Source organism: Anabas testudineus, chromosome 12, assembly GCF_900324465.2.
Source record: "Anabas testudineus chromosome 12, fAnaTes1.2, whole genome shotgun sequence".
In the NCBI taxonomy this organism is placed as follows: Eukaryota; Metazoa; Chordata; class Actinopteri; order Anabantiformes; family Anabantidae; genus Anabas; species Anabas testudineus.
The window spans coordinates 3,185,547-3,312,887 of NC_046621.1; the positions used below are offsets into that span (position 1 = coordinate 3,185,547).

At 40.6% G+C, this 127,341-nt stretch overlaps 8 protein-coding genes across 10 annotated transcripts; 5 read left to right on the forward strand and 3 right to left on the reverse strand.

The window, feature by feature from the left end:
- Positions 1 to 3,860: 3,860 nt before the first annotated feature.
- LOC113158969 (arylsulfatase B) lies at positions 3,861 to 15,236 on the reverse strand. The gene is made up of 8 exons (XM_026355401.1): positions 14,816 to 15,236; positions 14,268 to 14,454; positions 13,968 to 14,158; positions 13,531 to 13,738; positions 11,307 to 11,550; positions 10,142 to 10,212; positions 6,029 to 6,157; positions 3,861 to 5,032 (listed from the first exon to the last, which is right to left on the reverse strand). The coding sequence occupies exons 1-8, from the start codon at positions 15,074 to 15,076 to the stop codon at positions 4,767 to 4,769; spliced, it is 1,557 nt and encodes a 518-aa protein (XP_026211186.1). The 5' UTR covers positions 15,077 to 15,236; the 3' UTR covers positions 3,861 to 4,766.
- A 452-nt stretch (positions 15,237 to 15,688) lies between these two features.
- dmgdh (dimethylglycine dehydrogenase) lies at positions 15,689 to 24,942 on the reverse strand. Its single transcript, XM_026353669.1, has 16 exons — positions 24,747 to 24,942; positions 24,244 to 24,412; positions 23,059 to 23,157; positions 22,814 to 22,978; positions 21,849 to 22,053; positions 19,651 to 19,899; positions 19,343 to 19,541; positions 19,084 to 19,253; positions 18,834 to 18,987; positions 18,157 to 18,322; positions 17,949 to 18,079; positions 17,359 to 17,576; positions 17,101 to 17,258; positions 16,965 to 17,024; positions 16,406 to 16,540; positions 15,689 to 16,297 (listed from the first exon to the last, which is right to left on the reverse strand). The coding sequence occupies exons 1-16, from the start codon at positions 24,854 to 24,856 to the stop codon at positions 16,085 to 16,087; spliced, it is 2,601 nt and encodes an 866-aa protein (XP_026209454.1). The 5' UTR covers positions 24,857 to 24,942; the 3' UTR covers positions 15,689 to 16,084.
- A 1,240-nt stretch (positions 24,943 to 26,182) lies between these two features.
- bhmt (betaine-homocysteine methyltransferase) lies at positions 26,183 to 29,744 on the forward strand. The gene is given in 9 exon segments (XM_026356686.1): positions 26,183 to 26,304; positions 26,448 to 26,580; positions 26,668 to 26,780; positions 26,880 to 27,071; positions 27,829 to 27,976; positions 28,510 to 28,692; positions 28,774 to 28,922; positions 28,924 to 29,003; positions 29,261 to 29,744. Coding segments are annotated over 9 exon segments (1,203 nt in total). The 5' UTR covers positions 26,183 to 26,280; the 3' UTR covers positions 29,442 to 29,744.
- A 2,853-nt stretch (positions 29,745 to 32,597) lies between these two features.
- Positions 32,598 to 50,644, forward strand: jmy (junction mediating and regulatory protein, p53 cofactor). Its single transcript, XM_026355506.1, has 10 exons — positions 32,598 to 33,909; positions 39,574 to 39,747; positions 46,087 to 46,237; positions 46,670 to 46,839; positions 47,324 to 47,489; positions 47,669 to 47,859; positions 47,941 to 48,027; positions 48,218 to 48,313; positions 48,412 to 48,922; positions 49,293 to 50,644. The coding sequence occupies exons 1-10, from the start codon at positions 33,031 to 33,033 to the stop codon at positions 49,601 to 49,603; spliced, it is 2,736 nt and encodes a 911-aa protein (XP_026211291.1). The 5' UTR covers positions 32,598 to 33,030; the 3' UTR covers positions 49,604 to 50,644.
- Positions 50,645 to 53,704: 3,060 nt separating this feature from the next.
- Positions 53,705 to 69,641, reverse strand: LOC113159571 (homer protein homolog 1). Its single transcript, XM_026356339.1, has 9 exons — positions 68,563 to 69,641; positions 61,514 to 61,670; positions 59,595 to 59,726; positions 59,244 to 59,336; positions 56,366 to 56,508; positions 55,266 to 55,425; positions 55,063 to 55,173; positions 54,887 to 54,967; positions 53,705 to 54,801 (listed from the first exon to the last, which is right to left on the reverse strand). The coding sequence occupies exons 1-9, from the start codon at positions 68,565 to 68,567 to the stop codon at positions 54,613 to 54,615; spliced, it is 1,071 nt and encodes a 356-aa protein (XP_026212124.1). The 5' UTR covers positions 68,568 to 69,641; the 3' UTR covers positions 53,705 to 54,612.
- A 6,494-nt stretch (positions 69,642 to 76,135) lies between these two features.
- Positions 76,136 to 80,535, forward strand: dtwd2 (DTW domain containing 2). Its single transcript, XM_026353617.2, has 6 exons — positions 76,136 to 76,321; positions 76,598 to 76,688; positions 77,554 to 77,648; positions 77,750 to 77,948; positions 79,091 to 79,219; positions 79,595 to 80,535. The coding sequence occupies exons 1-6, from the start codon at positions 76,158 to 76,160 to the stop codon at positions 79,772 to 79,774; spliced, it is 858 nt and encodes a 285-aa protein (XP_026209402.1). The 5' UTR covers positions 76,136 to 76,157; the 3' UTR covers positions 79,775 to 80,535.
- A 589-nt stretch (positions 80,536 to 81,124) lies between these two features.
- Positions 81,125 to 90,610, forward strand: LOC113158923 (nucleolysin TIA-1-like). 2 transcript variants are annotated; one of them, XM_026355266.1, is made up of 12 exons: positions 81,125 to 81,322; positions 82,988 to 83,085; positions 84,360 to 84,458; positions 86,030 to 86,084; positions 86,241 to 86,328; positions 86,653 to 86,728; positions 86,872 to 86,977; positions 87,611 to 87,709; positions 87,842 to 87,926; positions 88,029 to 88,167; positions 88,294 to 88,442; positions 88,622 to 90,610. In XM_026355266.1, the coding sequence occupies exons 1-12, from the start codon at positions 81,304 to 81,306 to the stop codon at positions 88,758 to 88,760; spliced, it is 1,152 nt and encodes a 383-aa protein (XP_026211051.1). In that variant the 5' UTR covers positions 81,125 to 81,303; the 3' UTR covers positions 88,761 to 90,610. The 2 variants fall into 2 exon arrangements, with proteins under 2 accessions (XP_026211051.1, XP_026211052.1); XM_026355267.1 differs by having other exon boundaries at positions 88,297 to 88,442.
- Positions 90,611 to 91,583: 973 nt separating this feature from the next.
- Positions 91,584 to 96,950, forward strand: c12h2orf42 (chromosome 12 C2orf42 homolog). Of its 2 annotated transcripts, none has more exons than XM_026353812.1 (8): positions 91,584 to 91,669; positions 92,820 to 93,915; positions 94,073 to 94,195; positions 94,747 to 94,851; positions 95,182 to 95,289; positions 95,788 to 95,888; positions 95,990 to 96,143; positions 96,219 to 96,950. In XM_026353812.1, exons 2-8 carry the CDS (start codon positions 92,838 to 92,840, stop codon positions 96,455 to 96,457), a joined length of 1,908 nt encoding a protein of 635 aa, XP_026209597.1. In that variant the 5' UTR covers positions 91,584 to 91,669; positions 92,820 to 92,837; the 3' UTR covers positions 96,458 to 96,950. The 2 variants fall into 2 exon arrangements, with proteins under 2 accessions (XP_026209597.1, XP_026209598.1); XM_026353813.1 differs by having other exon boundaries at positions 95,990 to 96,139; positions 96,219 to 96,380.
- Positions 96,951 to 127,341: the final 30,391 nt, after the last annotated feature.

The following is a 127,341-nucleotide window of genomic DNA, read 5'->3' on the forward strand; positions in this document are numbered from 1 at the left end:
TTGAGTACTGGATACTTGTATTGGGACACAGTCTGAAAAGAATAAGATAAAGGAAGTATAATGACAACAAAACCTGTCAGAGACCTTTGATTATAACTTGAACCACAGTTTGTGTATTATAATTATCTTCTAAAGCTTTTCTGTCTGTAATTAATCTTAGAGGTGATTATAAGCTTTAGGAACAAGTGGGAAACGTTTCACCTTCTGCTCAATGGCAGAGAACAGAACAGAAAGTACATTTAGAGATTTCAGATATTTGAACAAACTGTAACTTGATATTTTTACACTACTTCTACATTTCAATGAAAAATACCAGTTTTACTGAATAGCTGTTGTATTATTTTTAGCTCCGTGTACCTAATAATTCTCCACCTTGTTAACAAGCATTAAATTGCTATTTACATGTTAATTCTTAACTGTAAAAAGGGTCATTCTGCATAATAACCTTTTGTATTTTTGATGCTTTAATGATATTTTACTTTCGAATGCAGGACTTCTGATTACTGTCACACTTACCTTTAAGAAAAGGATCATAAATGTTCTTCGAAATAATTATTATTAGAATAATAACTGGGCTATAGTGTCCTAATGTCCTCTTAACACAGCTATTTGTGACATTGTGTTTTTTTTATCATCATCATCATCATCATCATCATCATCATCATCAGTTTTTAAGTCATCTCATGCTTGGTTTCTAGGCTCTCTGCATTCACACCTCCACCCTTCAAGACTCAAGGTTCAATGCATTCCTGGCTGCATTGGTCAACATGATTTTAATCCGTTTTCACAGGCAGAGCAGTATGGACACACAGACACAATGTTGTTTGGAATTCCAGGCCCACTTCACTGTGAGCCATGAAGAGCAGAGACCTTCAGTCTCTCCTTGTGGACATACCAGAGCGCAAAATCAAGGGTGGTGGCTGTTTTGTGTCCCATGTGTTTTTACCAACAAGATATCCAGGCCTCCATTTGTCAGACATTTAATTATTGCAATACTGAAGAGTCTAAAGTACAAACTTAAGAGGAAATCCTGTGCAACACAGTTATACTGACCCTAAAATTTTTAAAAGTGTATTCAGTGATTACAAGTTCACACATTATATATATTTGTTAAAGTTTATTTGCAATCTGAATTTACAGGAATACATAACATGAACAAATTGAAGAATTTAAAGAAACTTTGACTGAAGTTCAATAAGGAATCTCTCTTCATCTCTGGATTAACCTACTAACCTAAAACAGATTTATTCCTGATATCCTTCTCCATCAATTCCTCTTTCGCTCTTCATGAATGGTCTCATCATCATCATCATCATATCTTGACATTGATGAATACAGTAAAACTGCTTTACCACCAAAAGGACAAAATTAGGCTTACTTGGATCCAGCAGAACCAGAGGAGTTGACTGTGCAACCTGGGGACAATAAACCAGGAAGAGGATCCAATAAAATGACTCAAAGGAGAACAAAAAGAAGCCGAGACCATGAGGTCGAAAACATGTATCTATCCAAATAAAAAACACCGGAGGGCACCAGGAAAATACAAACTGGTCAGGAAGCACACAAGTGAGTGAAAGTGACTGACCTGTACCCTGAGTGGCTAATTACAAACTGAATCCAGGTGTGTGAGAGAGGCAGCTAATCAAGAGACAGAGACCAGGTGTAAAAGTGTGTCTGTGTAACGGAGGGAGGACAAAGAGCTGGGGGCCCTAAAGGGAGTGAATCAAAGCTGTTCAGTGTTCACAGCTTTGTTGTTTAAGCCACTAGCAGTTTAATAAGTGCCTCATGTTCGTTCTCATCTCTTTCAAAGGACGCCACGCTGGAGGAACACGTAGCTGTGTGACAGCTGAAAAAACAAAATGTGAGGCTCAGGGGCGACGTCACTGCCGGCGAATCACGGTGTTGATTCAGCAGCGGCAAATCAGAGCCGGAGTTTGTTTGTCACTCTGCGAGACAGACTTCACAAGGTCGAGTCAAAGTGCAGGATTAAGTGTAAAAGATACAGCAGAAGAGCTTTGAAAAGTACGAAGAGGAGATGACACCGCCGAGGTTGGCTGCTCCCAACGACAAGGAGATAGGGGGAGGATGGAAGAACTTGTCAGGAGGGGTAGTTCATCGCAGGCCGGGGATGAGATGAGAAGTGGTCTGCAGTCTAGCTGAGAAACTCACAGGCCTCGGTTTTGGATGAGTGACAAGCACGGGCAACATCTAATTACATGAACTATCCCATCATCCTGAAATGCAGAGTTTTGATTGTAGAGTAAACTAACAGAACAAGCAAGTGACAAATTTATAGCCTCAGCAATGTAAGAAGTGCTTTCTCAGAAACATAAAATAATCATGTGGTATTCTGCTGCAGTTTAAATTCCATTTAACTGCTACTTTGGTAGAAATTAGTCTTTTTTTAAAGCATATGTGCACTTGTGCATGAGTTCATATGGTATCTTTATGAAAAAGTAGAAACCAGCTCATCTTAAAAAGCAAGAAAGTATGAAAACCGTTTACAGAACATGAATTATTGGAATTTTAATCAAGGAACTGGCACCAAACACTCGCCCTGGGCAGAAAATATGGGTCGAGGATTTCTAAATAAATAATTCACAGAAATATGACCTGAAACATTTCCACTCATTCATTAAACATCAAAGCTCTGGAAAATGTTTCCTATTGGACATTGAATTGGGGTTAATATGTCAAACTGCAGGATCGTTACGGGAACAGGTTGTTAGCATAGCTTAGCGTAGCTTAGCTTAGCATTAAGACTGGAAACACAGAATCAGTTAGTCTGACTCTGTCCAGAAGCAACAAAATCCACCTCTAACGCTCACAAACCAACATCCATCCATTATCTTAACTGCTTTTCCTGTTAAGGGTCACGGGGTGCTGGAGCCAATCACAGCTGCCATTGGCTGAGAGGCCGACTACACCCCAGACAGGTTTCCGGTTAGGGTCTGATCACAGAGCTGACACAATGTTTATCATGTTTACATGTTCAATGTAATTTCTAGGTGTAAAAACAGGTCTATAACCACAAACAGTTGTTTTTACACTTGTGTGCACAGTAAACAAATTTACTTTTATTATATTGTACATATCTCTTCACTAATCGACACCGAATAACTGATAACAACAAGGTGCTAAAGTGTTCAGACCTCTTTCAAACACATCTTCTCAAACTCGATCAGATTGTGAAGCGTGTGTGAACTACCATCTCTATTTAGTTTGCACACAATCAATCAAACAATCCAACAAATTAAAATCTCTTTGTTTCTGGCTTTTTCATAACGTTTTCTAAATGTGAGCCCTGTGGAGCATCCAGTGATTTCAACTCTTCAGTGAGGTAACTACCCCTCTGCAGTAGTACACAGCATTGTAGCTTTGCTGCGTTGCCAATCAATTCACACGGCAGGTTAAGGGTCACAGCCCACATTAGGACGGGGCCGAGCACTCTGCAGGGAGTATTTCCTGTGGGAGTCTGCGTGCTGCCGGTGGGGGTCAAACACCGAGGGGCCAAAGGTGATACAGTGTGTGTATTAAGGAAACTTTTTTCTCCTCCTCTGATCCCTAAAATGTAAATGACCCATTTGCATGTATTTAGTTTTTACCCCATAAGTTACATTTATTCTCTGTAATGGATTTAAATACTATATAATGGATAACATCCTTATGAGAACAGTACATCCATGAATGACTGGCATGTGAGAGCTATTTCTGAAGACATAACATAGGAGACACAAGAAATTCCTCACATCTTCACCACTAAACATAAAACTGTAAATGCCAAACCATTTAGCACCTACTCATTAACTTTAAGGCAACTTAAAAGCTTCTGAAATTAGCTAAATATTAGACAAACTGCACATTTTCACAGGATTTTACTGCTTTTAGTTTGTACTTGCACACTATGGCATAAACAATGAATAAAAAACAACAAACAGAACAATTGTTTTGTTGTTTGGTTGGAAATGTTGGATGAACTGTGAAGGAAATAAAACCATATCAATGCACCACCATCCAAAGTGGGATAAACTCAGATAATTTGCAGGCGCTTATTCAGTATTATTACTGTCACTGTTACAAGTCACAAGTTATAGCTGTTTATCTTTCCTAACAGAAAGAAAACTGATAAATTACAAAACAACTTGCTGCTGAATAAGCTGTTCAACAATAACCTTTAATTGTTTCTCCAGAGGTTTATGTAGGAAACACTGGGACCAAGTCATACAGTTACATTTAAAGTGCTGATCCATTGTGAAAATAAAAATATAGATTTGTACAGCTTTACATTTCACACACTCCAATCATGTTCACCTGCTCTCTCTCCCACACATATCTATATCAATTTTAAAAGCTTTAAAATAGTTCATCTTTGAAAAGAAAACATATTTTGGTTGGTGAAGTATTTCCAAGTGCGAGGGAGCTGCGGTTTCTCCACGGTAGATATATGAACTGCAAATACCTTAAGCAGCAGGGAGACGATCTTTACAAATCAGCAACACGTGTAGCTAACACACTTCACACAATCACTTCAGCTAAACATCTGAAAGCATTATACACAGATCAATAATAACCTATGAATGACAGGTTGGTCACATATAAAAATAGAATCTGCATGATTTAAGTATCGCGTTATGAATGAATTCTTGATGTTTAGTTAAAATCTGAGAGAATAAAAAACCAGCTTGTCTCCACAGAAGCTCCCTGTTGAGATTTTACAGTAAACAAAGTGCTACAACCTTCATAATGTTCATCACTGTCAGCTTCACCTAAGCCCAGGGGCCCCAGGCTCCAGTGGGGCCTGGGTCACACCTGGGGTCGTCATCAGGGAAGTTAATGGGTGAAGCACTTTTCTGGTACTGGTGAAGCCTGCTGAGCAGATAGTCCACTACTACGGGGAACTGATCCGATACGTCGTTTCTCTCCTCTGGATCCTTTTCTATGTCAAACAGCATTACGGGCTTCAGAGGATCTGCCTCGGAGGGACCCGACTCTGAGCCGTTGTGACCAGGCCGTGGGAACCAAATGTCACAACCTGGAGGAAGTAACATCCCGGATGTTAGCAGCAGTGATGGAAAGTAACCAAGTAAATGTACTGCAGTATCATGTGGAGGTATATTACTAGAGGTGTACTTCTATTTTATGCTACTTTAAACTTTAAAACCATGTATCCGAGGAAAATACTGCAGTTTTTACTGCACTAACTTTATGTGACAGCTGTAGTTACGTTTCAGCATTTACTTTTATAACATTTGATATAAAAACATAATAACCTTATAAAATAAAATGCGTCATTGAAGAATAAATTACTGGCTCCCAACATTTTGAGTCAACATTAAAATGTTGTGGTTCCTCGTTAAGTTTTAGACAGCTCGGAGCGGTAACTAAGAAATACATTCGTAATTGATTTATCGCCTGATTATTTTATTTTATTAAGTGACATGATTGAACTGTTGGTTTTGACCAACTAACTGTTCAGTAACTGTCGTGCAACATAAAGAAAAGCTGCAAATCTTTGCATTTGAGAAAGTGAAACCAGCAAATATTCAAAATATTAAAACTATTACTTGTGTTTTTCTTGTTAAAGTGAGGCTGGAGCCAAACGGAGTGGCACACACCTACAGCACAGGCGATTTAGCGTTACCAATTAGTCACTGGGGTAGGAAACCGGAGTACGCAGAGGAAACCCACGCATGCACAGAGAAAACATACAAGCTTCACACAGAAAGACCCGAACCAGATCTGCACTGCACAACTATAACCTGAAGTGTACTGTGGGATTATATAGTTAATTAAATAATTGGACATGTGTTGACCTGGTTCTCACTAGGAACCAGAATTCAAAACATATTTGGTAAAAGAAATTCACAAAAATTCTAATAAATGAGTAAATTGAGTTATAAACATATACATAAACATTTTACTTATGTGAGCACACGTGAAAAGTTAACGTCAATGTGCATCCACATGCTTGATTTTCCACTTCCGTCTTAGACTAAACATGTGATTACTGGTGACAAAACATACTGACCTGGGTATCCAGTCAGCAGCTTCCAGTTCAAGATTCGAATGGCTGCGTGAATGGACACATTGAAGCCAGACTTGGCCCAGGAGTCTCCGACCACCTGAGCCAAAGTTAACTGACGCTCCCTGCCAGGACCTGCAGAGAGCAGAGGGCAGAGCTGATAATGGACATCATTTATCTTTAAAAAAGGTGATCTTAGACAAACCACTGGATTCAAAACACCCTGTGTGAACCTTGAGTATGTAGACTGGCACCAAATGTTAGCACATACCTGGAATCATGGTCAGTATCGAGTGAAGGTGTGAAAATAAACTGCACGAGTGAGTGGTTCGAAAAGAAAATCAAAACAATCCTCCTCTGTAAGAACAGAAATAGTTTAAGTATGAATTTCCTCAAACGCATGGTAAGAGGTGGTAACGTGGTCAACTCACCAGTCCCTTTTTGCTGCCAAGCATAATAAATTATTTGCCATTAATGCAGTTGCTCGGATTTGTAATGGAAAGCAAATGAGGGGCACGGGTCACATTTATCAACTGGCATCGTTTTATCATTCACAAGGTGGAGTGCGCACATTTCTGTCATAAGCTATTCCTGCTCTTACGGAAAATGTCTCCCAGAAGTGAGCACACATGTCTGTGTTTTAAAAGAGAAAAGAGATCTGGCCTTGAGAGTATTCTCAGGTTCATGCCGTGGTTGACCTCCACAATATGGTCCTGATTAGACAGATTTGCAAGTAATTTCGGGCTCCTAGCGCTGTCAAAACAAGTATTTCTTCACATTCTTTGCATATAGACAAGTCCCCACCCACACAAAGCCCACGTTCCCATTGGAGCTTGTTTGATGGAGCCGCTTCCACCACAGCGACATGACGGGAGAATTAACATTTCCGCTCTCAGCGTTTTTGCAACCACATGATAAAAACTTTGACACTGAATTCTTCACTGATCGTTGCAGGAATGACATGTGGGTATCTTAATGGCTCTCACATGCCCGCCTTCAGATGGGCTGCTCAATGTGGACTGGTCCCTGAATTAAGAGCTCAGGATTGCAGAGCTCGAGTCCATGCATAAAAAATGGGATACTGATCATGGCAGGTTCAGGTGTTCATGCTGTTATGCAACTAGAAGCGCTGGTAAACAATTGATTTTCTTCACTATCTATTTCTAATATTTATTCTTTGCATGAGCCCCTCAAAGCAGGATCCACATCAGGATGATCCACATACAGGCTCAAGGAAAAGCAGGGAGAGGAGGAGCAGGGACAGAGAGAGGAGATCCTGAGAGAGACAGCAGAGAAAGTGCTCGAAGGAGAGCAGAGGAGTGCGGTGGGGGAAATCTGGGGGCTGATTTGAGGCTTGGGTCAAGTCCACGGTTTCTCTCTTGCTACAAGTGAAAAATTCAGGGACCACTCTGCAACCCACTTAGTCTGGACCCGTGTTCACACACAGTGCAAGAGCAGAAAGGAAGGGTTTTGAAAAGTGTGTAAAAAAGGGGGACGAGGTCTTTTCATGAGCTAAATAGAGGAAGGAGGGTGAAGAGAAATGGGAACAGGCTGCATTCAAAGGAAATAAGAAAGGAAAGAGGAAAGGAATCTCACACTGGAATGCTCTAGGAGAGCATGGCTGTCACTATGGTGGCCGGCGATAAAGACTCCAGCATAAACATGAGGTAAAAACCTTTCAGCCAGCAGCGTTGTTCTTCCCTGGAACCTCTTATCATCTTAATGATTAAGACGGTGATGACCAACCGTAAACTGTGAGGAGAATTTGAGCACAAAGGCTTAAGTTGAGTCAACAGTTGTGTCTCAGGGAAGCGATAAATCATTAACTGGAAAATATGGATTTTCCCAGTAGGTCCTGGTTAGTCATTAAACATTTAATGAAAGAAATGAGGAGAGTAGGGGACTTTTCCTGGACTTAATTTCATTTTCACTTTAACTGAACCTTAAATAACGTCATGATGACATAATCTCAAATGTCTCGCTCGAATTGGACAAAACATATCGGCTCATGTTGAATAATCTCAGTTATAACAACATGAAAAATACATATTTAACAAAAAAAGAATAATAATGTAGTTGTAACTGCATGTTAGTTGTATAGAAACAGTATTAGGAGGACACAAGGAATAAATAGGCAAAGTTAGCAACTAGCTAAAGAACCTATAGGAGCACATGGAAGCTAATAAGGCAGATATTTTCTTCAGGGCTTGGTGGAGACCAAAACAGAGCAAAAAGGAGACTGTGTATTGACTCCAAATAAATACTACACAGTTTGTAAAGATAGGGGGATATGTACAATCAAAAAGTTTTTAATCCTCATCTGAACAATCATTGGAAGGCAGAGAGAAAAGTAACCCTTCATTAAAGGGGAGAGGAGACGTTTTCAGTCTCTCCAGGAAGAAGTCCACCATGTTCCACTCGGTTGTCCACATGTAAAGTGTCATGAATAACAAATGGAAACAGAAAGAGCCCAGTGTTCTCTCAGATCTCCACACAGCTGGTCGCTCACTGTGTGTGAAACGGGGGTGAATAATGGATTATCTTATCGGGGGGGGTTTACAGTAATCGATTGGCTTTTGTACACAACTTGTATGACACCTTGTTGTTGTATCTAACACAAAATCCATTCCCTGATATGTTTGGGTAAATGGTTCTTACAAAAGCAGGTGTTTCACGTTACACACACCAGCTATATATAATATAACTTATAATACAGTGTCACATATGGTGCAACTACAGTATTACACCTTTATGGTCAAAGACACAGATGTTCCTCCCTCTATGTGCCCATTATAGCACATCTGTGGAGCTCTTCACAGCAAATATGCACATATGCGGCATGTCAACTATTTCTGAATGTGTGACTAAGGTGCAGCATCCTCCACAAAGTCAGAACGAGCGGCCTCAGACCAGGATCCTGCTACCTCCTCAGATATGCAAGTGGTTTCCTTCACATAATATTAAGTGGTTTAGACGGGAACGAGACCGCTCCGCTGTGTCTCACAGCTGGAAAAAAAGAGGCAGTCACAGGACCCCTTTCCTGGAAACCTCCCTACAATCACTGGGGAGGTTTCCACCCTGCCCTCAAACGTCAACTATCTCAGATTTCAACACTGTTGACTGATTGTAGTTTTAACAGTGACTGATTAAAATGTCAACACGGTGTTTTCAGCACTGCTCAGAAAAAAACAGAACAAACACTTTTATGAGGTACAGTGAAATAAATATTAAAACTACAGCATTAGAGTCACTACTTATAAAAATTGGGTTAAAATAATTGAATTTAAAAAATACCTCCACAGACTGGAAGTGACAGAACATCTAATACGAATCAGTAAATTTCTCCTAAAACCAATTATCCACTCACACAAATGTCAAACCCTCATAATGAACATGACGTGAACTTCTAATAAGTTAATGTGAGTTTAGTCAAATGTTACGTAACATGCTCTTCTCAGGCGTCAGTCGGCTTTGACCTGAGGAGATTAAATTCAGGATGCTCAGTGCTTGTGAATTGATGCTTGTGGCTATGTTGGGAAAAGAGTAAGAAGAAAAACAGTAGAATTATAACATTAGAAATCCCACATAGCACAAAGAGGAAGAGGTTTCCATTCCTTCACTGCCAGCACAAACCAGGAGTTTGTATGTTCTCCATGTTCTCCTGTTCATGTCCAAAGACATGAACATATTCTCCAAAGACAATCCATGAGATAAACATGCAAAATAACAATCCCAACATGCTGATGTTTGGCCTGTTATAACAGTCGCGATCAAACCTAACCCTAACCCTAACCTTAATTCACCTGTAACAGAAACTTGTGAACTAAATTTTATATAAATCCGACAGTTGGTGACACGAAACTAAAGGTCAGAGGATCATTAAAGTCAGTATGATTCCTCCACTGGGGACCATGAATGTCTGCACACTTTAAAGTCATATCCACACTAGATACCATAACGTGTAATGGGAGCTCACATTGCTCCATATTAAATGTTGGTTCCAGCTTCAGCTGCAGATTATACAATACCACCATAACTGCTATTCTCAGTGTTCTGATGAGGATAAATTCCTGCATACACAGAGTGAGAAAAGTGTTTCACAGTGAAACGTGAACTTACATGGAGCAATGTCAATGTACAGAGGGTCGATGTTGTGCAGTAGCTCCAGTCTGGGTGAGGCGAAACCTTTGCTGTAAGATAAAAGCAGTGTTACCCTTTAACATATGAATACACAACCAGCACACATGCACCACAACGTCTGACTCATGCACTGTAAAATCCACTGGGATCTGTAAATCTGAACCAGCTGGCTGATGTTCACCAGGCAGGCATATGCTCCGACCGCACTCCACCACAGAGAAAACGCACTCGCTCTCACTGACCAGTGTCTGATAACACGACTAAAATAACTCTCAGTCTCTGCTGCCTGCCTACTGTTCTGGGCCTTCATTTAGTTTTTATTTCGCCGGCCAAGCTGTCTGGCTGCTGTTTTCTGTAACAGGCAAGCCAATTATAACACAATGAAACTGTAAAGCAGTGAAAACAAACAGCAGTTTGAGCCCAGTATTGTTGTGCAGCTCACACTGCAACGCCAGCAGCCAGCAGTCAGCTGATGTGCGTCAGCCAATCGAGTCAAGTGGAGGCTCTGAGTAGTAGTTTGCGGTCCTGGCTAATCCTTGATTTTCTGCTGGGGTTCTGCTGTAGCCCTCAATTTCAACTCTTTCACTGTGTCTACATTTAGTTTACAAATATAAAGTGTCAGTCAAACAGGACTCGGTGACAGCTTGTGTGATGACCTGTACGCAATGTTCTCCAAAACACATAAATTCAACTATGCATAATTCAATATATTACATTTAGAAGAGTTACAACATCTTAAGTAGGTTGCAACATAAAAGGATTTGCAGCTAAACTAATGAGCTGATGCAAAATGAGGCTTTCATAGTTCTGAGAGGCAGAGCTGTGGATAGAGAGGGGATCTGGGAGAAAACAGAAAGATGGGAGGACTGTAGATTTGTGTGAGAATGACTGATGGAATTTCCTTCTCTTTGAGCTCCCATAGCCACAGTAACAAAGGGCTTATTGAAAGAGCAGGGACTCCTACAAGAAAAAGAAGCTGGGTCACGGAGACAGGCAGAGGGAGCTGGAGCGAGAGCACGTGGGGGAAGGTTTGCAGAGAGGCAGAAACAGACGGCTGGCTGTCAAAGAGCAGAGTTAAGAGCTGGTATCTCTGTAAACACAGGACACAGGCCGACCTGTCGCCCGTGAAACATCCTCAGCTCACCTGATTGTGTCCCACACGTTGAATCCATCCAGTGGCTTTGTGCCGGTGGTGCTCGCTCCTGCAAGGTGCCCCAGTGTAGGCAACCAATCAGAGATGTGGATTAGTTCACGACTGACGGTTCCAGTTTGTTTTAATAGCGGGCTGGCGACAAATCCGACTCCCCGCACCCCTCCTTCCCACAGGGACCACTTCCTCCCTCGGAGAGGCCAGTTGCTGCCACCAGACAGTGTCTGACCTCCGTTATCTGTCAAACAGCCAGAGGGATAAAATGTAAAAACAGGAGTAAAGACGCAAAGATAAATAAATAAAGTTACTCAGTAAATCTAAAGGGATACAGATTACTGTGTGGTGGACTGACGTTATGTGTACTATGGCCAAAAAACACCATCCATTTATCTCACATGCTCCTGCATCATATCCAACTGTTACACAAGTGCACACACAGGCCGTCAGGCTGACTGTCATCATCCCAATAAGTCAGTCCAGTATAAACACACTTGACCAATCACATCCTGCCAGGGCTCCCCTTTCAGCAGCCGTGTCATACAAGTCCAGGAAGTAGTCTGTGCCGATTCTTGAGCTGTTCTGGAAAACACTGTTAATGCCTTTTCAAGCTGCTATGGCTCTCGCAAGGCCAGTTCTCTTTTCCCAGCAACACTCCTTAGATGTGTCTCTCATTCGCTTACAGTAACATCCCGGTGAGGCCGGTCATGATTAAGACACAAGCTCAGGGCTCATTATTTTCCTGTTAGACCTGACACACGTGGGTCAGTGATATGAGCTTTGGCATGAAAACAACAATCTAATTATGAGAAGGAAATATGAATAGACCTTTTGCAGATATTTCATTTAAATTCTGGTCGTCTTACAGGGAGCAGAGGTCAATCAGGAGAGAATACAAAACCAGAGCATCAAGCACCATGAGTCATTTTCTCTCCCGTCACCGTCAGATCAGTAGCATATGGCTGAGTCCTTCGAAAGAGAGCCAACCAAATGTGTGGAAGAACAATGAAACAGACCACCTACAGCAGCCCACCACTGACATAAAAACCTCCTAAGTTACTTTCACAGCTTAATTACCCCTTTAAAAAGCATCCTGCTAAAAATAACCCAGTAAAAAAGGTGCTACCTACTTCAAATGCAATTCGTTACAGGTTCCACATGTGGAAACCACTGAACAGGCACATGATTAGATAATGCCTGTGCTTGGTTCAAGTGATCTTAGTCTAATTCTAGTGTAATCTGAACTTTATACCGTATCATGGATATTTCTAACGTCCAGTGATGGACACAAAGACAAGAGCCACTGACTCTGTGGTCCACTTTCTTTCTGTGACCCTCAAATATAACAAAATACTGTCCTCTGGTGAACATCCAGAGTATTACAATGACATGGACATTTTGTTTTATAAGCCTGAGTTCTCTGCAGAAATAAACTGCACATTATTTACTGCACTAAACCAAATTAAATAAACAACTTCAAATATCCTAATATGGAATAATAATTATCAATAAATGGCTGCTATTGTAAAATCAAATGCAGACAGATAATGATTCCATGTCTGTTATATTTTCCTTGTATGTTTTGTGTCTCTTCATTGTGTTTTTTGTGTGTCTGAGGATGTTTTTGTCTATTTTCGATCCTTCTGTGCCTCATTGTGGTTGTTGTGTGGTCATTCTGTCTCTCTGTGTTGTTTTGTTTCCCTTAATGGTTCTGTCTGTGTCTCCTTTGTGTGCGTTGTTGTCATATTGAAGTAGTTTTAGTCTATCTGGGTTGTTGTATGTTGTCTTTTTGTAGTAATTTTGAATTGCTGTGCTTGTTTTCTTCTGATGGGGGACACCAGGAGTGCTCAATCTGATTCTAGATCAGAAGCTTAGTTAACCAACATGTTAGTTCTTAATGAAGTCTTTTAGCCATGCTAACGACTTGGACGGTCAGTGTTTTATCACTTTACAGGACGGTTCTACATGAAATGTTTTTGTCCCACTGAAAATCCTGGTTTGATTCTGGTGACCTCTCTTCTACATTTATGGTTTAGAGTCTTGTCACCTGTTCAGTTCGCTGGGCTTCTTTGTTAGTCTAAAGAATCACAAACATCTTGTCAAACCAGAGCAGAAGTGTTTGCAACTCGGGAGTCTAAGCTCGAGCACGAGTCGAGATCAGCTGAGTGACTAAGATAAAGAATATGGATCATGGCAGAAACCTTCGTGTGCAGAAACATACCTGTTGAGAACACGAGCACTGTGTCATCCCAGAGTCCTCTCTGCTGCAGAGTCCGAGTGATGTTGCCCACAGCCTCATCCATGGCTGACACCATGCCAGCGTACAGTCTGCGGTCGTGGTCTCTGATGAAAGTATACGGGGCCACGTAGCGTTCGGGCACCTGCAGGGGAGCGTGGACCGCCTGCAGCGCCACGTAGAGAAAGAGCGGCTGAAAGACGAAAGAAAGATCTGTCATGGTAACCCTGGGCAGCCAAGTGAAGCACTTTTGATTGTGTATTTCTGGGTCTTCAAGGGTTTATGGTTTAAAATTTATCTGAAATAGAGACCTAATCATTGATTTTTCATTTCTAATCTGCTTTCATGTGTTATCTTACACACCTGTGTATGCAGCACCACCGTGAGAGGTAGGAACCTGCATGTGTGTGTAGGTGCGTCACCTTGTCTGGGTTGTGTTTTTCAATGATGCTGATGGCTCTCTTGCTGAGCAGCTCAGTGGAGTAGACCCCTTTATATCCGGTGGCGACTTCTTCTCCTTCCCTCAGGTCCAACGCACAGCGAGTCAGGTTCAGAGCGGAGATGGGACTACAGCGAATATGAGTGTAGTAATCCTCGCTGCCTGTCAGGTAGCCTAATGGGGTCACAGTGTGCTATTAATTCATAATGTAGCTTAGTAATTTAAATATGTTTTATTTATAGAGACACAAATGAAAATTGAGCTTGTTTAACAATATACAAACCAAAGTATGTGTCAAAACCGCGACGTGTAGGCAGGCAGTCCTCCTTGTACATTCCCAGGTGCCACTTGCCCACCATGTGCGTGGCGTACCCCACCTCCTTCATCAGCTGGGGTAGCAGCTTCTCCTCCAGGGGCACACAGTATGGCTGACAGGGCCAGATGATCTGGTGCTGCATGCCCGTGTGAATCTGTGGAGGACACAGTTTGAAGATGGAGATACGTTGTTAGGAAATAAAACGACTTTGTGTAATCATAGCAAAGAGGGAACTAACAGGCTCTGTGGTCACAAGGAGCCAACACAATGTTGTTATTTCTGTCAGTGTCCAAATAATATTTTCCACTGAGGAAAATTCTTCAAACCTTCCAGCTACATCCTCAACTTCACAGCAGGACACTGTTATCATGCTTTCTGCAAATTAACCTGCACTACTACTTAAATAAATATATATATATATATATATGCATATTATGAATAATAATCAGAGATGATCTAACCAGAGTTTTAATAAACAATAATAACAAATGTTATTAAAGCTCAGGGGGTCTCACCTGGTACCTGCCGGTCATCAGCTGGTTCCTGGAGGGGCTGCACAGAGGCTGCACGTAGTAGTTCTCCAGTCGGACTCCTCCGGCAGACAGCCTGTCCAGGTGTGGAGTCCTGATCTCCGAGCTGTGATAGCCCACATCATACCAGCCGAAGTCATCTGCCAGGATGAAGACGATGTGAGGCTGCTGAGCCGCAAACACCGACGCAAAGTTTACGATGAGCGCAGTTACAGCGAGAGAATAACGCGTCTGTCCTGCAGCCATCGTTAATTTGTTCTTCAGTAAGTCCACAGGAGCTGTTTCACACAAAGACAAACATGACTGGCACTTGAAGTCAAGTCTACACTGTACTAATATCAAAAATACTCATGAATACTTTGAGTTACTGCCGCGTCTCGCACTTCCCTGTTCCGCAGTTTGAAAACGCTGCAGCGACAAAGCTACGGAAGCCCGGTGGTGCCGATTGTATTTAACTATATCATACATTTATCTTATTAGTATTTAGTGTGGTATATTTCAAGGTATATTGCACATATATCATGTTTACTATCACGTTTTTTTTGTATGTGACTACATACAAAACATGAACTTATTCTGCACAAATTATCCAAGTCTACAAATTCCACACATTTTTACCTGTAAACTTAAATAAATTAACTTATTATGCCCCCACACATGGCTGGAGGCAAGACTGTAGATATGTGTCATTGTCCACCCTTCTTGTTACACATTCAAGATTTTATCCCACTAGCCACAAATATGAAGTATTCAGTGCATTGCTTAATTTATTTTTTATTATCAATGTATTAATGTACACAAATGTAATTACACATTAGTAAAAAATAGATTTACAAAACAATCTTTGTACATGTTTGCGAACATCCTGTTTCTTTTTGTTACTGGTGTTTAAACAACTTGTGTTATAGTTCTGTCAAGACTGAAAAAAAAAAAAAAAAAAAGCTGCATCATTTCTGAATTTCAAGCTTCACAAAAACATTTGACCTGTAAACGACTGAATTACAAAAAGTCAATTACTTTTCCAACGCTGAAAGACACTAGCACAGGCCGACTGTGTTTTACATTTCTTCCATGACCAGAGATAAGACGAGAGGAAGTCAATGTGAGCTCATGTGCGTGTGACGTTTTCCCTAAACTGGCCTCTAAACTGCAGACATAAACAGTTCAGTACATGGACCGCACATTTTTCTTTCTCTACCAGCTTTAGAGAAAGCTCTTTAGAAATCACAGTACTGATAGGTAAAGATAGGGTGCTTATGCTTTGCCCTTTGTTTTCTTCTGCAGCCGAGTCCGTGTGGGCTCAGTGAGGACTAAAGGTTCCTGGATGACCATGGCAGCGTATTTCCTCCCCAGTAGTTCCACCTCCACCTTCTGGCCCACAGAGCTCAGCTCCAGAGGCAGGTAGGCAAACGCCAGGCTCTGCTGGCTGCTGTAGCTGTAGGCTCCGGATGTCGTGTTGCCAACCACCTGATGAGAAGCACGACGAAAACCAGCTGAGTGGGAGTAACCTCGAAATAAACGCAAAACAAACATGTTCAGTTGAATACTTCAGTGAGACGTTTCTTTGTTGCTAACCTTGCCATTGTGCCAGACGGTCTCATTGCCCTCGGGGTCGATATCGTCTGTATCCACTGTGATGTAGGACAGCTTCCTCTTCAGGCCCTTGGCTTTAATTTCCTGAAGGGCTGCTTTGCCAATAAAGTCAGCGGGCTGGACAAACACAGACACAAACCCTGCTTATTCAGGATATTTGTTATCAAGATCATCAAGTAGGAAATATGCATTCAAAACTGTGAGGCTGGATAGCAGTTCTCTGTGCTAAATGCTAACATAAGCAGGCTGACAATAGTCTGTCATGCATCATCTATGACAACATTTGCTAATTAGCGCTTTGCACTTTGCAGCAATCATAAACCAACATACTGGACATATTTAACTTTTGATGTGATCTTGATGATGATGCTAAGGGAAAAGTTAAATGATCACCAATGTTATTTTGTATTATTATATTAGCAGTCCATCAGATAAATGTTATTATAAATGATTTTTCAGAGAAGGGGCATCTCAATTACTAGAACCAGACAGCTTAGCATGGACTTAGCAAAGACTTACTAAAAATCTGATGGATGGTTACCTTGTTCAGTTTGATGAAATAATCCAATCCTGCCTCCAGAGGATTGGTATCACAGTTCATCTGTAAAGATCAACAAATTAATCCTCTTAACAAAGAGTTATAGTCTGTGAAACTCACATCCTTCATGTTTGATTACCTCGGCTCCCCAGCCTCTAAAGCCTTTCTCCAGTCTAAGGGAGGACATGGCATACGTGCCGAAATTGTCGATGCCTTCGTCCTTTCCCGCTTCCATCATGGCCTGGTACACGGCTGCCATGTTCTTCTGGTCCATGTACAGCTCCCAACCGAGCTCACCTAAAAACACGTAAATACACACCATCCTTTAATTCTGTGACTCGGTTTGACCTCCCTGATGGACAGATCAACAGAAAGAATATTTCTATGTTAGTCCTACCGGTGTAGGAGATCCTGATGGCCCGGACAGGAATACCAGCCAGCTTTATGGACTTGCAGTGAAGAAATTTGAATCCAGCTTCACTAAGATCCTCATCTGTTAGTTTCTGAAGAACTTTGCGTGAGTTTGGTCCAGCAATGCCCAGCACGCCTACGTCTTCTGTTACATTACTGATGTTGACATCATATCCACCGTCTGCAGCTTCTGTCTCAATCCACCTGAATCACGTTTAAAACCACAGAGCAAAGAGATTTAAAAACACTGCATCATTACAGCATTTCTGCATATTAACTAAATTATTTATCACATTAAATATTTCTCATTTCAGCCAAAAGTTTTAAATTTCACAAGCTGATTCCTGACACACTTCTGTAATATGTAGTCTGGTCCAATCACCACTAGAGGTCACTACACAGCACAAAATAGTTCTGCCTCCATTTTGCCTCCAAGTTAGCAGCATATAATTTGATGAAAAATGTTAACTTCTCAAATCTACTACTTGTATATGTGCTTGTGCAGTTTTGTGAATAATATTAATTTTAATCTTCTGCTACTTCTAACATGAGTGTGATTGTTTTGATGTGTTTCACCTGAGGTCATGCAGCTCTGACCCCGACCCTGTGATGAGCAGGAACTCCCCTGGTGTTAACTGGGTGATGGTGACTTCAGCGTAGACTCGCCCAGTGGGTGTCAACATGTGGCTGATATTAGTCTGTCCCACCTGAAAACACACCACCGGGTTAGGGTTAGTCTTGTGATGCATGAGTTTATCTGTGTGATCTTAAACATGTGCTCTACCTTGGGCATGCTGTTGGCAAACAGGCGGTCCAGCAGCTTGTGAGAGTCTTTTCCCTTCACTATAAACTTGCCGAATGGCGTCAGGTCAATCACTCCCACCTTCTCCATCACCAGCTGGCACTCTCTGCCAACTGGTCCGAACCAGTTTGTGCGTCGGAAACTGGGCCTGAGCACAAGACAAAAAAAAAAGTTTGTTTTTAATGCTTCAGGATAATGTGAGATTGTCTGTACGTCAGCTGAAACTCTGTACAAGTTGGGTGATGCTACAAAACAATGACAAACACCAAAGCAAGTTCACAACAAAATGGCTTCAGAAAAACAAAATCTGGCCTTTGGAGTAGCCAAGTCAGAGCCCAGACCTCAATCCAGGAAGATCATACCGTTTTATAACAAATTAATGCAAAAAAACATACTTTTTCTTGCCACTGTAAGTGAACATTGGTTTATTGTTAGAGAAGACCAAAGGAAGGAGCTGGGAGGGAGCATTCACAACTGCTGATCTCCACCACAAACTACCATAGCTTCTTTCTTTACTTGTACTAAGTGAATCAGTTGTTCAAATATTCCTTATTTCACCACAATGATGAGCAGTAAAGGGGATGTGGTGTGGCTGGTGTTTAGGTGTAAAATAGCTGTGGTAACAGAGACATTATTAGAGGTTTATTAAGCAGCTTTACTTGTATCCCATGTCGTCTCCAGGTTTGTAGAACCAGTGAGGTTGTTCCCAGCCGGCGTGAAAGCCCATGGACGCTTTATCCTTCAGCAGCTCGTAAACACCGCTTGTTCGACTTGTTGGCCGACCGGCGAAACGCTCTTCCTTGGGGTAACCAACTGGAGAGTCCAACAGAATGAGAAGAGACAGCAAAGACTTTGGTGGTAACAAAGATTTTGTACAGAGAATATGTGATTAGTTTATATTCTTCTTACCCACATTGTTGAAGCCATAGGATTCTCGAGCTTTGGCACAAATGAATGGAACGTCTGTCCATTTGCCGTAGCGATTGGGGTCACATTCAATGAGGTCATAGGGAGGTTCTCCATTTCTAATCCAGTCACTCAGGAACTTACCAATACCTCCGGCATGAATAATTCCATACCTGAACACAATTTAGAAGTGTTATCTGGATAAACTCAGAAGAGTCTGTGCCAAATGTAACACCGGTGCAAACCGACCCTCCACACGTACCCAAAGCCAATTGCAGTCCAGTAGTTGCGAACTCCCTGGTGTGGTCCCACCATTGGCAGCAGGTCGGGGGTGTATGTGATTGGTCCAGACACAACGTTGATGATGTCTGCTTTCTTCAGCACAGGGACCATCTCCATGGCCATTTCAACATGCTCCATTATCCTATCGAGGTCCGACTCAAACAGCTCCTTACCAAACCCTGCAGTCCAAGTGGACATAAGGCACATGTTTAGAAGAAGAAGAAGAAGAAGAAGCACATTCATGCAGAACAAAAGCAAACAAAAAAACATTATGGCTGACTGACAGACCTGGAGGAACCCCATCTCTGACCCACGAATCCTGTAGCACCATCTTCTCCATCTTTTCATACGGGCCAAACAGCAGGCCATCTCTTTCCTGGCGCAGGTAATAGGATCCCTCGAGGTCCCGGATGACAGCCAGCTCCTTTTTCAGAGCCTTCACCTCTGGTACTGTTGCTGTCACCACATACTGGTGATGCACCGGGATGGTGGGGTGCTCAAACCCAATCATCTTGCCCACTTCCCGGGCCCAGAAACCTAAAAACCATCAGAGAAGGCTTCAAATCATTTTACTGCAGATGTTTTTGTCGCTTCAGCTGTTTGTTGCAGGCACAGACTGACTGACACTGTATTGTTATGGATATGAAATTGAAAAGGTCGAAAAAATATCTGCTCTCAAGAGTTTTCATTGACATTAATTGTTCAGAAACTGCAACACTGTTTCTACACTTCAAGGTCAACTTACTTCAATATTTCAAAATCAGAAAACACGTGATGTTTCTGTGAGAACACAGGTTATTGTTTGGTTTCAGAACATGAGACACCAGTCAGCCTCAGGTTGGAAAAACAGCTTCTCACTGTGAGCAATTCCTTTATTTCTCTGAAACACATCAAAGATCTAACAACATGAAGTCAGCTGACTGAAAAAGCATTTTCCCGACTGGCTGATTTAAGCAACGTTTGCCCAGTAGGAGGTCTGTGGACCAGCAGGGGTCCACTATCTTCACTCTAAATGCTCCTCTATCTTTATCAGCTGTGGATTCATCACATGAAGAAACTTATATATTTATTTATATATAAAAAATATTTATTAAAGTTGCTTTAATCCTATTTTACTCTATAGAGAATATAAAGAAGGTTTTCTGGAATATAATCCATTGCATATTGTGATCATGGTGCCATCACGATTAAACTGGGTGCAAGTTTGGCACACATGCTAACCTGGTTTATACATTAACAGCCACACAACAAACATGGTGTGTTTTGAAGTGGGACAAGATCACTTTGTGCCAACTCAGCAGCTGTGACCAGCAGTGTGAGTCCAGAGCCAGCTGGAGCACCGAGACCTGTTGATCTCTGCTGCTATCTTCAGACGAGTGTCGCAAGAGCGATGATAACAAATGCAATTCAACAAATTCAAGATAAGATTTAAATAATTTCCCACCACCCAGTTATGTTTCAAATGAAGTCTGCAGCCTTGAATCTTATAATCCGAATGTGCGCCACGTGTGAATTTTGCCGATGGTGATGGATGAGCTGTGGCTATACACAGCATTAGATAAAGTCTCGAGCAGATTAGGCAAGAGCTGGGCTGCACAACATGTTTACTAGATGTCTGCACACAATGAATATTCCCTGAGTTACCCAGAGATGGAGCACTGATGAATGGGGTCAACAAGTTCACAAGACTAAAACATCCATGTCAGCCGTTCACACTGTTGGGCTGGATTTATTTAAATGTAATTTACTCACTTAATGAGGTGTGTCTAACCAGTAAAACCTAATAAGACTTGCAAGAATGCATGCAAACAAACACACAAGTGTATACAAATGAAACTAAGAGCTGGATATCTGAAAGCCTTCAACATTTTTTTGCACAGCAGCAAAATGCTAAAAATGATCTGCCAGGAGGTGTGCATGTGCTGCTGCTCCAAGATTGGATGAGGTCTGAACTGTTGGCCGGTTTGGATTGGCTGCTGAGCACAGTGAAGGCAAAGGGCCAGCAGGGCCACAACATAACTGGCTCCAACCAGAGTACAGAATGTGCAAATTCAAGGAGAATATATCCCAGTGAGCTTGATGATACACACTCCTTAAACTTAATTTTTCACATTTCAATGCATCACATTTAAAATAATACTGTATGTGTTACACATAATCTTCTACACAGGAGGGCAAGCAGGATGGATAGGGACTAAAAAGTGAATTCTTGAACCACACCAGACAAACAAGCAATAACAACAAGTACAAGTTGCCAACAAAATCCCCCCAAAGAACTGGTGCGATCCAGTTCGAGCAGAAAGCTCTTTTTATTTTAACTCTGCAAGCGGTGGTCAGTGTGGCAAACATCTGCTGTTGTAAGGTCTCCACAGATAAAGTGTTTCACGTAGAGTATCTCTGCAATGTCGCAAACAAATACTGTGTGATGCCACAATTACCTGAACAAATGCAAATATAATACAGTAACATGCATGTGAAATACAAACCTGCTGTATTAACAATGCGATTTGCGAGGATTGTTCCATGAGGAGTCTGGACGTCCCACTTGCCGTCAGCAGTTGGTTTGAGGGAGGTGACCGGGGCTGGGTTGTAGATCTGAGCACCGTACATACGAGCCCCAGCAGCCAGAGCCATAGTCAAAGAGTAAGGATCAATGTGGCCGTCCCCTGGCGTGTACAAACCCGCCAGCACCTGAAGATAAACAGAAACCTTCATATTACAACAAACACCACATGTTCATGATTGTAAATTATTTCCTGAAAAAGCTTGTGAGTCCCGTTTCACTTATTTCCGTTGACTTAAAGTGCAGAAGTCAACAGATGCCAGTAGGTACGGCTGCTGAGTCCCAGCGTCTTCAATCTGCCTTCTTTCTTGTGGCTGCAATTCTTGTGGCTTACATAAAACATTTTGACAAACCTTTCTTTGTCATTTAACCAAATAAGTTTATCAGTTTGAGAGTGTCAGTTTGCACATTACATGGGAATTTCATGTAATTTTTGTTTTTTGGTTTATTTCTTTTAGTGCAAAGCAGACATTTTATCCAGATGGTGGTTTGTCTTCTGAGGAGCCTGAATATACTCACTTTGAAGGAAACCTTTCTAACAGCTTTGACAATTCTTGTAAACAAAGAATAATTATGGCCGTATTTTTTACATTGCAAACAGTAAATGTTGAGATAATGTTAAAATTTTTACTTGCAAAGATTGCGTTTTAGCTTTTAGAAGATCCAACTAATGCTAAAGTTAAAGGAACCAGCGCCTAGACATCAGGGACATTTACAAAAGGAAACTGTATCTCAAAAACCTTCAGCCAACATGTGGTTGATCAATATTGACTATTTAATCACTGTCTTTTTTGCCACCAATCAATTATTAACCCACAAAGTTCACATTCTCTGTAAGGATAAAACCTGTGTAATGATCTAGGTAATGTTCTGGAGTTTCACACAGACCTTGTCCATGTTGAGCAGTGGAAAAAGTTCTTGCACTTTCTCCGGTCCGATGAGGTACTGTTGCGTCACGTGCCAGTGCGTGCGGGTCATCTGGTACTTCATCTCATCCACTCGAGCCGCAGATGAAGCAATTCGAACGCTGCCCGGTTGATGAAACCCTATTGCCTTCAAAGACAGACAACGTGAATCACATATGATAACTACTCTACACATTAATGCTGTTTAAAAGGAGCGAGGCACCATACCTGTCCGGTTTCAGCCTCCAGGGTCTCGTACAATTTAATGCTGTCATAGTGGACTTTCTTGAGGTTGATGCCTGGATGGTAATATGTTGTCAAACCTGCCTGAAATTTAAAACACACAGATGACCATGATGAACGATAAGAAAATGCATCTGTGAAGAAACAATATTCACAGACTTAAAGCTGCATGAGCTGATTTTTTACGCCACTAGGGGGCAGCATAACAAGATGTAAACAAAGCAATAAGATGTGAATAGCTTTTACAGTGTTACAGTGGCCTTGTTGCTTCTTCATGCAAACAGCAAATACAGAGACATGTTATTGATTTTGGGTCAGTTTAGTCTGTTCCCATCTGATTCACTCACCTTCTAGCTCATTAGCTGCTAAATGCTCCACAGTGTTCACCAGCTAGTTGCTAACTTTGTCTAATGTTTAACACAGAATTCAAAGCTAAATCTGTTGCCTGCTGCAGCTCAAGAGCAGTGAGACTGAACCAACACACACTAGCTTCTATCCAAAAGAAGCAACCAGCATTCATGCTGGAGCAGTCCCCTGATGAAGCAAGTAACTGAATATGAGTATCCTGTCTGACATGTCAAGCATGTATTAATAGCTTTACACTGAAGTGCTTAAGTGAATGAGGGACAGTGTAGAAGGGTAAGTGGGTCAAGAATTCAAGATGCCTTGTAAACCTATAAGGTGACAGCTGCCCACGTTAGATACGATGCTACTATTGATCAGAAATAGCTGTAAACATTTTCACTAAACAAGTTTATCAAGGAAGAACTGATATCGAGAGGATAATAATGTGGCAGTAACAATTTTCTGACTCATTTGTGACTTGAAATTAAGCAAAGATGATTAGAAAAAAGGGCCATTCATTCTCTAATTCTGGTTTTTAAAATGTTCAACATTTCTACTGCTTTTCATAAATTATAGTTAATGGAATATATTTGAGTTGTGGGCTCTTGTTGGGATAAAATACATAACTTGACAGTGTCCATGGACTGAAAGTAGCAATTAAAAAATAATCTGCAGAGTAATGACTGAAATGGAAATGTATTAATGTTGTTAAAAGCAGGAAGTGCAACAACTTATTCCTGCAAAAATACTATCTGGAAATGTTTTTGAAATGAGTTCACTTCACTTTGTGGAGCAGCAGGTTGTTTCTGACTATGGTAAACTTACAGCATGCCAGGTGGATCCAGCTGTCAGCTCAGATTTCTCCAGCAGCACCACATCCTTCATGCCACCTTTGGCCAGGTGGTACGCCAAGCTGACCCCAACACATCCTCCCCCAATGATCACAGTGTCTGCAGTGTCTTTCCACCGCTTTCCCAAAATTGAGGATGCATCCCTGAAAGGAAAGGAAGATGAATACTTCAAGGTTTATTATAGTAATGATTAACTGCTTAAGAGCTTTTTAATTCAACTAAATTGTCATAAAATCACAACAAATGGTTGCTACATTTCCCAAGGTAACAGCCTCAGATGTCATGGTTGGTCCAAACATTTACTGTCAAACCTGCAGGTCAGTGGTTCCTGCATGAATCAATCAGCTGTGCAGCATGAAGCACAGCACCTTTAGTTTCTATTGATAGCTACATGCTTGATTGTGATTAACTACAAAAACAAAGCACATTTAAAGCAGATATCGTCACACACTCCTGCATGAACCTGGACCATCTCACCTGTCTTCAGTGTGTTTTCTTGCCGTGCAGCAGATGGTCCGTGCAGCACCTCGGTATGAGCCTCGGCCGCTTCGCAGCTTAACGTTGATTAAGTTTAATATCCGGGACATAGTTGAGGTAATATTAAAATATATTGTTTCTACGCTCAAAGCAGAAGCTGACCCCCTCTCACTGGACCCCTGTGAGGCCGTGTGTAGTTACAAATATCCCTCTTTTGCCCTGACGGACGCTTTGGCACGCCCCGAGCGAGGACGCGACTTCCCCCCCACAGGTTAACTCTTTCTGTGCGTCAGGCTCCAAATGTAGGTCACACAGCCCCAAAACATAGAGACTGACTGAGGAATCAACTTGTGTCTGAATCCTGTGGAGTAATATAGCAGTCATTTCTAGTCCTAATGGAGCAAATGTTTTATTTAGACTAAATGTTTTTACTTAAAATTCAAGTGAATTTGATTTTATTCCGGTGAAATGAACCAGACACTGTTTATTTACATTTAAAGAACATGTTTTGTACAGTATGTCTGCCTCGACGTGAATACTGCATGTGATAGATGACACTGTGTGTCCTGATGTGGGATTTAGAGTCATCATGGGATCAAACACTGGGGTGAAACTAAAAGCCAAATGAATATTACTAAGGACAGGTGTGTGGATTCGGGTGCAGGTGAGCGGCACAGCTGGAAAACACTGTGAGGATGACTGATGTTCTTCAAACAGAGCCTACAGAGCCATGACCATGAAGGCTAAACCAGTATGAGACAGTCTGGTCTGTGGAGGCCTCCCTGTCTGTGGCCCCAGCTGTTCTCAGGTGAGTGGCTGAGCAGGTAAACTGCTGGTCCAGACCCTCAAAGCATCACAGGATAAGTCTGAGGCGTCTCAGGTGAAAAAGGTGTCTTTTTACATGGTTCAGCTTCCTGATACTTTTTGCTTTGGTTTCAATGTTTACACCTGTTTTTCATACTTTTAATAAACGAGTCTGGACTCGGGTTCTTTCTCTTGGTTCCTCACTTTGCTGTAGGTCCTTAAAAATGTTCAGTCGGAGAAAAACAAGCTTCAGTTTGGGGAAATCACAAAGTACAGCTCTCTAAAGAAAACCTATTGTGTTTTTGACAGAGTTGACAGACCTCTCTCCTCCAGCTGTTCTTATTTTGGAGCAGGAATGATGCTTCATGCAAACACTTCAGCAGTTTCTCTTAAAGTTTATATTGACATCACAAATGTAAAAACACTAAATCATTTAATTGAATAAACTCAAAACACTGGAGACATAGTGATACTAAAAATATCAGAAGAACAGAAGTCTTTCATTTCAGTCTCATGAACAATAGGTCGTCTGGTGCAAACTAGTTCAAGAGGGGAGGATTTTAAAAAAGGGAAATAAGAGCGACGCGAGAGGCAGGTTCTCAAAGTGACATCAGGAGCACCGCACCCCCTCCCGGATTATAAATGCAGCATGGATCCCTGCACAAAGCCCTTTCCCGACTCAGAGGGAAACTGAAGCTGAGACCAGTGGGCTTATCACTGCTGCTCAATCATGGCACCAGCTGGAGCAAAGAAGGTAAGTGCGCACACAGGAGTGATGAGGAGTCACGTTTGGTTTCACTTGTTGCACATTCAGGTTCTGTTTGTGCGTTTGCATGCTGCTGTGTGCATTTAGGTGTCGTATCTTGCTCTGTCCACATCTCTATTTCTCTTGCTCAGGGCATTTTGGAGCGCCTGGATGCAGGAGAAATCGTAATCGGAGATGGAGGCTTTGTCTTCGCCCTTGAGAAGAGAGGTTACGTCAAAGCAGGACCGTGGACACCCGAGGCTGCTGCCGAGCACCCCGAGGCGGGTACTGCTCTTTCTATCTGTGCTAAAGTTTAATAAGAGGTCGTTTAGTGACAGTAAAAGTGCTGATGGGACCAACGTGTTGTTTCAGTGCGGCAGCTGCACCGGGAGTTCCTCAGGGCCGGGTCCACGGTCATGCAGACCTTCACTTTCTATGCAAGCGACGATAAACTGGAGAACAGAGGCCACACTCAGCGCTTCACTGTGAGTAGCAAGTGGTTTTAATCTGCTCATCTTGACTCCTGAGGGGAGGATGGGGTTGAACCTCCTGTTGTTTGATTCCTGTTTTCTACAAATTGTCAGGGAAGGCAGATAAATGAAGCTGCGTGTGACCTGGCCAGGGAGGTGGCCAACGAGGGGGACGCTCTGGTGGCAGGTGGAGTCTCCCAGACCCCTGCTTACCTCAGCTGCAAGAGCGAGGATGAGGTCAAGGCCACCTTTAAGAAACAGATTGATGTCTTCGTCCAGAAAAAAGTAGACTTCTTGATTGCAGAGGTATGATGAACACTAACAGCTTCAAGTTGGGCATAAAATTAAACATATGAACAATAAATAAATGATTATTGGTGATTAACACTGAAGCAGCAGAGTGCACTCTCCTGACTTTTAGTCTTTGGCAGAGGTGTAATGTTGCATATACCCACCTCTGGGCAGGGGGATTTACCATATACCTTCCTAAAAATAGATTTGAGTATCAGTCCACATCTTGCAGAGTAGGGCTGCAGGCAGTCATGGTGCAGTTCAGTGCATTACAGGCTTTCGTTCCCTGATCTTAGCTGGAGAAAGTGTGTATGCAACAAAACAGCATAAAGTAGTAGTAGCCCTAACCCTAACCCTAACCTCAAAGACACCACATGACCTTAGTATGTGTCAGGTTCTGTTCTCATATCACATTAAAAAGACTGGCACTACACAGAATGATTAAAGCTGTCATCGCGATGCCATGGAATGCATTTTGCACAGTTTAAACTGGTTCAGTCTCTCTTCACTGTATTAACCCACTCTCATAATGCCAACGAGGATCGTGTTAGAACAGGAGATAGTTGATTATACATGTAAGTTTGGAGCTGAACCAACCCAAGTCTGTGGTGACAGTAGAAACATACTGAGGACAACATGTTGATACTTGGTAGTAAACAGTTACTTATTTACTAGGCAGTAAATGAATGTTCTTAATTCAACACGGCCATTGCAGCTGTAAAAATTAATAAAAAGGAACTTTTATGAGTTTACCTGACATTTTCTCTTGCAGTACTTTGAGCATGTGGAAGAGGCCGAGTGGGCGGTCCAGGTTCTGAAGACCACGGGCATGCCTGTGGCTGCAACCCTCTGTATTGGACCTGAAGGAGACCTGAACGGAGTCAGCCCTGGAGACTGTGCTGTCAAACTTGTCAAAGCTGGTGCGACAATCTCTCAATTTATTGTGTGTACACTTACAAAAAGGACATGGTGGGTTGTTGTTATGCTTTGATGCATCTGAGCTGGAGTCGGACACTGGCAGATGTAGAAGTGGAGGTCTGATGATGCAAATACATGCAAAACTTCTGCAGCTGAATATCATAGATGTAAAAATGAGCATGAATCAAAAATCCTACAGTCAAAATCATGGAAAGAAGCATCTTTCCAGTAGACCCACCCTCACTCATAAATACCTACAGTATAGCTTTTAAGCTGTGTCCTTAAATAAATACAATAAATACATAAATAAAATAAATATCCTGTTCCACTTTAAAGCAGCCATGTAAATCGGAGGTTTGGTGCCATCTGGTGGCAACATGACCAAAGTCGGCTGCAGGCAGCATTGAATCCTTCCTGCTCAGTATTAATGTGCAAAATGAGCTGCAACACTTTTCACCTCCACAAAAAACATATGTTATTAGGACAATTTAAACATTCAGAGTCTGATCAAATTCTGCATGTTTCCTCTCTGTAGGAGCTCAGATTGTGGGTGTCAACTGCCACTTCGACCCCGTGACCTGTGTGAAGACTGTGAAGCTGATGAAGGAGGGAGTGGAGAAGGCCGGGCTAAAGGCTCACTTTATGAGCCAGCCGCTGGCCTACCACACTCCTGACTGCAACTGTCAGGGTTTCATTGATCTGCCAGAGTTCCCTTTCAGTACGTATAAACACTCACTTCAGTCCATATGTTCACAGTGGACTTAATAATAATAACTACTTCTTATTTATTTTTTTCCAGGTCTGGAGCCGAGGATCCTGACCAGATGGGACATGCAGAAATATGCCCGGGAAGCGTACAACGCTGGTATCCGTTACATCGGAGGCTGTTGTGGATTTGAGCCCTATCACATCCGTGCCCTGGCTGAGGAGCTGGCACCCGAGAGGGGCTTTCAGCCCTGCTGGCTCCGAGAAGCATGGCAGCTGGGGCAGTGGCCTGGAGATGCACACGAAGCCATGGGTCCGAGCTAGGTAGTGGTTTTTCCATCCACCTTTGTGTGAATGATTTTAAGTTAATTCAACTTGGAAGGGGGGAAAACTTTAACTGGTTCTTCAAAGTACAAACGACAAGAGACTCTAAAACATTTAACTCTCAATGCATACTGGGAGCTTCAGTAGAAGGGGTTAAACCATTAAAAGTCAAGACGTCAAGCTTGAACTGAGAACTAACTTTTTTCTAAAGACTTATTTACATTAAGTTGTTAAATACATTTTCATCCTCTCTGAAGGGCCCGTCGTGACTACTGGGAGAATCTGAAGCCTGCGTCTGGACGCCCTTTCTGCCCCTCCATGGCGACCCCTGATGGCTGGGGTGTCACCAAAGGTCACGCTGACCTGATGCAGCAGAAGGAGGCCACGTCCGAGGAGCAGCTCAAGGCTCTCTTTGACAAGGCCAGCAAAGGCCACTGAGCTCCCCGTGTGAGCCGAGGGGCGGCGTGTGAGAGCACATACTCACACATTCCTTTACGTTTACTTTTACTTTCTATATTTGTAGAGTTTTTAGTCCATGTGAAACATTGGTATCACATGCAGATGAGCTCAAATGAGCTTTTCCAGCCATAACCCACAGTGAGTGCCTGTCTCAATACGGTAATCACATCTGCGAGCCATGTGACATTAGTGACTTCAAAAGTTTAGAAGAGCGGCTGTGAATGCACCAAAGTACCACCAAGTGCCTGATGTTGAAGTAATAAACCTACAACTGAACAAAAACAGTGTTTGTGAGTGAGTTTTTGTCATTTTTTTAAGAGTCATCAGCAATGTCTTGTTGACATTTTAATTTATAGGAGCAGGAATCATGTCAGTCCTGGGTCCTGTTCTTCTAATGTGGCTGTTTTCGTTCAAACTTCTTGTTGATCTATAATAATCCAGTTTATTTTAATTCTGCTATGTAGTTTAGCTCAATGTGGTTTGAGGATTGACTCGTTCCTGGACGTTATTCAGTAACTCTGTGCTCTTTATCAGAAGTGTTCAAAGTACACAAACTCAATATTCAAGTGTATTTGCCTAGAAAAATACTCTCTAAACTCTCTCGTTCTAAATGTTAAAGAAGAAAATGACATCATTAACACTGAATTTGATGGTGTTAATAACATAGAAATATAAATCTAGTTTCTCCAGTGGACGTTTAAGAGACTTGAGTGACAAACATTAGCTTGTCATTAAAAATGTGTGTTTTGCAGCTAGTCGACATATTTTAATTCACATTTTACTGTCAAATGAAACGAAATACCACATATTCTGTCTCTTTCTGTTTTTGCACAGAATAGATTTGCTGGTATATTTGTCATGTGTAAGCTGCAATAGTTATATTCTGCTAATACTTAACAGATCCAATGGATTACATATCAGGCTGTCAACATAGTAATCTGAATAACTCCATTATCCTGTTATTTATACTGAGACCTCACCAGGCTGAAGTGCAACATTGGTAAATTATACTAAACACACTAATAATTGCATTGTAAATATTTAATTAAACAATAAAGTGGCAAAACAGAAACTTGACTTATGCTGACATCTAGTGGAGATATCACATAAACTAATATGAAGGTATAGTTTTTTATCAAGTAAGCGTTTGTCTTTGTCATTATGTTCATTATTTCTATTTATTTTTGTAAAGGAAATGAGACACAAACTTAAATGTTGTGAAGTCAGTTTACAATCACACTCAAAACTCTTTGTGCTTTAATTTCCAAAGAGCAAACGTTAAGGTCATGATGCATTTGGAAAGAGTGAGAGGAGGTTTCCTGTGTTTTTTACCACTGTCTAGGTTTTGTTAGCCTATATATAGACATCACACTAAATATAATGTGTGGCCTTCAACATGTGAACTGTTTTTAAAGTCTTTTCAAATCACTTGTCAACATGCTTTTATTAGATCTACCACCAGTGGCCCTATTCTTAAAGCCAGTAAACACATTTCCTGCTTTCTGCTTATTCTTTAAATACTTTACTTTTATTGATATTCAATCAAAAATCATTTATTGTAGGACAGCAGTAAGTGTAGGATTGTTTCAGCATCAACATTCAAAAGCAGCATACAAGTCTTTTGTTGTTGTTGTTGTTGTTGTTGTTTCCATCAAAACAAACATCTCCTGCTTTGTTCATGTGTTTTGTCCCAGTCCGGTTTCCATACCGCTTCCGGTCGTCTGCACGTTCCATGCGTGCTTGCGTCATGGATTTGCCCACGTGCAGATGTTTATGCTCCTCGTGCACGTCCGCAAGACAGCAAGAGAAAAACAAAGATATATAAATATATATAAATATATATGTAAATATTTATTAAGTACATTAATTAATTTAACAACTCAGCACATGGAAGTAGATTCATTTCCTGTCTTTGACAGTTTGATTTAATAAAGTCGCTGTACAGTAAAGGGGCTATTATGGTGCCTTCAAGGCTCATGGGGGAAACCATGCGTGAAGTTTATAACTAGTCGTGGGGATATTTTTCTCACCTACCTAAATGAAATTATTTGTTTATATTTGATTATAATTGTACAGTATGATAGGTGATGTTACATGTGGATGGTGGATTTATAAAGTCTTAAATGGACCCGGAATTGTGACACTAACTTCTGTTTTTTGTGACATACATTTCATAGTGTGTTAAGTATATAGCACATTATTAACTTTTATTTGTGTAAGAAATATTCTAGCTGAAATAATAGTAATAAATAGCAAATATTTTCAAGACCTCTATAAACAGGTGTGTAATAGGATATACTGTAGGACAAGGCCATCTAGAATAAAAGAGACACAAAACACCACCAATTATTTGTGGATGTTATATATCTTTGTGGTCATTTTGTGTAGCCTATAGTTGTTTTGTAGTTTTGTATATGTATGTGGTAATTCTGTGTCCCTTGACGATTATTTTGCCTCTCGCTGTTGTCATTCTATGTCTGTATGGTCACTGTGGTACTAACCTTAGGTTGGTCTTTGGTTGTTTCACTGTCTTTGAGGTCCTTGTAAAACTTTACTCCTTTGGTGCTTATTTTGCATCTCTGTTGTGTGTTAATTTTGCTTCTCTATGTAGTGATTTTGCCTTCCATTGTGGGCATTTCGCACCTCAGTTGGTGTTTTGTACTCTTTTGCATTGCTGTTGCTTCTCCTTGTGGTCATTCTGGCTTTTATGTGGTTGTATTCCCTCTTTGGGGTCACATAGTCTCTAGTATCATCATTATCTATATATTATTATTATGTTGTCATTTATTGAATAATCCTCTGTCATTATATAAGGTGGTTTAAATCATCCCCACCTTCACCGAGTGCTGGTTTTATTCCACGAGTCAGTAGATAACACATTTTTGCCATCATGTTTTGTTATGTTATTAAAAGCATCAAATAGTTTTGAAAAACTTTCTTTTCTTTTTGGAGTACTTACTCCATAGTTAGTTACTGACTTTTACTTGAGTATTTATCTAGGCACATTCTAAACACGTGATTGTCCGACAAACTTCATTTTTACTATTTTCTCCACAGGCCCTGAACCACACATCGGGATGGGGGGGAGGGCGCAGCCGCTAAGCCCCGCCCCGGATTTGACAAACGCACGCGCACCGCTTGTAAACAGAAGCTCACACGTGACGCCGAGAGCCGAGTCGCGCGACCGCATTGTGTGGCCGCGAGGACAAAGAGCGACGGTCCGCGCGAGCAGGTGAGCCAGGTGTCATGACAACCGCGGTGTGCGCCCCGGAGTGAAGCCCAGCGGCCCGGTTCGGTTTCACCGCCGCGTCCGCTGAACTTCTCCATGTCCGGATCGCCTCGCAGGGCACCGACGTTCGCTGCGTGTTCGCCCGCTCGCTCACCGCTGGCAGCGGGGGGACGGAGCTGGAATCCCTTTGTTTACCTGTTAAATCACTCGGTTGTTCGCGTCCCCCGTTACGTTGCTCTGCTCGGAGCTAACCGCGGCTAGCTAGCCTGTTAGCCGTTAGCTCGGTTTTCCAGCTCGGACCGTTAATCTGCTTATTTTCTGTTCCGCGGGCTGGATGACATGTCATTCACCATGGAGGACAACTTGGAGTCCGGGTGGGTGTCCGTCCGACCCAGAGTCTTCGACGAAAAGGAGAGGCACAAATTTGTTTTCATCGTGGCCTGGAACGACATCGAGGGAAAGTTCGCCATAACCTGCCACAACAGAACCGTGCAGAGACGGGCCACTTTCCTGGACCCGCTCCTCGACTGCAGCCCCGCCGCTGGGCTTCCTGTGCCCGGTGCCTCCGTGGCAGAGAAACCCACCAAAGGTCAAGTGGCGACGAGGAAAGATGGAGGCTGCCCAACGGGGAAAGTTAGACCCCACTCCGTCCCCAAAGGACAGCCCACCGCGAAGACTGCTGCTGGGGATAAGAAGGCTTTAAAAGTCGCTGGGTCCAAGACACTCGAGTGTGTCGGTCACTCGTTGGAGTCGTGGGATGTTGTGACGCCGAAAGTGATCGACATCGAGATCCTGGAGCCCGGGGATGTGCTGCTTTCTCCGGATGATGCAGACCCAGGGGACGTGGAGACCAGCGGCCGTGAGGACTTCAGCTGGGCCGGGCTGTTCTCCTTCCAGGACTTGCGGGCAGCTCACCTCCAGCTGTGCGCCGTTAACTCGGACCTGGAGCCGTGTTTGCCGTCGTTCCCGGAGGAGCAGTCCGGAGTGTGGACGGTGCTCTTCGGGGGCCCCGGGGTGTCGCAGCGGGAGACGGACGCCCTGTGCTACCAGCTACAGGTGTACCTCGGTCATGCCCTGGACACCTGCGGCTGGAAGATCCTCTCGCAGGTGCTTTTCTCGGAGGGCGAAGACGTGGAGGAGTACTACGAGAGTCTGAGTGAGCTGAGGCAGAAAGGCTACGAAGATGCGCTGGACAGGGCCAAAAGACGCATGCAAGAGGTAAAATAAATCAATTTAATTTCATTTAGTAAGAAAAGATGATGTTTAGTATGTGAAGCATTTGGTTTTTGAAGCTCTACAGTCTCCAAAGTCTACATTAAAGTTTCAGCATGAAAAAAGACCATAATGTTTTGTAAAAGTCATATGTGGACCTTAAATAAAGTCCAGTTGCTTGCTAGCCCCCCAGATCTAGTTCATATTTAATGTGAGATGCAAAGATAGGTTGATTTCCAGTTAATTGATTAACAGGAAAGTAATTATTGTTTGCTGACCTCAGCTTCTTACATGTGAACATTAGTCCTTATCATACATGGGAGTTTGGACAGTGGGTGGGACAAAACAAAACATCTAAAAACATAATTTGGCATGAGAGAAACTGTAAATGGTGCCTCTTATTATAGACATAATATTTATAGACAAGCTGACTAACTGAGAAGGTCTATAGATTAGCCATTCGTTGATATTTGTCATAGTTTGTCTTTTAATTTAACGTAACTAAACTAAACCCCTTGTACTGGTCACACAAAGCATGTCATTTTCTGAGAATAACTGTGCCTCATGGACTGATTCTCCTCCTCTTCCTTTGTCCCCCCCTGTGATCCACCATCTGTTGCTGCACGTTTCCAGGCCTGTAATATGATCTGGTTTGTCCAGACATCCCATTGCAGTTGGCTGAACAGTTTGTGGGGAGTTACACAGAAACACAGACGAACAATCAGAGGTGGAGTTACAGATATGATGTGTCACTACGCAGATTGTTTCAGAGTTAGTCCAGACAACTGCAGACGTACTGTACATTTTGTTCAACATGCTTGTGAGAAGTGTATTTTCATTTAAGCCTAGCTGTTAGAGCAAACAGCAGTGATGACTCTAGTTAAAGCTCTACAGATACTGTTGGGAAATCTGGTCATAATCACCCAAAAGGAGACAAAAACCTCAGGCAAAGTCTTTCAGCTCTTTTGTTGCTTTGTTCAGCTGACTGACACACAAAGCAAAAACAACTGGGTAAAGGCTCGGCCCAACGAGGAAGACGTTGTAATGACATAATGTCTCGATTATTTTACACACTCAGAGGCCACTTTATTAGATTCACTGGTAAAATGTGATGCAGTCGAACTCAACAGCTCAGCCATAAATTCCAATACAACTGCGTTCTGTGATAACAAAAACTGGTAAAACTTTGATAAGGAAGAATATTTGACATAGCTGATGAATGGAGTTGTACATTGTACGTTTAGTCACACTTAGTATAAAATGTACGGTCTTATTCTTGTTGTTGATCGTGTTGCTGATAAAACTTTTTAAAACAACAAAGAAAGGAGACATAATGACATTAGTTTCATTAAAATCGTCTTCAGATGTCTGGTGTTGTTTAACAAACATCGAGTTTACTCTGTTGGATAACAAAGAAAATCAACTTTATCCTCACATTAAAGAAGCAGGAACCGCTGAATTATTGTCATTTTACTTAAAAGACTGACAATTATTATCTGTACAGTTAATTGGATAAGATAAATTATGAACACTTTGAGATGGTGTCAGCAACAACAGCATTAAAACTATGTCTGTTGTGACAGCTGTGTTGGATTGCACATACTTTGATTTTCCTGGTCACTAAGTTCATTCTTGATAAACCCTGACTGTAGCTAATAAAACAAGCAGAGCGCTGACCTGACAGCAGCACTCAAAAGGTGCTGTACTCTACAGCATGTAGAGATAGGAGGCAAAATAAGACTTACAGACACTGTTATGTACAGTAGAGCTCAACATTTAGTCAATAATTAATTTCAGTTTACAGAAATTTGGTTTGGTCTGGGTGTTTGGTTTTATGGAGCAGCTGGAGAATCACTGTTATGTCCTTAACACATTTTTTAAGATATAGCTTCAATTTTGCCATTTGGGATGATAACTGTGCCAAATTACTAACTAGTAAACAACACTCTGCAGATGTAAGGTGTGCATCTGTCATTTATTGACCAGAGATTTTTTTCCTTATCTGTGGTCTGTTGTTAAAAAGACATAAACAACTCACCTACAGTAAATCGGATACACTTCAAGCTAATCATTACATGTTAATGTTATTGCTTTGGCTTTGTTGTTATTCTCTGATGGTGATAATGTAAAGTGTGTGAAACATAAATTAAATTGTGATGCAGGAAGGATAGTGGTGGACAGCATGATCAAAGCAGGCCTGATGCTGGAACATAAACCTGGCAAATACTGTAAATGCTGCTGATGCACATTAAGACTACAGCTAACAGTGGTGATTTGATTATTTTCTCATCTGCAAACGTTGAAGTTGACACATTTAAATGTCTGTTTAAAAGCTAAAGATATTCAATTTAATCTCATAGAAGATGAAAACCTTTGAAATTAGTCGTCTGTTGATCAGTTAATCATTTGTGTGATTCAGATGTAGTGCACTCACATATACTGTATTATAAACTAGTCTCTTCAGTTTTGTACAGAAAGAGATGATTTGCAGCTAATTTATCACAGAAACGTTTTGTTTACACTGACATTTTTTATTAACGTATGACTTTATTTCTGTGATTAGAGAACATCTGAGAGCAGGGTTTGGAGATTTCAGCATGTGGGTGCATGGTTTTAATCCAGTTTAGTGTAGATGAAACAAAGTAGGTGTAACAACGTTTTTGAGAGTTTCCATGTTTTGTGTGTTCTGTGTATATATATATATATGTGTATATATATATATATATATATATATATATATATATATATATATATATATATATATATATATATATATATATATATAAAATGATTTAATTTTCTGTCTCTGTTGGATTACTTTTTAGATTTCCTGCTGTGTTGTGTGTTTATACTGCCTACACTATGTTTTGCATCTACACATGCCCACAGGTTGTGTTTGTCATGGTGTGTGTTACTGACAGGTGCAGCTGCAGCATTAGCCTGTCATGTTGTAACTCTAAGTGATTTGTTTACATTAAATGATTTACACCAAGCTATGAAGGTAGTTTTTTGTAAATCATTTTATTTTGTGTCACACATATTAACTGCAGCTGCATTACAAGTAATGTGTACACAACACAGCACAACAGCACATGTTGTACTGTTGAGCCAAAAGAGGTATTGTTGTAGTAGTATATAGTTGAATTAATATTTAATTATTTAAATATTGTGTCGTCTGAATTTCACATTAGCAGGTTAATTGATCTGTGCCTGCTTGTTGATTATCTGAACCAATTAATGGTACCATTACTCTTCTTGTCCGTTACTACCACGGATATCTGGGTTATACACCTCGTGTTTCAACTAACAATTTAGATTATCAGTTAATCTGTTGATTACTTTCTTGATTGACTTACGTCTGTGGGTTTACAGGTGCTGGCATGCAGTGTTATTTGAAGAGATTATAATAATTTTAAACTTTCAGTTTACACAGTAGACACAGTCTTTGCTCAGATCACAGTTGAGTTGTTCCTCCTGTGAGAGAGAAAAGTACTCCAACAGATTTAGCAGCGACAAACTAGACGAGGTAGTCCTGATGATAGGGCTGGAGCGGTTATACTATAGCTTATATCACTCAGAATGTCCTGTAATTATGTACTCATTGCACACTGAAGTGCTTTCGGCAGATTTACCAGCTAAATTTAGCAAATTAACTTTTAATGGCATCATTCACATAAGATGCAAAAGTGCTGTCAAGTGTTCTTTACTGTACCTGGCAATATACTGAATCTGATTCTGATGAAGAAGAGCTTCACAATTAGGAAATGCAACTATACTGTGTTTGAAAAGTGACTTAAATGATTAGGCTTTCATTAAGACAAGAAATCCGGAAGCTTTTAAAGTGCAGGCTCAGCAGCTCTCACACTAAACAATCATAGATAGATTGTCGGTGGCTTCTTGCTCTTCATACGCTGTCACCAACATGTGGATTTGACTATGTAAATTTACTGACAACAGGAAATGTGAATGTAGTATTATATACAAAAAAATTACCTAAAATGACATGTTAAAATAAAATATTTATCTAGTGTGAGTGATTTATTAGTTCCAGGACTTGTATAGTAATGTTTGTTTGACTTTATTTTTGGTGTTTGTAAGTTTAAGTCGTACATAAACAGCAAAGCTTTGCCTACAGTAGCTTGTGCCCAAGCAGGAGTCGGCTCATTTAGCTCAGGGGTTTTCTCGGCTACCAGGGGCTGCAGGGGCGAGGAGACCGAGTAAGGTTGGCCACTGGTTTCCAGGGAGACACAGACCCAAGGTAAACAGTAGGAGCAGTGTTCGAGCTGAATCATGCAGTGTCTGCTCCAGTCCCCAACGTGGAGGGCTCTGGGAAAGCAGCCTGGACTTAATAGAAGAGTCTCTATTCATATCTATCGCTCTGTGGAGAGAGAAGAGCACTTTATTCACAGGTTCAGATGAAGATTGGGTGGTGGTACATTTCAATATTATCTAAAGCAGAATTGAAGAAGCGCTATTGTGGTGCATGAATTGGAGCTGCTGGTTTCTGAATATTTGTGTGTACAATAGCTGTGTTGATAGTGTTTATCTCAAGAACAATGAGCAGTCTGTGGATAGCTGGGCATATGGTATGAATCAGCAACAGTTAGGGCCAATTTATTCTCATTGTGCTACACTCAAGAATTGTAGTTTACAGTATCGTTCCTGACCACACACACACCGCTGTGTCTGCACTCACACAGAGACTCACACTCTTTACTCTTGCTTTTTTAAAGTAGGCTTTGAGTTTTTCCCTAAGCTTTGAATGAGCTTTTATTTTATTGTAATTGTGAATTAGTCAGTATTAAACCAACCACACACTGACATCTAGTTTAGCCATTACTGTAGCTTCACAACCTCTGTGTTTTTTTAATTGACTATTAAAAACAGCTATTAAATAAGCTTGTTGTAAACAGGGTAAACCATCAGAAGTTGGCATTTTTGTAACGGAATTTGCTACTCAGTAAGGATGTATTTAAAGACTATGTTGGTTTATTTATCCAGCTGTTAAGAAAACATTAATAAGCTAAACCAAAGCAGTGGATGAGATGATTCCTTTGTGTTTCATTACATAAACATGGACACAGTGTGTAGGGCTGCACCATTTGGTGAAAAAGTAGTTTATTGTGGACAATATTGCGATTGCAATATAACAAAGAAACTATTTTCACAGAAGCAGTTGTGATGTTAAACGATCTCAGATGGCATCAATTTATTTCTTTATTTTTTAAAATAAAGTAAGAATCCAAACATACTTGGGTGTTATTACATCTGCGTGGCCAGTTCCAAGTAACCATATAGAATTTATTTTTTTAATTAATTAATTCAGTTATTCTTTTAGCAGAAAAGGTACAACAAGGCCAAATAATATATGATTACAACTTCTCAAGTGAGAAGATTTTCAGCGTTTCTTTTCCATATAAAAAAGAAACATAATATTTTGGGGTTGTTGAACAAGACTACTCACTTGAAGTTGTCACCTTTGGGTCGACTGAGTTATGATTTTTTATGTTTCATAGCTTATAAATAGCCCTAATTGCTGACATGTTGTTTTTGGGATTTGTTGATGGTAAATAAATATAAAATGACATCAGCGTTGTCTCTCCTGAAATAGAATATGTTGTATATTGTGGATTTCCCAGCTACATCTTTTCTTTCTCTGTTCTGTCCCAGGTGTTGGACAAGCACAAAGCCATGGACAGCATGGTGGAGCTGCTGCAGGTGTACCCGGAGGAGGACGAGGCGTATGGAGAGCTGCTGGAAGCAACAACTCAGCTGTATCACTACCTGCTTCAGCCTTTCAGGGACATGAGGGAACTGGCAATGTTGCGCAGACAGCAGATTAAGGTAACACACACACACACACACACACACACACACACACACAAAACTGCCATCTGTTTCAGTTTTTGATTTCAGTAGGTTTAGTCCTAGTTGCTGGCTAACTAGTCTGTCCTGGAGCACACTTTAACTTGTCAGACTACATCCCTACTGAAACATACTTCACCAGTTACAGAGCTGTTTTTGTGGTTTGGCTGTTTTAAAAGCCAAGGTTAGAGCTGGGAAACGAGCCCTGAACCACTGCATGGTTATATCCTCTACTGAGCTTCCCTCCTAAGTCCACTGTAATGACCTTAGCATTAGTTGCAGAGGCTACATGTGGTGGTGCTGGTGGTGTAGTAGCCAATCTGTGTTACCCTGTAGCTTTGCTTCAGGGGGTTGTGGAGGGCAGAGGATCAGCCAGAGAGGCTTTTACCCACCCAGAGTGGATTAAAAACTAGCATAAGTATTATTACAGCAACCACTAACCCACTCAGTAGTTCTGCAGTCTCAGCACGGTCTTCCTCCACACCATCTTTGTTTTTTACCTTAATCAGAGGCTTGAAAAGGGAAGTAAATCAGCAGACTAACCTGGATTCAGTTGTACTGCATGCCTTGGTTGGATCAGTGGGTCAGAGTTATACCTGTTTCTTGTAAAGTTCTTCAACAGCCGACCATGAGGCAGCAACATGTATTTAATCTGTAACATAATAAATAGAAACACTAATTTAACTTTGGTCATTCAATGGCAAATTCTGACCGTGTATGAACATATAAAGACGAGTAAAGCAAGTACAGCAACTGCACAATAAATAGGAAGTTTAAATTTAAAATGCAGCCTTTGCACTTCAAGGACACATGTTGTGCAGGTGTGTCCACTACACATAACTTCTGAGTTGCCAAAGGCCTGTTTCTCTGAGGTGGAGTCCAAGCCAGCAGGTCAGAAAAGCATAACAGTGAGGAAAGAGTGCCAGTGGGGAAGATAAAGGAGAGGTAGAAATAACAAGCTTATCCACTGCTGAGAATGAACACAAGCACAACTATGCCAAAGTCTGTGTCTCGTTAGTCTGAGTAAGCCTGCACTGTGCAGCCTGTGTTGGCTTTGCTGTTGTGTTGCACAGTATCAAGTGCTGCTGGAGGTGCATGCTACCCCTGTGTGTCTTTCCTTCTCTGTAGTCCTTATATTCCTTCAGCATCGCGTCACTAACCAACACAAGGGACTGAATGGGTGTGTTTAGGAATGTGTATTATGATGGAATTTTGGCTCGTGGGCAGTTGCTTAACTAAATTTAGAAATTTGACTGAAGCACCAAAATGTATGTAACTTTTCTTCTTAAAGGAGAAACCTGCTGATATTTTGTCAACAAATCCCACAGAAGACCAAACCCAAATCTGTTTAACTAATACATAGTGTGCCTGTGTACACACAGGCTAATATTCAGTAGGTTATTCCTCTGTGACATACAGTTCCATTGTTGTACCAAAGCTGTTAAAAACATCAGCTATAACTCCCAATTATTTTCTTAAATGATTAATCTTCTGTACAATACCGAATCAGAAAATGCCTCAACAATGAACTGTTTAAATTTTTAAATTTCTTTTTTAGAAAAGTCCAAAATCATCCCTTTACTTTACGTTACGTTTGACTTTAAACTGTCGAACTTAACATCAAAAGTTGTGGTAAGAGACCTGTTTGGGAGTTAGGTAGAAGTCAGAATTTGCATGAAGACCATTCATTTTGCTTATTTATGTTTGATTTATTGAGTTTTCTTGAGATTCTGAACTCTGCATGATGCCAATGTTTCCAGCTCTACCACCTGCTTCCCTCAGGGCGAAGCAACGGCAGAAAGCAAAGCTGCATGCAAATGAATCCTTGATGACTGCAGAGTCGGTTGGTTGCTTCCAGACTGATGAGTCAGGGGATCCTGGAAGGGTGTGTGTGTGTGTGTGTGTGTGTGTGTGTGTGTGTGTGTGTGTGTGTGTGTGTGTGTGTGTGTGTGTGTGTGTGTGTGTGTGTATGTGTGTGTGTGTGTGTGTGTGTGCGCTGTGAAGGAAGGGAAGGAGAGGGCATTGAGAATAAGGACACAGGATACGGACATTTACATGCAGTTTGCATCCTACTGGATGTAGATTAGTAGTATCAGTTGCTTGCTAGGATTACAGACGATTCCAACCTTATCTGCAAGTGTGAAAACACACAGCACCTGTGAGGTCTTTGTAAAGTCACCATAGACCTTCCACATACAAGATGATTATTTTTATCACTTTCTCCATGGATCCTTTTGTCTCTAAAGTGTCAGAAAACTGCAAATATCCCTGCTTGGAATGTTTAAATGATTAAGTTCAGTATCACAATAAACACAGTACAGCAATTCATTTAAGAAAACACTAAAGCAATGATTTGAGTATCGGACAAGTTGCACGTTACTTTTCTGTTGATTAACTCCTAGATTAATCGACACTGAGCAGATGCTATCTGCTCCACTCAGCTGAGTTGTAGAGATGTGAGCTTAACTGAAACGGTGAATGTAATAGCCGAGGGACAGATGAATGAAAGATCACCTGAATGAATCAACAACAAAGGGTGTCAAGTATTTTAGTGAATGGTGCATTGTGGGATGCCCCTATTACATATCCGAGTAGTGCAGGGCGGGTGTCCTGTTGCGTGGAAGGTCAGAGGTCAGTCATGAATTAAAAATGTAGTTTCTCTGTCTGGGATAGTTTTGTAACACAGCGAGCTCCAGTTACTGCTTCACATAAACCACATTATTACATCGCAGCTGTTGTCCTGGTGGTTCCTGAAACAGCTGCTATGTTTACCTACAGCTGTCAAACAAATTTTACACAAATTCAGAATTATCATAATATGCAAATTCACGTGTCACAGTATATATTATATATAATTTTTATATTACAATTTATGACCTGTATTGAAGCAAGAAGTCTACCTCAATGTTGAATTTCATTATTGTCATTATTATTATTGGGATCTGCACATATTTATTTCAAATGTTTTTGAGTCATAAATACATAATCAAAACCTACCTTTATATTTGACTGTATAAGTGATAAATTCAAATAGTAATTTAAATTAAAAATGGTTTAAACTTCATTATTTTTTCTTAGATTTTTTTAAGACATGTAAATTTTTATTTTTGATCTTAATCTGCAGATTAGTTTTTATTTTTATATGTCTGAACAGTCCATAACCCAGAGATATTTAGTTCACTGTAACATGTGACAAAGAAAAGCATCAAATTCTTGTATCACAGTTCATCACTTGCTAAACCTGAGCTAATCCAGACATCATAGATAAAAAATAAATGGAAGCAGGAAGGAAAAGAGAACTGGAGTAAATATGATTCCCAGTATTCTCCCAAGTATTCCTGCCTGATGAGGTATTATGTTAAAGGGCAAGGCTGGTGTTTTTCTCTGTTTTGTTTTTGTCTGTAGTCTATATTTATCAACTTCCCTACCCTCTCTGTGGCCCCTTAGCTCAAAGCCACTTGGTTCCTAGTTAAGATGTAAATTTTAAAAAGTCCACTGATCACTTCAGTTTGATCACACAAGACGATTCATTTGTTGGGGACTATTTTCAGCAGTGGATGAACACACTTGTCTGACTTTATTTACACAGACATTTACAGAGAGACTAACTAGTGTTATATTCAACCATCCCCCAGACCTGCAATATTTAAAAAAGAACTGTCTTGTATCTGCTGAGAGTCTGTGTTACTCACAAAAGAACTTCACATGCTATTTTAACCAAATGAGATAAGAGCCATCATGACAACATCAGTGCTGTAATCCCAGCACTTTACTGCGGGAACTGATGTCACTTCTATTTTCACTGAGTCTGACACACCTGCATATTGTCACCAACAACTGTTAACCAGAGGTGTTGAAGGAAATTACTCAGTTACATCTCCCCCGCGTTCTAAAGAAAGGGTGGTAAAAGGTTTTAAAAGAAGATACTATAGGTAACTGTGCACCGTCATGCTTCACTGTAAGGATAACCTTGGTGAAGAGTCCTGGTGGTTCCAAATAAGTTATTGAAGGCTCTGTGAACACTCAGAGCTTTAGAAATGTTTTATACCTTTGCTCTGATCTGTGCTTCACCTCAATTTTATCAGAGAATTCTTTGGACTTCATGTTTGGATTTTTGTCCTGACATGTGTGGGACACTATATACACAGGTGTGTCTTTGTGAACACTGTTCAATTAATTCAGTGTGCCTTTTATATTAAATAATATTATTATTAAAGCAATCAGGAAGCAGCTGACCACAATTTGCAACACCACAGCAAAGGGTGAGAATGCTTTTGATGTCAGATTTAGTTTATGCTTTTATTTTGTCACCAAAGGTTATTGGCACCACAAAGTGTGTTCACAGTGAAGGAGTCTGCCTCGCTTCCGATGCTATGCCACATTTTGCCACTGGTGTACTATATGTAGATGCAGCTTAGTTTGCATATAACCAGTCTAACAGACTGACAATCAACTTGATGCAGAGATGTTTTGCTTTAGTTTGACTTGTCACGTACGTCAGTTGGGACAAAGTGAACAACAACATACGAAGAGGTTAAACAATAGATCATTTTAAATATATCAAGTGTTAACAGGAAGTGTGAGACGGCGACAGGTCTGACTGAAATAGGTGAGAGACATTTGTTGTTGTGTAGGTGTTAAAGTCTGGGTCTGGGTCTGTGCTCACATGTAGCTGCAGCTCTTCCATGATGACATACTGTATGCTTTGTGCTGTAGGATTTCTAACCCATGAGGCCATGGCCAAAAGAGAATCAGGTTAAAATTTAACTTGTATTCCTGAAGTAAATTTTTCCTGTGAGTCTTTCTCTTTGCTCTCTGACGTAATCTCTCGTCCCCCACTTGCTCCCAGTTTCACCCCAGAACCACTCCCCAATTCTGAGCCTCACGTGCAGACACGCTCACAAACACTGTACACGCTGACTGACATAAATGAAGGTCTCGAGGTTGGTTGGTGATTACTGTGGTTCTGTTTATTTTTGTACACCTACACACATCTGTTTAACATTGAGGTATTAATATATATGAGTGCATGTGCATGAGGCCCTCACGGGAGCCTTAGCCTAAAGTCTGTGTACATTCTGTTCCTGGGGATTGTATTTCTCAGTTCCCACCCAGGACAGGACTACACGTGGCACAGTTTTCCTCGTTTCTCACTCTTTACACATGGCCTGACACGAGCTGCTGAACTGTGAGGAATGAACTCTGTAAGGAGTTGAAATTACATGACACAACATCACATCAAGTAGACTGTATTGGAACTTGAACTATCATCAGAGATCTTTTATACCAGCCCAGTAGGACACTGGGTTAGTGTCAATAAACGTGAACATGCACAGACATGCTTTTGGTCACTACTCATTATTACCACCATCTGCTGTAACTGGATGGTATTACAATGCACTGTACAGAACCAGGGCTTTCACACTGGAAGGAAAACATATTGCCTGAGGTGAAAGAAAAGGTGCATTGAAGTGTTAAAGTCAGTCAAGCACAATTAAAGCAAGATGTTTTTTCTGTTACCTTTTATTTATTCAATTTAAAAGCAGTAAAGTGACGTGGGAAGGTTTGGGCTCCTTACCAAGTCGGTACTTGTTGCCCTCTTTGTCCCCTGTTGCAGATATTCCAGCTGTCAGCTAAGAATCTTTATATTCTAGATTTAGGAGATTTCACCTACTCCTTCTGCAAATGACTTCAGGTTCTGAGTTATTTTTAGGTTTTCTTATGTACACAACATGCTTCAGATCCACCCACAGATCCATGTTCCCTGATGTTTGGGTCAGGGCTCTGTGAGGGTTGTTCCAAAAGCTCCATGTTGAGTTTTTTTAGGTAGTTTATGGTCAAGTCCATTTTGGATTCTCGTCCTCTTGAATACTCTCATCTAGGTGACGATATTATAAACCCCTTAGGACTATCTTAGATAATAGATAGATTATTTATAGCTACAGAACTTGATGAGAAACATCATGTTTTTTTTTCAGTTTTCTACTGTATGCGAACAAGAGTAGAGCTGATTCAGTTAGTTTTAATGTTGTCAGTCTGCCAAAATCTAAATATAGGCCAGAGAAACTCAAGATGGAGCCAACATTATGCTTTCTGTTTGCAAACCCTAGATTATCATTCTCTACCGAACAGAAGTAAGGGTAGACAAAATACATTAATATAAACTTTCGTAGCATACATATAGCATAGCCGTATATGTATAGCATATTATTGAGGTGCAGTTTGATTTTCACAGATTTCCAAAAACTCAATGAACCTTTTTACTTGGCTGGTGCAGATACTGTACATTTGACCTGCTGTTCCCTTCAACCCCATCAGATCTCTCTGGAGACAGAGCGCCTGGGTCCCCGTCGTGTGGAGAGCCTGAGGAAGGAGGATGAAGAGTGGCAGAAGAAGGCTCACGCCGCCGTACTCTCCATACAGGACCTGACTGTCAAGTTCTTTGAAACCACGACTCGCGCGCAGAAGGGTAAATAGGGAAAGGAGGCATTGCCTTTCTTTATAAAGCAATATGTTGTCTTTGCTGTGACCTTTGAAGTGTTTTGTTCTGTAACAAAGTGCAGTAGAGATCAGTAAAACCAGCATATTCTCTCTCAGATATCTGGCCTCTGACATAGCAGAGTGATTTCTAAATCACTCCAAAAGTATTTTAATCCTCAAAGCTTCTTAGCTATGAACTGCTAGAGCCACATTAACAACTTTAAATATTTTTGTTGTATTTCATTTGCTATCTTTTATGATAAAATCATCCAGTCTCCAAATTCGAAAAGCTGGAACCAAAGAGTTGGGTGTTTTTCTTTATTTAACACTTTCAAAATAGATCCCATTTAAGTTTTTGTCAGCTCATTTATTGAAAGACATATTGTTGCAGCTCTGGTTCATTTCTGACCATGTGTTGCAGCTCTGTATGAGCGTATGCGAGCCGACCAGAGGAAGTTTGGCAAGTCGGCGTGGGCAGCAGCCGTACAGCGCATGGAGCGGCTGCAGTACGCTGTGTCCAAAGAAACACTGCAGCTGATGAGAGCCAAAGAAATTTGTCTAGAACAGAAGAAACATGGCTTGAAGGAGGAGGTAAAGCTCAACATGACACAATGCATGATAGTACTCACAAGAAGAGGTATCTCTGTGTCAGTGTTAGAACCTGAAGTTAACCTGGGTGTTTTAAAAACAGTGTGACGAAGAGAGAGTTTGATGCAAACGAGAGAGAGAGAGAGAGAAGGAGGGAAAAAAGCAAGATAATAGTTATGTGCTAGAAAAGTGATCTCATGGCTCAGACATCCTGTAATGGAGTGAATAACATCCTGGTGTACAACAGTGGAAATGACTCATTGGGAACAACTGTTGGGGTCAAATGTTTGCTTTACATGTGAAAAAGTCCTAATTGCTGTGGTGTAGCTCAGAGAACAGGAACACTGCCTCGGGTTCAGTTTCCACAGGATCCACTTATGTTCAAAACAAATGCAAAGTCAGGTGGTGTTTGGAAAGAACCACGCAGCCTGTGTCATGTGCCATTTGACCTGTGATTGAGAATGTCACCGTGTGACTGTGGTTCTAGATGCAGAGTCTGCAAGGTGGAGAGGATGCCATGCTGCGTCTGGACCAGCTGGAGGCGCTGTACTATGAGTTACAGCTGCAGCTGTATGATATTCAGGCGGAGGTGATGCGCTGTGAAGAGCTGCTGCTCACTGCCCAGCTGCAGAGTCTGCGCAGACAGATGACAGGTGAGCGCCAGTTCTTTTATTTTATAGCTGATCTGAGTTTGTGCTCATCTACCAATGTACTGATATTGGTAAATTATGATAAATGACAAGAAATCGCAGTAAAGAAATGTCAAGGACATTTATAAGAGTTTCCTGTTATGGACTATGTTGATGGTGATGAATCTGTTCTGTGGTATCAGAACGACAGGATGAGGTGGTTTACTACGATGCCTTTGAGAGCCCTGATGCCATGAAGGGTGTAGAAGACCCTAACACCCCACCCTCCCCACTCAGAGATGAAGAACTCAGTGTCCTACAGCAGAGGACACGGCAGCTCGAGGCTCGCAGGGGTCGCATCACTGCCAAGAAAGTCTACCTCAAAAACAAGAAGGTACTGGTAGTTGTTGTGGTGGCTGTTCATTCAACATGGACTTCAGTCACATCATTTATGCATTTTGTTTTCCTTGAATAGGAAATCTGCATTGTCAATCACAATCAGAAGATTCAGCAGCAGCGAGGTAGCCAAGCAGACAACAGTTCTCTGCAGACGCTGCAACAGGTAAGACCCAAAGATTGCAGTTGGAAGGAGAGGTGACAGGTATACACAGGTCAGAGTGCCAAGACCTCTGGCTGATCAGTGTGTGAGCTGCAAAAACACAGCTCAGTGGTGTGTAGTACAACTACAGGAAGTCATCAGACACAGTTTAAACATCACTAATACATCACATCTACTTTGTTGTTCCCTGAAGGAAGGAGAAGCTCAGGACGATGACGAAGCCAAACGAAATGCCAGAGTGAGTCAGGAGAGGCAGAGGACGCTGGACAGGCTGCGCAGCCTCAAACAGGTGAGACGCTCACTAATGTTTAACAGGAACAACTTTCACTGGATGTTTGTGTCTCTGCCTCATTGTTGGTTGACTCCCACGTGTCGGTACTCCCACAGCGTTATCCAGGTCAGGTGACTCTGAAGTCCAGTCGGCTGCGTCTGAGTCAGACTCGGAGGAGAGCAGGACAGCAGACGAACACCCAGGCGGCCGGCGTTCAGACCGACTGCATCTCAGACCTCCCAGAACTCTCGGCTCCTCCTCCGCCCGACGCCTGCAGCTGCGACAGCGTGTCTCTACCAACAGTTGAACTTGAAAATCTCGACTCTTCACCTCCTTTCCTGTCCCTGCCTTCCCCATCTGTCCTTTCACTGGCTCCTCCCCCTCCTCCACCTCCACCACCACCACCACCTCCGCCGCCCCCTCCACCACCTCCCCCCTCAGAGGACCAGCAGCAGAGTGAGGGGACGGAGAAGAAGCCCTCAGACAGCTCAGTGCGACACCATAATTTCGAGTCCGAATCTCCCTCACTACCCTTCTCCCCTCGATTCTTTGACAGCAGCCAGCTGCAGACGGCGAGGAAGAAGCTGAGGAAGACTGCCTCGCTGGACTCGTCTCAGTGGAGGAGAGGTGAGGAGGACACTCGCACTTCAAATCTTCTGACACTTCAAATTAAAACTTTCAGTCCTGGATGATTTCTAAAGCTAATTACATAACACAGCAGCTTTCCTCCACATTAGTGTTTTCAAGTTTCATGATTCAGTTCATTAGTTTCAGTTAATCTTCTGTAGATTTATTAATAGTTTTCATTGCTTTTATTCATCCTTTAATTTTTTGGCTGCTGATCCCAGTCCAGGCCACGTTAATTAAATTAAATATAGAATTGCTATATCCTGGTTTTCTGTCGTAGTTTTTTGATCTGAATGGAATTAAAACTATATTAAAATGTGTTACACATCCTTCATATGTGAGTCTAACTGTTCATCATGTGCTGCTGCAGCGAGCTCCCCCATGGACGAAGTGCTGGCTTCTCTCAAACGTGGCAGTTTCCACCTGAGGAAGGCCGAACTGCGAGTCCTGGCCCCTGACCCGGACGACGACAGCAACAACATCCTGGCTCAAATCAGGCAGGGCGTCAGGCTGAGGAAGGTACGGACCCGGCCGGAGCAGCAACGCCACGCCAAGACTTTTCCCCACTCGGCCGACGCTCTGACCCGCAGCATCCACGAGGCCCTGAGGAGAATCAAAGAGGCTTCACCGGAATCGGAGTCCGAGGACGAAGGTCTTCCATGCACTGACTGGGAAAACTAGTTTGTGTTATTGAAGGAATATTTTTTTTAAACTTCAACTGTGGAGCAAAGAGGAAACAATGTCCTGGGTCTCGCAGACAAGCCTGGAGATACCTCGGTGCAATTTGAACAACATTTTTTTAAATATCTGAAAACAGCTCAGAATAGTTTTTGTACTTCTGCATGTTGTTTGTACAGATGGATCTTTTTTATGTCGTGGCTGTGGCATTTTTTGGCAAGGATACAACCTCTAACCTCTCATTATGTCAGTCTACATGCCAGAGTCCTACTGTACTGTAGCTTGCTGTGATGGGTTTGTTTTAGGAAGTGAGCATTTAGTTTGTTTTTACGTTTCTGTCTCGATGACACAGTGAGCCTTTAGATTTTTTTTACTGCATATTTCATCACATGAAAACATCTAAACGTGATGTGTGCAGCACACGACTATTCACATCTACCTAAAGGAAAAAAATAACATCTAGGGAAACATGGCTGCTGGTTGTGAAACTGGTCCCATCTCTTTTTACACAACTCACCAAGAATAAGCACATTTCCCAGAATGTCTACATGCCAGAGGTGGAGCTGTCTCGGGCTTCAGAGTTACACAACTTGGTTTCTGGGTGATTTTCATCATTAAAGTGTAAAGAATGCTACAACAGACACTGATTTGTGTATTACGCAAATCACCAAAGTCAGTTTTAGCATTTTCCTTTTTCAGAAGATACATAAAAAATAGACTCTTTTAGCGCGAAATGATAAATAAAAGTAAGGAAGGAAATTAAACTTGATTAAAATCTACCTGATTTAGGTTTTTAAATTGGGAGGTCAAACTTTTATCAGTCCACTGTTGGAAGTGGCATCTATTCTTAAAAAGCCCTGTGTAAACAAAATGTATTAATTATTATAATATCACACTTCCTCTTAGAGTAAGAACCCACAGAACGGATGATCAACATGTTTCAGCGTGACTTTTAAAAAGTCATAAACGCCCTTAATCAACTTTTTTGTTTCTGTATTCCAGTGATGCCGTCTGTTCCGTCTAATTCAGCGTAATTTAATGGTGCTAATATGGAAAAACTTAAACAAATGTACTTTCAGACTTTGAAAACCCCCAATCTAGTTTAACACACTGTAGCTGATAGGATTGCAGGTATTAATGGAGAAAGTAAATTTTAGGATTGGCTTTACCTGGAGCTGGTCAGACTGAAGAATCTCCCCAGAAGACAAGCGAACGTCTATTTATTCTTTAGCGCTTTAGGATTTTAGAGGCTCATAACTCTCCTGCCGAAAACTACAGATGTCGTATTTCCAGAAATGTATGAAATCATCTTAAATGAAGCAGCACTAGAAATACTAGCACACAAACCGCTGTAGTTTTTCTACTTCTCCTCTAAAGATACTGTCAACACCAGCTCAGTATTCGGGTAAAATATCTATATTAACATTTAGATTACAGAAGCTGTTGAAGTCTAAATGATTACTTGAATCCAGCTTTGGTTGTTTCCTGTGATGGGCTGTAGTTACTGTCACTTTCTGAAATAGATAAATGGATGATGTATCTGATTGTTGTGATAATGAAGTTACTGACAAAGGAAACTTTTTGTGGAGCTGAAACTTTTAAACATTATGATTGAAGCTCAAATGATTAGTTAAATAACTGACAGGAGACAAATCTGCAACTATTTTAATTCTCTCTTTTTCACTTCATAGATTAAAAGATGAAGAAAGCAGCTGTAGTCTGGTTTAAGCTTTCCAGTGTAACAGCATCCTGCTTTTTTAGGTTGTTGGGAGTTTAAAGACACAACGATTGATAAGGTCTTTAGTAAAAACTGAAGCAGGTAAACGCTGAGAAGCTTTTACTGACTGAACATGTTTGCAGGGTGGTCGTTATCGCCCTCTACTGGCAACAGACGCAGCCTCCTGACAACATGTGGAGCACATCGTTTGTTGTTTGACTTTAGTTTTGTTCACCTGGGAGTCTCACTCTGTCTCTCTCTCTTTGTCCACTGCCTTGTTTTTATTTTGTTTTTAAACTTACTTACTGGACTTGTTGTTGTTGTTGTTGTTTGAGTTTGTTATGTGTGTGATTTTTATACCAGCTTCTTATGTATGAACTGTGTCAAACACGTCTTTAACTGAAGAACTAAACCCACACTTACCGTCCTCCTGTATTCAACAGATCCTGCACCGTGGCTCCATTTAAAGGGATAGTCTGACAGTTTTTGAACCATGCTTCTTCACGTCCATGCTGACATTAAGCCGATTGGTATCACTATCGTCTTGTCTGTGCAGTAAAGATGGAGAGTCGGTTAGTTTAGCTTAAAGACACACTGATCCTGGCTCCGTCAAAGGATTAACATCCACCTCCAGCCCCTCACTACCTGGATATTTCAGGTATTCATTGTTTGGACTGGTGAGAGTTGTAGAATTGATTCTTCCTATGATTCATCTAAGATTGTCTATGCTAAAAACAAATGAGACTCATGGGAACTCTTTTACTTTATACATATACTATAGTACAATTACAGAGTATTTCCATTTGAAGTTGTTTACAGTCTACTCAGAGACATTTTACTTTTTACTCCACTCCACTTCTACTCAATGCAGAATATGACCAACTAATAAATTATGACGTATTAGTAAGAATTTACGAGAGTAAAGAGTTTTGTTTACTTTTTTTTTGGCAGGCAGGATTTGTTCCTTTGGCCGAAGCTAGGCTACGTGTTTCCCCTTGTTTGCAGTCTTTATGCTAAGCTAACGACTTGACGGCACAGACACGAGCGCGGTATCATCCTTCCTGTGTAACTGTACAAGAAATCAAATAATTAAATATTGATATGAACCGTTTTTCAGATCACGTGTAGCTTAAACGTCAGCAGCAGACGTTCACTCTGCTCTCAGTCCATGTGTATTTGATGCTCTTGTGCTTTTTTAGCCTCTGTTTAACATTTGTTAAAATCCAAATTGTGACTTTGTAGATTTTTACTCCACCCGCGACACTAGTTTGACCTTCGACCTTTATGACCTTATGCATGTGACTGGTTTGAGGACGAACCCATCACAACGTAAGTGCAATAATGAAGATAAGTCATTTATGAATTATACTGTAATGAAATGTAAATCATGAAAATATATTCGCATGCCTAAATGTATTGAAGTATTTATTGAAACTTCATATTTTAAAGCGTACAAATGTAAATGTACTTTACAAGGTTTTCTTTTTGTTTCCTATCATGACATTCCTTTCTGCTTTCTACATCCCACTGATTATATATATTTTTTCCTTTCAAAATAAAAGTAAGCTACAAAATTTTTAGTTTCAGCTTTTCATGTTTCTTGGTTTTCTCCATTTTGATAAGTTTATCAGTTAATGTGTAGATTAAACCAGGATTCACATCTTTATTAATTATTCCACTATTAACTGCGGTTTAATCTTTAATTAATCATTTAGATCTGAATTATTTAAACTTCCTTCATTAAACAGAACATTTGTTTTACGAAGCCCCCCCCTCCCGATCATAAAACACGACACAGAACGACAGAATGATTTTCAGTTGCTTTTGTTTTACTATAAACTTTGTGTCTTTAAGCATGTAGTATAATCAACATTTAAAATATTCAAAGTTTTTTTTTTTCCCTTTCAAGCTGTAATATTCAGAATTTTCACCGTGATGAAGTCAAAACCATTCAAGTTTCCCCAATTTGTACCCAAACCAACAACAAGCCCTTAAATAGTGTTCTTCAGGTGTACATACTTTATTCTTCTTGACGTCGCTGAATTTTTGGCAACAATAAATCCCACACACAACAAAAAAAGAAAAGTACCGCTGTGTAGCTACCATTGATGCATCTCTGTACCAAAGGCAACATGAGCAAAAATTCAAACCTGTACAGGAAAACATTATTTGGCAAACAGAAAAAAATACACTGTTCTGTGATTGCTTGCTGTATTTTCCCTTTCCTTCCACAAGTGCCTCTAAAGTATTGCCAGTTTTTCCAAAATAAAAGTACCAAAGTAACACCCACGTACCAGACGATAAAAAAGATCAAGTGAAAACGAGATGTAAATAAAGATCTTTGCTTTTATACAATTTTAGTCATAATTAATCTTTAGTTACTTTAGTGATTTAAAAAAAAAAAAAAAAAAAGGATTCATTGCACTTCAAGTTGCAACAGAAACAAGAAGGGGAAAGGAAAACGAGATCTGATTCACCCACACACAAACTCAGTTTCTACAAGTGCACTATGTATCGGTTGTAGTAGTACTTGTTTAAAAAAGTGTATAGAAACAAAGACTATTGAATAAAATCCTGCCTCGCTTGTGGTCTATCCGAGAGAGGAGTAAAATTACCTGAAAGTGAGAGTGGAAAGTGTTTAATTACCCTCTGATGCTCCCTTTGTGTATTGCTCATATACTGTAGAAGAATATAAGTCACACTGTCACATTGGTAGTTATCTCTTCATCACATTCGACCCTCCAGAGTTTTAATGACCGAAAAAATATCAGTGAAGGAAAATCGAGTCTTTCGTGGATAAGTGTTCATTTGGCTGACGATGACCATTAGTGCCTGAAAAAGTGAGGAAGAGATCAAACATGGAGAACAGTCGCCAGCTCAGGACAACTGCCAAATGCACCAACGCAAAGCCCAAAAAGTTTTAGTACGTGAAGGAGCAAAAAGCAAAATGTAACGTCGGCTCGAACGGAATAATAATAGGAGACAAACAAATCAAAAGAGATTCATTCAGAGTTTCTGTGTCGTCCTCGAGTCAAGAATAATCCAGAGCGGAGTGCAGGGAAGGCGTGGTCCGAGCATCACTTGGTGGTTTGTAAACGACGTGGACGTAGCAAAATGCGTGGACCGCTAACGTCTAGAGTCGTGTGTAAACTGTTACACGTACCGGATACACGTGAAAAACTAAAAAAAGAGAATTCAAGTTGTTTTACTGTGAGTGCCAACATGCAGGTGATTCCTCGTTCAGAGCGGCTCGCTCTGCACTGGCTCCGGCGTCAGTGTCGGTGTGTTTGTCGTTCTAACTTCCCTCCAGGAGCTTGGCCAGCGTGTCCCGCAGCTCGGTCAGCTCGAAGATCTTGCTGTCCAGCAGCTCCAGCAGGGAGCGCAGGCTCTTGCGAAAGGCTTCTCTCTCCAGCTGGCTGCTCTCCAGACGCTGCTCCAGATCGCTCAGCTGGGCCTCCAACACCTGGTTCCTCGCCTCCGTGTCCTGCCACAAACCACAAAGACCCGAATATGACTGGCTGCCTTTTAAAGTTTGTTTCACACCCGTTCTACGTGAGGCGCCCACTCACCTGTAGTTTATCTGTGAGCAAGTCTTTTTGTGACTGAAAGTCGTTGGCACTCTCCACCTCTGCTTTAAGTCTCTCTAACTCCTGGAAATAATTAAAGAGACGATACGTTTATCATCAAACTAGACACCTACAGGTTTACAGGTTTTTTCAGACAGTGCAATATCTACATAACCCACCTCCTCTTTGGCCTTCAAAGCCAACTCCAGCTCTTCTATCGTTTGGTTGAGTTCCGTCTTTTGAGATTTGATCACTGTTGTTTGGCCGCTCACACACTCCAACTCCGTCACCTGGAAAACAAACATAACTTTTAACAAATCACATCTGATGTCTGTTATATCTCAAACATGTGTGGAGTATAAGTGTCGTTGTATTCGAGCACCCGTTTGTGTAGCCTCTCAGCTTCCTCCTGATAAGCAGCCAGCTGTTGTTTCCACTGTTTCACGTTGGCCGTGGACTCGAGCAGAGCTGCTGTCAGTTTGGCGTTATTCCCTTTAAGTGCCGCCAGCTCTGCCTCCCAGTGCTTATTGATGCTGGAGGAGCTGAAAGACCAAACCAAGAGTGAATGTTGTTATTGTTTCAGCCACAAAGTGACATAAAACTATGAAAAATGTCCGTCACAGATTCCTGAACCCAGACTGAGGTTTGACAGCATTACATCCTTTTAAACCACAGATTTGTTCAGATGTTTGTTGTTATACTGATGAATACTGTCACATTCTACTGGTTCTTATTTAGCATCATAAATGTCTTTTTTACGTCATGAGTTTGTTTTTTAATATTAATTCTAATCTATAAATAATGACATTGTCTGAACAGTGGAAAAATTAAGTGAACCCTCAGGCTACTGGTTTTAATAAAAGCTAACTGGAGTCAGGAATTAGCAAAGCTGGTGTCCAATCAATGAAAAACGATTTAACGCTGTAGATTAGAGCAACTTTAAACATGACAATAATGGATGGACAAACAATAAAAGTACATACAGAACGACCATCTAGCTGTTCAACTGAACTGTAAAGGATTTTTGGTTTACTTACCTTTAAAAAAACTTTAAAACAGTTTTTTTCTGCTGCATGATTATCCCCTGAAGCACAGCGAACATCTCAGAGTGTGATCAGACGAAGCACTAAACTCTCTCCACTCGTAGTGGTTTATAATTAATAAGAAGCACGCATATGGTGTTTTAATGTAATGCTTTAATGCTGTCCAGAGGCCTGGGGACCAGATTAATAATGAACGACTGAATCGACATATTCGACAGTTGCTGCAGTGCTCCGTGCTGCACTGTGCCAAATTCATTTTAAATCAGCACTCCAGAAAGTCGCTACCGGACGAGTAACACTCACGGTTCGTCTGCACAATGAGACCATTTCATGATCAGGATGTGTGAACAAGTTGTTTCATGAGGATAAATTCTATCACAACTATAACAAGGAGACGGTGTTTGTTGATATTCAACACTTCACCTGTCATTACTCTTACCTGTGTGAGAAGGGCAGTGCATTCTGGGAAGGCTCTGCTCTGGGCTCAGTGTGTTGAGGTGTGTCCGGTGTGACTCTCTCGTCATCTGTACCGTTGATGCTCTCTGAGGTCAAAGGTGACAGCAGATCACCTGGTGCTGACTCCTGGTTCGGTGAAACAGAAAAAAAAGTGTTTTTCAGCACTTTGCATCATTTGCTTATTCGGTTTCTGACGGAGTTCAATGAAAAGACTGATTCCACATTCACATCTGTACAGTTAACAGACGATTAGCTTAGCACAAAGACTGGAAACAGGGGGAAACAGTTAGCCGGGTTCTTTCCAAAGGCTGTCATCAAAAATCAAACCACAACTTTACATTTATTTCTTGCCCAAATGCATTCTGGGAGTAGAAGTTAACATTTTCCTTCGATAACCTTTTGCTCAACTTTTGTACTAATGATTTAACAACAGACTTTCATAAAGATCCAAACTACAGAATTGATCCACCTGTGAGTTACACAGTCTGTGGGAAAAATGAAGAAGATTTTATCTTTTAAATCCAGGGATGCTTGAAATAGTTGCTCCAACGCTGGCTGCCTTCCCGGTGAGCCAGGCTACGTGTTTCCCCTGCTTTTAGTCTTCATGCTAAGCTAAGCTAACTGGCACCAGTGTGGCAGTAATATTTATTATTAAGTCAATAAAAATGTCAAAATAATCCTTTACATTCAGATTATGAGACAAATCTGGTGAGTTTTCATGATTCCATGCTCTCAAACTGTAACAGAAGAATAAAAAACACCTCCACAGTGTTTGTTTTGTCCAATCTGTATGTATTTAAGATATTAAAGGAAAAGCAGCATATCTCCACATCTGAATCCATTTCTGATGAGAATTTGTTAATTAGTTCTGTAAAATTTAACACTGAATTAACATTGTGATGAATAGAAACATTTATCCAGTGAAAAACAACTCATAGTCCTTATAGCTACATTAAAATGTTCCTCGGTATGTACTGGACCTGATCCATCAGCAGGTATTGAATATATATTTAATTTATTTCCTCGTTAAAAGTGTGTTTTGTCATTTTTCTTTCTAAATTTAATTTTGCTTTGAGAGCAGGAACAGAGAAGTGGAGGGTCGTCTGTGGGAGAGACAGGGAGAGGATTCCTCACTGTTAATGTGACATTGGGTTAAAAGACGAGGTCGTTAACAGTGGTGGAAGAAGTACTCCGAAACTTTACTTACGTAAAAGTAGAAATATCACAGTGTAAAATGTCAGTGAAGGTTCTCAATCAACAGGTGAAGTGATCTGGAGGTTGAGTCACGGCAGCTGGACTTCCTTCTTGTTAGTTTGAAATGTTTCACTAATCATCAAGTAGCTTCTTCAGTCTGAAGATAGATAAACGAGGTGGAAGCCGAAAGCCTAAGTGTTGTCTTTTTATCATGCTATCATCCATCCCCACAAAGATCAGGCCCAATTCACACCTGCAGGTGTCTGGAGGTGAGGCAGAGGTGTGACTTTACATCCTCCCCTTCCTTTGTTTCACCTAATGAGCCCATTCAGGCCGAGTGGTGGAGAGAAACCAACCTGGAGGATAAATATGTGTCTCTAACCAACTATCTTCAGACTGAAGAAGCTACTTGATGAGTAGAGAAACGTTTTGACTTAATAAGAAGGAAGTCCAGCTGCCATGACTCAACTTCCAGATCACAGTTTAAAAATACATAACAAAGATTCAACTCAGGGCATTAAAAGTTTTATCTTCTTGCAAATATAGAAGCAGATCAAAAACTACTCTATTTTATCATATTATGAATCTAATATTTATCATTTCAATTACTTTGCATATGGCTTGGTAGCTTGTGAATTTAGTATTATGATTAAAGTCTTAAATAGTACTTTCCTTAAAGTTTTTTAGGATCATCAGTTTTATTATAACTTTGAAACAAAGTTTATTTATAAGCAAAATGTTCACTGTGTAAAGAGCATTTTAATTCTTGTTCCATAGAATAAATTCTGCTGCAGGAGACACGTCAGAGGGGAGTGGAGTTTGTATCACTGACGCAGGATTAGACTGGGAAAAGTGGGAGGTTGGTTCAGACTCATGAAAATAATCTTTTCCCCGTTTGTTTTTACCTTCTTTTTACCAGATTTGTTGACTGACAACACATTTCTTTTTGCAGCTCCAACCTGAGGAGGAAGCATTAGGAGGAAAAACAAGCCACAAGGTGATAGCTTAGCGACTGCAACAGTGGTGGAAGTTGTTCTAAACAAGCTGTTGTACATGACGTGAGGCTCGTTAGACATATTATTAACACAGATAATAAATAAAAAACTAAAGCCATAATGAATTACATTTTTAAATTACACTTGTGGAAAGTCACGGAAAGATAGTAAGTAAATCAACATGATGAGTTGTTTTTGTGCCTTTTACCTGCACAAATCACAAATAGGTAGTGAAATGTTGAATTTGTCGAGGAGTTAAACTTTACATGAGCGCTGAGGTCAGAGTTAACCGTTAGCATGTAGTAATCTGATCACAGCACCAGATTTAAAGGTGCCCTGTGGAAAAAATTCAGTGGTTCTCACAATAATGCATTTGTCTGTTATTAAGGTTTTAAAGGATACATGTTGGATCAAAATAGTTAAGTCTGTTTTAAACAATTTAGTCATTTGGCAGCCAAAAGCGACTTACAAGGTACAAGGCAAAGGCAAAGTAAGCTTAAGGAGGTCTTGCCTAAGGATCCCTACTGGAGGTAGGCCACAGCTGGACCTGATCCAGCTGTGGCTGTGATTCGATGCATTGCAGCGATGATTCGAGTTTTTCTGCACAGTTTGTTTTTTTACAACTGAAAATCCGTCTTTATGTGATGCAAAAGTGTTGAAAGTGTTCGTTACCTGAGAAGGAGTGCTGGTGAGCTCCATCTTCTCCTGAGATTTCTCCTTTGCCAGCCGCGCTGCCTCCTTGAACTCTGCAAACTTATCTGCAAACTACAACAACAGGTGTAACTGATACTGTACAAGTCCAAACATAGGACAATCCCCCATTTCACTTTTGAGAAAGACTCGAGTGTAAGAAATACTTTTATATTTATATTATATATTTACTTTTTATACTACTGGTAATTCAAAGAGAATCTATACCATAATCCACAGAAGTGAGTATTTATACTTGCTAGGCTGCCTTCCTGCTGTTTCGACAAACAGCAGCAACTAAATCTGATGTAAGTCTCTGTCGTGTGTTCTCACCTTGACCAGGTGGTTCTCTGATGAGAAGCCGAGGCCGTAGACGGTGTTGGCTCGGCTGTCGGCCCACTGGCCGAACTTCTGCGACGTCTTGGTGAATGTCATGTTGGGGGTTATGGTGCTGTTGATAATGGCCTGTAGAGGTTGAATGCATGTGAAATGTAAACGCAGAAATAACTACACTATATTGTTTGTTAAAGCACCACTGACTCAGAAACAGCTGTTTTAGGCTGAAGCAGCTGGAAGCCTGAGATCTACTGGGACCAGGGGATGTTTGCGTGTTTGTCTTGTATTGATGTGAGTTTGTATTCCCACTGTTTGGTAAACAGGAAGTCATCAATGAGAAGTTTTGAAGCGAGTCCAGCTGACTGTCATGACATTGATCGGTGTGGGTGGAAAACGGGCGAGCTAAAGCAGCTTTTGTTTTTTTACTTATCATACTGAAAAACACACAGCGAAGCAGTTTTACTTTGCATGAATGATCTCTGCCTTGTTTATTCAGCATTTTGAATGTTTGTTGTTAACACCACTAAGACAAAAAAGGGACTGTATTCACATGCACTTAAATAACCAGGTTATAGAGTTTACACACATTTACTATAAATCAGTGTACACAAGCAGCACATGAGTAATGTGATTTGATCCACTTTGAGTTTATTTTTGAGTGAGAGTCACAGATTTTAATCATATAGTAACAAAAGATGTTTTTTTGTTGTTTCTGTGTTGGTGCAGACAGTGCAGTGAGGTTGTTAAAGTGAATGAAAATGCACAATATGTAGATTTGAGAAGAAGAAAGTTCCTGGAGGTCCACATTAGAGAAGATCCTACTACTCTGTTTTCTAAGGAAGCTTCAACAAGTCTTCATAAACTTCTACAACAGTACTTTGTGGTACACACGCCGTATTATTTAAACAGTGACCAGGACCCAGCTACCTAATGTCTGTCTACACTAGACGTCTTCTACCTTCTGAAGGAAGAAGGTACAAAACAACTCACAAACATACAAACCACACCAGGTACTGTACAGTGGCTTTTTAGAGCCTCTGATGCAGTGAGAGAGGACTAAAACAGTAAAGTAATTAAAAATCACTATATAGCTTCATAATACTGAGGGAAGCCACACGTATAGGTGATAATTCTCTGTCAGAGCACCACTGTTATTGTCACAATATTATCTCATTGCTATTTGAGACCCTCTAAAAGTATATTTTCGTTTTTATAAGTTTTCTCACTTCTGGAGTTTGGAAAGCAGCTGACAGACAAACAGATCTGTCTTTGCTTGGCATCCGTCTCTGTTTTCCTTTTCGCTGCCGAGAAGACGTATTGTTGTCTGGATGATTATGTCCTCCAGCACCACCCCACACAATCTGTGCTATTTCCAGCTGAACACAGCACAGCTAACGCGCTGGTTCGAGAACAGCAGTAGTCGCCCAGAGAAACTCTTACATAACTATGCTAACTCCACCCCTGCACCTCTCTCAAGACGAAAATAATCACTGCCACATAGGTATGACAGACCCGACCGCCCCTTCACTGCTTCAGAGAGGCCAGGCTGAGTCAGACAAGCTGAGAGTATAGGTGGCAGATACTAACAAAAACATAGACTCACTTCTTTTTAATTGTTCTTATGGATTAAATAAACTTTATTTGACAACTGGACGAACAAATATCCGGATATTTGTTTGTTTGAGCTATCTGATTATGACTTGTTTGGTACGAGGCAGTAACTGAAAAAATAGCTTGTTTGTGAAAATGTGTGTGCATGATTGGTTAATTTAAAATAAAAAACTAATGTCCCATTCAAATAAAACAGGTTTAAAGCTCAACCGTGCCTATTCTAATGCTTCATTAAAGAACGAAAAAATACACAGGCATTCAGTAAATACCGCACACGCTGTACTGAGCGTAATATTTGCACACACCTTAGATCCATCCAGACTGATGATTCGATAAACATTCCTGGTACTGTCGAAGAAGTAGGAGACTGTGACAGCATGTTTACTTGTGGGAACCCAATTCTTCTTGGTGCTTGGATCAATCTGGAAGACGTGGGCCCGTGTACTGAAGATGGGCTGCTCTCTGCACAAAGAGAGAGAAAGAGGAAGAAACAGAGGGAGGGAAGGAAAGACAGATGGAGAAAATCAATCAATATCTGGTTCGAGGGAGTTCAAGGTTCTTTATGTTTAAAAACAAAAAAAAGTTGATGCCTGTGCAGAGGAAAAAGAGGCTGTGAATACACCACTACAATCATCAAAGCAGCTCTGTGAGGCTGCACTTTGAGCTCAATGCTAAGCTAACACGCTGGTAATGACACTTAACATGTTAATAAAGAGAATTGGAGTATAGCTGAGACTAATGGGAATGTCAGTTTGGTAGATGTTTTATCTGACCACAACTAATCTGCAGGTAATTGATGTGCTTAATTAATCTGTTGATTCATCATTTAGTCTATAAGGTATCAAAACCAGAGGACATTGAAGAATAATAGCAAATACTTTTTTAGGGCAATATCTAAACAATGAAACAGATATCGCAAGTAATAGTAAATTATTTTTGTCACAATAAACTAAATTATTTGACTTATAACTGCAGCTCTAAACCGAAGCATTGGACAAAATAAAAATGTAACTTGATTATGATATGTATTAAAATGTCATGGGGATTACAGCAATTATTAAAATTAACTAGAAACCAAAAATACACATCAGGAGATCACCTAAGTCAGGAACATCTGTACAAAAAGGCTTGTGCCAAGTGATGAACACTTGCAGGTACCCAAGTGTTGGACTAACTGACCAACCAACCTACATGTACATTGCCAACACTGCAATTCTTTAGAGCAACATTAGGAGCGTGATGAATCACATGAAGGCGAAAGACACAGTTTCCCAGATCCCAGCACATTCATAATTTACTTTCTGGATGGGTTGCTGCACTGCTCGTGACTAGTTAGGTTTTAAATACAATATGTCATAAGACATACTATTTCATAATATCTCACAATGGTCTGCAACCAAATATGTGACTTTTCAGTAATTTTTCTGTTATGTTCTGGACTTTTGCTCAGACAAAATAAGATCATAATACATGGATTGGTGCTTTTAAGGATCCTCAAGCTGACATTATCGAAATCCAAAACCTACCTTGACAGTCTATGCATTCACTGCAGCACTTAATGTTATCACTAGTGTAGCTGCTTAAAATTGACTGAAGTTAAAAATGAAATAACAAAGAGCACTAGGAGACAAAATATAGACACCACCAGACTTACAATCTAGGTTTTACATTTAATTGCTAGACGTAGATCATCCTCATTCATTTGATGATTTAGCTTTGAAAAGATGGATTTTAGTCAAAACACAGCAGTCTGTCAACTATCAGCCACCAGTTAGCTTAAAAACACCATCTGCAAAGTTTTACAAGTGCATTTTTGAAGGACGCTAAATGTCATCCATATAACTTTTTACTAACAACAATCATTATGCCTTAAAAAAGAGACACTATCTTCAGTGAGAATACCTGATTAAATAAATTGGAGAAATGGGGGAATTAGAGAACAACAGCTATAAAATGTAAGAATAAGAAGCCTTGAATAAGAAAATTCAGAACAGGCAGAAGAGGAAAGAGACAGACGGAGACTCAGAGTGGGGCGTCTTTCTTGAAACCTACTGCCTCGTGTGTGGGCGGTTAGGATAAAATCAGGCTGGAATTATGCATTTTTTAAAAGCAGCAAAAGAAAGGGCAGATATGCTAATTTCCTGCTACTTTTAAAATAACAGTTGAACAGAGTTTAGCAGTGGAGCAGAGCCCACATAGATAGGGACACTGCTCTTGTCCATTGGCAGCAGAGGTATTGTCAGGAACCACAGCAAAGAAAGGACTTTCTGCTGCTGGTGCAGCTCCTAAACAACTTGCATGACAAAACGAGGGTCAGGCTAATTAAAAGACAGGTCAATTGATTAGAACTCACTGTCGTGCGTGACTGTGTGCAGGCCAGACTCGACCAGCAGGGTGTCCACTGATGTGGAGACGATGAAGTAAGTCAACCACAGGCCAAAGGTGACCTGAACCTACATGAACACACTAGCAGGCTTCCAAAAATCGCTGTGGATGAAAAGCTCTGTGGCAAAGCAAGCTATAAATAATAAAGGCTTTTACTGTGGTATGATAACAGACCAGGCTGATTTTAAGTAGATCTGGTTTTAAATCTTCCAGGGAAACTGGATTTGATTACTTGACTGGGAGCAAAGTTTTACAAGTCTCCTGTGAGACTGTTGAACGCTCCGACAAGCTCCCGAATCTCTTCGGAGTGTTAATTAAGTCAGAGGTGTCATTTAAAGATAAGCAGTTAATCACAAAGATAGTGATAATGTGAGGGTGAGTCCACGGCATTCACACCAGCTCACGTTAAGAATACACAGTACTATTTATAGTTATACGAACAATATGTTAAATACACAATATTTCTATGAAGTACATTAAAAAAAAGTAGGTAAATATTTAAGTTGGATTTATTACGATATTATATTTTCTTTCCTGTGGTTCCGTGTGAGTGACTTGTTATGGACACATTTTACTTCCTCTGACATGATTTGCTTACAGAGAACTCGTCCTTTAATCTACTGTGTGAACACATGTTCAAATCAGGTAGGGAGTCATAACAGGAAAGTAAAGGTCACTTTAATTATATATATATATTTAGTAACTAACATTACTGTCTACAACAGCCAGAAGAAAGTATTTGTAACATTTGAAAATTATATTTTAAGACCTTTTAATTATGGAGGCCGAAAGGGGACATGGGGCCATACATAAACACATACATTTCTGAAATTAATTAAAAGAGGATGTTAAGAGTGTTATATGGATATCCATATTTAATTTAAAAACTTGTATTTTATATCAATTATATTTTTCCCCTAATTGCAATGAACATAAACGAAATATGGGTCAACTGTCAAAAATTTAATAATTAAAAAGATAATTCAAAAAATTGTAGATGGGTATAATTTAAACAAAGAGTCCTGACTGTATTGAAACGCTAACTTTACTGATACGGGTTAAAACACGTGATTAAATCTCAATTATTCATGATTTTTAGCTGAAGTATGAAATTATAGTGGATTTTTCATTTCATGGTGTCATTATTTCTGAAAGCTTGGCCTAGATCAAAATCTGCTCTGGTGTTGTGTCGAGTGTGTGGCGACTGTTAGCCCATAATCCCTTTACACAGTGAAACATACTGTGACATTCAAATCTGACCACAGATGTTATAAAATCAGTAGTTCTCCACTTAAACAACAGATACATTGAGGAAAACAGACATGACACCGTTTACAACAGGAAACGAAGGATGGTCAGCTTCTAACTAACTCACTCAGCCTCACTGATCGATGTCACGTTTATCCTGAGAACAATTCTGATTCATAAAACTGCTGGAATGTAAAAGCACTGTATGTACATACATGTGCAGATTGTGATATAACAATAAATACTTCCTTCAGTACATTATATTATCTCTGCTGGTTCTCCACACCATCTTGATATAACTGTGTAACAAAGGTTAAATTGCATTTAAGGTAAAATATTAAAAAGTCATAAAAAGTCTAAATTCAAGTTGACCCCTGTAGAACCCCAAACTGCAGTTGACTGTATTAATTCATTATGAACCCTCCTTGCCTCTGTATTTTTTTAATACTCCAACTACCACATGAAAAACCTCTAGTACTGATGGTGGCAGGAAGAACAACCCAGCGTTTCTCAGCTGCGGCCTGCATCGTCATGGCAACAGCTGATGTGACTCAGGACTGGTCATGAGCTGCGAACATCCTCCAACTCTCTCTCTCTCTGTGCCTCTCCTTCACGTGCTCTCTCGCCCAATCCGATCTCAGTGTCCCTGTCAGTTAACCCACAGAAGGAGGCAGCGGGGGCTTGGCAAAGCAAAACCCTGCAGCTTAACACATCCATATGCCGTTCACTAGGGTCCGAGCATCCAGTGAGGATAGAAGACAGCAAGTGTGCGCATGATAATATAGTATATATGCAAAGATGGCTTAATCTTATGATTTCTTAAAATGAGAGTGCTGTACTCGTAATTAAACGTAATTCTATTATAAAAGGTTATTATTACAATATTGAGGACAATATCACAATAGCAATTTGCTGCTAAAGCTGCTCCTTTTCTTTAAACATGCCGTTTTAAATTTCACCTGCAGCGTGAGTACAGCCCTCAGTTCATACAAGAGTACCACTTATCTAAATCAGTAAATGTCTTTCACAGTTAGAGGGTATATAAGACAGAGTTTACTCATTTATGAGTCTTAGATGAACAACAGCTTCAAAACAGAACCATTTAACCTTTAACTTATTGTAGAAGAAGATGGGCACAAAAGAAATCTGTATTTAAAGCTCTTGTCAAACTCACTAATACAGCTGCAATAATGGACAGAAATTTAATCTGTAACCTTTTTAATCATGTTTTTTTAGTAACGAGTGTAGTAATAACAATTTATCAAGACAGTTATTGATCAACTGATAATGATAATAACTAAAATTTCCTCTCCTCTCATTTCCTCTTCTTTTCACTTCTCTACTACAACAATTAAATAAAGGCAAAAAATACCATAATGGGACCTTTCACGTTTTCAGAAAATAATTTTAGGAAAGCTTAATGTGATCTAAACATTACAATTACCAAGGTTTTTTATATGTTTGTACATGTGATTCCAGAGATAGCATTCAATCACATGCTGCAACTGTGCTCCCAAAATATTTTTCTGTTTCCAGTAAAAACAAAGCAATCTGACCCAGTGGCCTGACCAGTAAAACCAAAAATATTGCCTGGGTGCAGTTTTATTCCAAGTGCTAGGTTCCAGGAGGACAGCTTGTTTACCGTCGTCTATTAAACAAGAACAGAAGCTCCAGTACTTGTTGGTACAGCCAAGTCTGACTCGCTAATTAACAATGTAAGTGCACACACAGGACACGCGCCCCTTCTGTGCCTGACAAATTGATTGTCAACTGGATTATAACCATTGGCCTGGAGAATTACAGAGGATGTGCTTTGCATGAGGAGGGAAGCGGTTCACCCCCCTACCCCACTGTCCAACCACAATATGACAACAAACCAATCACATCCTGCATCATCTGCTTTCATCTGGAGTAAGAACTAGGTCGCTCTTGATCAGGAGAATCACCATACTGTACATCTGCAGGTTCAGCCACATGCATTACACAAGTGTAGGAGAGCTCCTTACAGTGTTATAGTGGGTTAAAGAGGTTTATCTCTCTCTCTCTTGCAGCAAAAATCAAATTACAACACTTTTTAAACCATATTTTTCTTTTTTTGGCCCCTTAGAAAAAAATTATTGATACAGTTTACTTACCTAAATATTATTTTAAAATCACACTGTATGATCTGAGCTGCGATTCTTAACTCGCTCTCTGTGGTCAATTCACAGACAGTAGTCTACTTCACCACAGCCTAATCTTTTGGCTTCTGTAATCTAAGATGTCAGCATATGGAGGCTGTGAGTGCACATAAAGATGCACAGCAAATGCTATCGGTAGTCGACAGTAGCACATTGTCCTATCTGGGGTAGGTTGCTCTGGCCAGGCATTTTTTTGTCTTTACATATATTGTCAAAGTGACAGGTGATTACAGGATTACTACATACAGTTAGTCACGCTTCTGAAATCTGCAGAAAGCAAGTTTTTATTTGACATTTTTGCTGCTTTTGGTGGGACTTCAGGACATTTTCTTATAGAACAGTTATAAAATCATTAACACATTTGTCTAGAACTACAACTAATGATTATTTTCATTATTATTGTGCATTATCCAAGGACACATGGACATGTAGCCAGGAAAAAGTGTTGAACCACTGACCCGGAGGGTTCACTGACAACCAAAATGAATTAATTTGTATTATTAATTAAAGGTAGCATCTTCAAATGTCCTATTTTATTTTACCAGAAGTTCAAAAACAACCACACAGTTGACAATGAATCTCTTTTTTTACAAATGTATCTTGAAAAAATTTATAATAGTGTTATTAGCTGATTGACAAGAAAAAAATCTGCAACTACTTTGCTAATGGATTATGTTTCAGTCATTTTTCAAGCTAAAAAATCCAGATATATCTGTATCACTTTACAGAAAAGAAAAGCACTGAATAATTTCTTAAGAAGATGGAAATGTGCTGATGTATTTTGACATTTCTCCACTGCTTGTCCTACCTGATGTCTACCTGCAATTCACCAGCAGCTGCCTACTTCATTAACCCAGTAATCTAAAATGTCTGAATACATATAATGATGGACTACTTACAACGTCTTGTTTTATTTAACCATAAGTCCACAAACACAAAAGATACAGGTCAATCTAAAGCAGTGAATCTTCACTTTCAGAGGCTGCAATATTTAGCATTTGAACTATTTTACTATACTACTATAATTTTATCATTCAATTCAATTCCTTCCTAAGTTCTGTCTCTTCTTCATACTGTCAGTCATTTAGTTGCATGTTTAAAATGCAAACATGTTTCACAAAAGCACAAATTTTAGGCATTTTTCACATTTTTTCCTTAGAAACTATAGAAATTTTGATCAGAACAGTTGCAGATTAATTGCATTTGATGACCACTTCCCAGACATTAACTAGCTTTTAAAACCTCTGGACCAAAATAGACAGTAGCCTTCTTCATTACAGTCTCTGTAAACGAAAATGTCATAATGATGGACAGCTACTAGTATCAGTAGTGTGGTGTTTGTTCTGGGGGAAGTTATTACTATGATCAGACATTTTAAGTTTAGTATTTAACTACATGCACTGACAGGAGTAATTCATACAGTTAGCCATGGACGGCTAGCTTTGAGCGGCTGATTAAATCTACACAAACAAGTCAGTCATACCCTGACATGCTGAGTGTGAAGTACACTTTGACAGATCGCTGTTCTGTAAGTTACATACCCCATTTTTGCTGGATTTGGAGGCTAAGTTGAGTCGAAGCTGAACCACTCGCTGGTCTCCTCAGGGCGGTGTGAGCAGGCTGGAGGCTAGCTGCAGCTTTATGATCCCCTCTCTCCCACTAATCAAGCCGCTCTGAGCCACGGTGTTGTTGTCAGTCCGACATGACTCGGTGCTGTTGTTGTTGTGCCCTTGGGTGCATTTTGGTGGGGGGTGCTGCTGCGTTTCATCCGAGCAAACGTGTCGGTGCATGCATGATGACCGACAACGCTCCAGCACCGCGGCGGCGGCGGCGGCGGCTACACTTAGCTAACCGCTAGCTCCCGTAAATAAAACTCCTCAGTTATGCTCAAGCGAGGATTATGAGCTAAACTCTGACTGACAGGAAAAGCTGGGTGATTTCTTGCCAAATTAAACTCGAATTGGCGAAGTTGCCTCTTTAAAAAACAACATTAAAAATGTCTAAACAAGCTAAATGTTACCAATGTTTATCACTAAATAGCGTAAAAATATATTTAGCTAGCTTTATCCGTGCGTCGCTAGCTTGGCAGTTGCTAATAAAAGCTGTGAAATCTGACCAGATAAAGATGTAAAGATATTATATGCAGATATAGTTTTCACTAAATGATTAAATAAACACTTAACATTCACCCTTCAGTGTCAATAAACTGTGAATCAATCCCCGTTTCAGTCGCTGGCTCTTCCTTGCCGTCCGATGTGCCATTAAATTCCTATTAGCGAGTTTTACAGCCGAAAATAAGACGTTTAAAGCTGCTCGGTGGTGACAGACATCTTCCCTCAAGACAGAGCCTCATCTTCGCTGTTTCTGGACCAAATACAGACAGTACTCCGGGCTTTAACATCTCCTCCATCCAAAGATGGTGCACAGCAGCTCAGCCTCGTCCTGTTATCCACAGATTCAGACACAAGCTGCTGGTTTCCTGTGGGTTTTATCAGCTGTGATGTGAATTAAAGTCGGACTCGTTTGCTGTAGAAACACGGTGCTGATGCTCCATCCATCGTCTCTCTCAGCCCTTCGTCTCATTCACCAGCTCAGCTTCTCTGCTGCTGCTGCTGCTGTGACGGAGTATAAGACTAGTGATGTCATCACGTTGAGTTTGTGACGTAATTGCCAATGAATTATTTGCTCACATCCGGTTTGTGTGTGTAAGCGGTATATATTTGTTTTTCTGGACCTATACACACGGCCGGATTAACCCTAAACAGGGGCTTGGGGCAACAATCTTAATCTGGGCCCCTGTTGACCCCCACGGTTTAAGGAAGCTTCATTATCTCCCCAGACCCCCCAGAAATCAACCTGTACTCCATAACCATGTTTAAATGGCAAACCTTCGTGCTCAGTAGTGATGTTTTAGTGTGGGTAGTGCAGATTTAAACTGAAATGTTAGCCACATGCTTGTAAAAAACAATTTGTGCAGCAATTTCCAGCTTAGTTGTGATATTTCCCGTTCAGTCTGTCTTGAACAGAAGCTTCTTCATGAATTTACAACAACTTTTAAAATGGCATACACTACTATACAATATACTACTATTTGATACTTGATGTCACAAAAACAATGTGCATATATTATACACATCAGGTACATTTATACAAAATGGAAAAACAATAGACGATTACCATCTTCTGGACAGTTACTGATATGACTTACTGAAGCAAAACAACAACATTCCAGGTTTAAAGTATGTTATTATATAACAATTATATGTAAATAATTATTTGTAAAAGTAGTTGTTTTGCAGAAAATCATCCCATGAAACTGATACTAGAGTACTAAATTACTTTATTAGTGCACACAACATCATACTGTTGGAGCTGCTTGAGGTGACTATTTAAAACTATTAACAGTTTAGTCCAGTAGGTGCCGACCAAGTGGTAGGGCCCCTCCAGTGGGTCACGATAAATCTGAAGGTTCAAGAGAGAGAAAAAAGAAAACATAGTGCTGCAACACAAACCTGTTCAGTGACAGAGAAGCTCTTTTGCAGTAGTTGAACATCCAACAACTCAATATAGGGAGGCCCCAACTAGATGCTGCTTTTTGTTAGAGTTTACATGTCAAAATGGTTTAAAAAGCTTTAATAATATTTTGTATTTACAGGCTTATTATATGATGTTAATTTAAAATGCTAAAACAATTACGTAAGGCTGTCAGATCAGTACAGAGGAGACAAGATAATGTAATAATAAACTTCTTCTCCATATATATTAATTTAACACTAATAATATTATATTATAATTTATAATATATAATATATATTTAACACTAATATATATATATATATATATAACACACAAGCACTTTTACCACATACAACCTGCAGACTAAAAGTGAAACCCTCTCCAACTCTCCCTGTCACGCTGCCAGACAGACATAAACAGGTGCAGAGTTGATGTTTTCATGGAAGCACAGATCAAAAGAATAAAACAATATTTTTAGATACAGTATGGTGATTTTTTTCAAAGTTTAAAGTAGCACATTAATTCATATATATTTCATTTAAGGTGAAAAAGTGGTAAAGGTAAAGACGTCAGTGCTCAACTTTTGCTCTAATCTATTTTGTTTTTCTCACTAGTTCTCTTCACTGTAAACTGTAATTATGTGATTTGTATATGCAAATAAAAAAAGTGAAAAACTCTTTGAACATTCCCAAATGCCTATTTCGATCTTACAGCCAGGATTGTGACACTGGATATATACTTCCAGCACAGAATTATATTTAGACCTGGGAAGAAAAATAAAGCAGCAACATTTACTTCATGCTGCTGCACATTTTATACTTCAGATTCATCACAAGTTGCAACTAATTACCACACATTAAATTGATTTAGTGCATTTGTCAAATACACCGTTCCTGTCCACGTGAATAGATGAGAAACTAACTCCCTACATGTTGCAAATGCTTCAGATGAAACACTGGAGGACCAGTTTTCTATTTCAAGATTACGCTGAGCATGAAAACTCACCTCAAGCACGCCTGCCTAGAATGTGATCAACAGAGCAGCGCTGAGTTGTGGTGAGAGGCTAAAGCAAATTCATCAAGATATTACGACAATGGATAGTTTAACAGAAGATTTTGCACACTCAAATGTTGACAGTGAGATGACTGTGTTGCAACCTGAAGATATTACCGAGCAAAACCTTGAGGGCAGTGATGACGTGGAGAACCTTCGAAACAGGTACGAACCAGTAATCCTAATTTGTGCATATATTTTTTGGCTTATTCACTAAACCACATACAGTGGAATTGAAATCTCTAAAGCGGTGTCAAGAAAAACTTAACTTTACGATGGAGCTTAATACTAGTGTTGTATTAGACTGTGGTTGTGTATGTGTGAAATCAGTTTGAGAGGTTCAGGACAATACGGATAAAGTTTAACAAGAAAATCAAGTCACCTTGAATGATACCAGTGTAATAAATATTGATTAAAAAGGGCTAAATACATAAAAACTGCTTCTGAGGATTAGAACCCATCACATATTAGGGATAAGTCTGTATATGTTTTGTTACCTCACTGCCACATTGTGTGTTAATGTGTCTTTAGTTTACGTGAGGCTGTCCACGACGACAGCGTCCAACCAAAGATGCAGTGCTTGATGATGGACACCTCCTTCTCAATGGTAACTATGCAAGGCGAGGACAGCGGCATTGCTTGGGAGACGACCCCTAGCCGATGCACCACGCCCTGGGCATCTGAAGCTGGAACCCCCACTCTGGACCCCAGCTCCTCAGTTCTAGTACAGTCTGCAACAGTTAATTCTAATGCTGCTGGAAAGATCATCTTTGTCATGGATGAGGAGCTGATTTCAAGACAGAAGAAAACTAAAGAGAGAGCTAGCAGCCAGAGGAGCAAGGCAAACAAGCAGCGACAGATCCTTACCGGAAGCTCTGAGAACGTTTCAGGAAGGCCAGAATTAGTTGGATTCTCAGAACCAAATGTGAAAACTGAAGCAGAAGGAGATGAAGAAGAAGCAGCTGATGCTCTAGTAGATAAAGAGCAACGTTTATTCAGCTTAGTGTCTGAAGGTTTTGAAATCCTCAACATTGTTGTTCCTCCTAAACTGGCCACAGTGGATGAAGAGGAGAGCAAAGAAATGGTGGACAACTTGTCCTATCTGGAGGAGACCCCCATCCCTAAAGCCAGTAATGAAACCCAGGATAATGAGCTGTTGATGTCAACAGGTGCTTCAATGGTGTTGGGTGCAGCAAGAGACGATCAGGCCAATCCCTTACCGCTAATGAACCCACATGTAATGGATCCCCCAGGGGCTCCAGTGGCCAGACCTCTGGGCAGAGGAGCACCTGGAAATGTAGACTACTTTGAGGCGTTTACCTTGATTGATGCGCAGGCTCCAGGAGGCCCCGCTGTGATCTCACAGGGACAGGTGGAGTCAGTGGCAGAAGATACGACTGAGATCCAGCATACAGAGAAACCTGTGCACCCTAAAGACAAAACCACCACTGTGAAAACAACTGTAGATAGTTGTTTAAATAACGAAAACTCAGACACCATCAGCTTGGAGGGAATCACCAGCGAGCTTCTAGATGACGTCTTCTACGGTGCTACGAATGACTACCCCATAAAGGGTCTCGATAGAGAGGAGGAAGGTGGAGTGCCCTCTAGGCTCCCTTCAAAACCAAGTGGTTCAACCTTATTTGGAAGCCAAGAGGACATCCTGACTCCCATCTATCTACCTGAAGGACCGCCCAAAATTATCAACCCGATTTTGCTTGAAGAACCTAAAGCCATGGCCTTCCTTTACACTGACCTGTATGAGGAAGCAATTGGCAGTCGGAAAAAAGAGGAAGACACAGAAAGTTTGAGCTCTGAGAAGTCCTTCCATAGCAGGCATTCAGACAGGGAGGCCAGGGGATACTTAGAGAAATATGTCCTGATAGATGAGACTCCAGCAGTGGAGGGGGACTCAGCTGATAAAGAAAAGTGCCCAGATGAAGGTCCTTGGGTTTTGACTCAAGATTTGTATGATTTTGGTGATTTTATTTCTCAGCCTGAAAAAGGAGAGGTGCCAAAATCAGAAGAAGAAATCACAGACTTCTTTAGGTCCAGCGCCAATTCTTCTCCGTGTGATGTGGATCCTCTCCGTCGATCATTAGAAGAGGATGAAATCGAATCAGCTACGAAGAGTAAACCCAAAACCAATAAAAGTGTCTCCATAACCGTAGAACAAGTTGCTGAAATCCCAGTCGATTCACTTAGTATCTCCAGCTTCGAGTTTCCCTCAGAGGAACCAGACTGGGGAACTACTGATGATCATCCTACATTTGTGGACGAGAAAGATGTCAGCATACATACAAATCAAGAACTGAGGAAACAAGATTTGGAGATTAAAATGCCAGTTGCCCCTCCAAGGAGAAAGGCAATGTCTCCTCCAAAGACATGTCTGGACCTAACACCTCTGACCCCCGTTGATGCTATTCTGCAAGAAAAAGAAGAGGCTGGTGCAAAGGAAACGAGGGAGGAGGAGGAAAAGGAGACTGCATCACCAGTGGAGACTGCAGATGAGGGAGACGGAGATGGAGAGGAAACCAAACAGTCCTCTGAAGTTTATGAACTGCCTGCAGTGGAAACTGGGTTCTTACAAACTGAAAGTATAAAAGACAGTGGTGAATTAAATGATAAAGATATTAAGCCAGCTACATGGGATGAGGAAACAGTAGAAACAGTTAGAGAACAAAATCAAACGCAAGAGGCAGATATTGAGTCAACAGAATCAGCTAAAGGTGAAATTAATCCAGAGAAACAAGGAGATACAGCCTCACCAACCGCACCAGCTAAAGACAAAGGACAGTGTGTAATACTCTAGTCGAGCTTCAGTATTTTCCATAGGTTTAATGTCAAGTGCTTTTACTAATGTGTATTTATTCAAGGTCTTAAACTCAAGGTCTCTGTGGAGTACGACAGGTGGCAATAGTGCATGAGTCATAGTGTGTTTGAAAAGAAACGTTTGGATCACAAGTGTAGATAAAAAGGATGAGAGTGCACGTGTCTGTGTGATGTTAGCCTGGATCTTAAGCTATAAATAAGCCTCAGTGGCTGTTAACCTGACACCTCATCTCTACTGAGTCTGTGTACCCACTTGTAAACAATGAAGATAAAACAGTTGAATATGTTTAAATGTTAGCAGGATACCTATACCCAGTAACCTTGTTTAATCCCTATTTAATAATTTCCCAATTTATGCTAAATTAAAACAAACATGTGAGGTGAACCCAGACAAAAATGTACGAATAACTTCTTGGTGTTAACCTTGTATCACTCTGCATGGTTAAAATAAACCAGCACAATGTAAAACACATTTTTTGCCGGCTGGAGGACTTTTAACAGACAGTACAGTGGAGTATTTAACCTACACATGTGGCTGTTAAAGCAGGTTTATGTCGAGCATTATTTACTGATACTTTTGCTCCCAGGCTTAAATCCAAAGGTCCCATCTGGAGCTCAGCAGTGATCCCGTGCCGCATGACCTTGGAGAGGAAAGTGAAAGCACACACAGCTGATATTAACATGCACGTGCACAAATATGGTTTATTTATATTGCAGTAGTACAGATTGGAGTTGTGTTTAGGCATACTAATATAATATAATAGTATATTATATATGTATATACATACATACATATATATATATATATATTCTGTAGGCTATGTCAGAGCTTATCCACCAGTTTAATGGGCTTTAGCGACATCCAGTGTTGCATCCTTTCAATGTCCATCATTTCTCCTCCACCTCGACAGGAGGCAGCTGTGAGTTGATGGTTCACCTTCAACCTCAGGTCTCAATCCCATAGACTTATAGGAGGTAGAGTGGATCTGCAACACACTAGTAGTTTGATCATTAGTCTGCAGCTGTTCTGATAATCAAATAATAAGAATGAACAAATTTCAACTGTTTGCTGTTTCTGCCTTGTTAGTTATGTTAGTTATTTCACGCTTTTCCTTGTGACATATAATACACAACTTGCTGGTCAAGCAAAACAAAACGTCTGAAGACATTTGAAGTTTGATCTGTGGGAATTTTATTTACACACAAACAAAACAACTGAATTATGTGACAATAAAACTAATCTTTAGTTGCAAATACTAACAATTTTTTTTCTTTTACTACATTTAATTAAAAACAATTAAATAAATATAAGTAACAAATCACAGTCTTATAAACTATACAATAACATATTGATATAATAATAATATATTGATGTCATATAATAAAGTGCTCAATGGAAGAAATACCAAATATACAAATTTATACCAACAAATAATGAACATTTTTAGTTTTCCACTTTTTATTTTATTTAAAACATCATAATTATATCATCTAATAATCTTTTATTACATTTTAAGATCAGGATCTCGTAGTTATATACTGTACAAAGACTCCTAATAATATTATAGGTTAATAATAAAATAGAAAGTGTTTTTCTTTATGACTGCAGTGATCTTTACAGTATTTAAATTAAATAAACTTAAACATTATTAAGCTAATTGAACCGCTTCTAGTTTGTCTATTTCTATGCTAGCGCTTCAGCACCGGGGTCAGTTAGCTTCTTGCTAACTCCACAATGGCTAACGTCCCCGGTGTTTGCTCATCAGTCATTCCCGAAGAAAACGGACCAGAAAGGGGCGACAGCTCCTCGATGGAGGACGGACTAGGCGACGTTTTCGGGGACCTGGCCGCCCTCCCGGTCGAGGTCGGCGAGAGAAGACCGACGTGCTTACGGTGCCGGTGAGCTGAATTCAAGTGAAGCTAATGCTAGCTAGCTAGCTGGGTTTTACAGTGGTTGCTTGGTTGGTGGACCAGACAGCACAGAAAACCTCCCACCCCCTCCTCCTGCCTCTGCTTCTCCTCCAGTAACTGGCATGCTTTAATGAGGCCACAGATTTATGTCGTTACAGAAAGCTCAAGACCAGCTGAAACAGAGAGATGGGGGCTTTAGCAGGCTGGGAAGTAACTGGGATGTCACAGCTTCTTCACCGCGTCTTCAACTTTCCTCCCATGTAGTCGCCCTCAGAAGGTGTGTCTCTGTCCTTTTCTTCCACCACAACCCCTGGAGGTGTCGACGTGTCTGTACGTAGTGCAGCATCCTGCAGAGGTGAGTACAGAAATATTAAAAGTGACTGCATGCTCAACAAGTATTCAGAGGTATCACACTGTAAATACTAATATAATAGCTGGATTATCATGGGTTAGGATTTAAAAGACTTCAGCTACTTCAGTTTGTTCAGGCTGCACACTAACTAACACTGTAGTTATGTGATACACATGTGCATGCATCTATACACCCTTACCATAGACAGTATAGACATAAACACACATGCATGTGCACAGTCATGCATTGATATACACACACTGATTCTGTGCATTGCATTAAACTTATGAAAAGAAGTGATTTATCGTGTAAATAAAAAATGTAATGGGATATCAAACGAACAAATAGATATTTGCCTTTTTAAATGTTTAAGAACTTCAACAATTTCTGCATTATTAGTATTACATTTTTTTTCCAGCTTCTTATTCATTTTAGTTTCATTATGCACGAAGAAGAGCTTTATCAGCGCAAAGGGCTGAGCAGAGCAGAGTGGGTTGATTTCCAATCTTCATGCTGGTGCTAATGTAGGTTGCATATTGCACCTTTAACCACAAATTCATGAGAAATTGCAGTGTCAGGTCGTACATCGTGTATGCATATCCACTTAGTGAGGTCCTCAAAAGTTTACAAGAGCCACATGATTATAGTTTCAACTCTGCTCTTTTGACCTTTTTATTAAAACACAAACATGAGATAACTTCATCCAGGGTTAACAAATAAATCATTAAACTGCTTTCTAAGAACCAGATCAGATTAATGAGTATGAACAGGATTATTTTAGCATTTTATCAGCATGTTTGAATTATTTGAGCCACCCTTGAAGAACAGGGTCCTGTATTAACAGTTTTAACATGTGATGTATTTTCAGGAGAGCAGAGTACTTCGCACAGTGCCTCTACTTGCTGCTTGTTTGCCACAAGGAAAATGCAATGTCATCATTGGAAGGAGATTCAGTGAGGAGAAGTAAGGACACTCTGGTGTCTTAATATTACACCACCACTGTCACCTCTTGCGTACTCACATAAACAAGACATAGTTTTTATCTTCATCTTTTCTCCACTCAGGCACCCAGAGCTGGCTGCAGTATGTCGGGACAGCAGAACGCTGATCTTGTACCCAGGTCCCAAATCACAGAACCTGGAGGAGTTGGTGCAGTACCAAGATGTAGGCACCGTAAAACATAATGTCATCATCATAGACGGAACCTGGAGCCAGGCGAAAAACATGTTCCTCAAAAACACCCTGTTCCACCTACCTAAACAGGTAGGTCTAACTGTGTTATCACAATTCAAATATCTTTGTGCCTGTAAGACCAATTAGCCTGCAGTAAATCATAAAATCTTGCTGGAATAGAGGACGGTGCGCTGTTCACCTGAGACAATATAAATTCTTCCATTACACCCACAGGTGGGAAAGCTGCATTGCCCACATGAAATGACTAATTGAAACCTGAAAGGTAAAAAAAAAAAAAAACTCTCATTAATGTAGGCAAGTGAACACTGTGGCGTTATTAGCATTTCTTTTCTTCCTCCACACTTTCCTAATAGTGTCATAGACCAGCTGGATATGAGAGAATGAGCACTGTGTGCAGCTTGCTCATATCAAGGCACAGGCTTTCTGAGTATTTTGCACAAGACAAGACTCATTACATTAGATTGGCTGCCAGTCCATATTTCTCCTCTGGGACTTTGATGCCTTTGTAAATCTATTTTACATAAACAAAATCTTGGGTTTTTGCCTGTTACGGTCGTAATGGTCTGTGGTCTGCCTTTCAGCAGCAAAATGGCAGCCGCAACCACAATAATATTGTGGTTAAAATGATGGATTAAAAAGTATGTTGGCTGTACAGTTACAGAGGCACCTGGTGAGTCGAGCCCTAGGCAACATGGCAGCATGAACCTGTCAGCTTGAGCTCAGGGAAAAATAAAACCCAAGGCTCCACATATTCGGACATGTCAGAACTACAGCAAAAGGCAGAACCATTGTGAGGCACACCTGAGGTGGAAAAACAAATGATCTGTTTTTCCAGCTTCAACTTGGAGCCAAACAATCACAGTTGTCATTCATATTTGCTTGTTTATTTTACACTGTTTCCAAATATGTGAACATTCACAGATTTGTGTACTCTTTCACAGTTTCTTTTACACATTTATAAACCTCAATAGACTGGCAAAGCTGAATACTGATTTTCATGTTCACATATTCACAGATTCTTGCACACATTCACAAATCTGAGTCGACAGATTGAGATACAGTTTCTCTCCACACACAATTTGCAAATAATGTTGCTACATTATTAACCGCAGTAATGGGTTGATGTCGGTGAGAAACACGAACACAGAATGCCATCATGTGTAGGTAGGTCATCTAAACAAAATCAATCACATCTCTTTTGATTTTCTTAGGTGCAGCTCAACAGGACTCTGTCCAGTCAGTATGTGATTCGTACACAACCCTCCAACATCTGTCTGTCGACGCTGGAATGTGCTGCTGTCGCCCTGTCCATCCTGGAGCAGAATGACAATATCCAGGAGGTGAGGAAGTGAAAATATGATTATTATTATTATTGTATCAGGGTGTGCATCCGCCATATTATTTATCTCATAGATGGTACAGTGAATTTAAAATAACACATTCTCTCAGTGTCTATTTTATTGTTTACTCTTTAAAGTTGAATACAGCTGCTCAGCTTAACTAGAACCTGTTTCTATTGTGGAGTAAGGATACTTGAAACACATGTCAACACAATTTTACTGCAACTTCATTATTAAAAATATAGAAACAAAACATTTTCAAGATCCATAAAACCTCAATTATGACTTCTGCTCTGTCACAGGTTGCAATAGAACATAGTACTGCATCTTTTTGTATTTTTTATCACTCCTACCTTTTACTGTCTATTTGTTCAGGTTCTGCTGAGGCCCCTGAAAGCCCTGTGCTCCTTCCAGCTGCAGCACGGCGCCCAGATTCATCACAGCAAGGAGCATCTACTAAAGAACGGCATGTACGACAAACCCATGCCCAAGAACAAACGCAAGATAAAGAGGATGGAGAAACTCGTGACTGACCACAACATCTGCCCAAGATGAAGGAGGGACTGAGCAGAGAAAAGTGACTTGACTCATCTCTGCATATACCGATGGTATTATCAGGGCAGCATGTAGGAGCATCAGGGAGCAGGCACAGAAACTACTGGACGTGTGTGAATGAATGTGTTTTTTTGTTTGTTTGTTTTTTAGATAATTTCTGGGAGCTGGTAAATGTAACTTATGTATTTTCCCTAAATTTTACATAAATTTAGGACAAATAAGTGTCATAGTGTGACAATAAATCACTGTTTTAAAAACAGTTTACAGTTTAATTACTTCTTGCATTTTATAGACACTGTGATGGTTCTGTTGTAATTGACTATAGCTGGTCATAATGGAAATGGAAGGGCTGATTCTGCTTTGTTATTGGCAGAATATATATTGATATACTGTCAAAGACATGCAGTTATGCATTGAAATTAAGACAGTTTCACATAATGCTACCAAAGACAAAGTAAAAAAATAAGTCATGTTAAAGTTGAGAATTGTATTATTCTATATGAGTTCACCTGTTGTGATTGCTGTCATACGGCTGTCTATAGAGCAGCTGTAAAAATGCATCAGTTTCTGCAGGTGTGGCAGCTGATTAAATGCATTTTTGTGGCAATGGGAAGTTTAAAGTTTAAAACTATTAAATACGGTTTTGATCGTCAGTATAATTCTTTTCTTATATGATGTACAAAAAGAACAAAGTGCAAAAAAATATACAAAAATACAATAAAGAATAGTTTCTACAAATGTTAAATTTTGCACGTCTTCATTGTTACTTTGTGTGGTTTTGTTTCTCTTTGTTTGTTGTCTTTGTGGTTTAGCATCTGTGTCAAGTTCTTTTGTGCCTCTTTATCTGTTAAGATGTAACATTTCTTTATGGTTGTGCTTGCATTAGGTTAAAGATATTGAATGTATCCTTGTAGTTTTGGGATAGTTGTGCATGTCTTCTGGTTTCTTTGCATCTTCTTTCCCAATTTGGTGTTTATATTTTTTTTATACAGTGCCCCTGCAAAACTTTAAAGATGTGTGTGTGTGTGTGTGTTGCATTGTGGCTGATATTTTGACCCCTTGGCCCATGCAGTCATTCATTTGTGCCCCTGAGAACTGATAAAGTCTTAATGAATCATATGTTAATCCATAATAACAATAACTTACATGATTATTTGTCAACATATTGCACTATTAATCTAAATCTGCACAGTATAATTTTAACTTTTGTTATAAAGTACACATTTGTATTGAAATATACATTTTAATCCATTACTCGTGTATTTTAGTTACTTTCCACTATTTTGTAATATGTCTTCAAGTTGCCTTTGGCTGAATACTGCGCATGCGTGTTCCGTTTCGGCCCCGGTCGCTCCGCCATCTTTGTCGGCTACCCCATTGTTCACTCTGGAGCTAACAGCGGTGGTAAATCAGTTGATACTGCGCAATAAAATAACTTGACGGTGTCACAGGCAGCTGCCCGCGACAGTCGTGGATTTGCTCTCAGGGTTGCGACTTGTTTTCGGTCAGCAAGTGAAACAGAATGGACGATGACCAGCCCAAAACCCTGTAAGTGTGTGTCTGCGTTACCGTTAGCTAGCCACTTGTATTCGTCATGTAACGTTAACATTCAGTAGCCGCTTGTGAGCGTCTTTAGCATGGTGAAATTGAACTGGACTTTATATAATATCCAACAATTTTATGTAGTTTTTGGAAAGATGTGAGCTACTACCACTTAAAGATTTAAAACGCATTGTAATGATCCAAGTCGAGGTAAATTCAACACATTGTTTGCCTTCCGAACACGGTTAGCTAGCTAGCTAATTCCAGAAAAATCTCATATTAACGCGTCGCCTTCCACTGGTCGCCTAACAAAACAACGTATATAAAAGGACATTTATAGTAAAATAAACAAGTTTGGTATGTTTTGAGTGTGCCGAACAAAAAGGGGCGACCATTAGCCAAATGTAGATCGTTTTACACCGCAAATACCGCTGGCGTTGAGCAGAACATTAAACCACCATTTTTTTCAATGGAGTTTGGCGTACGATAACCCCCTTAACGTTGCTTATAGAATCAGTACAGCACAGGTCTCGGAACAAAGCCGGGAACCCGATAACCTCCCTTAATGATCATAGGATAATGCTGATTTTAATTTTGGTTTTGAGTTTTTTTTTATTACTTGGGTAAAATTAAATCTATTTAAAGCCAGGGGTGAGCTGAAGCAAGGTCAGTAACTGAGATTACAGTAATGTTACTTGTCTCTAGCTGTAATCTGGTTTTTCCAAAAGCTGATTATTAAATGCAGCAATTACGGAATAATTCGGGATAATCAGCCTTTAGATTTGATTGTGATGATACATGTACTTGAATCTCAAATGTGCATGTTGCTGGATGCTGTTTTCGTTTTTTTTTTTAAACTGGTGTTTGTTTTTGTATCACAGCCATCTTATGATAAAAAATCCTATTCTCCAATAGGAATCTATAATGAAACAATTATTTTCTTTATTAGTCAATCTGGCGATTATATTTGAATTATTTTATTGCATTTTGACCATAAAATGCTAGAAAATAGCAAACTGCCTGATGGATGGCAGGTTTGCTTCCAAAATCCAAATACATGTAGCTCATTGGGATGTGTTTCAAAAAGAAAGTAATTTTATTTGTGAAGCTACAAACCCAGTGATTGGCTTTTTTGCTTTAATAATATCAAAAGTAGTTACAGATGCATTTTCTTTTGGTCCATTTGGTTCCTTTTTTTATGCTTTGAGCTATCACATACTATGTAAATGTAATAATATTTGGTCCCCAGTAATTGACCACAATATTTCTGCTACCAGTAAATGTAATACAGACTCTGAATATGGCAAGATTAGCTGTTAGTAGATAGATAGATAGATAGATAGATAGATAGATAGATACTTTATTGATCCCCAAGGGGAAATTTTGGTGTTGCAGCAGCCATTACACACAAAAACATTTGAACATTGAGTAACATGATCTACACAACAATACACGAGACACAGTACAAGAATAACACAGAGAATAGACAGTAGTACCCACTAAACACACAGTAGGACTTGAATGTAAAGTGACTAAGTTACACATTGTTGAACCATCAGCCTGAAACAGCAGATATCTAGCATCACACACACAAGTTGTCAAATTACCGATTACGTTACAAAACTGTAATTAGTGCCTCCCATGTTTTCTGTCCATTGTTTATGTATATAGGTATGTGGGGAAATCTGTCCCGGGACGTGACAGAGGCCCTCATCTTGGAGTTGTTCGGCCAGATTGGACCCTGCAAGAGCTGTAAAATGATAGTAGATGTGAGTTCATTAGTAAGCCCTCTGTACAATAATCATCCATCTGAAAGTCCATAGATTAAAACCTTGTTTCTCCTCAGATGCTTTTCTAGTTGATCTACAACTGTTTGTCCAGAAGTAGGTGCCGACCAATACAAGATTCTTAAACCTAATGTCAATTTAGATTTTTAAGGGATAAAAAATAACAATATAATGGGTAATCTTTGTTTTTCTAATAGATGAAGCTATTTGTTGATAAGCAGATGTTTTTTCAATCCATAGACTGTAACTGCACTGACACTATAATATAACACTTTATGCCTATGGCTCATGAAATGCCTTTCATTGACTAGACATAGCATTTGCTAGCCTCATGGCTAATTAATTTAGCAACAGATGACCTGGATTTTTTTGCCACAGGTCAAATGCATATTTTGCAACAAATACGGCCCTGCTGTTTATAACCACCTTATATCTGATCAGTTTTGAAATTAGTGATGTGTGTGAGACCATCTGATGTGCCTCAAGTTTGTGTTTGTATTTTTGTTTATTTTTGACCCTGTTTGCGCTAGCTAAATAAATCTATTGCCACAGTATAAGATGAATATGTAGAGGTTTGACCCAAATGCACACACACCTATCAAAAGGTGTTCTTATAGTTATTAAAGAGTTATTCTTATCTTTGAGAGGGTTCTACAGCTCAGTCTAGTTTACACGATTGTGGTCTGACTTATTTAGTTTATACGGCTGAACAAATGAGGGCTGTGCTTTATTATCATTCATACCTAATTGAACATCTTACCATGAAGACAGAGATACACAAATGCCATCTCCATTTTGTCAGCTGAGCGAGTGATGCAGACTCTGCTGCTAATTTAGTAGTTTTATGACTATACAACCCTTGAGCGACATTCTGGGTCATTCACCAGGCGAACTGTTTTCATTTAAGCAACTTTGAGTCTGATATTAAGTTCCTATAACGTCAATGTGAACTCAGATTGACTAGTCTGATGCCAACAGAGGGGCTACAACACTCTCTGGTGGGGAGGAAACTGCAATACAGTGGTAATAAAAAGGCACAAGCACCTATTCTTGGCTTTCCTTTACTTAAGTGTGATACTTTGATCATTATAAACTCATTATTTAGCTTAAATGGGCCTCCCAGTATATTGATTGGGCTCAATCGAGTAGCAGCACTTCAGTGGTATTGCAAAATATGGGCATCATTATATATGGGCATATATTAGCTTCTATAATGTTTGTAGCTACTTAATCTATGTGTTTCCTGTCCACTCCAGACAGCAGGTCATGATCCGTATTGCTTTGTGGAGTTCTATGAACATAGACATGCCACTGCCACAATCGCAGCCATGAATGGTCGGAAAATACTGGGTAAGGTAAGCTATCATATCTCCTGGGTGAGTGAACTAGTACAAGGCTGGGTGGGCAGGATTGAAGTGAAGTAGCTGGAAAAACTTATCTTCTTAAACTTTATCTCACTGCCCTCCTGCTGTTTCACTTAATTTGTTTTATTCCCCTGTGCACATTATTCTTTTGTGCGCTGAAATGATTGGGGCGGGAACACCACACTAATCTCTGTGAAGAGTCCTAAAACATAATGTCTAAATACTCGGCAATGTGAGCTTTTGGTTTACTTGATAATGGTTTCCAACCGTTTCATTAAATAGACCATCAAGTGACTGCCATCAGTTCAAAACATTAACGCCATTATGTAGATCAATCTTATCAGTCATTTAATAATAAATTACTGGGTTGTTTTAGTGCATTCAGTCGTTTAATATGTTGTTTTCTCACAGTATTTGGTTTGGGAGGCTGTAGGATTGTGTATAACTTCTCTACAAATATAAAGAAGCAAACTCAGCATAAGATATTTTACAATAACATTCAGACTGACGAGATTTATCAAATACTGACACAATTTATTACAACCCATTTATATAAGTCAAAGTTATCATAGAGTGAAATCGACACCGCCATGACAAAAATTAAAATGAAATTAAGGAAACTAGGATTTAGTTCAGGATTGTAGCATTCGACTGCAACAGCTAGTAGCTAGGTGTATCTAACAAACTGGTTTTAATAGATCACACTGTTTCAGCAAATACTGAACACAAGTTGTAAAGTCAGGATGTTTTTGTAGATTTTGCAATAGATTCTATGACAGACATGACTAATATTAAATTTGTAACTCAATAAAAACCAGTGTAAGTTACTACATTAAGTGTAAAGTGCTATTTGGGGTTTTTATTGTCCCTTTGTGCTCCACACTGTCTGTTTTTAGTGAAGATTTTCCTTGAGTGACTTTGCCATCTGTGTATGAATTTCTGTAACATGGCCCTGCTGTTTAATAATGCTATATATATACCATTCTTCACTTTAATTAATGGTCTTGTGTCCCCCTACATCTTTACTGCTGTGTGTTCTTTTGCAAAGTTATTTCCACATAGAATCCACATAAGAGCAACTTCAAGAAAAATACAATCAGTTGAAAATATTTTATCCTCAACAGGTATTGAAGGACCATTTGAGGAGTATAACAAGTTCGTAAAAATCACTTGTTTGTAAGTCCCTTGTTATTTGGACCTTCCTTCCTTCAGTTTTGCTCCAAATTATTACTAGACTGAGAGTGAAATGTTCCTGATTATGAAAGGTGAACTCTTGATGTCCCTTTATATTCGCCACTGTATTTTACTTTTATAATGCAAAGGTATGTAAAAGCAGATGATAACAATAGATAAATCAGTTTGTAGTGGTGCTTTAAGAACCCAAGTGTGGCATACAGAGAACACCTTATTAATAAACTTCAAATCACAAAATATGAATTAAGTAAAACTGGTGTGTGAGAAAACCTCTAATCAAAGAAAAAGCACCTTCCTCCCTTCTGCAAAAATGCTGCAAGTCTCACCTTTTTATTCTTCCTCGCTCTCTGCATCTGTCTCTCCTACAGGAGGTGAAGGTCAACTGGGCCACGACGCCAACCAGCCAAAAGAAAGACACAAGCAGTAAGTAGATAAACCAGCTGTAATCAACACTATACAGGGATCAGACTTACCTGCCAGACTGGGGCCATAGTGTAATTAAAATATAACACTAACCCTAGCACCATACTGTGAGATATTGTTTGCATGAATTACAATGTGAATATGCATTTTTTTTAGGTCACTTCCATGTCTTTGTTGGAGATCTAAGTCCTGAAATCACCACAGATGACATAAAAGCAGCTTTTGCTCCATTTGGGAAAATATCGTAAGTTTATTTTCGTGTCCATCAGCCTGTGTAAGTCGTGTTTCCCCTTTTGCCAATGAATCCCATGAAGAGACCAAAAACAATGATGGTGAAGAGTTACCAAATTTTTTCTTACTTCACCAGAACCATTTTGAGGTACTGATTAATGCCCATGTGATGCTACAGGATATTATAGGTGTGAATTGTTCAATGAAGCTGTAGACCTCCAAAAGTCCAAATTCTAGTTACTCTTCAATACTGATCAGTCAGTTTTGTTCTTTTCATGAGTTTGGCTACCGAGGGGGAAAATGTATTTACTAATGCCGTGTTGTTATTTGTCCTTAGGGATTGTCGAGTGGTGAAAGACATGGCCACAGGTAAATCTAAAGGCTATGGCTTTGTCTCCTTCTTCAACAAATGGGTAAGTGTGTCAGAAGTGCTCGAGCACTAGCGGACTGAGATAACATTCGCCGGTTCTGATTGTTGACAGGGTTTACAGTAAGATGTTCTGTGTTTGATGTTGGTGACTCAGGATTTTGCATGTTTCCTCTTCTGTATAATCAGGATGCAGAGAATGCCATACAGCAGATGGGAGGACAGTGGTTGGGGGGTAGGCAGATCAGGACCAACTGGGCCACAAGAAAGCCTGCTCCTAAAACTACAAATGAAAGTAAGTTCCCTCTAATTAAATTAAATGTTGACTGACAGAAAGTGGGACCTAAACACACCACAAAGACTAAAGGTGTAGCCAACCAGCACATACTGTTCTCCTTTTGTGCGAGGAGAAATATGTCTCCGTACCAGGAGGTGGCAGTATTTTGTTTGTTATGAAGTTAAAGTGAAGGCTGCAAATTCAAAAACAAGCAATGGACCGTTCTGAGCCAACTAGTGCCAACATATTACAAAAACTAGGACATCAGAGGTTAGCTGACCATCAGCTTGGTGTGGCACAGCCCTGAGCTGGTGCACAGTGGACATCAGAATTCGGTTTAGGATTTTTGTTTATTAATCATAAGTTGGATTTGTAGTAGTCAGCCAGCAGCCACTGACAGCACAATGTTAAAAGGTTTCTCTACATGACCACAGGGATCTGACTTGAGGAAAAACTCTCTGGAAAATATCCAGCTCACTTGTTCTTCAGTCATGTGGACCTTCCATAAATTATAAGACAAAGGCTTATATGAATTCTGGAGTGCATACAGACTATTCATGGGATAAATAATTTAAACACAAAATGCAAAACATGTAATAAAATTTCATGTTTAGTTTCTTTGTTGTTGATGATTTTTTTTTTTTTTTTAAGCAACCAATACCAAGCAGCTATCTTTCGATGAGGTAGTGAGCCAGTCCAGTCCCAGCAACTGCACCGTCTACTGTGGAGGAGTCACAATGGGTCTCACAGGTGAGTCACTGATTGTTTTTCTGCTCAGAAGTTGAAATCTGAAATAGTAGAAAATGACAACACTTAAAAAAGAAGTATACTTAAGTTTAGTACTTGTTACTTGAAATATTAACAGTTTTCTTTTGTTCATAGAACAAATTATGAGACAGACCTTCTCACCTTTTGGCCAAATAATGGAAATCCGTGTTTTCCCAGACAAAGGCTACTCATTTGTGAGGTAAGCAGAATTTCCGATTAATATATTTGACTGTCAAGTGTCAACTATATTGCCATAAGTCATGTAAAGGATGACTTGAGTCTGTTTCTTTTCTGTGTTCAGGTTTAACTCTCATGAAGCAGCAGCCCATGCCATAGTTTCTGTCAACGGCACATCCATAGAGGGCTATGTTGTTAAGTGTTACTGGGGAAAAGAAACAACAGACATGGTCAGCCCCATCCAGCAGGTACAGATGCCACAGGTATGAACATTAAATTACATTTATGTTCCCAATGGGGGACGGTTCATTTGGTTTATTTGGACTTTGAGCTCCTGACTTCACAGCCATTTGATATCCTGTCTTCTAAAATATCCTTCTGTATCTCAGCAGAACACGGTGAGCTTTGCAGCGCAGCCTTACAACCAGTGGGGTCAGTGGTACGGTAACACACAGCAGATTGGCCAGTATGTACCCAATGGATGGCAGGTGCCGAGTTATGGAGTCTACGGGCAGACCTGGGATCAGCAGGGCTACAAGTGAGTACCAGGATTTAGCATTTAAGGCTCAAGACAAAATTTTTTCCCTCCTGAACTCTTCTCTTGCAAATCCAAACAAATGTTCCTTTAGATGTCAGGTGCTACTTCCTGTTTACATTTCAGAGCACAGTATTTATCAGAGGTCTGTCTAACTGAACTGTTTCTACCTGCTCTTTCAGTCATTTACATGCTGGTGCTGGATGGACAGGAGTGGGCGCTGTGAGCAACGGAGGCATGGTGGAGCCCGGGCAGGGTGTCAATGGGACGATGCTAACCAACCAGGCTGGCATGAGCACCGCTGGTTACCACACCCACTGATCACTGGTCACAGTAGTCCTCTCTCTCTCAGCCTCCGAGGCCACAAGGATAATACTCTGCTGGGGAAGGAGTGCATTATATGTGCTCTCTCTGTCTGTTATCACACAAATTTATTCTCTGTTAGGCAGGCTGGTGCTCCATTTTATCGCTCTTACCAGCCCATAACCTCACCCACTGCCTGAAGTGTAAACAATACTATTAAGTCCACAACAGTTTGTTAGAACAGCTAATGCACCTTGCATTCCTGGGCCCATTTTATTATTTGGTCTGTTTTTCTAATGCCTGCAGGTAACTGGCGAAATGTAAATTAGGAAATGTGACATGAGGATATTTCTAGTACAGCCACAATTTAGTTGAAAATGAATTAAATCCATATTAAAATTGTTTGTTTTCAGCCCCTCTGAGCCAAAGAGCAAGGGCAGAATTTTATACCAATGTCTAACAATCATACAGGGATGAGCGGCCGCCAGCTTTGCCACAGAAAGTCCACAGTAGTCCACAGTAATGTAACACAGCCACAAGACATGTACTGTGTAAGGGGTATGATTTATTTTTTATTTCTTTTTAAATGAACTCTTATTTGGAACCTCTCGCTCTCGCTGTTGGTCTGTCCACATGTCACTAAAGTGAAATACAAGTCTAGGCAAGTCCTCAGGGTGTTGTCACGTCATTCTGTGAAATGTAGGAAATCACTGAGTAGAGAATAGCGGCTTGAGGGAAAGTGGACACCACCAAACGAGTAAAAATTCAGCGCTCCTTCGCTTCATCTCCTAGAATGGACTGAGCAGACTGAGAATCCAGTCTGTGGATAAGAAGTGTGTGTGTGTGTGTGTGTGCGTGTGTGTGTGCGCATGAACTGATGCTTTTGAACACAAGACGGTGTCGAGTTCATCTTCCCCCAGAACAGAAGGGACTACGCCATCTTTTGTTTGTTTTGCTACGGATAAACTAGACAAAGTGTCATCTTCTTATTTTTTGTTGGTTTTGAGCGACTTTAAAAATGCTGACGTTGTATAAAGAGCTTTTGCCTTTTGTGTTCCATTCCAGGACTGTCCTAAGTTTGTTTGTAAAACATTAAGTGGCTATCAACTGTCAACTTTATTTTTTAAAATTAGATTTTCAATATCTCCAATAAACCAATTGCAGGGATTACTGCCATTCTTATCTTACTTACAGGCAGACAAATATTGCACAAATAACTAAGGTTATCTTTTCGCAAAAATCTAAATACTAGGACTTTTTTTTTTTTTTTTTTTTTTTTGCATTCCACTTTCTTTTGTAATTTCATTTGGGAGTCTGTTTTATGTAAATATCCAAACGCTCTGTTCAATTGTACTGAATCTGTATAAAGACAACATTTTAATTACAGAAGCCCTCTTGCTTCTGGTTTGGAGTAATGGATTCCAGAAGCAGCTGTTCAACAGTAGCATCCCCGTCCAGTGCTGGTCCGTGTACAGTCGAGGCAGTGCAACACTTGATTCTTCCAGCGGCTTGGAGGACAAGCAGCATTGCTATGTAATGCAAACGCCTTTAGATCGACACATATGACATAATTTAAGTTATTCTGTTTTAAACCTAAATAACAGTTGTTTTTATAGATTAAGAAACAACCTTACAAGGATCAAATTTTTTGCACTGTGGCCACCGTTGTTTTAAAATAGCTGACAAATCCATTGTGTTGCCTTATTATCAGTGAGTTATTTTTAATTTTACCAAAAATCATCCAAGAGTAGGCGGTGCCTAAGAATGTTTTCAACCCATGTCTTGTCAAGGGAAGTTCTGTTGATGCTTCGGTAACATGGCTTATGTTTTTTGCTTTGTCCCATTAAAATGCTGATGCTTAAAACAGCTCACACACTTTTTGCATCTTATCTTTAAAGTCCACCTCCGCTCCAAAATATGGTTTGCATCCATTTGAGTTCACAGTGTGGTCTTGTGTTTACTATTTTCTATGCATACAAACTTGATTTTAAGCTAATCCCAGTTTAATAAGCAATTTAACTTCTTGCACACATGTAATGATGGACATCGTGGTGAAGGAGAAGACATCTTTAAAAATAGTTACATATTCAAATAGAGAAGTTTAAATGTCTTAATGTGTGACTGTCTGGAGACAAATAAGAGAGAACGGTGGTTAGTAGGAAACTTATGAGGTTAATCCACTCGGTCGTCAGTTCATTATGTAAACTAGGCTAAATGTAAGAGGTTAATACAACAGTCCTGCTATAAATCCACCATTCACGAGGTGATAATGTCCAGTTTTTGTTCAGACTGTTTTCAGACAGTTGTTGCTGTGCACAAAATAAAAAACTAGTACAAGCCAGCAGAAGTTCAAAAGCTCTGTTGAACTTATTGCTGTTGTTAAACAATGGATGTACAAGTTTAGTCCAGATTTGTTCCACGTGTGCCTCATAAATAATCAAATGTTTATTGTAAATTAATTTCACAAACATAATAAAATATTGTAATTTATTAGCTGATTAGATTTTGTATTAATCAGTGTCTCAAAAGTAGTAGTCTAGTAGTAGGCTACAGTATTTACCTCTAGGGTGATTAAAAAGTACTTTACTAGTTACTACTCTGTAATACAGTACTATTATAAATTGAATCACAATGTCAAAACAGGCGTATAGTTGAATAATCTCTCCCTAATTTAATGTTTACAGTGTAGTTTTACAGCAGAACTGTGAGATGCACTACTTTAAGATGCCCCACTACAGCATGTCAGCAGGAGTCTGCGCTCTGACAGGCACCGCCCCCAACCATGTGCCACGTGACCGTGTCCGACCAATGGCGAGTGCCGTTACAGGCGCAATGCGGAGATCGGGATGTAAGGAGCAATGGCGACGGTCGAGGCGGTTTTGGAGCCAGTGTCGAGCTGAATGTGACCAAACAGAAGCGGATCGCAGGTAGTTTGAACGTTTGATTCACGAAAACACACACGCACTAAGATCATGTGTGAACCAGGTGGCGTGTGCACAGCGAGGGGGGCTGCAGCGGGGAAACAGATGCATGATGCTTTTCTGCACAGTGCAGTGAAATTGTTAGCAACACTTAGGAAGACAGTGGTTGGAATTAAAGTTAAAATGTGTTAAATTAATAAGACAGAAACAAAAACAGTCTTCAGCTATTAGGAAAGGTAGTTTCACAGCTAACAGGTGTAGTGGACACTGTCCCAACAATCAGCAGTAAATAATGAAGTAGTGATAAACACAGTATAGTAATGTACTAATACTAATACTGCAATTAAAGTAATGTATTTAAAATCTGATGTAAAGTTTGAAAGCAGCCTACTTAAAAATAAAGGTACTGAAAATGTCATGGACTTATTATTACTCATGAGTTAATGTGTTGTAGTTTGTTGATGGGAGATATTTTATTAACAATTTGTAATTATTTAGAGGCTATTTAATAACTAACTTGAGCCCTTTACTACTATGTAAGAAAAGCATCAAAACCTCACATTAAAAAAAAACTATATACTGTAATTTTTTACATTTGACCTATATTTGCTTATCAAATAATATATAGTTTTGTTTTGTTTGTTTTTTGCATTGTTTGTTGTTGTTGATTGATATAATAACTAACTAATGCATTGCCTGATATGCAATAGAATTAAGAAACAGTTAAATTTGTTCTACCCTGACCTTTAAAAATTTAAAATGACTGCTTAGATGTAAATTCATTATTAAAAAGTGAACAAAGACGAAATTTGCTGCATAGACAAATAACACAGAGTGTTGGTCATCTATGTTTCAGATTATTGGTAAATTTTATGAAACCCTGCACCCAAAAACAAACGACCTAAATGAAAAACAAAATGACTGATACACAACTATAAGAAAAAAAACACAAATGGAAATAAAAAGTCATGCAAAATGATTCAAAACTACCACAAACAGGTATAAACTTGTAAAGACACGAGTGTAAAACATCTACACAAAGCTCCAAAAGAGATGCAAAACACCCCCAACAACAGCAGTATTAACATAAAGTCATGAGATAGACAGCATCAGTATGAATCACAGCACCAGTGCCTCTTCTTCCTTCTTTTTTAAGGTGATAAAGAGTCCGAAGATGGACACCGACGTAACCTCACCGACTGTGATGTCATCCTCCGCTCCGCAGACTCAGGCCAAGCTCGCAGCAAAACAGCGAGACAATAGAAAGACCACATCCTCCACTCCTGCCTTTCTCTCCAACCTGGGGAGGGCCACCCTGCGAGGAATCCGCAAGTGTCCACAGTGCGGCGTCTACAACGGCACTCGTGGGCTCAGCTGCAAGAACAAGGCCTGCGGGGTGTCCCTCAGAAATCCCTCAGCGGGGGGCAGAAGCAGCAAGAAATGTGCAGTGGAGGTGGTGAAAGTGATAATAGACAGCGAGGAGAGAGGCGGGAAAGAGCGAGACGGAGACCTGGGTGGTGGCTCGGGTGGAGGAGTGCAGGTGTTTTCAGTGTGTCACAGGGGGCGAGGGGCCACAGCTACACAGTTCGGCTTTGTCGAGCTGGTTCCCACAGACACTGCTATAGCCACTGGTGACGGAGCCACACTGCTAACCCGGATCAACCTGGGCCGCTGCTTTTTGCCGTCCTGCAGGCAGGGTCAAAGGTCAAATCAAGGTGAGGCAGAGTCGGCGTCCAAGCAGTCGTCCGACAGCCTCTGCATCCACATCAAACAAGCCATAGAGTGTCAGAGGTGTGCGACGCCTCTGACCTTAAAGAGCTCCATTCTGGAGGGTTTGCAGGTCTCTATTCAAGCCAGGGAGGAGCTGTGGAGGCTGGCCACGGAGTCCCCAGGGCCCCTGGTGCAGCGGGTTTCAAGAGACACTCTGGTGGTGAAGTGCGACACAGATTCGCGCCACCCTCTGGGCCTGCTGCATCTCACTGTCGGTGCAGGCGGCCTGTGTGACGGTGTAAAGAGCGAGAGAAGATGCAGAGAGGCGCAGTCGCTTTCCGTTTTCCACTGCGCCTGCCAGAGCAGCAGCAGACGGAGCAAACCTGGGGTGGATGGAGCAGCTGCATCGACCAACTGTCATCCACCTTCCAGCTCGACCTCGCCACAACCCTGCCTTCACTTCTACGCCTGTGTGTGTGCCTTTGCAAGCGATGAGAAACTGGCTTCTGAGTTTGCTGCTTTCATCAACTACACCTCGATTGGTACGGTAACGCAGATTTTTAGCACAAAATGTGCAAAGCATTAGTATTTGCAGATATTAAGAGACTTTGATCTTAGCTGGCATGTTTCCTAACATGTCAAACTGTTTAAACTGTATTATCTGTTTCAGTACCAGTGTCTTTTTATATGTTTCTCCAGGTCAACAGCCAAGTGCTTCCAGCAGAATCATTACCCCCAGTGAGAAGCCTCTGCACCAAGTTGAACCCGTCAACTCTAATCTCAAAGCAAAGAAACGCTGCCTGGATGACTCCCTTTCTGACGGTATCTCTTCTTTCTTTTAGAATGATTTACTGTAAAACCTTTATCGCGGGTCTGAATACTTTTTCTCTTTCTATCTTGTCTTTCACAACCTTTCATTTCTGCCTCTGTGTAGCCCCCTCGGCGGCCTCTCCCTGTGGGGTGGGGAAAGAGGGCGTGTCAGCGTCCGGCCTGAGGAAAGCTGGTCAGAGAAAAGCCCATGGTGGTGGAGGGCTGAAAGCTCTAGGTGCTGAACACCCCCCTCCCCACACTCTCCGCCTTTTCATCTCTCTGCTGCCTAAATCACTGTCTGTGAAAACACTTTACATCGTCTTAGACATCTGTCTCTACCTCTGTTGTTCCTCTGTGAAGTGCTGCAGCACTAATCCTGATCCAGTATTAAAAAGAACAGGGTCACACTGGACAGAGAGCATGCTTTAACATTTTAATTTGTGGCTCACAAAACCGGGATATCTGAGTCTTAATTTCAGTATTAAGTTTTATTAAGTCTTCCAAGTAAGAGTTCTATTTCTATTTCTTCTATTTGATCTAATCTAATCTGTTGTGTTTCTCAGGGAGTTCCCAGGTTGTCGATGAGCATACAGTGACGATGAGCTTCCATCAGTGGCTGGCCAGTGTCACAGAGAGGATCCACCAGACGATGCACTACCAGCTGGATGGTAAAACTGAAGCCCGTTTATTAATCACAGCCACACAGGTGGTTCAACAACACTTTTTCCACCATCACTCTGTGTGTTTAACTGGTGTGCTCAGTTAAGACATGAAAGATCAGTACAGTTTGTGTCTGTTTATATTTGTGACTTTAGTGAAGATCTGATCACTTTTAATGATCAATTTATGCACAAAAAACAGGAAGTCACTGTTTTTTTGCAGCTGTAGTTTGTTCTCAGACCTAAAGGTTGAGAGTTGTATGAGTCTGAGACTTTTAATCCTGTTGATTCCTGCTTATTTTAATTGTTGCACACTGTAAAAAGTTGTTTGTCCATCAGGGAAGCCACAGCCGCTGGTGTTCCACATCCCTCAGGAGTTCTTCAACACTCTGCAGCATCGCCTGTCGCTCGGATCGAAGAAGAGGAGACTGCCAAACTTCACAACAGGTGGGTGCAACTGTTTAACTGAATAATGTTTAAGAAAGGAAACAGAAATGTTTGACTATTAAAAAAAAGATTTTCAACATTTAATCTTAAAAAAGGTGGTGTATGATTGATTAGCGAGTTTCCATGCTTTTATTTTGAAAATATCTGGTATCTCAGCACCACTCATGAGACTTTGCATCTGCAAAGTCTCATGAGTGGTGCTGCTCAATAATCTACTGATGCTCTCACAGCCTCCCTCATCTCACAGGTTTCTTGTTCAGGTCTCTACCGTATCACAAGTTGCATTGACAACTGTCTTGCTTATTAAAAGTCGTGGGTATAATCATTTTTGTTGCAGCCTGAAATTAAAAAATAACAATCAAAGGATCCGATTTTGAAACATCTCAAACATCTCAACTAAACACATGATGAATGGAGGACTTTTAAATTCCATGTAAGCTGAATACTGGCCAAACAAACCTCTCTCTCTCTCTCTTTGTCTCTTTATGTCGATGTCAGCGTTTGTGAGAAGTGACGGACTTCCTCTCGGTTCTCTCTCCAAGTACACCTGGCACATCACGAACCTGACGCAGGTCAAACGCATCTTTGACACACCAGAGGTAAAACTTTCTGAACACTGTCCAGCAGAAAACCCGAGTTGATAACACATTCCCTCTAAGTTGCCTTCGCTTGTCACTGTGCGCCTCTCTGTGCCCACCAGCTGCCTCTGGAGCTCTCTCAGAGTTTTGTGAGAAACACTGATGGCTCTTACTCACGTTTCCGCTGCCCTGATCCTCCTCCTTACCCAGAGGGATACAGGACAGACCGGCCGCAGGCGATTCGACCGATGGAGCTCCGCACCTTCCTTAAAGTGGGTGAGTGACAGCTGTGGTAGCACCGAGGAGTTGCTCTGCAGAGCTGCACCGTATTCACGCTGTTGCATCTAACAGGTCAGGGGGCAGCAGATCAGAAGGAGGCCGGCCCGTTTGTGATCGAGTGGATCCCAGACGTTCTCCCTCGCTGTCACATGGGAGAGCTCAGGATTAGCTTTGAATTCGGCCACCAGCAGAGCGGTCAGCCGGAGACCTGTGAGAAAACGAGTGCTGCTGAGAGAGGAGGTCGGAACAAGTCGGACTCTGCCCAGTCCAAAGCCACGAAGGCTGTGGAAATCCTTCAGGTGGTTGTTTAAAGCCCCTTCAGCCTCTTCCTTCCAGTGTTAACACCTGTAGCCAATATAACTGCCTCTCTTTGTGTCTGATAAACAATAATACAGTAGGTCTCATTAACACCTGCAGTATGTGACGCACATCCGTATTAAAATATGCAACTTTATGGATCAGTCCATTAAACAGTATGACATAGATCAGCAGTATTGTCATGTTCTCTACTCAATGTTAAATGTTCACTATGTATTTACGTATATATTTTTGAAGACAATATATTTTTATATTCAGCTCATACAGTGAGTTGAATTTTAAAAAATAAGTGCATGTAAAAGAGAAGTGTCAAAATAAAACAGAACTAACTAAACACATCCACTCTGGTTATACTACTTTATATTTCAACGCTACTTCATTTCAAAGGGTAATATTTTGCTTTTTAGCGGACTGCTTGTGAGTAATGTTAGCAGTTCCACCAACGACAGCTTTACCTTCTTAACATCTCATATGGTTTCATTTAAATACCTGCTGCAAGCTAAGAGAGGAGAATATATGGAATACTAACTTATTTCTTATATGTTGTACTGTAAAATGAATACATCTCTTATAATTAAATCATAAAATAACTCCTTTTTTATGAATTTAAGGCTGCACTAACCTTCGATTCTGTGCTTATGTACTAATTTTCACCAGCAGGTGGAGGCATAAGCCTGCTCTCATTATCAGAGGAGCAGCCTCACACAGGAAACCAAGCAGAGAAAATGAAAAGACCACTGAAGCTCTTTCAGTTTAGAAAATCGGCGTAACCAGGACATCGTTGTGCTCCATTTCCCTGTTACAAAATACACAAATATAGAGGAAAATTCAGTGTATAACAGCATTTCAGAATTTGGCTGCGTCTGTTTTCCTCCCTCCTGGGCATCACAAAGCAGAATTACACACTCGCTGTGAGATATATCACTGGAAACATCACACATGCTTCCGAAATGTGTCCAAATGTTCATGAATTAATTAAGATTACAAGTTAATACTATGAGAACATCACACCAAATTACATGCACTGCTCAGAATAGCAGCTTGCACACACACACACACACACACACACACACACACACACACACACACACACACACAGTATATCTACATCAGGGGTGTAGGCGTATAAGAACAGTGCCAGCCCCCGGCCTCGTTCTTCCCTCTCAGGCCCTCAGGACATCAGGGGCCCGGCTGCCAGACAGCTCTGAGCCGCGTGTTTAGCTGTTTATGTAGTCTGTCAGTCATGGAGACTCGCATCAATCCTCTCCTGGAAGGCGTAGCAAGCACATTTTGACAGAGAGACTTCCTCCATCGCCTGAAAGATGTGGAACAGTCAGAGAGCTGTGAGTGAAGAGAAGAGGAAATGTCCAGAAGCATTCATGTAGACCACAACAGAAATCCAGATTTGTGTTTATACTGTATGTACAAACTGAAGGTTTAAACCAGCAGAGAGGACGTTAAAGAACGACTTTCCCACATATTCTACTCACTACACCTCAACTTTTAGTTGTTTTGCAGATTTGTATTAAACTAACACAACAGTCCTGCAATAAATCCTCCTTCATGTTCTAATCATTCGTTTTTATTAAAATATTTTTTGGTGCTGTTCACTGATTAGTTAATGTGGAAAACTGGTGATTACAGTAACGCTCAGATTAAGTAAATGCAGCTCTGTTGCTAACGTCACTGAATGAAGGGAGTACTGTTTTAGTCTTGCTGGAAAAGTACCGGACAAACTAACATCTGGACCTGATGATGCCACCAGATTAAAAGTTAACAAACCACCACAGTTATTACAACTCACAGGACTCCAGCATCTCCATCCTCTAGAACCACACTGTGCCTGTGGCTGACAAATCAAAAACAAAAGTCTGGTTTAGGCCGTTCTCACAACCACATATCATGCCCAATGTGACAAAGTTCATAGCCCAGGCAGCTCGGTCTGTCTCTGTTATTATGTTTCTGAGCGAGTGGAAGCAGCCAAGATACGGCCGACTATGACTGCACGTCTGTCAGCGCCGGGCTCGACACACTCTGAGCCGACAGCTCTCCTCCAGCTCTGTCATTCCACATTATCTGCACAGAAAACACACTCACTGTTCACTCGCAATCCAACACAAGAAGTGCATTTAGCGACCCACTGGGTTGTGACTAACTGTACCTCTCAGTGTCAGGGTTGAGTTCCTTTGCAACAGCGTATTTTGGGGTTGAGACCAGGTTATGTGTTTGGAAACAGTCCACCGCAGATGTTTGATTTCACATATAACACTCTCCAGGATCACCTCCCATTAATGTAGCATGTGCTCATTAATCTTTGTACACTCACATTACCCACTGCTTTCATCATCCTCTGATGTCATATTTGTTTTAGAGTCATGCACAGTACAATAAATACTCATGTTTATTACTATAAACACACGGCTTGGTTGCAACACGTTTGTTAGACTCAGTAAAAGCGGGTGAGCAGCACGCCTCCATCTTAATAAGCCTTAAAGCAACTAATCAGTGAAATCTAACATCCATACTACACATGTCACAGTCAAATACTCATTAGAGGCCCAAAGTGTCGTCTACACCTTCTCAATCAACTCAAACCTGGTGCTAGTGCTCGCACTAGTTCAGAGAAGTATGCTTTACCACAGGTTCGTAGAGCTACGTCATTACTATAGGATCACTTTATGTCCTTTAAACACATTTGTGTAACAAAGCAAATGCATGTCCATGCAAAACAAATGATCTTAACAATGATTTCCATATGCAAACAAACTGAATGAGGACTTGTACTAATTGTTTGTGCACATGGATTTTCCTTCCATCATAATTTCCCCTTGAATATGTAATTCCCAAGGCTACAGGACATTTAAATTGAAGAAATACTGTCCTCTACGTGTCGGCACAGTGGATTCCTCCATTAAAGGCGCATAATCCAACCAGATAATGTGTTTTGTTGTTGACACTGATCATAAATGTACTCTTACACATCAATTCTCACATTCACAGTTTGTTGTTGCAGCGTCCTTGGACCTAGAGTTACAGTAAATGTCCAAATCTGTCACCTCCTCAGTGACTTGTGTAACAATAAGGTCAGAAAGGTTATTACAATCTGCACGCAACAAGTAGATACTGTGCTTTGTGTTGTGTTATCTGAGAAAATAAAACATTAAAAGGGGAAAAACCTCGAGGAAACGCCGCTCATCAGTTGCAGAGGTCAGCGTTTTCTGGGCCAAATGAACTTGGAAAATCACATTAACAGAGTCTGAGCCTGGCAGAGTCACACACATTAGATATGCATACTCAGTGCACCTGCATGCTACAACACATGCTCTAATTTAATGCGGTGCCTTTCGGTGTAAGACAAGGGGGAAATAGACCTGCCAACGAGCAGTTTACCTGCCAACTGGAAGAGGTAGAGGCGGACTGACAGAACTTGTCAACACATCCGTGATGACTGGTGACAAACTGTGACGGGCAACATTCCTACAGCCTCAATACAAACTCCGCTCAGCCTGACTGAACACAGCCATTAGCTCACATCCAAGAAAGAGAAAGTGACCATGAGCAGCCAATGTAGACCACTTACCCAATGACCTCCGAGCTCTGCATGTCAATACTCGAGTCAGCTGTTGAAATCCAGTGTCAGGCCCCTGACAATCCACAGCTCCATTCCTTCAGTGTTTGGCGTTGAAGAACGCCAACCGTGTTTAATCAACCCTGAATGATGCATGGATCTGTGGAGTCAGTCTCAGCTTGTATCGTGTTTGTGTCCTGATCATTAGGTCCTTGACCGAAACAGGAAAAAAACACTAATGTAGGTGCAGTAAAAAGAACTGCTGTTTTCATGCACATTTTAAATTTGCAGGTATGTGATCTTGCCATAAATAAATAAAAAGATCAAGTATCTGTGGAGAAATCTGCATCAGTTTCATGTGAAGAACTGTATTTTGATTTGAGACGCTCCCTAACTTACGATCACTTGTTATTCGTATTTCATTATTATCTCCTGGTCGGAGGCTGCAGGGATTTGGGGGGAAAACATCTGTAGAGAAATATACAGTGGAAAAAAAACAGACTTAGCAAATAAATAGTGGCGATGTGAGCAGGGAGCATGTGATTTAAACGTCATCTGCACTTCTGTTCCCACTAAAGAGATGATAAATGGTGGCAGATGAAAACATCGGATCTGTTTTCAGTTCTCAGTGTTCTCAATGTTAATACATGAAAAAGCCCAAGTGTTGCATCTGTATCATGTCTTCTACACCGTTTCACTAACAGCGTTTTAATTACACCATCTCGTTATGCAGCTCAATTCGTGCCACCGACTGTTTATCTTTATGTGCCCGTTGTGAATAAGAAGGAATTAACGTTTGCTTTTGTCCATTTTCAGGAAATTCTTGGCTAAAACACAATGAATGAAATCAAAGAAACAATCAAATCTACTCCATTTTAGCCTTAGAAGCCATTTTGTATCATGTAAACACAGCTTTTCTTCTTTAGTCACATGCACACTTTCTAACCTCTGTCTCCTTCTCTTCCCTCTGACGTCTTCCTGGTTGTTTGGCTGAGCGGAGTCATCATCAGATCCATCAGTGCAGAGTCATTGCCTGAGGAAACATGGGCCAATTATGGCCATAAATAATAATGGGAGAGCGCATCTGGCATGATGATTGATGGGCCTCTCTCACAGCTCATTTACATGGCTTTTGTGTGGCCATCAGCAGCTTCGCTCTAATGTAACGCTCAGCAAATGAGCCTTTCACAGAATATTGTATGATCCAAATGAAACAGCAACACCAGGATGGAACTTATGGCCAGAAATATCAAGAGGAAACAAGGGAAGAGTGAGGGAAAAGGAAAGTATTTAACGCCTCATACATGCACAGACTTCCTGTATGTGTTGCTGTGCAGGTTTGAGTCTTGTCTGTGCATGAGTGTTAGACAAAAAGAAATCCAAATCCGTCCATCAGCATCAATTACTGCGACATGGAGGGAGACTGATTGTGTCTGTGTGGTCAGGTAACCAACCAACCGCCTCCCACACTGGAACACGCACTCTCCAGATACCTTACACGTGCCTGTCAGACACCTGCCATCGTATCGCGTCTCCTCCTCGTCACTTTACAAGGAGCTAAGTGAAAAATGATAGAGTTACTTCAAAACACAGATTGGTGGTCAGTTTTTAATTTCTCAAGACAGGTGTCAGCAATCTGTCCTTTGGGACGATGCCAGCCTCGAGCCAGAGAACAAAAGGCTGCAGCATGCTGACGTGTGTCCCAGGAGCTGATAAGTCTGCTTGTTAATGGTGTTAGGGTAGATTTCATTACCCCCTCCAGACTGCTCTCATTAAATAAACATCCTCCTGTCACATCCTTCACCCTGTGAAAAGAGGAGTAACTGCGGCAGGAGGCTTGAGTGACACAGACAATAACGTGGATTTTTAAAAGTCAGATAAGTTGTAAAAGATGAAATCTAGTCTATGTAGTTGTGTTAACTTGCTTCACAGTGAAAATGTGCATTATAATATATCATATATTGTGAACACGTTAGCGCACTGATGTCTGCTTACAGCTCTGCATGTACCTTAATACAACTCATGATTAATCTTCTTCTATTACACACTGATCAGTGGTTGTTAAGACTTCAGCCGCTGCGTGGTGATGTGAAAAGGAGAGGGCGGATGTACGCAGGTGTTGCTGTATCATTCAGTCATCAGTGTCTCCACATGCAAACGTGTTCAGCGTTTGTTCCACTCGACCTTTTCCCATTATTTCTCTGCAGCTTTCTTTACTGACGACCCCTCTTTACCCTCTCTCAGACCTTGCCCGACCTTGTGTGGACTCCTCTCTTCGCCTCTTCCCCTCCCTCTCTCTTCTCCTATGCTCACATCTGACTAATCTATGCCATCATCCTCTCTTCATCTATCAGGGTGCTCTCATTGTTTTGACGTCTAGTTAATTCTTGGCTCATGATTTATCAAATTCTTATTACCGCTTGCTGAAAGCCTCATTTATTGTCCTGATGTATGGTAATGATAGTGCCAGTGTGGCTGCCTGAATCGCAACAAACCCACTCATTTTTCCTTCTTTTTCCTCCTTCCCTTCAGTTGTCACTACCTCTCCTTTGCAAACTGTTTTCTTTTCACTTTGTCCTTACAGTTGTCTTTGGCCTATCTCCCAATAATGCACGCAGACGTTTGCATCTTTGCACACACACACACACACACACACAAGATACATAAGAAACTGTCTTCCTGGATAATGGTTTTATTGTAACCTATAATAAAATTGACAAACCCTTTTACACAGTTGTGTTTACTACATGGCAAGCTGTCAGTGAGTTTAGGTAAATTAGAGCTTCTTTAGTGCACATGTTCATTAGTTGTTGACAAGCAATTATTTACAAAAAGGAACAAGAAAGCACAAAGTCTGGTTTGGGAAATGTTTTATCGATGGTCAAGCTCAGTGTATTAAACTTTTTTGCACTTGTGGTTTTCATAGGAAACAGATCTGGACTCTACAGACTGTTGCAGCATGTGTCTCCCTGAAATCTGAATCTACGCTTCTGTGGTGTTTGCACATTTCTCTGATAACAGTTTGGTCTTTGACATGAAGACTTGACCGTTTCCCCCTTAAAAGAAAGTGAAACGCTGACTTTTCTGACCACAGACTGTGCTGTCTTTCAGTCTGGTTCATATGATTTCAGCTGTTTCTTAAGCTCCAGTTTTTCTATAGTACTACATTTAACCAGATTTTTGACAACATTTTGATTTCTACAGAAATTGGACGCTACTCACAGCAGCTGTGTACTTCATGCCGCCAACAGTGAGCCTGCTTCGCTCTCCTCTATGCCAACCACAAACCAACTGGCACCGTGCCTGGTACATCTCCTCACACATTTTTTTAGGCTGTACTTTGAACATACCTTATAATAAAGGCTAAAGCAACTGAATACATCAGTGGTGGATGAAGTAGAAGTACAAGTACCACTCTACTGTATATAAAACAAAATATATTTAAAGGATCAAATTAACATGATGTGTTAGGCCAGACAAATTCTTATTATTATCTATTTTCTGACCTTCAAGTTTTGGAACTACCCGCCCCACAATGCTTTGGGAAACATAATCAGGAAGCATACCGTTATCAGTGAGACTGTATGTTAGCTATAAGATCCAATGCTATATTGGTTCACATAATGACAAGGTGACATTATTAAATCTATGCCGAATTGCCTGTTAACAGTTACTGTTTGCAACGCATCAGTGGATGTACAGATCTCTGTCAGTGGATTACTGTGATAACGGAGAAAACATAAAAATGTGAAGATTCTCGGGCAAGTTCCGGATTCAACGATCGACTTTTCTTCCAGGATCTCCACGTGGATTTGTGCACTTGTGGTCTAAATGATCAACAGAACTAATGTGATCACCAGAAAGTGTAAGTTACACTGAATCTATAGATACACGTATCATGCATGCCTGTTGAGTATTTTTGTTATTAAAACCCAGAGAAGAGTAAAGTTTTGACGCAAATGACGGCACTAAAAACACCTTGATTGCCTTTTAACATTAAGTACTATCTATAATTTTAAATACATACAAAAATAAAAATATATTAATAAATCTAAATCTAAAAGGTATATCTATAAAATGAAAAAAAAAAAAAAAAACTAACAATAGGCCCAGTAGCTTTAAAATACAAATGCTTGATAGGAAGTAATAGGATTATTTAACACTGTCTTATTTAAATCACCTCAATTTAACCTGAACAATGTGTTGAAGTGATAGTAGTGACAAGAAAGCTTGTGATTCTCCCCTAAAAAAATCCACCTCAGCCTTCATCCTCACATCATCATGTTTTATCATCTGTACATTATTCTTCCATCCTCACTGCTTCACCCTGGTGTCCACCTCTTGCTTCAGCCTCCATGAGGGACGGACACCGGGGTAGAGCAGGTCAAGCATTACCACAACTGTCTAATCACCAGCTCTCCTCTTTTCTTTCTCCTCATGACAAGTCATCTGTCAACAGGCTGGCGGCTCTGGCCTCTCCATTAGAGCGGTGGCACCTGAGTATTTCTCTCTCACACGCTTCTCCATGCATCTCCCTGCCCAGACACCCTCCTCGTAAGGAGGCAGATCAATGCTGCCAGCTCCATGCATCATTTGTCACACCGCTGCCCTCTCTTTAATGAGCTTGTCTTGCTTCCGCTCCTCCTCCTCTTTCACTCTCCCGCTCTCCTCCTCGCCTCTCATCCCTTGTTCAGCTGACTATTTCAATCATTTAACTGCGTGTTCTACCGTTTTTCTGTCAGCCACCTCTGATTTCCTCTTTATTTAGGTAACAATACAAGTAGTTTTCTTCATGGGTGGAGATGAACAGTCAGCTTCACTTAAGTAAAAGCACCAACAACACACTCTAAGAGTACTTCATTACGAGCAGGTCATTTATTGAAAATGTTAATTAACAGTGTGTAATTAAAACCAGGGAAATATTTTGTAATATATTTTATTATATCATATATTAAAATCGCAGTGTATCTATTTTAATGTGAAAACTATGACAGTGATATTAAAGAGGTTGCTCTACAACAGCTTTTATAATGGGTTTCAGTCCCTGTTTAGTTACTGTATGTTAAAAGTGTCAAAAATAAAATCTGATGTTGAGTTGTTTTGATTTAAATGATTGCTTCACCTTTAATTGTATATATATATATATTACTTTGTCAGTGTGTAGAACAAAGTGCCACTTTCAAGTGGAGTAAAAAGGGCACTCTCCCTCTAATAGTTATGCCATAGAAGTATAAAGTAACATGAAAGTACCTCATATTCTTACTTGAGTAAATGTACTTCGACACAGCCTGTGGATAATTGTGTTCTTATAAAGTCTGGGCCGGTGCTGCTGGGCTGATAAATTTGTGTCGGCTGTAAAAGTCTCTGAGGTAATGATGGTTGATGAGTGGTTGCCATAGTGCTTGAGCAGCTAATGTGTCCTAAGAAGATCAGATGAATGAGGTGTGCACCAGTTTGTGTGTGTTTGTGTTAGAGAGGGAGAGAGAGAGAGAGCAATAAAAGGGCGAGGGAGGAGCCGTGAGCGGCTCTATTAAGAGATATATGTGGTGCCACTTCTTGTTGGGCTGCCAGGAGTCACCTTAGTTGTCCCACAAGAGGTGATGCATGGGCCCCAGGATCCCAAACATAACACCTCATCACGTATAGCTCTGCACGGGTTGTGTGATGCAGTGGCTCTGCGCTGTTGTTTACTCTACATTTGGTGATTTCTGAGGCCATAGCTGCAGATGCACTGTGTGAACTTAATAAATAACCATGATGCCTAATACTCCGCTACTCTGTCCACATATTGAAGCATTAAAATATAGATGGCTGGCTGCTTCTAAACAGTGGCACCGTCTTCTAATGTTGAATCTCTTTGAAACTGGTGTTCGTTTAGCCCGTAATGATTTCACAACGGTGATTTATGAAGCATATGAGGGTCCTAAAGGCTGGAAATCACAGCTGTAATGGATGAAGTTCAGTGAATACAGATACATAAAGACTTTGTCACTGCAGAGGAGTGAGACTTAAGGAGAACATTTTATCCTAAAACACTCACTCACAAACCACTTTTGGCCGTATAACTTGTTTTCCTGGAGCATTTCTGATATTTATTGCTGCACTGATCTCTGCTTTGTTTGATAACATTTTCCAGCTATCAAATACATCTACATTTGTCAGTTCCTTGGAAGCCATGAATGAGGGTTTCTCTTTTGACACACATGCCGTAGAAGGTGAAGATACTGTTTTCTTCACCAGCATCTGTAGAGCGTTCACCCGTAGGTGATACAGCTGCAAAACCTGTTGTAGTGCACATGTAATAAGTTCTACGCTTCCTGTAATTCCTTCATTTTGAGCGGCTGCCATCTCCTGCTGAATGCCTACACATCTTTTCGTGCTTTCCAGTTAAACCTTTCTTTTGCCAAACGTTCTTTTGTTGCCACTAAGGGTCACGTCGCATTGGAGGTGATTCAGGACGGTTTGTTGGTTCTTGTCTTGGCAACGTGAGGATAAGCTGTCGTTTTTCAAATGGAGGAATGTTAGTACTGAGTCTTCTTGTCTTGTTATACTTTTTTTTCTAGTCTCTTGCTAATATCTGGATCCTCACTGTGAGATCACTCACTGCTCCTTCATCTTCCAAGATTCTCCAACACATTTTTGGATGTCAAGAGATGGTTTTTGTCAAACTTCCAGCAATTTGTCTACTCGAATGCTTGGTGTAAAGCACCAATCTTTCTTTGCAATCTGACATTTAGATAACACAGAAGACAAATGGTGCTGTGACAACACTTCTCCAGAAGTTAGTACACAGTGACAAAGTAATTGCTTTTGATGTTTGGGTTAAGGTCGTAATTGTTTAAAACAGTAGAGTCATGTTCTTGTCCTTACACGGCGTGTTGTGATGTGTTTGTTGACGCCTACAGGAACACGCTGGATGAGAGAAAACTGCTGTTCTGAACAAAAATAAACAAAACAAAAATAATGGTACCGGTGGGTAAGATGTCTTATGTTTTTATCTCTGTGATGAGGAAAACATGGTTAAACAAAGTTTAAGGAAGACTCACAACGTTGGTTATGTATTGCAACTCCAGTCTCTATGAGTACATGAGTAGTAGCTTTGGAAGCACACTGTGTTTCAACTGCTTTTATTTGGTATGATTCTGTTTTAGGTTGTTCAACCATCTAAGCAACTAAGCAAAAAGGCCCTTTGTTAGGGAGGTACCCAGGAACCGAGTGAACACTCAGAGCTTCAGTCCTCTGCAGAGATAGGAGGAACCTGTCGGAATGATGCACATCTTAGTACTAACTCTCCATCAATCAGGCCCTGATAATAAATTGGTTAGATAAAAAAGCTAAACAGCATTTGCAGAGAGATTCTTTAGTCTCTCTGGGTGAAACTTTATACAACATGTCTGACATGAGACAATGCTAATCACTTTCTACTGCCATCCTTACTGTGAAAGCCCGGTGGTGGAAGCATCTTGTTATGAGGATGCACCCCAGCGACGTGCAGTGACATAGACCAGTAGTGAGGGAAGGTTGAATTCAGCCAAATAGAGGGAAGTCCTTGGAGAAAACCTGCTTCATAGTTCAAGTCAAGTTTAATCACCACTATAGCCAAGACAACAATGGAGTGACTTCAGGACAAGTCTCTAACTGTGCTGGAGTGGCCCAACCACAGCCCAGACTTAAACCTTATTAAACATCTGTTGAGAGACCTGAAGATGTCAGTTGACAGTTGTTTCCTATCCAGTCTGACGGAGCTTGAGAGGATCTGCCAGGAAAAATGTGAGAAGCAGCCCAAATCCAGATGTGAGAGGTCTGCAGAGACTTACCCAACAAGTTGTAATTGCTGCTAAAGGGGCCTCAACAAAGTACTGAATTAAGGGTCTGAGTACTTTTGTAAATAAATCAGACATTTGTGTTTTCACTGTGTCATTGCCTAAATGGCAGTTTTATCTATGTTGAATTAAATCTACAACACAGCAAAGTGTGCTACAGGTGAAGAGGTCTGAATACTTTCTGAAGCCTGGTACTTATCTTAGAAATGATCCAGATGTTTGGAATAGCACAGAAATAAAAATAAACAGAATAAACATCTAGTCAGAGGTATTAAAGTCGACCAAATGACAACAGTCTTCATGTATTTCTCAGTGTGAGTCTCTCTGCTGCCCCTGTCTGGTCTTCTCTGGTTGCTTCCTTTAAAAGACACCCCCCCAGTCCACCAGCTGGCCCATTGCTCAGTGTTATTATTGGATTTCAGAAAGCCGGGAGGAGGCATATATCACATCTCCCTTTGTCACCCCCCCCCCTCCCCTCGTTCACACTCATTCTTTCATTCATCTTTTTCCTTTTTAATAACTCCCTCTCTGCTCTTTGGCCATTAATAAAGATGAACTCACTCTGCTGTCGCCTCCTGCCTTCATCTCGCTCTCTCTCTCTAAGTCATCTCCTTCCTAAAATCTCTGCCCCACCCCATCGCCACCTCACTTACCTTCCTCCTTACATTTTCCTTGATGTCCCTTATCTCCCCCCCTTCTATCCCTGAGTTCACCCTCTTGTCCTCCCTCCTTTCCCATCACCTCTCTGTTCTCCTTCAATTTCTCTCCTCCTGACACAGCAGTCCATCATGCGCCGGGCTCTGGACGCCGGCCTCCCTCCTGACGCTCTCATTCATCAGGACTTTGAAAAGCAGAAATCACTCTCTCCTCTCCTCCGCTGGCCGCTGCCACTTATTGCGCTATCCATCACACCTGGCGGATGATCAATACAAGCCCTGCCCCTCTGCACCTCCCTCCCTCACCCTCTGCTCCTTTCTCTCCCCATATCTCCCACCTCCCCCTCATCCTTTACACTGCACTGTATTTCTTTCACATCTGGTTCTTTGCAGCCTGGTTTTATGTGAGAAAACTGAATTGCCAGTCCTTTTAGGACCTGAAACACAGAACAAGACCTAACAAAGTACATTTACTCATGTATGGTATTTATAATTAATACTAAAGTAACTTTAAGGTTCAGTTTATGGTTCTTCTACCACAACCCGTCATCAGGAGCAGGCATGACTGTTGTTTCCTTTGTCCTATACCAGCTCCTGAGGATAGTTTAAAAGTAAAACCAAAAGCTTCACAGTAAATTCAGTCATTTTTTGAAGTACTCATACTCTTAAAGGTCCCTTACGTCATCATTTCTTGAAAGTTTCTTGGAAAATACCAATTTACTAAGAAAAGAAAAAGTTATTCTAATCCTTGTGTTGCTCACTTAGCTTAATTTGGACTTCCAAAAGCTCCACTTTGAGCCCTAATGAATAATAATTATTGCTTTAATCATCCATGTATTGTAGTTGGACACCTTATCCTTAAATTCTCAATATGCCAGCTTCAAAATCACTTACTTGCGCTGGCAGCCAAATAGCAAAGCACTACATTCAAAATAGGGCTGATGGCATCTCTCCCATTGCCACTACATGCCCGGCTCATCTGTTTACGCACTATGTAACTTTGGAATCCCGTCCCAGAGACATTTTGCAAGTAAGACTTGCGTAACACTTTATGGCATCACAACAAATTCAACCACAGTTTGGCTGAACAGGAACAGATTTGGACACAGTGCTGGCAAATAAAGAACCAGTCAGTAATCACAAGCCAAACTCTGTGGCATTACAACAAAGTTATGTCTTCAACTGAATATGCTTACTCATACTTTACTCCCAGTCATCCCATCCAACAAATAGAAGAGCTAACGAGCAGCTCCCAATTTAAAATAACCATACAAAGCTGGGATTATCCCGACAAAAACTGAAACTTGGGTGACAACTCAACAGCCTTTTTGGTTGTGTAGATAACCAGAGGTTGTAGATTTATTTTTATACTTAGCCTGTATCAGATATAGATGTATGATAACATACTGTACATCGGAACAGTCAATAATAAAATTAATTGTACTTCAAATATTATTTCCACCATATTTGAATAGTATGGAGCACTTACTGCAGTTACGGGAGGTTTTGTAACCGTACCAACCTGCAATTCTGCTTCGTTTTTATAATTGTTTATCCTCAGGAGAACATGAATATCTGCACCAAAGTTCATGGCAATACAACCAATTAGCCATGCAGCTAACATGGCTAAATTACATCTCTGTAAATATTAGGAAACAAGCCAGAGGAGCCGTTTTTATTTCAAGAGAACTTTTTTCCCGGCAGGCTGAATTAATGTTGTTATTCCACCGATCCCTCTTCAGGTAGGACCCAGTTAATGGGGGCAGGCAATACGAGTGGCTAACAGTGGCTATAATTCTGCTGAGAGCAGCTTTGCTTTGTAAAACTGATTTGTTCAGGACAGAGGAGTCGTTAAGCACCGCGGCTGAGCCTCCCAGATCCTAATGCCTTTCTAATCTCCTTTAGTATCGCTAATTCTTTTCGTTCTATACCGCCATTAAACTTTTTCACAGGTTCTTGACAATGAATTAAATTACACTGGATGTATTGAGCAAACTAACCATAAATTGGCCTTTGCTGCCCACACTGGTGTGGGTGGAAAGCTGAGAATACACTGGTTAAGTGGCTGCAGCTGCAGAGCAAATGTAAAGGGGACAGAAAAATGCAGAAACCACCGTTACACAGGCTCCTGTACGTTTCCCCAAGTCTTAGTTTGTGTCGCTTTGTGTGTCATCATTACATCGGAGTCGAGTTTTTCTCGTGACTAAAGGTATTTCTCAAAGATAGCCAGCCACAAGCAATGTTTAACCCAATCCTCAGGTTTCTAGATTTAAAAATTATCATATCATATAAAAGAGTCACAAATGTCATTTCCAGTTATGATTTATATTTGATTATAATTAAATATTATTAATTATAAAAATACTGCTTGTTTGTTTGGCCTTGGGTTCTGAGTCCCCATGTTCCCCAAGGACATGGATGGATTATGAGACAAAGGGTCCCTGGACACAGACACAGACTGGTAAGAGCCCCCCATCCATTCCCAGTCTGAGAAGCAGTACATTTTAGTCTCCGTGTGGTTGGTTTTCCATTTGTTAGTGGTCATTTTGTGTCCACGTTTTGCTGTTTTTGTCTGTTTTTGATCATTTTCAACCATTTGTGGTCACTTTACATCTATGTTTGATATTTACTTGTAAATTTTGAGGTTTTTGTCATTTTCCTTATTTTGCATCTCTGTCTGGTAATTTTTTGTATTTGTGGGCATGTTTGGCCATTGTATTTCTATTTTTGTTAATCTTTTTATGTGTCTGTTTTTGGTTATTTTTTCTTTTTGTGACCACCTTTTGTCTTGTTCATGCGTTTGTGTTTTTTGTCTGTGTTTTTGGTCATCATGTGTCACTTTGTGGTCATTTTTATTGAACAAAACAAGCATGAACATAAATAATCTAAGTCCATTGGACTTTTTTATCCAGGTGAATTTAAAGAATTCTGTAAATATCTCATAAAATCTGTGCTAATACATCAGAAACTACCATGTTCGCCCTACTGACACATTCATCAACATTACTTCGGCTGTAGCTGTGAAAACTGACGTGAGCACAGAGTCACCGTGATGTGATGGGGGACTCGGCATAAAACCAGGCAGACAAACCTGCCAGCAGCTCAATTATCTGTCATTAGCAACCAACACAGAACAGGCACAGGGTAATTTGACAAGCTAAACTGATGCTCTTTCATACTGCGCTGCTTCACTGGACAAGAGTAAATGTATTCTCAGGCTAATGCATATAAATAGAAAAGCTATGTTTGAACAGCTGAGAGAAAGTGAAGGACCAGGAAGAGTGGGTGGTGGACAGAGTTGGCTTTGATGAGCCATCAAATGATGATAAATTCAGACTGCCTGACTGGGAGTTGACCTAAATCCTGTTTCTTTAGCATTGTGAGTGGCACCAAACATTATGATAATATCTTGGTAGATAGACAGGGGTCATTAGGGGTTAATCTTCTCTCTGTTCACACTGATTGTGAGCTTTTAAACTAAAATAATCCCGAGGTGTTTTATCTCCCAATGATTAATTCATGATTAGTGTGTGTGTGTATAACAAGCAGGTGCTGATGTTAAGACCCAGTCTTAACCTTTTTCCTCTCGGCCGTTTTCTCTTATCTGTCTGAAAAGTAAGACAGAAAATTACAGACAGGGATGATTTAAAGAGGAACTTCCTGTCGCCGCTTCATATTAATACATGTTTTTTTTTTCCATCAGTGCTCAAAATGTGTTTGTTGGTGTCTTTCCATCCCCATTTGATGATAACAGCAGATTTGTTTGGAGCAATGAGTGGAAAGTGATTTTTTACTTAAGCAAATCGTAAGTAGCAGTTCCACAAAGCAATTATGCAGAACGGCTTATTTCATATATAAGAAATAAATTTCACTCAGACTTTAAACAAAACATTACATCTGTGAAGCCGAAGAGAAGTTTATGTTATTTCATTGCTGCAGAGAAGAGTGCAATGTGATGATGATAGAAGGAAATTGTGTTTCCTTATATTCTCATTGTTGCTCCACATGGATAAAGCAACGTTTCCACCTCAGTCAAATGTAAAAACTTACATTTCAAATGCAATGCAGAAGCAGGGAGGGAGGGTTCTAGGCTGTAAAGGCAGAACGGACAGAGGGAGATAAACAGAGCGAGAGAGATGCATTAGCTGTGTCATTCTCGTGCCGTCTCTGCTGCCCTCCGCCCTGCTGTCTGTCAGCTGTCAGGACTCTGATTGAGGGGGGGGCACTTCTGTCTGACACACGGGGATCAGGTGAAGGGAGAGACATCAGGACAAATAAAGGAATGGAGTGACAGAGACACAGGAAGTGACACAGAGGGCGAGAGATGTTTCTCGGCCTCTCAGCACCTGCACATCCTGTGAGAAACCTCTTGTTTAAGTTAACACTTCAGACAATGATGCAAACAGCTCTAACTACATGCTGTTAACATCTGACTACCTGCAAGAGCTCACCTCCTAATTAAAACCAAACATAAGCATTTTAATCACTGTATATTTACATTGTTAAAAGGTGTATTTTGCTAATGCATGTTGACTTTTTACAGTAAATTTAAAATTCTGACTAAATGACTTTTATTTTTTATGCAAACAATGCAGGAACATAACATTGATTTTCTTATTCCGGCCTACAAGACATTGATTATGTGAATTTATAGATGTCACATAGTTTAGCAGTGACTGATGGGACAGTCCTCCCAAAATGAGTTCCCCTCTTCTTCCTTTTCCTCTCAATGACCTTTGACTCTTGGCGTTGTGTGACATACAGTATCAGGAGTGACGCACTGCTCAGACTGACCTTTTGATCCCCACGCCGTCTTATCCTGCCACTGACATTGCAAAGTATGAACACATATTTATATGCCTGGGAAAAACCTGGATTTCTTTCTTTCTCCGTGTTGACCAATAACAGGATCTTTCCACTTTTTTCCCTCTGAGAACATGTGGCATCAATTGTGTTTTTGGCTACACTCTCTCATTTTAATCCTTCATCTTGTGAGACAGTGCAAAAAGGAGAGGGAAAGAAAGATGGGAGTGTCAGCGAGGAAGCACACGGCAGCTGAGGGTCATTAATCACTGTCATGACGGAGAGAGACAGAGGATGAAAGACATGAGAGATGGAGCGCAGCAGACATGGCAGGAATCTCTCCAGAGATGAGATGAATCAACCCATTCAGCGGCCTCTGCTTTGTTGTTGATACGAGGCTGTGACATCACATCCTGAAGGGCTCTCGGTCGGTGAAGCAGCAGCGTCCTGGTCAAAAGGGAGGGGAAGTGAATGCATCACGCTCTGACCAACAAACGCATATGGATTGTGCATCGAATTACTGCCAGTCTAGCAGCTCCCAGAGGCCCTGAATATCTCACGAAGACAAGTGAGTTATGGATGAGGAAAATGTCCAGACTCCGGTGGGGAAGTAAGCTTATCAAACTTGGCGTTGACGTGTGCAGATACAAAATCACGTCATCAGAAAGGTTAAAGACCAATATAGCACCTCGTTTTATCTTAAAAAAAAAACCTTTACAGCCGCATCACATGGTTGTTCCCATGTTCCTGTTCTTTGTGTGTATGAACAGTATGAAATGAAACAACACCAGTGTAGAAATCAGTTTGCAACATCATACTGTAGTATAAGTATATGATTATAGTGTAAATATAATAGTATAAAAAAGTACTTGCAAAGCTCCAATGCTCAACAAGAATTTAAAAGCAGAGCTAATACTTTACATGATTCACACTATGATGTTGTGGCTTTTAATGTAGAGACTATTAATAGGTTTAGCTCCTTCTAGTTTATTATAAGTTGATAATGATTATGTCTGAAGGGTTTCATAGGGTTGCAGACAGTAGAAGAGCACAGCAGAGCAGGGAGAGGGCGAGCCGGGTGGAGCAGAGTGAGTAGATTTCGATCCTCGTGCTAGTGTAAGCTTTAGTTTAGTTAGTACTGGGAAACTATACTTACAGTATAGTAATGTTACAGCTGGTAATGATAGATTTAATAGTAGAGAAAGAAAATGGTGCAGCTATTAGACAGGGTTTTACTGCTGTGGTTGTTGGAGGTGGAGTTAATTTTGGATATTAGGAACTAACGCATCTTATAGAGACCTAATCTGTTCCCATTGGCTCACAGACCTGTGGTCCTTAAGGTGAAGTGCACAGGACCGTTTTCCATTAACGCAAAGATAAGAGGCGTCGTCACAGAGCCAAAAAACATAAACTATACATTTCTACCTTTTGAAGTCAGTTCTTTCTTACAGACATGTGACTTGCAGAGCAGCTATGTATGTGGTACAGAAAAAAGCAGTTTAATTTGAGTTGGACAGAGGAAAGGGAAAGAGGAATGAGCGTGATGGTAACTCCTTTCTCTTGCCCACATTTCATACCACGACTCCGGCTTGCTGCACTGCGGTTCACTCCTCAATATGAACCAGATACTTAAAATCACGATGCTTTATTATTCTGGTCATCCTGCAAATCTATAACATCCCTTCTCTTCAAAAGTGGAACGTGCAGATTGCATGTTCTGTATATATTTTTCTTCCCTCAGGCTGAGATGTCGGGGTGGAAAAAAAAAAGTCAGAGAATGATGAATGTGTTCTGGCCAGAGGAGAGTGGGTGGTCTGTATCTGTCAGCGCTGCTATTACAGTAGACAGCGGAGTTACAGGCCAATAAGACGCACTATCATCACCATCATCAGCAGCAGATCCCCTTACAACAGCTCTCAGCTGTCCACATCACAACCCTGACAGTACAAACATGTACTTACCCAGAGAGCTCTGCACTTCACTGTCTCACATTAAAAAACATTTGGCTGTTTCGCTCTAGGTTCTTAAAGGACCAGTTCACCCAAATGACAAAAATAAATTCTCACTACGTGCACATAGCAATTATTTGCCAAGGTTTTGAGATACATGTCTCCTCCTGTGTCTCTGTCTGACATTACTCATTAGGTTACTCAGACGTCCTCTTTGTCAAAGATGCCTGGAAATAACTCCTATCTTAATAGTACTGCTGCAGCTAATTAGATTATTATTGTTGTTATTGATTAATATGACAGTTCATTTTACAGCTAATTGATTAATAGTCAAAATGGTCAAATATTAATTTCCCAGAGCCCAAGAAGATATCTTCAGTGTCACAGTCCAAAAATCCACAGATATTCAAGAAAAAGCAACTAGTGACATTTTTTTTTTTGCAATTTTCATACATTTACTGGCTCAAGCTCACAGAAGCGAACTGGACTGTGAAACAGTTTGAACCCAAACTGTGTTACTACAACAACTATGTTCATTACATGCACACTGGCTCGAATCCCATTCACAATCACTGGCAACAGAGCAACTATAGAGTGAAAACATTTCTTCAAGTCTCACAAACTGCACTTTTTATTATCACTTCACTTTGATCAATTTGTTTCAGTATCATTTGCAAAGTCAACAAGAGCTTTAGGATTGCTGCTCTGTCTGTGCGTGCACTCTACGGGATGTGACCTTACTGTGGAAGTGATGAAGGCCAAAATCCACAGTCCTCTTTCTGTTCATATAAGCAGATGTGTATTCAAAGTTAATATGCCGTTTCAGCAGTCTGAGTTAATCAAATCAAGTGGATATCTTCCAAAGTCTTTTTAGTATAAAATTCCTTCTCTGTTTCACTGGACAGTGCTCCCCTGTTGAGTTGGGGTGGAAAGACAGAAACGAAAGAGGGAATTTGGTGCTAAAAAGTTTGAAATTTTGGACGTTCTCCACTCAGTGTGACTAAAATGGAAGGTTGAAACCTTTTATTGTCTTCAGATAAACCTTTTAACAAGTCTTTGCACAGGAGGAGGACTGTGGGTTTTGGCCTCCATTGCTGAAACATTTCTTACAGGGATCCCTTAAAGGCTAGTATGGACAGGAGGGCCAGTTACAGCAACCAAAACCTTTTTTTCAATTCAATTAGAGATTACAAAAACAGGAAATTATTTTGCATCGTTATTGCTGCTCTCGGTTCAAAAGAAAAGAACCACAACCCAGTAGAACTAGTCTGTAGTGAAATGTAGTGAGGTAAACAGTGATGGCGAAAATTATGACATAAGTAATGATTATTATAATGTTGTCGGAGGATTTGTACAGTTTAATGGCCACTGGGAGAAATGATCTCCTGTGGCGCTCTGTGGAAGACTTGCTTCAGTGTGGATAGAAGCACCTGACTATTGTTTTAAGTCAGTCAGACTTGAAAAACTGTCTATTATTTAATATTTAATTCATGCTTTTTATTTGCTGTTGGTCAGAAGCTTGAACATGGATGTCAATGTGCAACAGAGTTAGTTAACGTGATAAATTTATGTTGATTTATTTCACTCGAACAAGTGAATCCAGCTAAAGTACATATTCATATGAAAACTCAAAGAGGAGTGAATTTAAAACTAAGCTTTGTTTTTAGGCAAATCAACCCACTGACATACATTTTGTTTTCAGGACACATTCTATTTGTGATGGAAGAAACTGGCTGGAAAACTCAAAACAAGTGAAATAATAATCTGCATGTTCTTTCACAGTATCTTTCCAAGTCTACCTGTGTTTTCCTGGAGCTGTGACGCTCATTCACTGGAATTTTTATGAGGGATTTACTGGAGCAATACGAGACGGGGCATTATAATTACCAAGCTAAACAGGCGAGAGCTGCTATCAAAACAGTGTGACGTTGGTTTGTAGCACTGATTCATGACTGTGAAAACACGAGACACACACTTATAAAGGGTAAATGCAGGCAACACTTTGTTATCTGTGGGATTGGAGAGGAGAGTAATGAGGTCACCTGTGAGCCAACTCCACTGTGTTACATTAATGAGGTTTCTGTCTGCCACTGTGGCCAGCTACAAGGACACACACAGTAGATCACCTAGCATTATCTGTCCTCTGTCACTTTGCCTGGCACTCGTACAGAGTCGAAGAGAGAGTGTCGCCGAGCGTGGAGCCAGACTGTACCGCTGCTTTCTGTTTTTCTGCAGCTCGTGTTAGACCCTGTGACAACGCAGCGTTGATTTATGACTCCTGCAGACAGACACAGCCAGCAGACGAGTGCAGTGCGTGTTGTGTGCTCACGTGATTGATCATCCTGTCTGCTTCTTCTGTGGCATTTTTGAAATGTAATCTCTCTAAACAGCGTGAAAGGTGTGAGACCCCAGAGAAAACAACCCCCGCCCCTGTGCCCATCCTGCCCTGTATTGTATTAGCATACCTTTGCTCGGGCTTGCTAGGAAATTGATTTCCCTCTCTTCCTGTAAAACTCTCCCCAGGATTAAACCGTCACTGTGTGATTTACTGTACCCTTGCTATAAACAGCGTCATTCTGCCATGCAGCGCTGATTGATGTGCCAGGAAGTGTTTTGTGTTGCCACGTTGTCACGTCATCGTACAGTACATTTCATTTTGCTTTTGCAACAGCTAACAATACGATGGAGGTGTGCTTGGTTGTAGAGTGGGATTGCAGTGAGCAGTATATTGGTATAATTGGATTACTCAGATCCTTGACCATTTTTCCTGCTCCCAAAACATCAACTTCAAGAACTGACTCTTCACTTGCTGCCTAAATGGACAGAGGTCACCGTATGTTCTCACCGATTAGTGTAAATACTTCAAACACCTACACACAGTTTTCCTGTGTTCCTACATTTTTTTTTACTCTGTTTCTGTGCTTCTTCTAGTTTTTTGTTTCCTCCAGCATCAATTTTGTCGTAGCAAATTTGTCGTGTTCCCACATCTCAGTTTGGTGGGAACGCTGATATTATAACCGGTGACAATGATTCCTACAACTACCAAAATAACGCTAAAATCAAATTGAAAAGATCCTTTAAAGCTTCCGCACTGACGCAGTCCCAACAGCGACAACTCTGGCACCGCTTCTCATCTTTCTTCCTGCGTTTATGAGTGTGTCTGCCTCTGTGTAGCTGATGATAAATGAGCGCTGCAGTTCCTGAGAGAGCTTGCAAAGGAAAGAATAATGGGTATTTAAGCACACTTGTAAATTACCAACACATTTGTCTTAGACTGTCCCCTGAGGGATGTCTGACAGCACAGCACACAAAGTATATAAAGCTCACATACATCTGTTCCACATAGCCTTATTGGATCTGCTGACATCACTTAAATGCAAACTGTCACGCCATATACCATAATTCATACTTTGACAAAGTGCATAAAGCAGTCTTTGCTGTTTTTGCACCTGCATGTGTGTGTGTGTGTGTGATAGGGCCTGTCTCAGCAGGTGTGTGCCAGGTCACACAGAGTGCACGATGATGTTTATCTCTAAGTACCGAAGACAGGCATGCTGGACCGCCTGGTGGGAAAATGGGATTACAGCTATCTGTTCCTTTGCGGCGTGCTGAGCGCCAAGCCTCTGATTTTGCAGTTACATGCTTCCATCAGCTGCACACATGCTGTCTGATGCTTTGTTATGCAAACCTGTTTGACCCAGCAAAACAGCCAGGCAGAAAATATGTTGGCGATTATGAAATGTTTGGCATGTTTTGTTTAAACTTTCAATATTTAGTGACAAGAGAGATGGGAGAGATTAGCGGGAATTAGCTTTATTATTATTAATTACAGGTTGAAATATAAATCAGAAAACAACAGCTCAGTTCCGAACTTGATGACTTTGCTTTGACTTTTTCGTTGGACTGCTTCCTGCACTACAGAGTTGTTTTGAGTTGCCTGCCAGAGTTGGGATCATAACCAGCTTTGTGTTTCTTCAGTCGCAACCTGCTGAACAGCGTCCAGAAAAAAAAAAAAGCCCTCCAATTTAACATCCTCATTCATAAACAGTCATTAATGTTTATGACAGGTGTCGTGACATGTTTACGGCAGCATTATGTCTGCTTTACGAGACCACTGTCAAGACAGGTTTTATGACCGTGGCACTTGGAGGCACAGGGGGGACGGCTGGCAGCTCGTCCAAGAGGTTCTGGGATGTTTAATCAGTTACTCGATCACACTCACAAATAAAAAGAGAGAACAGTGTTTGGCAGGGAAGTCGGACTGTTTGACAGGGATAGCCATCAAACCTTCTCATTAAACTCTCTGGATCCTGGCTTCCCAGATCTTGAGGGCTTTTATAGGAAAATCACTATTCTCAATTTGCTAGCTGTTGTAAAAGTCGTGTTCCAGGTAGTGCTTGTGGGTTCTGGTGGGGGTTAAACAACACCACAGAATCCCCCAGCCTCCTGCTTTATGGCATGCTGTAAAGCTGTTGGCAGACCGACAGCGGCAGTATTTTTTTTATTCGGCTACTAATTTAAGGAAGAAGTTTAAAGCTGTGAATTACACTCGTGGCATCGACTCTTTGGTATTTGTTGATAGTGGCGAAGGGTTTGGTTTGAGGCGTGTGCAGCATATACAGCCACACTTCCTGTTCTAGTTATATGTGCATGTATACGCTGAGTTTCTTTCACATAACTAAGGTTAAATAACAATTTATAATTAAATTCAGATGTATTTCTGTATTAACTTGTATTATTTCTTTCTAATAAGACAAACTTAATAACTAATTTCCCATCATGTGAATTCAGCTCAAACAAAGCCAGAATTAGCACAACATTATAATAACCTCTGAAAAAGGAAGATTTAGAGCCCAGACGTCAACATGCAAGATTGTTTGCAAACCCTCTCACCACCAAATAGTTCATTGAGGTATGATCCATCCAAGTGAGTCAGGCTGATGGTTTAGTTTTAAGAATTTGATCTTTACACATGACAATGGGAAACATCAGTTGACTGATTCACCTCATTATTTCCACAGCAGAGCTTCTTTAGCCAGTAAAAGCATTCAGACAATACAATGAAGAATATCTCCCTTTAAATAGATAATGTTTGAATCTTTGAGTTGAATTAGTGGCTGTGTGTCACTGGGGCTCGGACAGTCATTGCCCTTCCCTGCTCCCTAGCAAGCACTTTACTAACGTAAGCAGTTTTATTGATAGGGTAATCCTAGACTGATTAATGACCCAATAATCAGTGGTAACTTGCAATAAATCAGCCCCTGATCAATACATCCTGTGCTCTGCAGCCGTGGCCATGTCACTGTATCTCCACCATTAGCACAGGACGGCTGAGCGCTAAGGAGAGGTAGAAGAGTGGGAGAAAAAGTGCTTCCTTTCTAATGTGTTGGAAATGGGATTGATAGAGTGGTCATTTTTTTATTTAATTTGTCGGTCCTGACGCCTTTCTTCCTCCCTCGTCTTTCAGACTGATTAATGGGCGTACAGCAAAGGCAGTGATAAAGATGGTGAGGGGTGAGCAGGATGTTAAATTATGATAACGACAGCACAATTAATAACAGTGGGAGGCATTATTCTTCGGCCTTTTGGCATATCACAGCTGCTACTGGCACTGAAGATGAGCAGTGTGCTGATGCTGTCGAAGGTTCACTCTTATATTCGGGTATCCTACAGATAGTCTGGCACCAAAACTTTGAGATAAAAATACAAACTCTTCTTCTCTGCTGCCATGTTGAGCCTACATGCACAAAACAAATAGCAAATAACCAAGATCACAAACTGTATATTTATGATGAAGAGACAAATCTCAGTGACTTTAAGCACTACCTCTCATCGGTCTCTGGAAAAAGCAGGTCAGTGGACAGCTGCTTCTGTGTTGTACTGTATGCAGGTCTCATTTTGATCCACACTATAGTTTTTAAGTAGGTTGTTTGTGTATTTGACAAACGTAGCAGAGAAGAAGACTGGATTGAAATCATGGAGCGATAATGTTTTTGCACTTCTCTTATTCCCTTTACCTAAACTTATTCATCCACTTAAGGTCAAAACCTCTTTCTCAGCTGATCTTGGAAATCTTTGAAGCTCAGACCAGATCTTCAGCCTCTTATTTTTGACAGTGAACGGGCAGCTAACTCCATCCCGTTTATTACTACAACCATAATCTGTGTGTTCTTATGAACCTTTCAAGTATTCCTTGGAACATTTATGTGTACCGTTACATTCTGTTGTCTACACTTGCTGTACAATCTAAATTTCCATCCAATGTATCTCATATAAACGATGACAGAGTTAGAAACGGTCGCCATGCACTTCTACTACAAGGTATCCGGAGAGTTAGAGCTGTGGCTATAATGTAATGCATTAGAAGCCCAAGATAGGGCTACCCCGGAGGAAGTGTGATAACTTTTAACTATTTCTAAAAGTTATTTTTAGGCAAAAATGCCACAAAACTGTTTAACAAATTTAAATATTTAGTATTTCCCCCTTTTCTATCATGGTAAAATCAGTATTTTGGGGTTTCTGACTGTTAAGGCAAAATAAAACGAACAAATCTTGACAAAAAAAAAAAACAAACAAATTAGGCATGAAATGAAGCTAACTGCTGGTAGCAGTCTTCTAGTACTTCAGTAATTTATTACCATGAACTTACTCAAGGTTTTCAGTGTGTTAACATATGGTGTGTTACTGAATCTGTTTCACGTCCTTTGTGAATCCTTGCGTCAATTTAATCTCAGCTGTGTCAGCTTAAAGCAAACTCAACATCAGATGGGATGTGAAAATGAGATATGGACACAAGCACAGCATTAAAGAAGCGTCCCTGAAATCAGAGATCAGATTAGAGGTCAGGATTTGGTCGAAGCGCATCACAGATTCAACGAGAAGATCACTCCGTGCATTGAGAGAAGGGATGGGGTCATAAGACAAAGGAAATAAGGATTAAATCAGCTGTGTAACAGAAAAGCGGCTAGGTCTGGGGAAAAGGAAGTAAGGATGACAAGGTGTACGGAGGGGAAGAGCATGTGGGGAGATAAGATAAAGAGAAGAGGAGGACGGAGAAGAAGAAAGGTAATTTGAGCGAGAGAGAGCCAGTAGGAGAGGTTGAGGCAGGGCTGACAGTGGGCCATTCATCCTCCATGCTAGAAGAGACAAACTGCTGGCAGAGGAAGACAGGCGCCATAAATCACTTGGTAGCACACACACATACGTGCAATCACACAGCAAAACACACACACACACACACACACACACACACACACAGACAGGAGTCCACATAAGAACAGAAAATACACATGTCCTGCAGCTTATTTCAACAATCTATTTTTTCATTCTGGTCATCTGGGGCTCGTTTGCTCTTTGGAACAGAGCCAGAAAGTAACTCCAGTACTGTACTTAGTGCAGGTCTGAGATGTGTGTATTTTTGTTCGGCCATCTTGTATGTCTGAGGATAATATTGTACTTTGTGTTGTAGGAAAAGGAGAAAAGATTTATCTGACAGCTATTATTAGCGCTGATGAATAACTGAGTCTGTCTCCTAAAAATGACCTTGCTAGTAGAGCTGCAAATCGATTAAATCATTTGAGTTAATCACAGTCATAACCTGCGATTAATCAATTAATTTAAAAACTGCTGCTATTGTTTTGTTGAAACTTGCCCCAGCTGCTTAGTCATGATATTATCCATCCATGCCCCCACCACACAGTCAGATCACCATCTGAGCTGTCGTTACAAGAAAAAGAAGGTGGATCAAACTTAGTCAAATTAATAATTTGTATTTAAAAATTTGTAATGCTTTAAGCAGCTTTAGCCCCTATATAATTAGATATATACACAACCTCAATGCTATTATGTTAATTCATGAAGATGACAAGTTGGAAATATGTTTATGTTAACTGTTTTTAAGCAAAATAAAATTAAATAACTAGTCACCGGGGCCGTTTCTTTGCATGACCTCAGTACCTTCATATACAGCATGTAGAATCGTAGTATTTCTACACAGTTTCAAACTAAGGAAGAACCTTGTTACTGTACTTGCTCACTTCCTTCTCTGTTTTGGTCACTCTATTTCTGTGTCCGTGTGTGTGGTGGAGGAAAAAGAAGCAAATATTCCTGTAACTTTTTGGATTTTCCGTTCTCCGTCCGGTAACACTTCGCTGACAGTGGAACCACCGGGTTGTTCTTCCCTTGTGTCTGTCTGCGGCCAAGGCCGGCCGCTCTGTGACTGATTGACTCTCTCTCTGTGGGTTCTGTCAGTCAGAAACCTCTCACTTTTCTCTCCCGCCCAGAGAGGGTGAGGAGTGCCAGTTCCTCTTCGCCCAGCCCTGACCTCTGCGCTGACATGCATGCCGTGTTTTGACAGCGGGCCACACGCTGACCACGGCCGCCGGGCAGGTTGGGGAATGGCGTCCCTCGTGTTTTCACTGGAGGATGTTCTTTTTCATTGTTATTTCAGTGATTCTGCAGCGATTTAATAAATGAAGGTTGAGGACAGCACTCACTCACCAACTTCAACCTGCCCTATCTCGCCTTTCAGAGCTGCTAATCCACCTTAAATTATCATGGCTATTAATGGAGACACTTAGTGCTGGTACAGGCTTCTCAACTGTGCCAAGAATGAAATTGCTGAAGTAATAGTGAAGTCTGGGAGATTAGATTGTCCAAAAAGAAAAAATAATCTTAAAAGACAGAAGTTTGGTGGATTTCTTTCAAAGCAATCTGCCATTTAGTGTCCATCTAATGTTCTTTTCCTATATTTACATTGCACACACATTAGTTTATCTCTTTAAATGCATTTATATGTTTGTTTTATACGAAAATATCCATAATTTATTCCAAACTCCTGTTGTCTTTAACTTCTGCAAATAAATAAACTATCTACAACCATCTAATTCATAAATCAGTCATATGAACACCTGTAATATTCCTCCAGGTTGAACTCAGGAGACAATTTGATCTAATCTCAAATGTTCAGATATGGTAAGAAACTCAAATTAAAGCAATTTAATGTAAACGACACGTTCAGGGATTAAAACCTGTGTCTTTATAAATCTTCAAGTTACTAATGCAATTTATGTTGTTATAAAAATATGTTTGAAAAGCTTTAAAGTGTTACTTGTTATTATAGTATTAATATCCAAATATACTATGTAATGCACAAAGTATAAAAAATTAAATTACTCAATATGTACAATGGCCAGAATGATAAATAGGCTGCTACATTGCTGGATTTTAATTATTGGTACATTAATGGCTGTGTTTTATACAGTTGTGTTTGAACGATTGTTGAGTGTCTCTGTGAAGGCAAAAAGTTAGAAGAGCTGCAAAACTAAGATACATTTCCCCACAATTAAAAATAAACAAACATCGTCCCGAGAGACCAGAAACAAACAACATAATTGTACGAAACATATAAATCCCATCAGAGACTCGGTGGCTTAAGATAGAAACTCATAAATCCAGTCAGATGTGATCTATCTTTGCACTTCAACTACATATGTGCATTAGCAGAGTATTTTTAAAATGCAGGAAGGAAATATGTTTACCATTATGTAGAGAGCTTTAAAAAAAAAAAAACCTTGTACTGAGGACAAATGAAACTCCTTCGGACCAGCCATGTCTGATCCCCAGTTATTTAATTTCCCTTGCTTCGTCTCTCCCCTCCGTGGTGTGGTTTTGATAGGGGTCAGTTATTCCATTCTTGACCTCTCCTTCTTTTCCTTTAACCATATGTGAACCAGTGGGGTCAGATCAGGGGCTGTGGGAGAAACACATGTACAAATCTCATCAGGGCTGAGCTTCTCCAACCTCCTAGTCCTGCTCTTCCTCTCCTTCACCCTACGAAACAGGTATGTGAGGAGATGGAGCTGCTGAAAATGGATTATTTATCAGAAATCTAAATAATTATAAGTTCAAAGAAGCTACAGGCTTCAGAAACAAAACACAAGAGAATATAAATCAATAATATAATATAATGATTCAATCAGTAGTTTAAACAGAAACCAACTAGACGTCCTGAACCAGATGCGATGAGAACGTCTTATTAGAGAGACGGTGACTTAAGGTAACTTAAAGATGTGAGCAGATGTCAGACACCGTAATGATCACAGCTAACGTTACAGCACTAAACAGTATCTGTCTTACACAGCATGTGATCCAACACTTCATGTGTGCAAATCAGTCAATTAAACGTGCAACAAATGGTCCGTCGCAGGTTGGTTGTCGTCAAAGTTGCCGTTGGTGAGTACAGTTGAATTAAACTTTTGGTTCATTAGTTTCCTAACACCTTGCCAAACAGTGGCAGGCTGCAACGACTCTGTGATTGTTTGCCAGTGCAGTCGCAGCCAATTACAGGACCCAAAAGCAGAGGCATTAATCAAGTCTTTAGGATGGTGGCAGACATCAGATTGCAGAAGTGTGCAAAACAAATACGTCACTGTCAGTGAGGCCATGCAGCAGGCATTTAGGGGATCAAATTAAGTCGATGGCTCAGCTGAATAGCAAGCTAAGCTAATGTGGAACAGGGGCCTCTGGAAACTATTTGCTTGACATGGTGGGCGGCAGAGGGAAAGTGAGTGGAGGAGTGAAGCTGGCGTCATCCTCTCATCCCTCATTTACGATCTATCCTTAATTCTTTCTATTTTTCCACCTTTTGTCTTTTTTATTTAAGCCGACAGGCTGAATACACCGGCCATCCCACAGGGCGTGGGACGGCCAGCAGTAGGGAGAGCTGCAAAGACAGAAACAATGAGGTGAAGGTGGAGGAAAAACAAATAGTCATGTGATGTTGAGGTGAAATGAAAAGGTTGATGTATTTGTGTTTTAAGAGCGATGGACGAGCTGTTTGGTATCTTGATGTTTGCAATATATGAATGTGAATGAATGAAGTTTTGTTTCAACATAAATAAAGACTAATCACAACAGCACTACCAGTGTTTATGGTAGATAAAATATTTATTAATATATTAACAGGTACAGTAACTAACTAACTGCACAAGGAGCTCGAATCAGTGCTGAGATGTAACTGTACGTCCTGTATGAGTGGTATCACCTTGATGACACAGTATGGACGGATGGGATAAGTCAAAGTGGGAGTTTATGGATCAATAGCTGTCACAGCTCTGGAGTCCTATGATCTGTAAAGCTGCCTGCTTAAAAAGATTATGACTGCACTGTGGGTGTTGGGCGACTGTGGCTACGCAGTGCAAGTGTGTATGTGCACGAAAAAGAATAAATTACAGGGTAATGATATTAAAAGCACAAAGTCGTTAAGATGCCAAGTTAAGACACAATAAATCCACTCACGGCTTCTACAGCCTGTCCCCACACTGGGTAATTAAATTAGATTTATAAGCCATATTACATCAGTGCTAGATACTTCATCCACCCTCAGCTCCTGCACTGTCCCTCCATTTTGCCCTGCTTTATTAGACGACCTGACAGCCAGTGAAAAATATGGAGGAATGTTCCAGGTCCCAGGCTGCAAGAGCTCAGCACTGGGTACTCTGTCTTTGGTGGTGTCAGTCGTGTCTACTGATAATATATTAAGCACTCCACTTCTCTGCCGAGCAGGGTAGTTGCAGAGCTGCCTATGACACAGTCAAACAGCTTTATCATCACCCACAGTCACTGTTGCTGCCACGCCGTCTCAGACGCCTTCACCCTTGTTCACCTCAGTGGACGTGTCTGAGTACAAAGAGGCAGCAGCTGAAACTTCTCAGTATTGAGTGTATTTAATACGTCTTAGGCATCCTGTGCTAACAGTGTGTGAAAGTGGTTTGTTTACATTGCAGCTGTAAAATAAGGGTCTCTCTGCACATTCTGCATTGCTCAGTGAAGTATTAACCCTTCCTGTCGGTGCTGTACTAAACTATCACCTTTCCTAAAGTGCTAATGCTAATAAACGTAGCTCACTACTACTAAGGAGTGTGATGAGACAGCAAACAATGTTATTTATGTATATTTTCACTTGGAAAACACTTAGTTTGTTTGCAAAAAGCTGTTGTATACTGGTCCCTGCCATACTGTAGATACACAATGCATCAAGTGAGTACTGTTTAACTGGCGGTTCCACATCCACAGACA

What these genes read in the sequence shown, in the direction of transcription:
- LOC113158969 (XM_026355401.1), bottom strand. Translation starts at nt 15,076, where the DNA reads ATGGCTGCAGGACAGACGCGTTATTCTCTCGCTGTAACTGCGCTCATC. An exon ending in CGGTTTTGACACATACTTTG is followed by an intron (nt 14,159 to 14,267) that starts GTTTGTATATTG and finishes TGACCCCATTAG; the next exon opens with GCTACCTGACAGGCAGCGAG. An exon ending in AACGTGTGGGACACAATCAG is followed by an intron (nt 10,213 to 11,306) that starts GTGAGCTGAGGA and finishes TTTATCTTACAG; the next exon opens with CAAAGGTTTCGCCTCACCCA.
- dmgdh (XM_026353669.1), bottom strand. Translation starts at nt 24,856, where the DNA reads ATGTCCCGGATATTAAACTTAATCAACGTTAAGCTGCGAAGCGGCCGA. An exon ending in TGGAGGCTGAAACCGGACAG is followed by an intron (nt 22,979 to 23,058) that starts GTATGGTGCCTC and finishes CTGTCTTTGAAG; the next exon opens with GCAATAGGGTTTCATCAACC. An exon ending in TCAGAGCTGCATGACCTCAG is followed by an intron (nt 17,577 to 17,948) that starts GTGAAACACATC and finishes AACGTGATTCAG; the next exon opens with GTGGATTGAGACAGAAGCTG.
- jmy (XM_026355506.1), top strand. Translation starts at nt 33,031, where the DNA reads ATGTCATTCACCATGGAGGACAACTTGGAGTCCGGGTGGGTGTCCGTC. An exon ending in CCAAAAGACGCATGCAAGAG is followed by an intron (nt 33,910 to 39,573) that starts GTAAAATAAATC and finishes GTTCTGTCCCAG; the next exon opens with GTGTTGGACAAGCACAAAGC. An exon ending in TCTGCGCAGACAGATGACAG is followed by an intron (nt 47,490 to 47,668) that starts GTGAGCGCCAGT and finishes CTGTGGTATCAG; the next exon opens with AACGACAGGATGAGGTGGTT.
- LOC113159571 (XM_026356339.1), bottom strand. An exon ending in CAGAGAACCACCTGGTCAAG is followed by an intron (nt 59,337 to 59,594) that starts GTGAGAACACAC and finishes CTGTTGTTGTAG; the next exon opens with TTTGCAGATAAGTTTGCAGA. An exon ending in GCACTGCCCTTCTCACACAG is followed by an intron (nt 55,426 to 56,365) that starts GTAAGAGTAATG and finishes TTGGTCTTTCAG; the next exon opens with CTCCTCCAGCATCAATAAGC.
- dtwd2 (XM_026353617.2), top strand. Translation starts at nt 76,158, where the DNA reads ATGGCTAACGTCCCCGGTGTTTGCTCATCAGTCATTCCCGAAGAAAAC. An exon ending in AGGAGATTCAGTGAGGAGAA is followed by an intron (nt 77,649 to 77,749) that starts GTAAGGACACTC and finishes TTCTCCACTCAG; the next exon opens with GCACCCAGAGCTGGCTGCAG. An exon ending in TGTTCCACCTACCTAAACAG is followed by an intron (nt 77,949 to 79,090) that starts GTAGGTCTAACT and finishes TGATTTTCTTAG; the next exon opens with GTGCAGCTCAACAGGACTCT.
- LOC113158923 (XM_026355266.1), top strand. An exon ending in GCTGTAAAATGATAGTAGAT is followed by an intron (nt 83,086 to 84,359) that starts GTGAGTTCATTA and finishes TGTCCACTCCAG; the next exon opens with ACAGCAGGTCATGATCCGTA. An exon ending in TGGGATCAGCAGGGCTACAA is followed by an intron (nt 88,443 to 88,621) that starts GTGAGTACCAGG and finishes CTGCTCTTTCAG; the next exon opens with TCATTTACATGCTGGTGCTG.
- c12h2orf42 (XM_026353812.1), top strand. Translation starts at nt 92,838, where the DNA reads ATGGACACCGACGTAACCTCACCGACTGTGATGTCATCCTCCGCTCCG. An exon ending in GATGCACTACCAGCTGGATG is followed by an intron (nt 94,852 to 95,181) that starts GTAAAACTGAAG and finishes TTTGTCCATCAG; the next exon opens with GGAAGCCACAGCCGCTGGTG. An exon ending in ACTGCCAAACTTCACAACAG is followed by an intron (nt 95,290 to 95,787) that starts GTGGGTGCAACT and finishes TGTCGATGTCAG; the next exon opens with CGTTTGTGAGAAGTGACGGA.